A 127,028-nucleotide genomic window follows, 5' to 3' on the forward strand; every position below is an offset into this window, starting at 1 on the left:
TTACCGGTCTATATTATATAACCTGTCTATATTATATAATATTATATACTTAAACTTGTTAGTGTATAAAAGTTTTTATAGGGATTTTTGAGAGCTGCATTTTCATTCTTTATTTTTCTTAGTGCTGTCTTCGCAATTTTTTATATTTTTCTTGTCTCTTTAATTTTTTTAATAGACCCAGGTAACTTGCTGATGGTTCAGTGGAATGCTGACTTGCTGCTGGCTGACTGGGTAGTTTCCCCCGGTCCCTGTCTCTCCTCTCCAGCCATGTCCTCTATTTCTTCACTGTCCCTTTCCCTTTTCTGAGTGTCCTCATTCTTTTTTTATCTACCAATATTCTTTTTTTCTATCAAACCAATAGAGGCAGAATACATGGTATTGCTAATTTTAAATTTTGAAAATGTCACATCACTTCAAAACTAGAAAAACGAGTTTGTACTTGTTATATATGTATCACCTGAAATAACATAGCTGTGATCCGCAGCGATTTGCTGTATGTTTACAGGACTAGGGATGCATCGTGGAGCAGGGGCCCTCCTCTTTTTGACTACAGGATGATGCACAAAGATTGTGGGAATAGCATCTGGTCTCAGCCTACTCTTGAATTTTTTGGTCATGACAAATTGGTTTGTCTCAAAATGTGCCTGCAGAGTGACTTGAGTTTAGTTTCCACACACAACTTTTTTTTTTTTTTGTCTACACACATACGGTACATATAACATGGTGGTTAAATGCACAGTTATAGGTAACACTGATGACTCCCTGCAATGCCTCACCATGAGTCTCAGCTCCCTGGGTTTTGCAAGGCTTTGCTTGTTCCTTATTTCTAGTAAATAAATTTTCCATGTAAAAAATGCAAATAAATTTAAGTATAAATACCTCACAAATTTTTTTCGTTGTTGCAATTTTTATTTAGATTGCTCCTACGGACTTGAGCCAACCATTTTTTTCTCCTCTCCATGTCAGCGGGGAAGCCATACATCCGCACACCTTTCTCTGACCGAGTGGAGCATCCCCATGCAGCACAACAAACCATGGTGGAGACTATGTGTTAAAATACTATAAGTATTAGAATGGTCCCATTCTACATCGCCGCCACCACAAGTTTTCTCAGTCCTTTTGAAGTGTTCACGACCATGGGAAGAAAAAGCACAGCAGACTCAAAATCTGAATATACCTTCACTTCAAATCTTTTATTGTTTTACACTGACTTTATATAGGACAAAATAAGTGTGGTACAATCTTTTCAACCAATAGGATATAGATTACATATGTAAGCCAAAACAACATTATGTCTGAGGTAAGCATACCTTCAGCAAAATCTGGACACATAAGGAATAGTATGGACACGGAACATAACTTTCAGTAAAGGACATACTGAACTCAACAACCTGGGCCCAAAAGGATCCTCCACCACTCTTCACCGATTCAACTCTATGCATCATCTGCGCATGCGGGTAAACATTGAGGTAAAGAGACATAAGACTAGAGAATTAAGAGAGAAAGCGTAGATGGGAGGAGGGAGAAAACCAAGGAGACAGAAAGGGAGGGCAGAGGACAACAACACTCACACCCAATCTTAAAAGGAAATATCTATGATAGAGAGCGAGTAAGAAGGGAGTAGGGATTGCAATAGCCGTGTTTCCACTGTTGGGCCAGTGCAAGCCATGGCTTAAAACGGCTGGGCATGGCTAATAGCCTCGGGCCGGTAGCACCGAGGCTAGAATAGCGCAGCGTTTCCACAGTCAGGGCCTGAAGCTCCGCTGTGCGTCACTAAAACACGCCCTTTACACGCCTCTCAGGAACAACGTCACGAAACCTCATCATTTCACAAACAAAGAGAAGTTATCAAAAACTAAGAAGTCATTGGAACTAGCGCAATCACAAAACGAACATGATAAAGTGGCCGTTTGTTTGCATGCTTTGTTAAATATTTAAATTCAAAAGCATCAATGTTTTACTATAGAATAAGTGATACATTGATCATAATGAATTAATTTATCAGTACTCAAAACTAGTCACTTTATTAGTCATTTTATTTATTTATAACGCTTAAGCGTTATGAAAATAGCCTGCTTATTCAGTCGAGTCGGTTTATGTTTATTTATGTTTATGTATAGCCTATAAGTCACATTTAGAATGAATGATAATATCTCTATTTTTATAAAAGCTCTCGAACTAAAAATTATTATATTTTTATGATAGGCTACGTAGAGCTAAACTCCCGAGACGAGACTTATGACAGATAATTGGGGTGTTACTAAATAAATAAACGAATGTGATAGAGAATAAGAAGCTGACGTCTGATTTCTTCAAATGGTCATATTTACCGTCGTTAATAAATATTTCTGCCTTGTATGGTGATTATAATCCACATCGGATCAAATTATTTCACACACTCGCTGATGACTGAAAGTGAGTTGAGCTCAACTTGTTTATAAAAGTTTTTAATTGTAATTTTTAATGCTGGTGTTTACATATATCTTTTTTGAAATGATCCACGGCGCTGACGCTCTATATTTTTATAAAAGCTCCCGAGCAAAAAACATTATATTTTTATGACAGGCTACGCAGAGCTAAACTCTTGAGACGAGACTTATGAAAGACAAAATTATGTTACTAAATAAATTCACGATTGTGATAGAGAATAAGAAGCTGATGTCTGATTTCTCCTAGTGGTTGCATTAATCATGTTTACTATGGTAACGTTAATGTTAAGCATGCACAGACTTTTACATGTTTTATAAATATTTCTGCCTTGTTAAGTGATTATAATCCACATCGGATCAAGTTATTTCAAACATTTGCTGTTGACTAAAAGGGAGTGTTGAGCTCAACTTATTTTAAAAAGTCTTTATAATGGTGTTATAGCTGTTATCTTTCTGAAATGATCCGCGGCTGACGCTCTCCAGATGCCGAGAAACTCCGGAAGTGACAGTGGAAACACGACTGGCCCTGGCATGCACTAGCACGCCCAGTTTAAGCTCGACAGTGGAAACGCGGCTAATGAGGCAAACTCACAATAACTTCTCACAGAGATCATGATATAATCTAACACTTTGCAAGGACAACATGAAATAAAGGACACATACCAAATGCTTGGCATGCTATTAAATTTATTAGAAATGTATTCATGAATTGCTGTAAATAGTTAATTGCATTTATTAAATAAAAATACAAAGAAAAAGAAATTGCGTAATATATAATTACAATTTAAAATAACTGTTTTCTATTTTAAAATTTAAATTTACTCCTGTGATGCCAAGCTAATTTTCAGCATCATTACTTTTGAATGACAGTGTACATGTTTATATATGAATATGTTTAAGTTTTTTTAACCCCTTAACTGTCACTCACGTTTTTGAAGATAGACTTGAAAGTTACATCATTTTTGACCAAAACATTGGTAAAATATATATTTGGGAGTCTTTCCAACGATATATAGTTGGTCACGATTAGATTAGATTTGATTGTAATATAGTGAAGTAAACGTAGTAGTTTAAGAATTGTAAACAATAAGCTTCATTTTACATTTACATGCTAATTACTGCTGCTAATAAGTAAATGACCCATAGTGCGGTGCAAGCTGAAAATCACCTGTCACCAGCCTGTCTCTGTACTGAAAGTCATCAATATGACATCAGTTAACATGAGATCAGTTGATCAGCAACCCGTGTTTATACAACTTAACGTTAGCCTGAAGTTAAGTTTTTAAAACAACGGTAATTGAACACTAATATTTACACTAATGTATAAATATATAAAATAAATGCATTTATTGACTCCTTGTTTCCAGAAATCGCACTTCTGTCACTATACTCTATCATGGCCGCCAACGCACTTACTGGAACTATCTGAAGTCTATACGAATCACGTGACAACCAAACATTTTGAACTTCCGTTGTCGCAACTCTCTCTCTATATGGCTCTGGGTGTGGCGTAAACTCTGGTGACAGTATGTTAACCTCGTGAGAATTTTTGAGTGAACTAGCCCTTTAAACTACTGAATGTTAGCTAACTAGTCTCTGCTATTTCGGCTAATTCACCATACACATCTAATCATACTTACTAAAGACCATTACAGATGAAAATAAGTAAATACAAAAATGTAACAATGCAATTTTAACTGAGACATCTTATAATTACTAGTCCACTACAAGAAACCATCCACATGTTGAGGTCAGGAGCCGATGACAAGGTAACAATAGAAATGACAAGAAATACAGAATAACGTGAAGAAAGCACTTTCACATCCACAAAATATATTTGAAGCATTACATACCAGCAGCATTAAGTTACGATAATCCATAAATTATGTGGATTAACAAAGTGTTTGAAAGAAACATCTTATTTGATGCAGGAGTGGAACAAAAATTGTGAACATTAACTTAAAGAAACCTAGTGAATTTATTTAATATTAAGAGATTTAATTACAGTTAGTGTAAGTGGCTATGTTAAAGCCATGTTTGTGAATGCATATAGAAAATCATCTACCCTTGTTTTTTTTTTTTTCTAGTGAGTGGGTGTGCAACTTCATCTTTTATCGCTAAAAATCAAATAACAGCTTTGAGAGAGTTTCTCATGGCTTGTCTCTGTTATGCTACAAACATTTTATCTGTGGTTTCCACTCTTGCAACACTCTTGTTTTTGAAAAGAAAGGGAAAAAAACCTGTGCCTTATTAGCCATTTGATCTTTACATTTTGTCTCTCCTTGTTTGTCAAAAGAGTGTAAATGCCACTTACCAGATGTCACACAGCAATGGCTTTTAATTTTATGTGTAGCTTCTGCGATAAACTAGCAGAATGGGAAATCTTTTTGAAAACTAAAGTGAAGATGATTTGTGAAAGTAGTCTGTGCTTACCTGTGTGCCCACAATGTACGTCAGAGACTTGTTTGTGATTGAAATGTGGCCGAGCAGCTGAGTGACCTGAACACGTGGGATGGATGACACTCAGATAACAATAAAGTACAGAAATGAGCGTATATGAAAATCTTCAATGAAATAAAATAGTGCCAATGATAAAGAAAAGGAAAAATCTTTTTAACCACATCAACTCTGGGGACCCACGGGTGGGTCCAAAATTGCATATGCCTAATTCTCAAAAAATCAAAATAACAGCTGAAGTGGTTAAAGTCAAGTTTAAAACAACATGTGCCAAGCTCTTAGAAATATACACTTTGTATACATGTTGGACTCGTATGTTTAAATTAAGTGAATCTGATCCGCATCCCCTCCGTCTTGAGTCCAGAATACGATTGACCGAATAAGTAGGTTCCCCATCTACGAGTCGCGGCGTGGGGGGGGGTTGGGGGTGACCGGGGCAGGTGGAATAATCGAAGAATGAAATACACGCTTTATTTTAGATACATGAAAGGGGGACAAATTATCCTGTACGCTGGAGGAAGTTTAAGGCGGACTGCCACCGGACTAATGATCTTGGTGACAGTGAACGGGCCAATAAATTTGGGAGCAAGCTTATTAGAGACGGAACGGAGAGGAATGTTCTTGGTAAAAAGCCACACTTTTTGACCCACGACGTATACGGGAGGCCTAGACCGGTGGCGATCGGCTTTAGCCTTGGAGTAGAGTCTCGCGGGCTCTAGTCCAAGTGCGGTGACACATCTGGACAAAGGCGTGAACGGTGGGGACTGCGACTTCGGATTCCAGACTGGGAAAAATTGGTGATAATAAAATAAAATCTAGTGCGATATGGGACCAGGGTCTCGAAGGGACTGGCAGCGGTTGAAGTAACCCATCAGGGGGTCGATTGGAAGTCTTACCAGTGGCACAAACCGAGCAAGCCAAAACAAAACTGTGAATGTCGCGAGCCATAAGTGGCCACCAGAATCATTGCTTGACCAAAAATTTAGTATGGTTAACTCCTGGATGACAAGCCACATTAGAACAATGCCCCCCACTGAATTACATTGGACCGTAATCCCTCCGGCACAAATAATCGATTCGGTGGGCACCCGGGCGGAGGCATTACCCCTTCTAAGGCCGTCTTGACCTTCGATTCGACCTCCCATGTGAGTGTGGAGACCACTAATGTCTCAGGTAAAATACACTTGGGAGTAGACGGGCATTCGGAACAGTCAAAAATGCGCGACAAAGAATCGGGTTTGATGTTCTTGAAACCCGGGCGGTACGAGAGAGTAAAATCAAAACGTCCGAAAATAAGTGCCCACCGAGCCTGCCTGGAGTTCAACTTTTTGCCAGTACTAATGTATTCTAAATTCTTGTGGTCGGTCAATACTATAAAAGGAACCCCCGAGCCTTCTAACCAGTGGCGTTATTCCTCCAATGAGACAAATCCACTGCTTCCTCCTGAAACATAGACATAGAAACAGACGGACAAGCAGACACTAGACAAGACTCATGACACTCATTACTCCAGGCCAGGTTGCCATCTGGTTGCCTGATGTGATGAGGGTAATGTTCTCAGTGATGTGTGAGATGATCGGAAGTCTTTGTCCATTGAGGGTGTGAACTGTGATCTGGTGAGTGAGGGGTCTGAGGGGAATTTGAAGTCTGCGTGCGAGTGCATAGTCCATGAAATTACCTTCAGCCCCGGAGTCCAGAAGTGCTTCACAGTCGTGAAGTTGTGCTGACCATCTTAGTCTTACCGGGAGGAGCGTAGATGATGATGAGGTCTTCTCTGCGGAGATCCCACCCGATAGTAGCCTCCTACTTACTACCGGGCTTAGCCCTTTTACCGGACAAATGTAGGCGTGACGACCGGTCCCACTGCAGTAGAGGCACAGACCAAGGGACCTCCGCCTCTCCTTCTCCTCCCAGGAAAGCCGAGCTCGCCCTACCTGCATGGGCTCATGATCGTAGGAGGGGCTGGCCGCGTCTCCGCCGCTGACTCGGGCATCCGTATGAGCTCTCGGTGTGGGATTGGGTAGGTTACGTCGTTCCACTCGTGTCAGTCGTGCATCTACCCTTAGTGCCAGCTCAATGAGTCCATTGAGTGAGGTCGGAAGGTCCAGGGCATAGATCTCCCTCTGGATGCTGTCAGCCAGCCCATGCAGGAACATGTCCCACTGCGCCTCCTCGTTCCATTGACACTCCACCGCCAAGGTGCAGAACTCGATAGAGAAACCAGAAACTCTCTCTCCTTGATGTAATTCGGCTAGCTTCCTAGCCGCCTCTCTCCCGGCAGCGGCCCGATCGAAGACACGCTTCATCTCGGCGGCGAGTGTCTGGAACGAGGCGCAGCATGGATCTTGATTCTCCCACACCGCCGTTCCCCATAATGCCGCCCTCACAGTGAGCAGTGTAAACACGAACGCCACCATGGCTTGTTTGCTGGAGAAGGTCCTGGGTTGAAGAGAGAAGTGCATATCGCATCGTGTTAGGAAAGATTTACACAAATTAGGCTCACCCGAGTAGGTTTCCGGAACTGGAAGGCGTGGTTTGGGCTGGGAGGGGGTCTCCGATGGTGTGGGAGGAACGGACGGTGTGAGTGGCGCAGTGGGGGCTCGCAGAAGCTGTAATTGCTGGGTGAGCTCGGACACCTGCGTCACCAAAACCTGAACAGCGCGACCAGTGTCGTTAAGATTCTGTTCCTGGGAGTCCATCCTTCGAGCACTGGCGCTGAGGAACTCTTCCAACGCCGATGATGGGTTACTCACTGCTTCCATGGGTGGTCAGATCGCATAAAGGACAGGAAGCAAGTTGCAAGTAAATGATCCTTTATTAGAGAAGTATGGCCAGGCTGGGTTGATGGTGGGTGACGCAGGGACCTCGATGGCAGCACAGACTGGTGAGAAGGTGATTGAGTGCGCAGGTGGGTGATTATGAGGAATCCGTGAGATGACTGGTAATCCAACAACGACCGAACAGGAACAAGACACAAGGAGTAGCTGAGCAGATGGGATACAGACAAGAATCACGGAGGACCTCAAACAACGATCTGACAAACAAGAGACAAAAGACAGGGCATTAAGTAGGCTGGTGGAATGAGCTGCAGCTGCCGCTGATCAGATGATCAGTGGTAACACCCACATGAACCACTCAACATGACATAACAAGAGACGAGCAGGAAACAGTGCATTCATGAACCGTGACAGTTATACTGATAACACTTCACAAAGTTTTATACACATACAAGTGGAAATATAAGAGATCATAAGTAGTATTGTAGGATGTTTCATTGCATTGCCAAATGTATCTGTTTAAGAATGTATCTATTGACAAAGTAAGCTCTCTGGTAAGAAGTGTTTATGCAAGATGAAGTTAAGCAGATAAGCCAACATCATGAATTTCAAATCCTCAGTACAACATATTACAATGACGCAACATTCATTACAAAATTCAGAATATGGTCTATCAACCATTTAAGAAGTGCTGAAATAACAAATGGGGTAACAGTTTATCCAATCTAATACTTTTGTACTGTTTCCTTACTTCGTTTTAATGTAATTTTTTTTGTGATGTAGGAATCTAAACATGTTCTTGAATATGGATTCAGTACAGATCAACAGTAACTGTTATGTCTGACATCAGAATGACTAAATGTCTCAGTGAAAGCCACAAGATAATTTCAATTCCCCATAGAGTTAAAGAGATAGTTCACCAAAAAAATATTCTCACCTTTTTATGTTGTTTCAAACCTGCATGAATTTCTTCCTTCTACTGAACACAAAATAAGATATTTTGAAGACTGTTGGTAAACGAACAGTCGCTGGTAGCCATTGATTTTCTTCCATATTTCTTCCATACTGAGGAAGTTCATGGCTACCAGCAACTGTTTGGTTATCAACGAAGATCTTTTCTTGTGTTCAACAGAAGAAATACATTTATACTGGTTTGGAACGTCCTGTTTTAAATGCTGACAGAATTATTTTGAGGTGAAGTCTCTCTTTAAGCCACGCTGCAAGAGAGAGAGAGAGAGCTATAAAAGGAAAGAGAGGAAGAGACTAACAGACAGTGAGAAAGAGGCACGAAGAGATGATTAACTTTCACTTATGCTGCATTTTATACTGCTGAAGTGAGATATAGAAATTTAGAGTAGCATCAATGTCTGAATGTCTGAAAATCTGCTCTTCTATCTGGTAAGTGCATTCATTTAATTTTTGATAAAAAAAAGAGAGAAGAATAAATTAAAATATACGCGTTTTGGAAAATTAATGTATGGAATTAATCCCAAACATTAAAAAAAAAAAGAAATCTGCAAAGGATTATTCAAATTTTATGTTGACCATGTGTGAAGTTATAATTTTATTTTATTTTTTACTACTAATTGGCCTTCAACAAAACATACAAATTTCTGTAAAGTCCTAAGAGTTTATGAACAGCTATTCAGCTAATCTTTGTTAATTATCTTTGTTATTAATAAAAAATACAATTGTATCAGTAAATACTGAAATTAACAATTACTAAAATTAATTGATGATTTACTATTTTTAACTATTAGCTCATATGAACTAATGTACTTAACTGATGTTCACAAGTGGAACTTCGTTGTAAAGTGTTACTGATTATATTTCATTTCAAATATGTATGCATTTGTCCTTTTTCAGACATGAAACTGAATTCATAAATATTTACAAAATGTATTTTACAAAATGCTAATTTAAGTTAGTCTTAACATATACATCAGTTTTCATTCAAAACATATTTCAAAGTGCCTCTTAAACAAAGCAGAAACATGTTAACACAACAGAAAACAAAGAGCAACAAGCCTCACATGAAAAAAGGCAAATGGAAGTCAGTCTATACATACTACAAACAATATCAAGGACAGAACTACTATTCATAGTAAAATCTTTCAAAGGCATGAGGTCAGTAACAATTTTTAAATGAACGAATACTTTTAAGGACAAATGAAAGTGTCAGTACAGACACTGTCATTTTATAATAGTAGTAATTAAGTTATAATGTGACTGAAGTTTTCTATTTCAAATAAATAAATCGATTCCTCAATGAATCCAAAAAAAATTAGATCCTTAAAAAAGGTTTGCACAAAAAAATATTTCGCAGATATTAATAAATATTAACTGAAAATATTAAATATTAACTGACACTGAAGACAGGAGTAAAGGCACCTTTGCTATTAATTGTATTTTAAAATATATTAAAATAGGAAACAGTAATTGTAAACTGTAAAAATATTTTTCGCAGTACTACAATTTTTACTGTATTTTTGTTCAAATAAATGCATAACCTAAACTCAATCTTTTTAACACTGGTTTCTATTTTACCATTTGACTCTCTCTGCAGTGACTTCTCCTGTGTATTACTATGATGAGCCCAGATTTAGAGATCAACTGCACCAACTTATATGACCATCGTCCTGTGGCCCGAGTTCTCATACCTCTGGCCTATTCCATCATATGTCCAGTGGGACTTTTAGGCAATGCCCTGGCTCTTCATGTGATCTTCTCCAACATCACCAAAATTAATTCCATCACGCTTTATTCCGCCAACCTGGCTGTGTCCGATATCCTGTTCTGCCTGTCGCTTCCCCTCCGAGCTGTTTACTACGGCCTTGGCTTCCACTGGCCCCTGGGGGAAAGACTCTGTAAAGCCATAACACTGCTCTTCTATTTGAACTGCTATGCTGGAGTAAACTTCATGACCTGCCTGGCAGTCGATCGCTTTGTGGCGATGGTGTTTCCTCAGAGTCTGGTGAAACTGAGAGAGGTGAAAAATGTGCGATTAGTGTGTCTGGCCATATGGCTGCTGGTGTTTGCCCAGACATTGCCTCTCCTGACCATTAACTTGACCAAAACGGAGCATGACAACAGCATCACCTGTATGGAATACCCCAATTTTGAGGGTCTTTTCAAAGGGCTACCCTACATGCTGATTGTGGGGGTAGTTTTAGGCTTTGGAGTCCCAGTGGTGACAATCATCGCCTGCTATTCCATTCTGACCCGTAAACTACATCTAGCAGCAAAGTCGAACCGACTGACAGAACGTTCTGGAAAAACCAAAAAAGCAAGAGGAGTGATCGCGGGAGTGGTATTTGTGTTTGTGGTGTGCTTCAGCCCATACCATATAGACCTTTTGCAATACATGATCCGAAAACTTTTCTATGCTCCAGACTGCATGGAGCTACAGTCCTTTCAGATATCCCTGCATATTACGGTGTGTCTTATGAACTTAAATTCATGTCTGGATCCCTTTGTTTACTTTTTTGCATGCAAAGGCTACAAGCAGAAGCTGATGAGAATGATGAAGTGGCAGGTTGGCACCAACTTCTCCAGTGCTGGAAGAATCTCGCCTGAAAGTTCAGGCATAGGTGATGAGCTCGGCACACGCCGAAACACCAAGATAAAAATGAACACTATTAGAGAAGCTCTGTAATACAATCATCAACAAACACCAACATAAGGTGATGAAAAGTGACAACAAACACATATGTGGGGCCACAATTGAGACTTAAAGGCAAATACAAGGCTAATTAATACCAGAAGTGGCCTAAAAATCCCAGACAATTTGTCTTTCCTGATTTTAAACAGCAAACACTTCATGAAACAGATGGACGCTTGACAAGCACTGGCATCAAAGTGGAGAAAGAAAAAAATTACTTGATGCAAAAAGACTATATAATCCATGAAGTATCTGTCTATAAGCTTTTATAAAAAAAATGTAACTCTTAACGGGGTAGGCTAGTTCACCAAAAATATATATCCTGCAAATATTTACTAACTTGTTCTAAAACTGCAGACTTTCTTTCTTTTATGAAACATAAAATAAGATATTTTAAGAAGTGTCTCAGCAGCCTGTGTTTTTAGGTGGGTTTTTTGGACCAATAGTCACCAAAGTGGTTTGGTTTTCCAATATTCTTCAAAATATCTTATGTTGTGTTTTCACAGAAGATGGGAAGTCTTAAAGGTTTGGAAGGACATAAGGTTGAGTACAGTTTCATTTTTTGGGTGAACTATCCCTTTAATAAAAGAAAAGTTAATGGTTCACACATAAATAAGTGAATCATTCTTCAAGTTTTGAAAATTGTGAATAAAGTAGTTGAACTATCAAACAGCTGATTTAATTGTGAAAAAAAGTAAATGTGTGAGGAACCAACCAAGATATCAAAAGTCATGTCAAGAGATGATGACACTTTGTCCACGTTGTGGATTTTTATCAACGTTTTAACGCATTGACTGGTGCATGAAGTCTTAGATAGAGGGCAAGATTATCAAGAAGGCAAATGTTTTCATCAAAAAAGAAAACCATCAATGCCAGTCTCTCATTAACAAGAGTCTGAAAGCTAGTAGTTCAAAGGAAATAACTTGAAATTAGTGGGTACTTTACTTTCATAAGACCTTGCCATTTCAACATATATTGCTTTCATATATTGGGGAAATGTTGTTATAATGTTTGTAAAGAATACTTTCACAACAATACAATGATAAAAGGACATTCATCTAAAAGACAAAGACAAAAAGGGAAGTTGATGCTGCACTTTGAAATACATGAAGTGTTGCAGGAATGTACAGCAATACATTCCGTGCTTGCAGCATACAGTCAATGCAAGTGGCTTAACTGTTGAAAACATCTAACATTTTTTAAAGAACTGTTGTGAAAATGGTATACTCACAGTCCAGCTGGAACAACATCCACTTTAAGTTCAAACATGAAGCGAAGAGCCTCTGTCAGCAGCAAGTCCACAAAAGCAGAGAGAATCCATGCTCCAAAGTGGAAGGGACTAAACATCATAATCAAAAATATGACAATGTTATTTATACTGTGTATATATATATATATTACATCATGGGATTTTAACAACAACAACACCAACAACAAACTCATCAGCATTTAAATGTAGAGAAGGCAGGCATAGAAAATGTTTGGTAACATATGAAATGGCTTTTGATTTCATAATTTTTTTTTTTTAATGTTTATAGCATTTTAATATACATCATAAATACAAGGCTGAAGATCATCACCTCATGCTCTTAAACAGCTTAAAAATGTAGTCATCTGATTTCCAGATAAGATGAAGGCGTTTCAAGTTTCCATGTGACCTTCATGCACCTTATCTTAAACTGGTCGGTGTGTGCAGCATTATAATGGTGTTTTGGGATATCAAATTTATCCTGAAAATATATAGGCTACAGCTTTTTATCTTTTTTTATATATATGCTCTACAATTGTATGTAGAGAATGTTTTTTCTTTTTAAGAAAATGGTTGAAAATCGTAAATGATTTAATGCTAAAATTATTTGAATAATTTTCTTGTCATTGTCTATTCCAGCCCTTGTGTACCACTGCTTTGCATATTTTGCACATCTCTCTTATTTAACACACCTGAGTTTGTTAGAAGTGAGCTCCATGCATGAACTGTGTTCTGATTGTCATGGTCCCTACAAAGTGTTCACTGCTCCCTTCTCCCTGAACAGAGGAAATCTGTTGAAGTTTACTTCACTTCCAAACATTCATTCACAGAATATCCTGTGATGTCCTCTTCGCAGGGCATTTCCGGTCAAACAGAACAAACGTCTGTAGTGATAAGAGAGACACACAAAATGTACAGAGTGGTGGTAAATGAGAATTGGATTTGAGAACCACTGGTCTATTGCATAACAAAGCAGAAGCATGTTGTGTCAGTACTTCATAAACACAGTGTATTGAAAAGGTCACTCATCTAGAATACATTTTGCAATGTAATATATATTTAACAAATACACTGTGGGAAAAAAACAACAACAACAGGAAGACATAGGTTGCTATTCACACTTGCAGCAAATCTGTGGCTGCCAAATCTTCTCTCAAAGATCCGAAAATTGTAGATAAGCAAACTTCTGCAGAAAGTGTCTTTCAGGTCCAAGCAGATGAGCCGTCCACTCACCAGCCTCCAGAACTACAAGAGAGCCATGGATCACACACACAATAATTGTGTTTAGAAATGTTTTAAATAATCCTATTAGTTAAAAATATAATACAATATCAATCCAATAAAATGATTGGTTATATGTGAAAATTATCCAGATGGAGCTTGGGCTAGAGAATGACTGATAATGCTCTTTTATGACCAATCTGATCATTCTGATGCATCTATCATCAATATACAGAAACAATTTTTTTATTGTTTGATTTCAAGTTTTTGCCACAATTGATCAAATCAGTTATCATTTTACTGCAAGAAAACATGCATTATGAATATTTTATTATTATTTCTAATTATAGCAATACAGGTTATTTAATAATAGGGCAAACATTCTTAACCCTTGTGGATTGTTCAAATTCACTACCCTTTCGGTATGTTCGGGATGAAAACATCCACTCAATTAAACTGCTGTAAAAATGTATCAGATTCATTTTTTTTTTTTTTGCATAAATCTGTTAATCAGCTTCAGTCCTGATCAAAACTACCAAATGTTTTTTTAAAAAATCCAAGATTTTAACTCTTTAATTGCCAAGTTCATAAATGATGTCACTGATTTGGGGGAAAAAACACACAAAATGACTTATTTTCAATATAAAAGTAATTGTGGCTGGATTGTGGTCTTGGGCATGTCAAAGATTAGTAGCAACATTGGCTTTGATGCATTTTTAGTTTTTGTGCAGCATTAGAATCTCTCACACACACAAAAACTATAATTTGCTGTTATAATCCATATAACTCCATATACAAGCCAGAAACTAAGCCTTTTTTAGCACAGGCCTATCTAAAGGGTTAACGGTCCCACCTAGTGATCAACTGTGTCATGGCTTTGCAATCAAAAAATGTCTTATAATGGAAGTCAATGGGGCAAAAACAGCCACCAACAACAAATGAGGGAGAAAAAATTAAAATCTAATGCTGCACAAAAACTAACAATGCATCAAAGCCAGTCTTGTTACTAATCTTTGACATGCCCAAGACTGTGATAAAAGGTAAAAAAAAATATCCAGTCCACAATCACTTTTTATATTGAAAATAAGTAATTTTGTGTGTTTTTTTCCCAAATCAGTGACATCATTTATGAACTTGGTAATTAAAGAGTTAAAATCTTGGATTTTTTTTTTAACATTTGATAGTTTTGATCAGGACTATGGTTGATTAATAGATTTATGCAAAAAAAAGATAGATTTTTACTGCAGTTTAATTTAGTGGATGTTTTCATCCATGAACATCCCGAAAGGGTAGTGAATTTGCCCACAGTGTACCGTTGAGTTTTTGAAAAATTTCAAAGCATTTTCCCAAAATATGGGTCAAAATAAGATTTGTCACCAAAAATCATTCCATTAGCTCAAACACAGAGAAAGTTGTGGCCAAAATAAGACTCAACTTTACCCCCTAGTGGACGAAAACGTCCCCAAAAACGCATAAGGGTTAATCAACACACAATGTTGAATGCATCTGATATTGTGCATTGAATTCTTTGGGTGAACTGGTGTAATATCTCACCTGCTTGCCCTGCTTACGACCTGAAGGTTGTATACGAGCAGATCCTGAATCACAGTCAGCAGCAGAGTGAGGACTGCAGGAAGCAGCAGTAAGCTTTTGCACTGGGGTGCTTTATTTAAGACACAACACAGATGTTGTACTGTTAAATGTGTCGCCAAGGAAATTATAACTTCCACTGTTGGTCATGTCAGAGGATAAAAGTTAATATTACAAATCGGGGACCAATTAGTTTGTGATTATGAGAGTACACCAATTCAGTCAGATATACTGGTTTATGTCTAAAAACCAAATACAAATACACATTTTGACTTAAAATGTCCATGATAATGTTTAAGATGTTAAAAACATCTTAAAGATGGATTCGTTTTTCACAGACATGCAACTTTTTTAATTGATGGACTGGAGTGTGTGGAAGTTTTTATTAAGCTGTTTGGACTCTCATTCTGATGGCACCCATTCACTGCAGAGGATCCACTGGTGAGCAAGTGGTGTTTATGCTACATTTCTCCAAATCATTTTCCATTAAGAAACAAACTTTTTTTTATGTAACGTTATATCTCGGAAAGTATGGTTACTGTGGTGATTTTCATAGAGCAACTGTCACTTCCCATGAAAGCCTGTTTTCACCCCCACCCCCAACTTTTAAATCGGCAGCAGCGGCACTTCCTGTTGTGCATCATGAGCCAGAAGCAAAAGATTTTGAAGGCAAAGATGATGTGTGAAGATCGTTATTGGGGGAAGGCAGGCTTTAATCTGAATGAATGACTTTACTACAGGTGAAGGTTTGAAACTGTTTTTCACCACATCTCATTTCATCTCACAAATATGATTTATTATGTCAAAGATTCCACTTTTTATGTCATCATAATTAGGATTTAGCAAAGCATGATTTTTTTTTTATTTGGCAGAAATGGCCTTCCATAGTTTTAGCCAATTGTTTTTCATAAAAAAAAAAAAACAATTCATGACATTTATTTAGTCATTTTGAACCATGGAAATGTTCATAATCATCCATGGTTTTATATTTGATTACAATGATCTATTTGAATGATAAATAACATTTATAGCTTATCCTGGAACTATGTTTTTTAAAAAGTGGGAATCTAGACTGCCGTTATGTTTGTAACCCACTATAGTATTAATTCTGATTTCTGAATTCTGATGTCATATTTAAACTAACTGTTGTTTCTGTTGTAATACAAGAAAGTTTTAGTAACATAGTATTACTAACTATATTTATTACTATAAATTCCTGAAAAAAAATGTCCCAGCTTAGGTTGTAACAACAAAAATCTTTGTACTTGACATTACTGTACACAGTTTAAGGTTAAGGTTAAACTTTAATTTGAAATACATAAATATGGGAGGAAATTACCTTTTTTTTTTGACTAATTGTGCAAAATAAATCAACATTTTATGGTTGAGAGTTTTCTTTTGATGCTGCATCATAGCCTACTGAGATTTTTTATTTTTTATTTTTAAACTGAGATGATGATGATTAATATTTATTTCTTTTCACTTTCAGAGGAGAATTATTTAATGAGATGAAATGTAAATAAGTGGAACTCTGTGATAAGTGTCCCCTCTCTTGGGGGAAAAAAACTGAAACAAACCTATGAACATTTGTTCAACAAACACTAGAAATATGTTATTGGCCCTAGACCAGGGGTAGGCAAGTTCGTTCCTGGAGAGCCGCAGTCCTGCAGAGTTCAGTTTCAACCTTGTTCAGGTGTGTTTGATTAGGGTTGAAGCTGAACTCTGCAGGACTGCGGCTCTCTAGGACCGAACTTGCCTACCCCTGGTCTAGACAAAGTTTTATACCACAGTGTGTACAGATTCAGTTCTACTGCACTGTGGATTTATGACCACATGGTGGCAGCACAGACAACTGATTTGATTGACTGGCCCGAGTTACGATTACAGAAACTTCGAGCAATTGTATCGTGTTAATAGTAAAAAAAAAAATTATATATTAAATAAATATATAAATAAAACACCTTTTACCATTTTTACTAAACCAAGATTCATAAAAGTTGTGAGGTTGTCTGTCACTTTGAACTGTATGATTAAATGAATGTCGAAGAGGTAGCTAACCCCATTATGCAAGAAATGGAGCCAATGTGGCTTTAAATAGTTTCCATCATGAAACAGGCCGTTTGGCTTTTGATAAATGATCAGTGCTATCGTCTGACTTCAATTTCACAAACAAGAGCTTTCTCTGCTGGAGAATTAATGAAAATAAGCCATCTTTCATTTGAGCCGGTTTGAAAGCTCAGCTGCAAGTCAACTCAAGCTGCTACTACATTAAGACATATACTTTTGTTTGTTCCCCACTGCTGGCTTTGAGATAAATGAGCTTGTTTGTGTAATGACCATCTGTTAGGTGTTTTAGATGTGTTGCACAGGCTGGTGGTGGCGATGTTTGTGGGGAGTTGCTGGTTTTCATAAGATGAAATGAAATAAGACACAGCAGTCATGACCAATAAAGATGATAGAAGACATCCGGCTTCTGTGTCCCAGCTTTCCTGAAAGTTGTGTGAAAAGTGTAAGAAAAAGCTAATCTGTACTGGCAAGCATGCCCACTTTTGAGCTAATAAGTAAAAAAAAAACATGCCACAATAGACCTTTGTCAGGTTAGACGGTATATTGATTTTAACGTGAAAGAATACAAAGACGAAACGTATTTATACAATGTATTGCGTAAACTAGGCCTAGGCCCTAGATAATTCAAAATGCAAGTTTTCTTCTCCCTTTTGAAAAGAACAGCATATACTGAAGCATGGCAGCTGGTTTAAGCTGGTCATGAGCTGGTCCTAAGCAACTAGCTCCAGCTCAGGACCATCTTAAACCAGCTGTTTAATATCTAATATGCAGTTTTTTTCAACAGGGCTTCTTCTTTAGAATTTTTTTTTCATAAGCTGAATAATATTAAACAATGAATAGCCTACATTAAGGTACTTCAAGCACAAAAGGTCTCTGCTAATTTGGCCACAAATAAAACATTAACATTACAACATACATTCTTTCCCTGTTACTGCTTTAGCATCAATTTAATCATGTCATAGTCCATTACAGGACTGTATCATTTAGAGAGGATATAACCTGAAATGAGATGATGGGAAGCAATCGCTGCTGCCTCAAATTAAAATAGGTAAGTCTAATTAGTTTTATGACCGGCCTGGATTTCATGGATTTGTCATGCAAGGACTTTGTAGAAGTACAAACTGCTCTTCGATCATCATCTCAGAGCAGTCAAATCTCACATTTGAGTTGAAGAAATCAGTCAGTTAGATTTTCAGTTAACACCTTGTTTTATTCTGTTCACCCATGTATCATTTTAGTATTAAAAGCTATTAGGCCTTTTGAATTAATTCCTTAAGTCTTTGTTTTTCCCCTCTCTTATTTAGCGATTAGCTGCTTATGCTAAACAAAACTATTTGGATTTTTCCATGGCTGTATTCATAGGCTTTACAATATGAAATTTAAAAAGAAAGTATGGCTTTCACAGGCGGTGGTGACAGGGCCATTAGAGTCATAAAGAGGAGAAACAGCCCTGATCTTTTACTAGAAGTAGCTAATTGTATATAACATCCTACGTCAGATTCAGGTTCGCTGAATACGGAATCCATTAACTGAACCAACTAACATTTAACCTGAAAGCCAGACAGACAATGACCAAATCACTCGTGTTTCTATAAAAAAAGAACAGACGTATTGAGGGTAAAAGACCTGAATAGAAGAAAAAGTAGCCATGCTTCTGTCTTTGACAACCTCAACAAATTAGAGCGTGTGTTCATGTAATAAAGAAAATCCAGATTTGTCGGCAGCACTGTATCCTGCTGTTTACTTTCTCCATTAAAAGGAAATGAGCAGATGGCAGTTGGCCTCCTCTCGTCCTTTCTTCTCTTCTCCCTCTCTCAATGTGTCTCCCTTTCCGCCATCCTCATTGTCCATTAATCTCTCTCTTCACAATCTGCCTGAGTGTAGAGCTGACAGTGAAGCCCCTGGGGAGAGGGAGGGAAAACAAGCCAATCCAGCTGTCAGAAGTCCAGCGAAGGGACATAAGTCCTCTCAAGTAGCCAGTGCCCCTGTCAGACAGCTTTAGTGAAACACACACACACTCACACATATCTAGTGACAAGGCAATGGCAAAAAAATAAATAAAAAAAAACTGACAAAACAAAACAATACATTCTCATTATACACAGACCTTACAGCAAAAGGGAATATGAGAGATGACTTAGACTGGGTTGTTGTTCATCTTTACCAAGAACTGATCATATGGTCTTTTAAGGCTCACTCTTATTGCAGGTCTCACCACAAAACCAGAAAAAATCTTGTAATTTAGATTTTACATGCAATTGACCAATCCCCCTCCCCAAACACACACACCTTAGTTATTGTTGCTGTCAGTTGCCACTGCCGTCAGTGTGGAAACCTTGTCCCAAGATGTTTTTGATACATTTTGGACACAGAAGGACCACCATTCAAGTGGGACTAAAATATGTCATAAAGGGATATATAAAAGATTTTTAAATAAATATGGTGGGTAACAAGATTAATTTGGAAGCAAGGGTTTAACATTACAGATCATAATACAAGCAGATATTGAACGGTTTCGTTTTCCTTGGGACTGGGGTTGAATTCTTAGGGACATTTTGCCCCATTTTGTTCGGGTTTAGGAAATGGAATAAAATTAATTCCATTGTCCTTCCTCTCAGGATACCTGGAATCAGTGTTACAAGTACCACAGACACATTGTTTTTCGATTTTTGTAGCATAAGCACCATCAAACTGATGCGAGCTTCGGATCTTCCAATGTTTTTGGTGCTGAAACCTAAAGTTTTCTGAGTTACGGTCCCAGCGCAACTGATACTTAACTGCCATTGGCTCATCTATGTTTGAGGGGAGGGGCTTACTGATAGGTCAGTTGTGACTTGAAGGGATAATCATGCAAATAATTTCAACATTTTCTCATTTTATTACAAATTATTTTCTTTTTCATGTTATTACAAATCTGTATGAGTTTGTATATTCTGTTTAACCAAAGCTAAGAATTGCAACTTCAGCCTTTCATTATTTACAACTTTGTAAACTGACTAAACAAACTGTTCTTTCTGCAGAATTTTAATTGCGAGGTGCAATGTTCAAATATCAGGAAATTGCCATAAACATAAGAAATACAATAGCAGTAAGAAATATCGCTTTTAATAAGTATTAGTATAGTATTTACAAGCATGAACATGTGTTTAACAAATTTCTACATTCATGTACAACATCAAAGTTGTGATAATGATTTCAGAAGCCACTATTTATGCTGAGGAGGTGCCTGGACTGGGATGATGTCATTTCTCATTTCCTTATTTATTTCACATTGTGCCAACAGTCACGGGCACACACTCAAGTTTGTCTGTCGATATATTTTGACTTTGGCTGTGCCTTGTTTTTATGTGTCAGGTGAATACAGCATTATTGTTGACTTTTGTTTAAAATTCATCAAACTTTTTTAGTATCAGGCTACTATAAGTTTTGTTCTCAACCTTTTTGACTCCAAGGCTCTCCACTGTCCATAACAACATTCAAAGGCCTGACAGTAAATTTAGCTGCACGATTTTGGATGTTTTAAGAGCTGAATGTTCTTCACGTTTCCCACTCTTTTTAACCAGTGCATATACATGAATTATCCGTCTTTTTCATGATTTACAGGACAAGGATTAAGGAAAATGTTTTTTTTTTTTTTTCACAATTTCTACCCAATATAATATTTTAGAGCTAAGCAAATCTAATGATGTATTTATTATAAAAATGCCATGACTTTTCCAGGTCTAGAAATCTCTTAGGAAATCTCAATCAGTTAGGCTTCCTCCAGGTGTTTTCATTCATTGAATGAATGAAGGAATTGTTGAGGGGCTGATTTAATATTTAAAACAAATCTTGAGCTTAGGTATTTTAATGCTTGTTTTGTCTTATTTAAAATCATTTTGATTCACCTTGTTGAAAGTTTTCAGAAAAAAAAAAACTTTTTTATATCATTCATTAATAGTATTGTTGGCATATGATTTCAGATGTGTATACTTACAACGGACCTAAATACTTAAAGTTTAAATGACAGCTGAGATAATATCTAGTATTTTTGTACTAATGTTATTGTATCTGATACAATATATCAAATCAACTGTAATTTTGTCATTACCAGTAAAAATGTACCATATAAGGTTCAGGTTTTATCGTTTGTTAATGGATCATCAGTATCATGATCTAACAATGAGCAAAATCATTTTACAGCATGTATTATTTATTATGTAATGTATTAATTCAAATGAATTGTGTTGCAAGATAAAACTTTGAATTGATCTAGTTTTAAAAGTTAAATATTGATATTTTACAAAGTGTAATAATTTGTGTCTTAATTAAAACATGTTTTTTCAATAATTTGAAACAAAACACACATTTTTCTGAAGTGTTTTCCTTTAGATGTTTGTATAGTATTTACGGTTTGCTATTTTGATAACGCAAAGTCATTAATACATTTTTTTAATGTGGCTTAAGTGTCCAGAGGCTTTTTGGGGCTGTTACCTTCATTCCTTCTGTCATGAAGAAAAGCTGAACTAAATAAACAGTCCACTCTTTTTGTCAGGATCACGAAATTCACCATCATTTCCTCACAGGGCAGTTTAAAATGAAAAGGTGATCTCTCTCCCTTTCCTCCTCGTGCGAATGAGTCAATTTCACGGCACATTATCCCGCACCGTTCTCCCTTTCCCCCAGCTCTCTCTCTCATTAGGAGCGAGAAGGAGCAAGTTGAATTAGTAATGATAGTGAAAGGTTTGAAAAGCTGAGCGCTACTCTCTTGCCCTTTCATTACCTGTCTACGGCTCTCATCCTGCTCTAACACTCATTTGGACAACTTGTCCTGCACCTCTACCGCTGTCTGTGCTAATGTACAACAGGCACCCTCTGATTACATTACATTTACACTACTTCAACAGGCCCTAGATCTGTCTTGTTAGAGTCATTGTGGCTCCTAACAGACTCAAACAGGAATGTGAGATGTATAGAAATAGATACAAGTGATCACTGTATAGGGGGAAACAACTAGTGTTATCGTATATAACTGCAATTGAGTGCAATTTCAAACTTGCCAGTCTCAGGTTTAAGGATCTCCACAATAAATATATTACCAGTCCTATCAGAGAGAGCTGATAATGCATTTTTTGGTCTAGTGTTGTCAATTTTAGTATATGTATAGCAGATAAAGTAATGTCTGGACAGAACTGTACACTAACTCTTAGTGCATCAACTTGATACGCCAGCTAGCCGATGAAAAATGCCTCTCCCTTTCAAGGTTGATTGAAACTTTAACCTCATATTCAATATGCCAGAGAGACCTGAAATGTGCCAGAGACTGGGCTTTTTTCCACAATAGGGGCTTGAATAATGCAACAATCAGTCAATTATTCATCTCTCCTGACTTTTTATTATGTTCAGAGAGAGAGAGAGAGAGAGAGAAAGAAAGAGAGAGAGAGTACCGCTAAACAGTGCAGCTTGAGTGATTGGCTAAATGCTGCGTCAACTCATTTTTGTGCATGTGCTCTTGAGAAAAAAGAAAGTGTCCGTCCGTATGGCTTTCTGCCTTGGAAGTTACATAAAATAAAATAAAATAAAAAAAATTCAATAAAGAAGCTCTGCTTAATTTTACCAGTGGTAAACGAGAACAAGTGTCTTTTAGTTTTTGCAAGTAAAATATTAATAAATAAATAATACAAAAAAATATATAAAAGTTCAGTAAAGTAAAATGTCTTCATGTCTTGGAAGTTTAAAAAAAAAAAAACTTCCCAGTGGTAAACAAGAACAAGTGTGGTAAAGTGTTTGTGCTTGACTACTTTGATTTAGTGTTTCTACAGAAGTCACACAAAACAAGCATCAGTCAGTTAGTTTTGAAACGTCTCCCTTGTAAAGCATGTGGGGAAAATCTTTATTGTCTTCCAGATGGACAAAACAGAAGTAACAACATGCCAGCATGCTCTCCATGTCGAGTAGGATATTAAATGGCAACTGAACAAAAAATAACTTAGATGCAAGAAATCTTCTTAAAAATGTTTGTATTGATTTCCTAGATCTACAGCGTACAATGCACAGTAGCATGTCTACACTTTTATGTACATATTTGATGAACTTTGATGAAATCTGTTATGGTACAACAATGAAAAAAAAATGGACATCTATACCTTCTTATCGAAATAACAGACAGATACACAATACACATTTTAATGCAGTGTTTATAGTTGATAAATAACTACTGTAAATCAAATTCAAATGTTTCTTCAGACCCCTCCCTTCATGAAATGGTGTTTTGAAACTGACGTAAAATGTCAAATGGTAGAAGGGCAAAAAATGATCTGATTTGAATATTTCATCAGTCAGTGTAGTCAGGCAAATTGAAATGCTTTATAAAATGTTTTTAATTTCTCAGTGTTGCTAAAAGCCCCCTGGAAACCTGGTCCTTCAGCCAGGTGTGTGTGTCTCATGAGGACTCAGGCTTTATTCAACTGAATGCTGACTTTCAATGGGCATAATAATCTTGTCAAGTCCTTGTGCTGCAACACACTGACATCAGCCTATAAAATTGCCTCATTGTCTTCCATCCGTCCTCCAGTAGAAATGCAGACATTATTTACCAGGCAATTGACTACAGGCTCTTCTATACGGTATGAATGCATTTACTCCTTGTCTTCATTCTTCAGTACATCATTGTGGACTTTAGAAAGAGTCTTCCATCTGTGGAGAAAAATAAATGGTATGAATGAAGCTAGACTGATTTCCCAAGCAGCGTATAATGAACGGACAAATACATAATGTTCTACCGTGTACGGACTGAGAGAGAGATGAAAGGATTGTTAAAGGAGAAGAGATTTGAATAAATGTCAAAAACAACAAGAAAAGAGCCCTCGCTCCTCGCTTTCCTCTCAACCAAGACGAAAAGAGAAAGCAAACCCTATGAAAGATTAATTACAAAATGTAGATTATGTAAATTATGCCAATGCAAATATTTCATGAGGACAATTAAGGGACCCATTAATTACTGCTCCCCCTTTTTTGTCTTTATCCTGTCTTTCTTTCATTTTTTTTCTTTTTGTATCAGTGCTATTTAATTTAATTTCACTCTGAATGTTTTAAATGGTTAATATTTGAACACATCAGGGCTGTGTTTAGATGATCATGTACACTATCAAACAACAGAACTTAATGGATGATATAATGGACCCCAGCTCTCGATGGTATTCATCTGCGGTGCTCATTTCCTTCAAGACTTTGAAGATTACAGGGGAAAACACATTTAAATATAGATCCACGAAGAAACAATGTGAGGGAACATGAAAAGACATCTGCACCTTGTATTGTTCTGTCAGTGTCTGTTTTGCTGCTGTTATTGTTTGTCTCCATTTCCTGTTGAGGAGGGTCTGTTAACATGAAAACAGTTACAAGTGGAGTTAGGAATTATTTGTCACTTTAACTTTAATTAAGTGTCTGTTTTTACTCTTCAAATACCAATAAAACACATTTTACAGTGTACATTACTGGTATCTATTTAGTTGTCAATATGGTAAATAAATGTCACACGGCTTTCCTGGGAGACCTGGGATTGTAACATCAGCTTTAATGAATGTAACTTTTGTGCTATTTATCTAATTTAATATTTTTTCCCCATATTACTGTGTTACAAACTACTCCAATAGCGGTTTGATGGATATAATAGAAAATATATAGAAAATCACTAATAGAAAAATAACATTCATAAAATATTTGTTTACATTTTGTACAAGAATCTATTCTGTTCATCAGATTTAATTGAAATAATTTTAATACCAACGCACATAATTGTAAGCATTTTATTACAAAAAACAAACAAACTGTAAAAACGATTAAACAAATAAAACATTTGATTGATATTTGTGGTCTGGTAGAAACATATGGGTTATAAGTTACAACCTTCCCTGTTAATTGATTCAGTCACAATGTTTCTCACTTTTTTAATATATATACATATATATACACACATACATACATACATGCATATATATATAGTATATATATATTATAGTATATAGTATATATATATAATAGTATATAGTATATATATATATATATATATATATATATATATATATATATATATATATATATATATCAGTTTAAATAAACTAAATCTGATGATTCAGTACCAGCTGTCATTTTACCATAGCTGGTTATGTTTCAAATTATAACTCAGATGTTAAACTTTTACATCCTTTATTTTTCTAGACAGACACTTAGAATTCGGAGCATCCCCTTCAGGGTGCTGGTCGTGTGGTGTGCTTTCTGACCGCTTCGAGTGGGTGATCTCTCACCGCAGGACGTCCGCTGCAGGTTCTGCTCGGCCTGGTCTCTTCTCTTGGACTCCACCTCCAGAGCCTCCTGCAGTTTCCTCTTGGTCTTCTTCTCTTTCTTCAGACGCTTCTGGATGAGTGCTGAGAAAAGCACATATGGAGGAAAAAAGAACAATAATAAGTATTATAACTATATGGAATGTACATACTGTTCAAAACTTTGGAATGGGTAAGATTTTATAAAATGTTTTTAGAGAAACATCTCTTATGCAAAGGCTGCATTTATTTGAGCAGAAATACAGTAAAATGGGAAATATTATTACAATTTTAAATAAAACTGTTGTAATATGTTTTAAAAGTGTACTTTATTCCTGTGATGCAAAGCTGCCATCACTCTAGTCTTCAGAGTCAAGTCACCTTTATTTATACAGTGCTTTTAACAATACAGATTGTGTCAAAGCAGCTGTACAGCATTAATTAGGAAAATAGTGTGTCATGTGTCACATGATCCTTCAGAAAATAGTCTAATATGCTGATTTGTTGCTCAAGAAACATTCCTTATTATTATCATTGTTGAAAACAGTTCATGTTTTTTGTGGAAACCACAACACTTTTTTGATGAATACTAGAACGTTCAAAAGCACAGTGTTTATTTGAAATAAAAATATTCTGAAATGTTAGGGATGTCTTTAGTTAAAATTAAAACTAAAATACTTGAATAAAAGCATTAACTTAGTTAAAAAAAAATCTTGAAACATTTGAAGAGTAGTGTGTTTTGTAGTATTATATCTACTATTTCTTGTATAGCTATTGCATTAAACTTTGAAAAATGATTTTGAAAACTTCATGCTACTGGATAATTGAAATATTATTACATCAAATCCCACATCACAGCAAAGAAGCAATTATAGCAAACAATGAAAAGCTGTTCTACATGCCTTTATTCAGTCTTTCTCATACGCACATCTAATGTAAAACTAGGCTGGAGCCCAGTGGAACATGTTCATTTTCCAGTTTGCAGTAAGAGTTTAATTCAGACGGCACAGTCAGCAGAAAAAAAAAATGCTTTCTGTCTGTTAGATGTGAATCTGTCCTCCGTGAGTGATCTAGGACCAACCTTGTTCTTCCTCTTCTCTGTAACCACTAGGTGTGAAACTCAGAAACCGATTCGAAGTCAGTTGGCTGGAGTATAAAGACATCTCTCACTAATGGAAGAGCCAGTTGACTTGATGAATTATGCAGGAGATTCATTATCCTCATCAAATGTGATGCCGCGAATATTAACACGGCAATTCTGTTTACACTGATAATAAATCATTCACACTAATATCATAATATGTACTTGTAATTACAAAGGGTAATTCTCAGTGTCTGTATGTGTGTGTGTGTGTGTGTGTGTGTGTGTGTGTGTGCAGCTGAAGGAAAGTGCTGAATTTGCAGTAGCAAATCTGGAGCACAGTGTGGGCGACAAGAGAATACGAGATGAGGAGCTCTCTAATTAAACAACATTCATTAATGGTGCATGTTGCCCTGTCACCTTCTTTAACGATTCCACCATTTTATGCTGGCTTTCTATGAGATTTCTGATTTATGTAGACTTCAATTGTATGTACATTCTGGAGAACAGAAGATTAAGAGTAAACGTGATGTGAAAGCTCAAGTGACGGACAGTTAGATGTGAGAACCTGTTTTACTTGTTTTTGTGGAGTGAAGCCGACAACATTACATGTAACTGAAGGTGAGCTCTTCTTTCAATGCATATCAAATTTCAAATGTGACAGCACACACCTGTTTTCCTATTAAATCCTTATTTTGAGTGGAATCACTAAACTTGCAACAGCTTATCTTGCAGACATCTGTCAATCATTAGTCACACATAATGCACGTTAAAACTTGCTGATAGCACATGTATGTTGCCAAATCATTGTGTTCTGTTTTGCACAAACATCTAGCAAACATTGACAAAAAAGATTGTCCATGATAAAGAAAATAGCATTTGTCTTACACTCTGAATGCATGTGAATCCAGACATCTTAATCATTTAAATCATTTAAATATGAAAAATTTTTCCCCCATCAAATATCATGAATTATTAATTCATAAATATTATATTTTGGGAATCTGCACCACATGACTTGCTACAACCTGTATTAACTTTTCATAGTCATAAAAAGGTCAAATGATCAGATTTAGTAGAGGAAACATATGGACCTTGACAAATAGTCATGTTCTTCTCTATTTCCTGTTTTTTCCTGCATTTTTTGTCATCGTTTTATGCAAACATTTTCAGTGTACAGTATGCATGAATTATATTTTTCATTTAAATAAATTAATATTAATTCATTTTTTTATTAAATAAATTAATAGACGTGACATTAACAACAACAAAAAAACATACATTCTGCCTACATTCTAAATGATAAAGGAACAGTTCACTCAAAAGCAAAAGCTCAGTTATCATTTATGTTCTTGTTGTTCCAAACCCATACGCTGTTGGAACACAACAGTAGACATTGTTGAAGAATTGTTTCACAGTTCTTGCCAGTCATCAAATGTTCATAATGACAACCACTGTCAAAATGACAAAGCAAAACCAAAGCAAACCCATTTTTGGGTTCCTTTTAATATCAACTATCTTCTAAAAATGTTATATGGGATAACAATATAGTAGTGCTGATCAGAAAAGACATCTTGATAACATACACTACTGTTCAAAATGTTGGTGTTAGCACTTGATCTTAGGGTCCAGTTCTCACTGTTTACTAGTTGATCATTAGGATGCATATTACTAGCATATTGGCTCTTTATTAGTACTTATAAAGCACATATTAATTCCTTATTCTGCATGACCATATTTTAGATCCCTCCCCCATACTTAAACTTAACAACCTTACCTTACTAACTATTAACAAGCATCAAATTAGGAGTTAATAGAATGACCCCAAGCCTTGGTAGTGTACATGTGCTGACTGGGACACTCAGATCTGACCTGAGCAGGGGTCTGCAATGAAACCCACTACTTAAACAAAGCACGGTGTGCAGACTGGCTCAGATTAGCTAATAATCACCTCTGTTTTTCTGCTCGACGCACAGCTGCCTCTCCAGCGTCTCTCGCAGCTCTCTCTCTCTGTACAGCTCCATCTTCAGCTCTGTGCGCTCCAGCTGGACCTGCTTCTCTTGCGCCCGTGCATTATCAATAGCCACCTTTAACAGACCCTGAAAAGGGAAAAAAGATTCAGATTTGAAGTGTGGATCTCTATGCTAAATATTTGTTTATAACTTTTGAAATATACCTGTATGTTGGTGAGGAGGGTTTCTATGGAGGACAGGCCCTCAGGAAAGAGCAGTGAAGCAGGGAATCCTGGGGGTAATGTTGGCCCAGAATGAGACACTCGCTCATAGCTGTCTCGAGATGTCGGGGTGCAAAGGACATTTTCTTCTGTCATAAAAGGAAAGAGAAAACAGCACATTAATAACAATTTTTAACCATTCTATAGTAATAATATTAAAAAAAATAAAATACAATAAAAAAAAATATGGTTTTATGACTGTTCACATATCTGGGGTCAGTAAGATTTTTTTTTTAATTTGAATACTTTTGCTTACTTTTACTGAACAAGGACGCAATTAATTGATCTAAATTCTAAATAAATGCTGTCTTTTGAACTTTCTATTAATGAATGAATCTTGAAAAATCCTCAAAAATGTAAAGCAGCACAACTGTTTTCAACATTAATAACAAGAAATGTTTCTTGAGCAGCAAAATCAACATTTTAGTATCGTGTGACACTGAAGACTGGTGTAATGGATGCTCAAAAGTCCGCTTTTCATCACCGGAATTATCTACATTTTAAAATATATTACAATAACAGTTATTTTAAATTGTAATATTTCACAAAATAGCTGTTTCTTGCAGCCTTGGTGAGCAAGAAGAGTCATTTTATTCACAAAGATTCAAAAATGTGTGGATATTTGGAAACTGTGATTCATTCAAACATGTTTGCAGGTTTTTTCATATTCTAAGTATGTTTTTAGTTCTTTTCTGAAATCACACTGATACTTCACATCCTCACATCCAGTGCTCAGTCTTTTATCCAGGAGTCTTGAGAGCAGAACACTAGAGTCATAATGATTCAAGGTCGTTACACATCAATGCTACTTTGCTTCTTGTGCACTCCTTGTAGATTTCTTTCTTTAAATGTCAGTCCATTCATCTGAGGAGAATCAGCACAGTCTTCAGTTAAATCAGCTTAGTTTCAATCAGCCACTACACACTGGTTCTGGTTCATTTTTGTGGTCTCAGAGGAAGTGAATCTGGTATAACTTAAGCCACAGCAGATCCTCCCACTATCTAATGGCTCTAAATCTGTTTTCAGGTTTTAGTCACTGCAGTATTAGGACATTCATAAGGCTTAAAATATGACCAGAAAAATGAACAGCACTGTGTGTTGCTGTGAGATATTGGTCAATATTATGAAAGAGATATAAAGCTGAGATATAAAGGATTCTCCAACCAACTTTCTTCTGTATCCCTTTGTCACAATAACTTCTCCATGACAACAATCCCATGTCATCAGAAGGCTTAGAAAGAAGAAAAACCTGAGAACACTGACCAAAGCACTTGAAGCACAGGAAGATGCTGAGATACAGAGTACCAAGTAACGTAGTTTTTGATCGGGCCGAAGCCTTGATCTTGTCATTGTCACACTTCAAAGAGTTTGCTAATGTATGGGGCCTCCTGCTACCATCCAGAACTAACAGATACACCAGAGTGCATCTCGATCGGGAAACTTCATCTTGCTCCTCCTCTCATCTCTGCCACTTTACCAATATGATTTTAATCTTTAATTAGCCTTGGTCTAATCTTTATGAATCACACATCATTTAATGTTTTAATTTTTTATTTCTATCTTAATGTGGTGGAAAATTACAGTCTGATATTCAGGACTGAATCAATTAGATGCACTTTGCTGTATTTTTTCCTTATTTCCAAATAATAGTTGGCAGGGTATTTAAGGGTATTTAAGAGTACATGTAGGCAACTGTGGCTACTTTTATTAACTCTGCCTATAAATGTTCATATATATATATATATATATATATATTATATTATTTACTGTCACTTTCTTATCAATTGAGTAAACAAGATGCTATTAGTTGCTATTTATACATGGTTTGAACAGTATTTACCACTGTTTACACGATTTACATTTTTTTACACCTTATATAAATAGCTGCTGCCATAATAACACATGAAATTGAAAATCATATATATATATATATATATATATATATATATATATACACACACATGTATATATACACATATATAGGGTTTTTTAAGTAAAATAAATTTAAACTCTTAGACTATTTCTTTAGCCTAGGGCTCCACTATTTACCTATAGTATCAAAGCTGTTTTAATACATTTGCACAGTGTGACCAGATGGGCTCCGTTCATTTTGTTAGGCTGTTTTAAAGCATGTGGTTTACGCAGGTATCCATAGTTCTGTAGTGGTAATAACCAGCCCTGTGTATGCTAATAAAAAATGTCAGCAGGGAAGCCAGAGAAAGGTGACTTTCTGTTCTAACACAGCTGATATCTATTAGCATAATACTGTACTGCCATATGGCATTGTCATTACAATTATAAACAGTAGGATAGGGCATGCAAGTTCAAAATGATTGAACTGCTGTAACAAGTCTGCATCAAAAGAACAACTTCAAAATCAATGTTAAAAAGTCATTGTTTATTACATTTGTTATTGTGTGATGTAAGTGTTAAAGCTCAGGCAAGGTGTCTCGTGAGCAACGCACTTAACTGCAGGTTTCTCCAGAGGGACTGTCCCTTAAATTATTTCACTGCACCGTTCCATGGCATTATAAGTGAACTGACTGTATAGGCCCGATTTTGTGGGATTAAAATACAAATTTGTTCTCAGAAAAAGCATTTCAGAAGCAAAATATGTCACTATATGTCACTGGAAAAAAACAGACAACACAACATAAAAAACACACATTGTGGACACAAATTAAAAATGTCATTTTTATGTCAATTACTTTAGTTAGGTTAGGTTTTAAAAGATTGACTAGCAGTGTTACAAGTGTGATCAGTTTAGATTCTTGAGTTTTGAAAATGTATATGGTTCATGTGAAAACTGCACTAAAAAAATTAAAACAAACAAAAACTGTATATAAATAAAGTGAAAGTGATTGTGACATGTGGCCAGGTATGGTGACCCATGTTCAGAATAAGTGCTCATTTATCCCATCCAAAGTGCACACACACAGCAGTGAACACACACACACCGTGGACACATACCTGGAGCAGTTTGTTAATTATTAGTTATTAGTTATCAGTTTGCAGATTATTAGTTAAATCATGATTTAACTAAATTAAAATGATTTAAATAAATGAGTACAATGTGGGCATGGTTCACCTAAAACCATTTAATTAATTAGTACGCTGTTGCCACAATTGAACTAAAGTGAAGAATTGAATGAATAAATAGTCATATACAAATGATTCATTTATGCCATTATATTTTTCCTTGCATGTCATGCGTTTTCAGTAAAGAACATTTTTAACTTTGGTCTGTTCCTTGCACAAAGTTATTTTTGAGATTCCAGAGACTCAATGCATACAAAAAAATAAAATAAATCAGAAGTTTGGTGTCTGTAAGATATTTTAATGTTTTTGAAAGAAGCTCACTTTAGTCAAAAATACAGTAATATTGTGAAATATTTTTATAATCTAAAATAACTGTTTTTTGAGTAAATATATTGTAAAGTGTATTTTATTCCTGTGATGCAAAGATATTTTTTTTCAATCCACATTCTTTCGTCGCTGCATGGAACATTTCTCCATTTATGGAGGACAGTAAGTCACAGATTTGGAATGACATGGGGGTGAAGTTCATAAACCTGAATCTTCAACCTCATTGCCTTTCTCTTTCCAGTCTTTCATTCAGTCTACAATTCTGTCTGTATCCATTTCTTTCTGTACGTCCCATTTCTTTATATACATTCTCTTCATTTAACCACAAAAACCAAAAGCATCTCTTGTCTTTTTGCTCTTGAATGTCCTTCACTTTAAAAAAATGCATTTAAAAGCTCTGCTCAGCTCTTTGCCCATACTATAAAGTATATACATACCTCAAGATCCATTTAAACAAGTAGTATTCTGTCCTCAGTGTGCGTGACTGTACACAAATTGACAGATAGCTAACAGGCTTCAAGAGAAAGTCAAAGGCTGGAGTAAAGTTCAAGGCTCTTTACTGTTGTCTTAATTCTCATGAAGGAATCTTTGTAAAACTGAAATGATACAGAAAGATAGCACCAATCACTGAATGCTATTCAAACATGTCATACATTAACAGACATGAAATAATATACCTTTAAGCTACAAAGTTGTAACACATATATTACATTCATCTAATATGCTTATAACTGTAAAAATGTATAACTTATAGTAAATATAGTATGTGCAGCTCAACAGCTAAACTAACAAACTATTGACGACCTCTTCACTGAAAGGCTATACAATAGCAGTTTTCATGTGTAAACAAATAAATATTCAAGAACATTGCAGAACGTTTTACATGACATATGTATCAACGTAATTAACTATAAACTCAAATACAACTTACAAGCGATGCTTTCTCAAGGCACAAACACAAAATGAAGACAGGATTAGATGACTAGAGCTGCAAGTGGGCCGCATGGAATATAACTATTGATGAATTTCCTGATCTGACTGCATCATGTGATAAAATCAACCAATGAAAGCAATGTAAGAATTATATATGAACACAATTAATTACTCCTAGATGACCACTAGGGGGAGAAAGAAACAAACTAAATGCAAAGTATTCTTACAGAACATGACACTCCCCGCCTGGTATTAATTAAATACCACTCTCTGAATAACCTTATTAAGTCTGAATAAAAAGGGAAAACTAAATCAGTTTAATTCCTCAGCACTCTTGAGAAGGATCGTCTCAGAAACAGGTCTCAAGAAGATCCTCGCTGACCCAGATCTTGTGACCTTGAGTTCAATCTTCCTGACCTTCCCATCTTCATCAGGGAATGTCCTTGTAACCAGAGCCATGGGCCATCCATTCCTTTTCTCCTGGTTATCCTTAAGCAGAACCAGGTCACCTTTCTCAATGTTAGGTCGTACATCCTGCCACTTGCTTCGGCTTTGCAGCGTAGGAAGGTACTCACGTCTCCATCTGCTCCAAAATGTGTTGGCCAGATGCTGCACCTGTCTCCACTGCTGACGATGAAGATCTGTGCTGTCAAAGGTTCCCGGAGGAGAAGGGGAAGTAGACATCTTCTGAGTCAGAAGTGTAGCAGGAGTAAGAAGAAAGGGTGACTCCGGGTCTGAAGAAATAGGTGCGAGTGGCCTAGCATTAATAATTGCTGTGATCTCTGCCATTAAAGTAGACAACACCTCATGAGTGAGGCATGAAGGGTTGGTTTGCATAAGCATGGAGTTGAGTATCCGTCTGGCGAAACCAATCATTCACTCCAAAGCTCCTCCCATGTGGGAGGAATGCGGAGAGTTAAACACCCAAGAGCAACCCTTTTCACCCAAGTACCTTCTCACATTTGGCTCTTTGGGATCGGTAAGGAGTATGTGCAGCTCTTTGCAGGCACCTGTATGTGGTGATTAGGTGTGTTTCCTATGATCGTCCTCTAGATGGCAGTAATACCTGATAGAGTGAACAATTACCTAAAGGGGTTACAAAAAGAAGTGACAGAGAGCTAAGCTCATGTTAGAATTGTATGTTCTGATAATAAAGAGGCTACACGCCAGTTCAAACAATTTATTTGTTCAGAGTGTTTGATCAATAAACACTACATGGTACCAGGAGTGAACTGTCCTGTGATACAACAGAGATGGATGCTGTCAAACCCCCGCAATCGCTGAAACTCACCGGGAGTGTTGATAGCAGCTGGCGGACATTCAAGCAGCAATTCACGCTATATATGCAGGCTGTTGGTCTGGATGGTAAGGCGGATTCACGGAAAATAGCGTTGCTCTTGACTGTTGCTGGACCTCAGGCGATTGAAGTATACAATACTTTTACGTTCGCGGACGCTGCGGACGGAGAAAAATATGATGAGGTCATAAAGAAATTTGACGAGCACTGCTCACCCAAGAAAAATGAAACATACGAAAGGTATGTGTTTCGTTCACGCATTCAATCTCAGGGAGAAAGTTTTGACTCATTCTTGACGGACTTGAAGCTAAAGGCAAAAACATGCAACTTTGGAGTCTTAGCTGAATCAATGATCAGAGATCAAATTGTTTTCGGAATCGATGACAAGAAAATAAGAGAAAGACTGCTCAGAGAAACAGAGCTGACATTAGAAAGTGCTATTAAGATTTGTCATGCGAGTGAGCTCGCTCTGTTGCATTCTAGGACTTTCACCGGTAAAGAAGGCATTACAGGTGCTGACTGTCCAGTAGTTGGTGCTGTTACCCACAAAATGAAAAGGCAGAGTCAAAAAGCAGTACCTAAGGCTGGCACAGATTCATTTTGCTGTAAAAGATGTGGCTCAAAGCATCAGCCTAAACAATGCCCAGCATATGGAAAGCAATGTGCAAAATGCAAAGGCATGAACCACTTCGCTAAGCAGTGTTTTTCGAAGAATAAAACAAAGCAATCGTCATTTGTTCATGTTGTGGATGAGACAGAGTTGTCTGACACTTTCTTTGTGGGCATGGTCAGTGGAGACACAGAAAATATTCAGCAAAAACAAGAAGAAAATAAAAAAAATGACTCCGATGTGAACTGTGTATCTGATGACAAATGGATTGTGTCACTACAAGTCAATGGAACCATTGTGCCTCTTAAACTTGATACAGGAGCAAAGGCCAATCTCATAAGCATAAGTGACATAAAGGAAATGAAAATCAAGCCTCAGATAAAAAGAAACACTGTGTCGCTCAAAACCTACAATGGACAGGAAATAAAGACTCAAGGTGTGTGCAGACTCCGAGTATGTGTCAAGAACAAAATTCATCACCTGCTCTTTGTTGTAGTTCCAGATAATCATCAGTCTCTCCTTGGTGACAAAGCCTGTGAGGAATTAGGACTGGTAAAAAGAGTGTACTGTATCAATAGTCATGGTGTAACAGCAACACAGCAGGAAACTACAGATGACATTGTTCGCAGATTTGATGATGTTTTCAAGGGACTGGGAGCTCTACCATTCATTTACAAAATTCATCTCAAAGAAGATGCTCACCCTGTAGTTCACGCTCCGAGAAGGGTTTCTGCGCCACTGAAAGAGAAACTAAAAAAGGAGCTGGATAAGATGACAGCTCTAGGAGTAATTAAGAAAGTGGAGGAACCCACAGACTGGGTGAACTCGATGGTCTGTGTGAAAAAGAAAAATGGTGATCTGAGAGTATGCATGGATCCTCAAGACTTGAATGCGAGCATAAAAAGGGAGCACTACCAGATTCCCAAACGTGAGGAGATCACGAGTGAAATGACTGGTGCACAGTATTTCAGCAAGTTGGACGCTTCACAGGGATTCTGGCAATTGAAGCTTCATGAAGACAGTACCAAGTACTGTACGTTCAATACTCCATTTGGACGGTATTCATTTCTTCGTCTACCCTTTGGCATAATTTCAGCCTCAGAAATCTTTCATCGTGCCATGGAGCATATCATAGAAGGACTGGAGGGAGTTCGTGCATATGTCGACGACATAGTCGTTTGGGGATCCTCTTTGCAGGAACACAATCAGAGACTTTTCCAGCTACTTCAGAGAGTTCGGAAATATGGCCTCAAGTTAAACAGAGCTAAATGTCTGTTCGGTGTCACTGAAATGACCTTTCTAGGTGACAAGTTGTCTGGATGTGGTGTTGAACCTGACAAAAGCAAAATTCAGGCGATTCTGGACATGCCGAGTCCTGTGGACAAAAAAGGTGTGCTGAGGATTATGGGAATGGTAAATTTCATTGGCAAATTCATACCAAACCTCTCCGCAAAAACTGCGAACCTCAGGGAACTGTTGAATCATAAAGCTGAGTTCAAGTGGACAAGTAAGCATGAGCAAGAATGGAAAATGCTCAAGTCAACCTTGACAAATGCACCAGTGCTAACCTACTTTGATTCCTCTAAGTGTATCAAAATATCCACGGACGCATCAAAAGATGGTCTAGGTGCAGTCTTGCTCCAAGCAGATGTTGATGGCTGGAAACCGATAGCCTATGCCTCTAGAACAATGACACAATCTGAGTGCAGATATGCTCAGATCGAAAAGGAATGTCTTGGACTTGTTTTTGGATTTGAGAAATTTCACGAATACGTCTATGGCTTATCGTCATTCACAGCAGAGACGGACCACAAGCCTTTAATTGCAATCATCAGAAAGAATCTGAATCAGATGTCTCCACGTATTCAGCGTCTAATGATGAGACTGCAACGTTATGATTTCGAATTAGTCTACACACCAGGGAAATACATAGTCCTAGCTGATGCGCTGTCCCGTGCACCATTAACATGCACATCCTCAGATGCGAGTTCCACAGAAGATGATGTGAACACACATGTGAATCTTGTTGTTGAATCTCTTCCCGTGTCTGATCAGAAGCTCAAGCAAATAGCTGAGGAGACAGCAAAAGATCCAGTTCTCCAGGCTGTAATTGAAAATCTGAACAATGTCTGGGTCAAAAGTTCCTGCTCGCAATTCTACAATGTTAGAGATGAGCTCAGTGTGGCAGATGGCATTCTTCTGAGACGGGACAGAATAGTTGTTCCACTAGCGCTGAGAAAAGAGATGCTTTCCAGGATACACGAGGGACATCTTGGGATGGAAAAGTGCAAGAGGAGATCCAGGGATTCAGTTTATTGGCCTGGAATAAATTCTGACATTGAAAAAATGGTCAGTACTTGTGAAGTTTGTCTGAAGCATCAAAACAAGCAAGCAAGAGAACCAATGATCACAACAGACCTACCTCAGCATCCTTGGCAGAAAGTAGGTACTGATCTGTTTCATTTCCATGGTAAAGAGTATTTGCTGGTAGTGGATTATTTTTCAAATTTTCCAGAAATAGCCCTGCTGTCTAGCTCCTCAAGTGCATGTGTGATACAGCAGATGAAGTCGATTTTTGCCAGGCATGGCATTCCTCTGGTTGTAGTGAGTGACAACGGCCCATGTTACAACTCAAAGGAATTTCAGGACTTTGCTGCTCACTATGATTTCAGACACGTGACCTCAAGTCCCCATCATGCTCAGTCTAATGGGAAGGCAGAAAAAGGAGTGCATATAGTAAAGCAATTGTTGAAGAAAGCATCTGAAGGAAGGTCAGATCCATATCTAGCTCTTCTGAGCTATCGAGCAACCCCTCTGGAACATGGTGCATCTCCTGCAGAGCTCTTAATGAATCGCAAGATAAGAACGACACTTCCCTGCCGGATTGACACAAAACAAGACATGATGAACAGTGCAGCAATAAAGCAGAAACAGAAGGCTCTTCAAAAGAGACAAAAAAACAAACTATGACAAGCAAACCAAAATGCTGAAAGTGTTATCAAAGAATGACATTGTGAGAGTGGAAGATACCAACTGCTGGGACAAGAAAGCTGTTGTTTTGGAAGAGGTGAATCCGAGATCATATGTTGTCAGAACAGAGAATGGGCAGGTCCTTCGGAGAAATCGCAGAAGTCTTCTTAAGACGCAAGAAACGAGCCAGACACTGACTGACATTAAAGGAGAAGAAGTTCTGGTCTCACCTGAAGATGTAACACCACCCAGCATGCAGTCTTCTTCATCTTCTTCCATTCCCCTGGAAAATGGTCATTCTGCAAAAACAAATGACCCTCCTATAATAAGAAGATCATCACGCATAATAAAGAAACCTGATCGACTTAATTTGTAAATAACTCTGCTCAGTTACCTTTGAAATGTGATAAGCAAATGTGTTGTTTTGAAATTTCTGTTTAGTGTCAAATGGATAATTGTGTTATATTATTTCTATTGTTTCATGCATTTTAGTTTATATTTTTCTTCTAAAGGAAAGGGGATGTGGTGATTAGGTGTGTTTCCTATGATCGTCCTCTAGATGGCAGTAATACCTGATAGAGTGAACAATTACCTAAAGGGGTTACAAAAAGAAGTGACAGAGAGCTAAGCTCATGTTAGAATTGTATGTTCTGATAATAAAGAGGCTACACGCCAGTTCAAACAATTTATTTGTTCAGAGTGTTTGATCAATAAACACTACACTGTAAAGTTGGTTCCACAGTCTGAACGGATTTGCTTAGCAGGTCCCCGCAAAGCAAAGAATCGGCGCAATGCATTGATGAAGTTTGATGTGTCCATCGCCTCCATCAGCTCTATGTGCACGGCCCGTGTGCTCATGCAGGTGAAAAGTACAGCCCACCTTTTGCTGTTAGCCTGTCCACCGCGGGTTCGTCTTGTGGTGACAACCCATGGGCCGAAACGTCAAGACCCACATAGGTGAAGGGTGGCTCTGTACTCAGATGGTCTGAAGGTAGGTCTGCCATCTTTTGTTCAGCGCTTTTCCCCCCGAAGCTTGTTACATGTCACACATTTGTGAAGGATACTTCTGATACATTTCTTAGCTCCAATGATCCAGAATCCAGCTTCGCGGACAGAGCCTTCTGTAAAAACACAACCTTGGTGCTTAACCTTGTCATGGTAATGGCGCACGAGCAATGTTGCAATGTGGCTGCGGCCTGGAATGATGAGAGGGAACTTTTCTTTAGTGTCGAGTAACGCATGATTGAGCCTGCCTCCTATTCTCAGAAGACCCTCTTCGTCCACATAGGGGTTAAGCTTTCTCAGTGAACTATCTTTAGAGATGTCTTTCCCAGCAACCAAGCAGGCGAACTCTTTGCTGTAAGTTTCCCTTTGCACACACTTGACAATAAGAGTTCCTGCCTTAGACAGTTCTTCTGCCGTGTGAGGTTTTCCGCATAGATGCCAACCACTACAGCTGTCATTCTTGGTTTTCACTTCATTTCTTTGAGACTGAATGAAGTGTGTCAGGAATGCTTTGGCTCGTACCAGAGACTTCCAAGACGAGAACCGTTCAAAACGATGAGATCCCAGACTAAATGATGGAGTAGAGAGAGTGGTGGCATTAGAACGCACATCAACATCTGCATCTGGATCAATGATCTCATATGACTCCTGTCCTGAAGTGGCTTCTCCTTCAGGAAGGGACAAAAACAAAGGGCCCGTGAGCCAGGTTGTGCTTGCTAATTCAGCCGCAGGTACAGAACGTGTAGCATGATCTGTTGGATTCTGTGTGGTGCAGATGTAGTGCCACTGCTCAGGTTTGGTGGACTTCCTGATTCGCTGGACTCTGTTGGAAACGTACACATAAAACCGCCTGGTCTGATTGTATATGTACCCCAAGACGACCTTGCTGTCTGTATAAAACCGCAATGTGTCTACACTGATGTCCAACTCACTCTCTATAAACTCTGCCATTTCTACTGCCAACACAGCTGCTCCCAGTTCCAACCTTGGGATAGTGTGAGCAGATAAGGGCACCAGTTTTGCCTTTCCCAAAACAAATCCCACGTAACACTCTCCATCATCGCTGATCACCTCGAGGTAAGCTACAGCGGCAATGGCCTTCACCGAAGCATCTGAGCAGATGTGGAGCTCTTTCTTTTGGGTGGTGGTAAGGGTAGTAGGTGTGTAGGCTCTTGGAATCTTGAACTCACTCAAGTCTTGCAAGGAGTCTTTCCACATTCTCCATTCAGTTTCCTTCTCATGGGGAAGAGGCGTATCCCAGTCGAGGGCTTCAATGCTAGTAAACTCTCGTAACAGGAACTTCCCTTGTATACTGATTGGCGCCACAAATCCGAGAGGATCAAACAGACTGTTCACGGTGGCTAGAACACCTCTATGGGTAAAAGGCTTCATGGTAGATGCTACTCTGAAGGTGAAAACGTCATGTTTAAGATCCCAGCTGATCCCTAAGCTGCGTTGAATAAGGGCTGAATTGTCATTGAAGTCCAGGTTCTGCAAACCCTTTGCGTGGTCTTCTAGTGGGAAGGCATCCAAAACGTCAGAGTGGTTCGACGCTATCTTATGGAGGCATAAGTTTGAGTCGGCAAGCATCTCTTGCGCCTTTTTCAGCAGATCTATGGCTTTAGCAGCTGATGGTAGAGACTTGAGGCTGTCGTCGACGTAGAAGTCGCGCTCCACAAAGTGTTGTGCCTCTGAGCCATACTCACTTGCTCCATATTGTGCCGCGCGACGAAGACCATAGATAGCTACTGCTGGTGACGGGCTATTGCCGAACACATGGACTTTCATCCTGTACTCAACAATCTCCTTTCCAGGTTCTGGTATGAGAGCCCTGGCAGGTAACCCTCAGATTTCGCAGACACTAACTCCCTTAGTAGGTCTCCCAGCTCCCTGAGCTTTACGGGGTCCTTATGACTGATTTTAGGAAAGTTCTCTATCCTCCCAAAGAGAGCTCTTTCAATTACTTCGGAGGAGCCATAGCACTCCTCTAGGCGATCCCAAGCCATTCTTAAACCTATATCAGGCCTGGCAACATGTACAGAACGAATCCGTATGACGTGTTCTGAAGACTGATTTCCTAACCATTTTGTTAAGAGGTCAAGCTCTTCACCAGCACTTAAGTTCAGTCCTCCAATAGCGTTGCAGAATGAAGATTTCCACGCCCAGTAATTTTCTGGACGATCATTAAATTTGATCAGGCCAGAATTCACCAGTTCTTGACGTACCAAGTACCTCGCAATATCACTCATACCTGCTCTGTCGTCTGCATAGCCTAAATGTGACTGTAATGAGGCTCTACTGTTGTCTTTTCGTTGTCTTTGAACCAAAGGAACCTAAGGAAGTCTCGATGGTCTTCTCTGACAGTGAAACTGTAAAACATCTGCTCAATGTCTGCTACCACTGCTATCGACTCTCTGCGGAAGCGTAATAAGACTCCAAGTAAGCTGTTGTTCAGATCTGGGCCTTTAAGTAACACATTGTTGAGAGAAATCCCATGATGCTGAGCACTGGAATCAAACACGACTCTAATCTGGTTCAGCTTCTGAGGGTGATGCACACCGAAGATGGGTAAGTACCTTCGTTCCTTTCCTTCTTGCAGCGGTGGAGCTAACTCTGCCTGGTCGTGATCGAAGATCTTTCGCATGAACTTCACAAAGTGAGTTTTCATCTCAGGCTTTCTTTTAAATGTGTGGCACAAAGAGGCAAGGCGACTAAGAGCTTGTTCTCGATTGTTTGGCAGCTGTCGCCATGGTGATCAAAATGGAAGAGGCGCCACCCAGCTATTAGACTCATCTATAAAAATTTCTTTATCCATAAGCTCCAGGAAAAGATCATCTTCGATGGAGACCCACTTTGTCATCATCCTTGGTTCTCTCAAAAATCGTGCTGCCGAGGCTGCAGTCATGGAGGACTGGGGTGTGGTTTTTGTAAGGCCGTGAAGAGATGTGCAGTGTAGTCCTTCATTGCCAAACCTCTCCTTGACTTGAATATGATTGGGACATGGAGTAAGGAGAGATGGACGTCCATTTTCAAGCACGTTAGTCCGAAAATAATTTACAGACTCTGTCTTTTGGGCTGAGCCCAAGCAGACATTACCTATAACAACCCAGCCAAGGTCTAATCTTTGAGCATAGGGTGCTCTAGGTGGCCCATTGCGTTGTTCTCTGACTTTGTGAACCTGGAGGATGTCGCATCCCAGAAGAAGGAGTATCTGGGCCTCTTGATCTAGGTGTGGTATCTTGTGAGCTATGGACTTCAGGTGTGTGTGGTGCTGTGCGGCTGCTGGAGTTAGAATCTCTGTGCGGTCATTCGGCACGTGATTGCATTCAATGAGTGTAGGAAGCATCATGCTTGTTGTTTCATCCAGTGACTCCACCATGAACCCCGTGGCTCTTCTCCCAAACGCTTCAGTGACCCCTGAACATGTGCGCAGAATGTATGGTGAGTTTGACCCTTCAATTTGAAAGAGGTCAAAGAATTCAGACCTGGCCAAGGACCTGTTGCTCTGGTCGTCCAGAATGACATACATTTTCATAGCTTTGTCAGGGCGTGCTTTAGGATAAACTTTCACTAGGCAAATCTTGGAACAGGATCTAGGTTCCTTACTGTTATCACAGACCTCCGTGCACCTGATCTAACAGGCTGCCAGTATTTTTTGCTGGAAAGCAAGTGCCGTCTGAAGTGTTTCTCTTTCACCCTCCCCGCCATGCTCTGAGGAGGGACTTTTCCTGTCCCATGGTGGGGGTCCAGGATGCAGTGCTGCAATATGGCTGTCGCTCTCACATTCTGTGCACTTCAAAGCTACTTCACAGTTCTTAGCCTGGTGAATGGTAGAAGAGCAACATCTGACACAGATCCCATTTTCTTTAAGAAAAGCTTTGCGTTCCTCTAGTGACTTACTTCGAAAACCTCTACACTTTTTCAGAGGATGTGGCTTCTTGTGGATCAGGCATTGTTTGTTTATTTCTCCTTGCCTGCTGCTTGAACTGTCCGCCTGAGAAGCTGTTTGTAGCGACGCGATTCCAGTCTTGTGAGCAGAAACATAGCTTTTGCCATATGCTGATCTCTTTTCCACTAGATCAAACTTTGATGGTCCTGTAGTATACCTGTGGGAATTATTCAACGGGGTTACAGGGGCTGTCGAGAGAGTGAAACTTCGGTCGTTTCTTCGGTGTGCTTCACTGCATATGAACTCTGTAAAGTATGCAAATGGAGGAGAACATACATTGTGTTGCTCCTTGTATTGTGAGCCTTGAGCTAACCACCTCTCTTGCAGACCAATTGGCAACTTCTCAATGATAGGGTTAACACCCCTTGCGGTGTCCAAGTATAAGAGCCCTGGCAGGTAACCCTCAGATTTCGCAGACACTAACTCCCTTAGCAGGTCTCCCAGCTCCCTGAGCTTTACGGGGTCCTTATGACTGATTTTAGGAAAGTTCTCTATCCTCCCAAAGAGAGCTCTTTCAATTACTTCGGAGGAGCCATAGCACTCCTCTAGGCGATCCCAAGCCATTCTTAAACCTATATCAGGCCTGGCAACATGTACAGAACGAATCCGTATGACGTGTTCTGAAGACTGATTTCCTAACCATTTTGTTAAGAGGTCAAGCTCTTCGCCAGCACTTAAGTTCAGTCCTCCAATAGCGTTGCAGAATGAAGATTTCCACGCCCAGTAATTTTCTGGACGATCATTAAATTTGATCAGGCCAGACTTCACCAGCTCTTGACGTACCAAGTACCTCGCAATATCACTCATACCTGCTCTGTCGTCTGCATAGCCTAAATGTGACTGTAATGAGGCTCTACTGACAGAGCAAGGGTCTGGACGAGTAGAGAAGAGGTGATCAAAGGAGTGGTGATGAACTGCTGGCGTTGGCTTTTCAGGCTGCTGCGCTTTATGGCTATCGTCCCTTGTGGTGAGTTGATGAACCACGGACGTCGCTCTTTCTAGCTGTTGTGCTGCAGCCTGAATTATACCCTCATTATTGGGTAAGAAATGAGAAGCACTGCTGGGACCAGGGAAACGCTCCTTTCTGTCTGATTGGACCTCGGGTTTGATGTGCGGCAACAGTGATGGCGTGTATGGTTCAAGCACTGTGGGTTTTTCATCACTGAGACGTAGCTGGGAGTGTTGTTCGACGTATTCACGTGTGCGCAGAATGGCGGCTTGAACTGACTCATGAAGACTCCTACTGCCCTGAGTACCTTCGATCTCTGCTGCTGCCTCAAAAACTTCAGCTTCAGCCAAAGCTACTGCAATCTCTCTCTCTTGCTCCAAAGCTGCTAACTCAACGGCTCTATGTGCTTCCTTGACCTTCAAATCAGCTGCAAGATGTGCCTCTTTTATCTTCAATTCAGCTTCTCTCTGAACGAAGGTGGCACGTGCACGTGCAGCTTCAACTTTAGCACGGGCCCTAGCAGTGGCCCTGCTAGCTGAGGACACTTTAGATGTGCTTGATAAGGTGGAACGTTGTGATCTTGCTTCACGTGCCGTCTCTTTATCTTTAATACTGCCGTCAGTGATGGACGCTTTTTCCACTCCAGCCTCACTGATATGTGACATTATGTTTAACGATCCTCCAAGATGTATTAGACGGGACGTATAAAGAGGTCTTAGTATGTTTGAGACGGTGTCCTGGCTCAGTTCATTATCTTCTTATTGCTGTTTTGCCCGCCTAGAAGTCGCTTTTTTACTATTCTGTCCTCAGTGTGCATGACTGTACACAAATCGACAGATAGCAAACAGGCTTCAAGAGAAAGTCAGAGGCTGGAATAAAGTTTTAGGCTCTTTACTGTTGTCTTAATTCTCATGAAGGAATCTTTGTAAAACTGAAATGATACAGAAAGATAGCACCAATCACTGAATGCTATTCAAACATGTCATACATTAACAGACATGAAATAATATACCTACAAAGTTGTAACACATATATTACATTCAGCTAATATGCTTATAACTGTAAAAATGTATAACTTATAGTAAATATAGTATGTGCAGCTCAACAGCTAAACTAACAAACTATTGACGACCTCTTCACTGAAAGGCTATACAATAGCAGTTTTCATGTGTAAACAAATAAATATTCAAGAACATTGCAGAAAGTTTTACATGACATATGTATCAACGTAATAAACTATAAACTCAAATACAACTTACAAGCGATGCTTTCTCAAGGCACAAACACAAAATGAAGACAGGATTAGATGACTAGAGCTGCAAGTGGACCGCATGGAATATAACTACTGATGAATTTCCTGATCTGACTGCATCATGTGATAAAATCAACCAATGAAAGCAATGTAAGAATTATATATGAACACAATGAATTACTCCTAGATGACCACTAGGGGGAGAAAGAAACAAACTAAATGCAAAGTATTCTTACAGAACATGACAAGTAGGTTCTTAAAATCTCACCTTCCCTTGTGCCTGATAAGGTCTGATTAGATTTACTCACCCCTCCCTTATCTCTACGGATTCACTTAGCTGACCAAAGCATCTTAATCTCACACTTCTTGGCAGAAGAGAGATGCCTCTGTCACATTCAAGGTGTTTCAAAGAGGAAAAACAATCGGTCTCCCGCTTCCGCTGGCTCGCGCTCACTGTCAGCTCCCCTCACTGCCGATCTCCCTCTCTTTGTTCATCTTCCTCCCTCCCTCCCCTCTCCTTTAGGGTTCCTAAAAGCATGGTGTATGCTGGAATGTGATTAGTGTTGGCCGCCGGAGCACTCAGTGGGAGGAAGCTTGCGCCGTGCCACCGAACTACGGTGCCCTGGAGGGACAATCAGTGCTGAGTTAGCACTACTCTCTTTTCTCTTCTCCAGCTCTCCCTGTGCCTTCAAATCTGATTGATCCTCCATTGAATTATAAGGATGTGTGCACTTGCTTTCCAGCAAAAAATACTGGCAGCCTGTTAGATCATAAATGTATCTCCTCAACCAAGGTCACTTTTTTCCCCCTCTTGATTTGGATTCCCTAGGCTAATGAACTTCTGACTCCACTGCTAAAGCCCTCCACAGTCAGCATAAGAGAGCGAGCGGAGAATGAATGAAGGTTGAAAAGCTCCGAGGCGGATAAAGGACTCGTCTTTGAACTCTTCTGTCTTTGACAAGCCATAAAGAAGAGATACAACTTTTGATCTTCACACTTTCAGCGCTGCCCCTAAAGATTAATTTCTGGAACATGAAGGTGGAATTTATCCTTCAGTCTAGTGACTGGTAAAGGTGTCCTGGTGGTGACTGAGAGTCTAGAATGATGCTCTACAAAGGGAGAGCCATTGATTTTTGAAGTTTCATAAAAACGGCAGGCATAAAATTTGAGATGAAACTTCACAAGTGCTCAACAGGCCTGGAATCGTGCCAAGGGGCTAACTTCCGAAATCAAAATTAGTTTTTATGACAGTGAACCTTTTATGATCTACTGGTCACTACAGTTCAAGACATTGGGGTCAGTAAGATTTTCCATGTTTTCTAAAAGTAGTCTCTTGTGCTCACCAAGGTTGTATTTATTTGATCAAAAATATAGTAAATATCAGTTATACTGTGAGATATTACAACAATTTAAATGTTTTCTGACTGGCTACATTTTAAATGTAATGTACTCCTGTGATTTCCTGTGGCCCATTTCAAATGTTTACATGCTTTTCTTCTTTTTGTTTTTAACAGCTCCCACTCGCTGTGGTGTAGCAGTTATGAAATATTGTCCTTGTAAATACATTCCATCATTTTTACCATTTCATATATGTACACGGTGTTCAACAGTGGTCAAAAAGGATTTAAACTAGTGGTGGGCATAGATTAATTTTTTTTAATCTAGATTAATCTCACTGTGATCTTGAAATTAATCTAGATTAATCTAGATTAAAATGGCTCATTCGAATTCTGCCGGAGGCATTGCAGAATATGTGTGTTACCCAAATAAAATGGACAAAGAGTAAGTCTTTGAAAAGGGGTTTATCAAGCTAGGTGGTGCATTAGAAAAGGGGCTCATCTTCTGTTTCCAAAATGCATCACAAAGTGCTTGAAAAAGTGGGCCCTGTTTGAATTGGTTTAATTTGTATGTTTGTTTTTTTTTTTGTGCTATTTACACAATGTTTAAGTTTTTATCAAGTTTGTAGGTGTCAAGGTACAGAAACCAAATAATTAAATGTAAAATAGCACTGGATAGTCTTCAATGTAAAAATTAAATATACAATCAAACCTACATTTATTCAGACACCTTCAACATTTCTCACATTATTACAGTTTTGCTATATATATCAAAAATTATATCTGGTGTCTGAATAATTTTTGGTTTGACTGTTAAAACTACAAAGTAATTCAGTCAAGAGCAATGAGTGATTTTCATTTTCATTTTCTTGGATTAACATTACAGCAGCCAGTAGCTAAATTAGGCGCGGCAACTTTAAGAGATGATGAACGCATCCAATATAATACACATCCCATTTTTTTACATATTTTGTATGTATTTGTCGGCACAAGACCAGAAAAAAAGCAAATTCGATGTTCAAGTGTTTTGAGACGCCTTTCTCTGCGTGAGCCCTGAACACCAGAACACCGCGAGTACTGAATTGGGCTCTTTCGCATCTTTTTGTTTGTTAAGACTGCGATTTGTATTTGTTCATTCCGATGCAGGAGAGACTTCGAGGAGAACTTCGCAGAAGAGAGCTCGGTTCAGTGTCGCTGTCTGTGATACGCGGCTCTCGATCTCTCTCGTGCGCACCGAACACAGCGCGCGAGTAACCAGCTACTCTGTTCAGCTTTTCCGCGTCTTGTTTTTGGATGTTTTAATGTTTAAATCGACAAGCGGTAAGGCTTAAAAACACGTGAAAAAGATAAGCTTTCGTGACGATTCGCAGCAGTGGCACGTCAACTGTCCTGAGCATCTTTTTAGGCTGGCCTCAGCCAGTCGGTTATATAAAATATCAAGGTGAAAGTCATCATAGCTTGCTTAGTATAGATCCAGCTCCCAACCCAACTTTGAGAATAGATTAACGGCGATATTTTTTTTATCGCCCGATAAGAGTCTCACGTTAACGCAGCACGTTAACGCCGATAACGGCCCACCACTAATTTAAACATTGAATTTTAAATCAATGTCTTATTGTGAGATGTGGCTTTGGACAGCAATTTAATTATCACATGACCTTGGTGTTTGTCAAAAAAAAATTAATTCGTAATTCGGCCGGGGATTTTTACGTGGGCGGTGGGATAAAAACAACAGCATTGTGAATTCAGACAACAATAAAATCACAAACTAACCCCTGTAAATGTTGGAAATCGCTTTGGTCCCTATGAGAAACAATAACCGTCCGAATCGGGATAAAGCTGAATTTTCAGCAGCCATTACTTCGGTCTACAGTGTCACATGATCCATGCTGATTTAGTGATTTTCAGTTTTCTTTGATAAACAGAACAGCATTTATTTGAAATCGAAACCTTTTGCTACAATACAAATGTCTTTACTGTCACTATTGATGAAAGTAATGCATTAATTTGTTAAAAATAACTATCTAAATAAATGACCAACCTCAAACTTTTGAACGATATGGTATATAAACCTTCCTGGTCATCATCATCATCACCACCACCTTATTTGTAGTGGTTTCATTGGTTCAAATCCTTTGTTTTATGTAGGGTTTTTGCACCTGTCTGATCTTCACAATTTCACAAAATCCTGAAAGGCTGTTGCTCAGTCACACAGAAGCCCCCCTTTCTGATTTCGGGTCTCTCCACGGCACAATGAGGAAATTGTGCTGACTACTCGTCCTTGCAAAGTCCTCATTAGCCTAATGAAAGCCTTCACATGCAAAAACCAAACAAGGGTTCTGGGAGGTTATTAGGAAAATTACCCCTCCAGGAGGGCCAGGGTAAGGGAGTTGGTTGGGGGGTCTTGCTCATTATTTCACGCTCTGCAAATCGCTAACTAATTTAGCCCCACTACTGTGCCATTTCTACCTCAATGAATAATTTTCACAGAACTGTGACCGAGACTATTCACTAATTTCTCAGAATACACACATAAAGACCGAAAATAAAATATACTGAGTATTAGGAGACACATCAGCGGAATCAGCAATTATTTCCTGCAGTCAATCTAAACCACTTCTGATAAATGATCTGCTAAACTGAAGGAAAAAAAATATTAGAAACAATTTTAAATCTGTTTGGGAAAAGTGCTTGTGTTTTCCATGATATCTTTCTCCTGTTATGTAATACTAAACATGTTTTTATAAAACAGAAGAACAGTAAAAGTGCTAAACCTTTTGACCTTGTTGTACTGTAATGTAATGAACTTGTTTTTGCTTCTGAAATAAGCACTTGCGTACGGTTTAATCTGTTATAACCTGGGTTGTTCACCAGTCTCAGACAGAAGGTACCCAAGTAATTATTTTCTAATGCATACTATCTGTAAAAGCAGTAAATCATGAATCAGTTTTATTTTTTAAATAAACAGCTTATACAAGCCATATTAAGGTTTGATTTATTACAGCAAAAGATAATGTTTGTTAACTCTGACATCTCATGGCATATTTTAATAAAAGAATATTAGAAATAGGATATAACATCTAACCTTTTTCTGTAGAAGCCCCCTTTGTTTCATGGCCTGTGTCATGGGTTGCCAGATCCCCTTCTTTTGGTCCTGGTGGTGCACATGGAGACAGGCCTAACAAGGCGTGGCCAAGAGAAAGACCATTCTGATGTAAATCTAAAGAGAAAGGAAAGGAATATAAACCGATTTTACAAACAAGGAACACAGATACTAAAGCTTGACCTGTGAAGCCCAATGTTCCATTATAGTATATATATAATAAAATAAAAATTGTTATAAAATTTGTTCTATACAGTTTTGAATTTACTGTATATGATTTGTGAAGATAGCATTCAAATGTTAGTTTTTTTATATTATATTTTGAAAGGTTGCATTACTTTGATCCACAGTGAGAGCAAATATATGTATAATGTTATTACATATTTCCACAAAAATATTAAGCAGTTTTCAACATTGTTAATAACAAGAAATGTTTCTTGAGCATCAAATCAGTTATGAAGGATCATGAGACACTGATGACTGGAGTTATGATGCTGAAAATTCAGCTTGGCATCCCAGGAATACAACACATTCCCAGGTACTATATTCAAATACTGTAGATAACAGTTATTTTAAATTATAATCATATTTCTGAATAGTATAGTATAGTTGTTTTCAATACTATTCGTGATGAAATAAATAGAGTCTGCCTTGCATACAACGTCTTTCAAAAACATCAAAAGAATCATAGCAATGCCAAACCTTTGAATGGTAGTCTGGGATGTTTTTGATTCAATAATAAAAGTTTCACTCATGTCCAACATAAAGGATATCTTGTTCTGAACGAGCTTTAAAATCTCTTAACAAAATACAGGTAGATAATATAGAAGCAATCTCAAAAAGCCTAAAAACGATTACAAGATTTAAACTTCAGTTTTGTAAAAAATAGGATTTAAAACACATACTGCTTCCCAAATTATATCATGCATCTGATATCTGATATCTTGGGTAAGATTTATAATGTGTCTGATAATAGACTGAAAAAAGTAGAGAGCATTATCTGTAATTGCATAGTTTTAGTTCCGGTTAAAGCAATGCACATGAACTGCTCTGATGGCTTTGCTTTTAGTAGATTCTGTGATATCACCTTATTCTTAATTCTAAAAGCACATTTGTAAGGTTATATGTGTAGTTTCACATTATCGTGAGAGCACAGTGCTAAGTGCTCAGGGACCAAACTCTGCTGAAATAGTAAGTTTGGTTTAAGCCATATTGGGAGGATACAGAGATAAATGAAAATGTGAAAGTATACATATTATCACAGCTGACATGACACTGATGACAACTAAACTATTGAAATTGCATGCAACGTAGACTTTGTAATAAGACAGGGAGACATAAAACAAAAGTCAAGACTTTTATGTAGTCAAGTAGACGTACGTGGCCGTTCTGAAGAGATCTCTGTGTGGGCAGGAGAGCTGGACACACTGCTGCTCTGTCTGGAGGATAAGTGGCTCCCTGACCTGCGGCCATCATCTAAAGAGGGTACAGGTGATGGGCTGTCTGGAACTCGCTCCTGAGAGTGAACACACACACATTAGTCAACATAATCTATCAAAGTTTTAATAAAACTATAATGCATTCTAAATTATTACAGAAAAACTTTCTCTGTTGAGAAATGTAAACATTGTTCTAAATAGTACACTGCATGAAGAATAAATAGAAGAATAGTTCACTCAAAACATGAACAAATCTGGGTAACACTTTATAATGAGTTCCCATTTGTTAACTTTAGTTAACTAGATTAGTTTACAAACTAACAATGAAAAATATATCCAAAGCATTTATTAATCTTAGTTTAAATGTCAACAATTCTGTGTTTTTCTGTCAATATGGTGTGCTGTGTGTACATTAATGAGGAAAAAAAAATGACTTTAGCAAATGGCTGCAATATAACAAAGAGTGAAAAATTTAAGGGGGTCTGAATACTTTTCGTACCCGCTGTATATCCATCCAAAATACATGTTGATATTAAGTAAATAAATGAACAATATGCAGCTAATTAATGTAGTTGGGTAAACTTTCTCTTTAAATCTTCTTAAGAACTGTATGCACAGTTTGTGTCTTCGTACCTTTATTACTGATGTCACCATTCTGGACGGGGCACTCTGGACCTGAACAGCAGCTGCCATATTGGCAATAGTGCTGAGATGGTTCATCTGGTTCATCGCCATGGCGACCGAGGCAGGAGGCAGACTAACAGGGATCAAGGGATGTGGCATCATCATGAATGGAAGTTCCAAACCTGTACAGGAAAGCATTGGAACACACACAAAATAATTATACTTTAATTAATCACACATAACTACTGCATAATCTAATACATATTTCTATATAAAAGCTTTATTGCACTATAAAAAAACAAACAAAAAAAAAACAATCAAACTCATTAAAATGACACATGCTGCAACAACAGTCTGAGGATATTAAGAAACACTCATCTCACTGTAAGGGAAAACATCTTGTAAATAGTTCCAAATTATGATGCTTCACGTTATGAAATTTAGTTTTGTTAGAGCTTTCTTTAAAGATGTGCCATTATGGCACAGCATGCCTACGAATATAACCAGAGCTGCTGGAGTCTGTACCTCAAAGCAATTAGCTGCTTCTAAGACTGCTGCAAACGTCTTCATACATAACAACCCCATGATAAATTAAACCACACACTCTATTTGCAGCACAACAAGCTATGTGACAGCAAGACTGCAGTACATATGGCTGTTGTGTGACTGGTGTTTTGCTTGTTTTAGTGTGCTGATCCAATCCCTCGCAGTACTCTAACAGTGTTATGCTTTATAGGAATGTGAGTGGATATTCCCCAGAGAGGAATAACAGCAGAAAAAAGGAAATGGATCCTCTAACAACTGAACAGGTCAAGGCGTAAGGTTACAGCCAGCCACTCTATGGCCGCCCATACACCACCACTACTTTGAAAGCGAAGGATGAAAGAGAGAGATAGGACATTTCGACAGTTTCTCTCAAAGATTTTTTCATTTCTCATCAGTCGCCAAGAGATGCTCCTGAACTGTGTTGGCCTTGTGGTAATGGATTCACTAGGTTTGATACTCTTAGCTGTAGCGGAGTGATGATGAGAAGGAAGGCCAGGAGATGATGAGCCCTTTGGAGGCGATAGTTTTCAAGACCTTCCATCTCCCTCTGCTTTTCAACCAAATACCAGGCAGCTCTAGGGGTCAGAGGTCACCTCTCTGCCACAGAGACTTGAAGGGCCACTTACAATTGAAAGTTCTCCTTCCTTTCGTCATGACATTTTTAGTCAGAGACTAAGAGAAAGGGAAAGGAGCGAATAAAAAAAGCCCTGATTTTCATGGAACAGATGACATGCAGATCAGTCACAGTGATCATGTGACAGAAAGGAAGTGAATGGGAGATCAAAGAAAGTCATTGAGTGCTGAGGAGATTGATGTATGGATGGAAAAGGGATCTGAGCCAAGCAGAAGCACATGCCAAACACATGCAAGCTGCTCCGTCTTCTTCGCTAGGCATCACTAATATTCTTAAAGTTAAAATGACAGTGGCATCCGCACATTCGCCTTTTCAAGTGGAATTTAAACTGCCATATTACACTAGAAAATGCTGATAGGAGCAATTTCTGGCCTTCTAAGCAAATTCGAGAAAGGGCCAAAGTGGCAAGGAAACACTAAACCCCCTCCCCATCCAAAAAGACACTTTTGAATGAGACTGGAACTCAGCCAAATGCATCAACATCCGTCACTCTTCAGCCGTAGCTCAAGGGGCCTATGTCTCAGCTTCTGCTGCAAAAAGAATAACAATGCGATCTGCTAGCATCTGTTAATGCTGCAGTACCACTGAGGCCTGTTTCTGAAACACATGGTGGCCGATATTACTCATGAAGAGCTTTCAATCTTTATTTACCTAAAACAAAAGAGCCCAAGGCTAAAAGAAACTGGAAATGCGCCATTTTTAAATATCCGCCCGCAGCAGTTGCCATTTTGCGCTTGAGCCCGAGCTATTGTGGGAGTGTAAATGATTTTGACAGGAAGTTGCAAATTGTATAAATATTTAGCGTTTCATAAAAGAGGAGAAACAAAACAAGTGAACGCTGAGGAAAGGAAACAAAAGAAGTCTAATGACAGGGTTGGGAAGGAGCCAAGTACTCGGCTGGATGGATCCAAACACAACAGGGATCTTGGTACAAATTTGGGCACAAAACTGTTGCATAAAATAGTGTGGAAAACATCAAAACATAACACAACACCTGGAAATGATTCAAATGAGAAAGAGCAAAAAAAATATACAGTGTAGCCTGCTGCTAGAATCAATGTGAAGATTTTTACGCGCTGATTATGACATGATATTGTTTTGACTAAATAAGGAATCAGTTCAAACAATGTCTTTACGTCTTTGATTAGGCACAGTCCATGAATATGATAAACTCTGGTTTCCTGAACTTTTTTAAAGCATTAGAGACAAATATAAATAAATAAATAAACAAATATATATATACATACATATACATATATATATATATATATATATATATATATATATATATATATATATATATATATATATATATATATATATATATATATATATATATATAGTGAGATAGAATAGATATGTTAGATAAACTATTATCTGAAATAAAATCAAATGAAAACAGCAAGTTTTAAACACATCAAAGGTGTCCTTAAATTATTTATTATGACATGTCCCACATCAAGAGTGAGTGTTGTATACTGGAGTTTGGACAAAACTGAACTCAAGAGTCTAAGATAATATTTTCAGGAGCATTTGGTCTTGGCCTGGACTAGTCATATAAAACATGGGGTGCTTCTCAATATCCCTCCTCGTTTCATTGCTCCTCTGTCCTCTATCCTATGACCCGGAAACCGATCAAGCTAAATCATCTTGAAGGACATCTCAATTCTCTAATTGCCCCACGAGGAGGCAAGGATCGAGGAGTGAGGAGGCTTCCAGAGGAGTCATGAGCAAGGACACAGGTGTATCCTTTGCGAAAGTTTTTCTCATCAAAATACCTGCTGCACTTATAAATTCTCCTCCCCCTTTAAATCTGTTGTAATAATTTATATTTTAACTTTGCAGTTTAAACAAATCATGCATGTCGTATATTTCAAAAAGGGCATCTTGCTTTATTAATATTTATTATGAATGTCTTAAATAACAAACTTTAACAACATAAGGGGAGATCCCTTGATGAAGCTTTGAAGTGAAGAGAGTGAGGATATATCATTTCACTTGATTCAATTCTTCCATCCTCATGTCTTTTCCTTGCGTCCTTCCCTCACATCCTGAAGGGGTGGAGCTAAGATGCGAGTAAATGGAAGCGAGGAAAGGAAACGAAGATGCACAAAAAAGAGAAGCATTGAGAATAATTGAGAAGCAGCCTTCGTCTTAGACTCATAGGGTGCTTCTCAATATCCCTCCTCGTCTCCTCGCTCCTTCGTCCTCCATCCTATGACCCAGAAACCGATCGAGCACAGCCATCTTGAAGGACATCTCAATACTCTAATTGCACCACAAGGAGGCGAGGATCGAGGAGGGAGGAGGCTTCATGAGGAGCGATGAGCGAGGATACACAGGTGTATCCTATGCGGAAGTCTTTTATCGACTTAACGTGACGCACATATAAATTCTCCTCCCCCTTCACATCTGTTGTAATTTCATGGTTGCCAAGAGCAAAGGCGGAGCTGATGGTTCAAAGGACTGAGGTGGAGTCCCTGACTCGAAGGCTGGAAGTGGAGACAGAAAATCCTCACGCCAAGCGGAGCTGGAAGTCCCGAGGTGGATCAGAAAGCCCAGATGGCACTTTCTGAAGGTGAGCTGAGGGACTGACACGCACCAGCAGAGATGGAGCTGAGGAACTGGCTGGTTTAAGAGGTGGGAGGGAACACAGGAGGACATGAGCTGGGCGGAACCAGCGGAGAAGAAGGAGAACTGGGAATTTCCATTTGAAAAATGTCCATTAGTTCCTCCATATGACTCCCAGAAACCAGATGCAGCTCACCTGAGTCGCAGGAGTGTGGGTGGGGCTTTTCTCCAAGCCCTCAACCTCCACCAGTATTCCCACTTCGCAAGGTGTTGCAGGCTCACACACCTGGTCAGTCGCACTCTCGATTCCTAGCTCCGGGGCGATGATTGGCTCTGTCGCTTTAAATGGAGCTGGCTCTTTAATCACGGCAGGCCCGGGTTCTGTGGTTGCCATTGGCTCTGACATTTGCTCTGTGCAGTGGGATGACGGCTGGCTGGTCTCTGGTTCGGGAGTGGGGCTGGAGATATCCTTCACAGCAGGGCAGACGGTAAAGGGTGATCAGTTAATCTCCAGCACCCACTCCACAAAAGCGGTGAAATCTTCCTTGGGACCGTTCGCTGGCAGGTGTGCTTTACACCGCTCGCTCAGGCCTGTGATGTAGAACATGCAGAGCAAGTGGTCTGGGAAGTTTGTAAGGGACACCAGATCTAAAAAGTATCTGGTATGGTTCTCCAGAGAACGGTCCTGTTGCTCCAGGCAAAGGACGGCTGGGATATCCATTCCGGGACAGGGGAAAAACAAAAAGGAAAGAAAAGAAAAACGCAGCTAATTGTTCCTCACATTTGAAGGTCTGCTATTCTGTCATGGTCTGGTGTGCAAAACTAAATGCACAATGAAGAAGTATAATCAAAGGGGTTATTTTAATAATCCACATGAGAGAATGGGCACAACCAAACACAAATCCAAATGAAGAAACATCAATAGGGGACAAAGGTACAAGAGAGGACACAGGCTTTAAATACTGAGAGTGTAATCAAGATGAACAGAAACAGGTGTGGAGCTAATTTATCAAAAACCAAGGAAACTAATTAGGCATGAAAACGGAGACACAGAAAACTAAAAAACAGATCATACATGTGACACTCTATTAATATTCTTTAATTTTTTTATAATTATTGTGTGGACTGAATTCCTAATTTTAAAAAATTTAGCTCTGAGACACAAGTTTTTGTATGAAAAATTTTCAAACAACTCTTAAATTGAGTCCATTCTAAATTTGCAATCCTAATATATACTTGCAACCTTGTTACTCATTCTGTCTTGGAAAGTGGCAAATAATGCCAAGGCATTTTGGTATATCAGTAAAATTAGACTACTGTTTGCTGAAAACCCTCTCCTTTTTCCGAAATATCAATATTTGGGGGGGAAGTCGTGGCCTAGTGGTTAGAGAGTGTGACTCCTAACCGTAGGGTTGTGTGTTCGAATCTCAGGCCGGCAATACCACGTCTTAGGTGCCCTTGAGCAAGGCATCGAACCCCCAACTGCTCCCTGGGCGCCGCAGCGTAAATGGCTTCCCACTGCTCCGGGTGTGTGTTCACAGTGTGTGTGTGTTCACTGCTCTGTGTGTGTGCACTTTGAATGGGTTAAATGCAGAGCACAAATTCTGAGTATGAGTCATCATACTTGGCTGAATGTCACATCACTCATTTGTATAAATATCAATATCAATGTTTGCTAAAAAAAATAAAAAACAACTTTTATCTTTTTCTCTTTTTTAAAATTATATTATACACAGAAATGAGGCTTCTGATTTTCCTAGTTCTACAGAGGAAACCTTTTCCTCTTTATTGCTGCTTTAATCTAAGTCATAAATGTTTTTTGTGCCATGAAAGGAAGTCATGTTCCATGAAAGGAAGAGACTCTATCTGTGACACATACATGTGAGAAGCATTTGTATAGCACTGATCCCAGTGTATATTTCGATTTCTCACACACTACAATATCTCTGATTAATTTTTAACCTACGATAAGACTATGTTTTCTCAATTTCCCCATTAACGGCATTTAACGTGTTCTAGCCTGACAGCCGTATATAAAACAGTAGCGATAGACAAGCATTATTTCCCATACAAAGGTGCGGTTGCCAGTAAACAGCTGTGGTCTAGGTGTTTAGTCTGTGAATTTAGCTCTGGTCTTTGTAGTGGTTAAACACCATGGAGTGATTTCCACATTCCCGTCAGCAGGCAATGGGGGAGGGGATTATGGAAAACCGGAAGTCTCGTTTCTCTTTTAGATGAAATTAATGATGCCTCCATGTGCTTACTGTTAAGTTACTTCCCTTATGGAAAGATCACAAAACAAGCAACAACAACCGCAGTGGGAAAGAGAAAGGGATAAAAAAGAGAGATGGAATAAGGAGTTATGTGGTGAGGCCCTTGAAAGGTTTGGGGGCCTCGTTCAGGGAAAGTTAATGAAGGAGCAGATATTTTGATACGTAGATGGAAAGAACCCCGTGAGGATGTGATTTTCAGTCTTTGGCTGCAAGAGATGACATGATCTGTGGCTGAGAATAGAAATAAATTAAGCTCAAAATTAATTCTTACTACAGAATATAAGGTCTGCTTGGGGCAGAAATGGAGAAGGAAGTATTAAGAGGCAGTGTGTTGAACTATAGTGCTATCACACACTCCCACAGTTTGTCTGGTTAGAGGAACACGCAGCAAAATTATTGAGTGCTCAAGACAGAGAACATCACACAGACACACACTTTTGCCACCCCACAGCTGCTTGTGATTACTTGTGTTTACAGTGAGCATCAGGCATCTGCTGTGCGTAATCCAAAACAGAGAAAGAGAGAGAGAGAGAGAGAGAGAGAGAGAGAGACAAAACATGCACAAAAATGCACAGACATTATTAAAGCACAAACACAGACTAATTAAATCTGTGTGTGGTCATTTTACTGAAAATGCACAGATATTAAGGAGACATGTCAGTGTGAGTCAGCATATAATTTTAATCAATACATAATAAACTAAAACAAAAATTGCACTTGTGTGTATTTTTATTAACACCTGTTATTGTTGGTTTGAAATGGGAAGTTGAGATGTATGGAGGATGACTTCTATTCAAGTATATCAGTTTCCACAGAACACTGCTTTAATTTGTAATGTTAAAATGTTGTGCTTTAACGTAGCGTATTAGAATGATTTCTGAAGGATCATGTGACCCTGATTGGAGACTGGAGCAATGGCTGCCGAAAATACAGCTTTGCGGTCACAGGAATAATTTATATTCACTTCTTCTTCTCTTGCATACTTCTTTGATAAAAAAAGAAAAAAACTTTTGAATGGTGGTGTATTTGTGGGTGTGTAAACATGTTTTGGCTTATAATCTCTACATTTCATATTTTAAAGTAAAGTCTACAAGCAGGGTCTAACAGGACTATGCTAACCAACCAAAAAGTGATCTCTTGGTCTTGAACTTTGCAACAAAAGGTCAACCAATGGCATGACTTTAAAGCGGGACTACTTCACTGGCTGTGCAGAAATTACACATACCTTTCAATTCCAGTTAGCTGCAACCAACATTGTGTTTCTTTAAGGCTGTCCAAGAGTTCACAATCATATTTCATAGAAAACAACTCAATTTAACTCAACAAACTCTGTGAAAAGTATCGCCCTTTCCTTTCACACCAATTTCTATGAATCTCTTATTATAAAAAGTGCTCACTCAGTGTAGGAGTCTTCTCAAATTTTGTCTGTCTCATGTTTCAGCCCTTTTTCCTAAAGGTCACTGTTACATACAGCAGCTTCGTTATGAAAATAAAAGCCTAAATTCAACCCCTAAAGGAAAAAAAGTTTTATTAGAGATGACACTACATCCCCATTCACTTATGATTCAAGACTATATCTAATTATGCATTTTGCGGTAATGGATAAAACTTTTGTGACACAGATGCAGTAAAATGCACCATTCCTTTATACCTACAGCTCAGTTGAAGTTTTGGTCTTGAGACATGGCCTTGGTCTCGGTCTCAGAACCGTATGTCTTTGTCTACATCTGTGCTTAAGAATAATTTATGCTGCATAAGAATAATATAATACTATTTCCAATTTACTAAAAGTAAGAGAGAATCTAGAGAAAAATCTGTCATCATTTAGTCACTCACCCCCAGCAACCCTTTGTTGCTTTATATGAACTTATTTAATTTATAAAAAAAATCTGGGAGTGTATAGCAAATATAAACCGAATCTCACGAGTGCATATGTGATATATAACATGCTTAGTTGACGCATGACAACAAACCTCAATGGTTCTCACATCAAGAAAGATCATTATAGTTTCTGTTTTCCATTTGTTGAGTTCTATCTATGTGTTGATCAATGTTTACATGGAATTTGTTGTCTGCAATGCTGAGGCAATTATGAAGCTGTTAATTACTCAGCACTAAAACATTCCTTTCCACCAGTGGAGAGTTTTGAGAAAAGTTTGCACCACTCCAGAGAAGTCATCTTTTGTTCAGTGACACCTCTGAGAATTGTCTTTATTCACGCTTCATTTCTATGCTGATTCTAAAATGACGTTATAGGAATTAAAAGGAAAAAGGGGGGAAATGTTTCACTTCATTGAGTGTTCTTCTTTTATCATCCAGTTTTTCCTGATTATGTTTCTACAGGAATCCCATTTTTTTTCTATTACAATTTTTGGGGAAGTTCGGTTTATCTGTCAGCTCAGTCCCATGAGAGTAAGAGACAGGCTCTAATTGACAAGTGGATGTGCTCATGGAACTGCAGCCCTGGAGACCACGACATACAGTATTTCTTGACTTGACATCCTCCGTCTTTACCTCTTCTCTTCTCTTCTCTTCTCTTCTCTTCTCTTCTCTTCTCTTCTCTTCTCTTCTCTTTTCTTTTCTTTTCTTTTGTTACCCATAAAAATGATAACATTAACTTGGATTTTGTGGTTTTCTTTTCTTTATTCCACTTGTGTAGAACTCACAATATACACATTTAGGTGTGTGCGCGGTCAAACACGCTGGGAATATATAGTTTAGATTAAGGGTTTTATCTGTAGTTGTTAGAACATTAGAAAGTCTGCATATGAGCATCAACAGGGCTTTCGCACTCAGATCGGTTCAGTTCAGTTTTTTTTTCTTTCACTTGCCCTGCTTCCTAGGTGATCACATGAGCCCACAGAATCCACGTCCTTAAAGGGGCAGCACCCTACATCCCGGCCCCCAATGACCCAAACAGGTCATTTAAACAAAGTAAGGGTGATGTTACAATTAAACTTAATCAACTAAGAAGACTGGCTTCCAGGAGGCAGATCTTGTCCGCGGGACGGATGAAGACACCTGCCTGTGTTTTCACTTCCACAGTACGCACAAGTCCGTCTGCACCTGGATAGACTTGAGTAAGCAGACCTAAAGGCCAGTGATTGCGTGGTGTGTTCTCATGCAGAATAAGCACAAGATCTCCTACTTGAAGATTTCTCTTTGGTTGCAGCCATTTTTGGCGTTGTTGCAGTGCAGGCAAGTATTCCTTCAGCCATCTGCACCAAAAGACATCTGCCAGATATTGCACCTGGCGCCATCTGCGTCGGTAAAGGTCTTGTTTTACGAAGGCTCCCGGAGGTAGAGTTGGGCCTGAACGAAGCAACAACAGATGATTTGGTGTAAGTGGTAGAGGATCTGATGGGTCGTCTGATAGTTTAGTGATTGGTCTACCATTGACAATAGACTCAACGCAGCAAAACAGTGTTGCCAAACCTTCGTCATCTGGTGCCTGCTGCGACAGGACAGTGTTTAGAATGGAACGAACGGTACGAATTTGCCTCTCCCAAACACCACCCATGTGGGAGGCGGCAGGTGGATTGAAGATCCACTTTACATTGTGCTGTAGCAAGTAATCTGAAATCCTTTGTTGATTCCACTCACTGATGGCTTTCCGCAACTCTCGTAATCCACCGACGAAATTAGTCCCGTTATCCGATCGTATTTCCGTGGGTGGGCCTCTCCTGGAGATAAATCGCTGTAAGGCGTTGATAAACGAGTCAGTATCGAGGGTATGCGCAACTTCCAAGTGGATTGCTCTCGTAGTGAGACATGTAAACAAACATCCGTATCTCTTGAGCTCACTGCGTGCCTTCTTAACCAAGAATGGCCCGAAGTAGTCTGTGCCCACACGCGTGAATGGAGGCTCACCTGGAGTCACTCTAGAATCAGGTAAGTCCGCCATTTGTTGAGTTTGTGGCTTAGCTTTTAACTTGCGACACTGTAGACATGATTTTAGAGTTCGGTTAATGACAGTCCGTCCCTTTAGAATCCAGAAACGTTGACGAATTTCTGCAAGTACTCGCTCTGGACCTGCATGACCCAGGCGAAGATGATAGTGACTGATAATCAGATGGGTGACGTGATGATTGTTAGGCAGGATCACTTGATGTTTTGCCTCAAAGGGAATTGGGGCATTTGTTAGTCTGCCTCCCACACGAAGGAGTTGGCTGTTTTCAACCTCAAAGGGTTTAAGCTTGAGAAGAGAACTGGGTTTTGCTTGAGAACATCCGAAGGATGCAGTTTGTATGTAATTGAGAATGGCTGATTCTGCTTGTTGGAGCTCACTTACAGTAAGAGGGTCGGATAGATGCACTCTTGTTTTCTTGCGCAACAAAGCCTTGACACGCAACAGGATAGCAGTAGCCCTTTTCAATCGATGCCAACTGGAGTATCGTTCCAGTAGTCTGTCCACTGCATTTTTCATCACTTGGTTTGGTTTTATGCTAGCTGCATAGACCTCTTTGGCTCTTTTAATTTCTGCTTCATCTGGCAAATCATTTATGATCGGTTGAGCAGGCCAATGCTCCTCCTCAAGTTGGAGAAAGTGCGGACCAGAAACCCATCGTTCACTTGACAAAATCTCTCCCATGGTCATTCCTCGAGAGACATCATCCGCAGGGTTAGAAGCAGAGTCAATGTGTCTCCACTGGCATGGTTCTGAACGCTCATGTATTTTTGAAATACGGTTGGCGACGAATGTCTGGAAACGACAATTCTTGTTGTTGATGTACTGAAGTACGATGGTACTATCTGTCCAAAAGAAGGTCCTTTCAATTGGAATCTCCAAGTGGCGCTTGATATGCTGGTCCAGCTCCGAAGCAACTACAGCTGCAAGTAGCTCCAGACGCGGTATGCTAATTGGCTTGATTGGTGCAAGTCTGGACTTTGACATCACCAGCCTGCAGGTGTCACCAATCCTGATGTATGAAACAGCGCCGTAAGCCAGTTCCGAAGCATCGGAAAAGTGATGGAGCTGGGTCGCTAACAAGCAACTAGCGGACGTTGGTCTAAGACATCTTGGAATTTTCAGTGCAGACAATAGAGGCAAGTCATTTAGCCATCGGTGCCACTGTGCTGCTAAGTCTACCGGCACCTCCTCATCCCAGTCGACTTTCATGCGGCACAACTCTTGAAAGATTGCCTTTGCTTTGAGAACGAATGGACTTGCAAATCCTAAAGGATCATAGATGGAACTGGTAGTGCTCAATACTCCTCTCTTTGTTGCAGGTTTGTCCACAGCTTTGACATCGAATGTGAAGCAATCTCTTTCAACATCCCAAAGGACACCCAGTGTTCGTTCAAATGGCAAATCCTCCTGGTCAAGGTTAACCTCATGTAACGACTTTGCCCAATCATCAGTTGGTATTGATTTCATCACTTCCTTAGAATTGCTTAACCATTTGGTTAATCTAAAGCCTCCACAGGTGAGTAGATCACGGAGTTCGGAAGCAAGTTTAATGGCGACCTCCACTGTTGGTACTGACTTAAGACAGTCGTCGACGTAGAAATTTCTTTTCAAGGTTTCCAAGGTGTCATTAGAGAAGTTTCCACGGTTGTCTTCAGCCACTCGTTGCAAGGCAAAATTGGCAGCACTGGGACTCCAGACACCTCCAAAAAGGTGAACCATCATACGGTAATGCTTAGGTGGTTTGTCCGGGTCATTGTCCTCCCACCACAGGAAGCGAAGCACATCTCTTTCATCAGATGGCACTCGGACTTGATAAAACATGCTCTCAATGTCCGCATTCAGAGCAACAGGTTCTTGCCTAAACTTGAGAAGAACTCCTAGTAGCTTATTGGTAAGGTCTGGGCCTTGGTAAATATGATCATTCAATGAAGTACCTTGGTACCGTGCTGCACAATCATAGACAATACGAACCTTCTCCGGCTTGCGCGGATGTAGCACCGGATGATGTGGTAGGTACCACACACAACCATCGTCTCTGTTAATGTCAGTGACTTCTTCTGCATATCCTTTCAGCAAAGAGTCTCTGATACCTTCTGTATACTTGTAATGCAAAATCGGGTCCTTCTTTAACCTCTTTCCTAGAAGGTCTAATCGATGTTTGGCTATTCCGTAGTTATTGGGCAGTCGTGGTGGATGTTCTTTGAAAGGGATTGGTAGAGTATAATGACCTTCCTCTTTGACTGCTTGCTTGTTCCATAGATCAACAACTTGCTCATCGACTACTGACAGTGAGTTATTGTTCATGTGTACTGGATCATCCAGTTTCCAAAATCTTTCAACAGCTTGTTGTAGAGTGTGGTCAGCTTGAATGAAATTGGCAGAAACAGAGGTTGAACCATCAGCTACTGGCCCATGAAGTGTCCACCCCAGGCCAGTTAGAATCGCATAGGGTTCGCCTGATTCACCGCAGCGTGTTTCACGAGGAGCAAGTATGTCTGGTTGGTCTAGACCTATCAGCAGGTGAACCTCATCAGCTAGATCAACGTCAGGTAAACTGATTTCATCAGCAATTTCCTTCAGGTGCGGCCATTGGAACACCTCCTGCTGTGTGACAAAGTTGTCTAGACTTATGTTCAGGTGATCCCGACAGAGCACTCCTTTCATCAGGTAAGATTTCCTTTGTTGAGCATCTTTAACTCGTAGGTCCACCGCTAAGGTGACCACGTTGAGATTTTTGGTCTCCATGGTGTTCAGTTTAATGTTCATTTTGCGTGACTCCAGTTTAAGAGCGTGAACTAACTTCTTAGAAGCAAATGTCCCATTAGAGCCACTGTCAAGCAAAGCAAAGACATTCATAGAAAATCTGTTGTGTCTGTCTGAAACCACTACTGGCACGATGGGAAGTGCAATCTTCTTTCGACTTGCTTCAATGCACTTTCTAGTGGCATGTGCTTGAATGGCTTGAGGCGGGTCAGCAGTTGGCTCACCTCCAGTAGCTTGATTAGTAGATTGGCCGTTGTCGTTATTGTTAGAAGCTACAATGGCGGAGTGCAGCCAACTGTTGTGTTTTTTCCCACATCCAGGCACCTTGCATACCCAAGTGCGAGTACAGACTGTGCTGCGATGACCTTTCATGAAACAGTTCAGACAGAGTTGCTTTTGTTGAACAAAGGCCAAACGCTCTTGAACAGACAGAGCTCTAAAGGCTTGACACTGGTTCAGAAAGTGTCCGTCAGTGCACTTTGGACACTTAAATCTTGATGTTGGTTTTGGTGTGGATGATGTGGTGCATTCATTAGTAACTGACACTGTTGCAAATGTCTGCTTTTTCTTATTGAAAGTTGACTTAGTACTTGGTTTAGAACTTGCTGGAGAATTTCGACTGGCAGAGCTAAGGAGATTCCCAAAGATAGGATCTGCTCTCTTATCAGCTTCTGATTGAACAAGACTGACTATGTCATCTAACTTTGGCAAGCGACCAGACTTGATTATCTCATAGTTTATTGTGAGCCATCTTTTCTTTATGTCTTCAGGTAGCTTTTCCACAACTTGTAGCAAAGTGCGTCCACCATTCAGCTCTTCCTCACACTTCATTGCCTTCAAAGTGTCTCGGCAGCTGCACAGAATGTCTGCGAAGCTTTGCAACTGCTTGTTGTCTTTAATATCTTTGTGATTAAGCACCTTGTCAACCCATGCTTGTGATATCGCGTATGGATTGCCAAAACGTCTCTTCAGAATAGCCATGGCTTCAGCATAGCCCAGGCTAGAGTTGGGGTTGTACAAGCAATGTGAGATAGCATCTCTAGCTTGGCCGACAGTATACTGATGCAGTCGAGTGAGTTTCTCTTGATCTGGCACTGTCTCTTTATCAATCACAGAGGAGAACAATCTCATGAACTGCCAGTACTTTAAGGGTTCTCCATCAAACTTGATGATGTCAACTGGTGGTAGATGCATGGAATCGATGTGTGACTGATATTGTTGCCTTGATAGGTCTAGTAGTTGGCATAGAGAATTCTCATTCACTGCTGAAAGTGAGGAACGGAAGTTAATGAATGGGTTACCTGAGACAGGAGTGGAAAAGTCTTTATTTATTGTTGTTAACTCAGCCTTTCGACGATTTTCCTCCATCTCAGCATCTTTGAGTTTCAGTAAGCCTTTCAGTCCATCCATTTCCAATTCTGCATGCTGAAGTTGTAATTTAAACTCTGCACGTAGGCGTTCTTCCTGTCGAGCGATGAACATGGAAAACTCTTCCTTTTCTTTCTGTCTTAGATTTTGTAGCCCTTGAAGCTGGGTAGACAGCTGGTCTACAGAAGACATTGGAGATTTAGCAGCTTCATCAAACCTCCGCTCTTCCTCTTGGAAGTCAAGTCCATCTGAGGATTCTATGTTTGGATCCCCCATTGATGGCTTAAAGTCCTCAAACCAGCTCAAGACTGAGTGCTGCAAGTCTTGAACATCACGCAGGACCGATGTTAAATAGCCCTTAGAAGCATCAAGGTCATCATCATCTTCTAATGTTTTATGGTACATGTCATGAATTTCATTAAACCGCATAACAGCCTCATCCAAAGCAGCAAGTTTCATCTCCACTTCTTTGGGCTGGTTACCGTTCATAGAAGTTGTAATCTGTGTCATCAAGCGTGTCACTGTAGCCTTTGCACATCCACGTTGACGCTTGAGACATTTTTGTTGTTGATCAGGAGTTACACTTGTTTCTGAATCTTGGTCCATGTTGTCATTAATCTTCTTAACTCCTCGTGTTTGACTTTAATGTTACCCATAAAAATGATAACATTAACTTGGATTTTGTGGTTTTCTTTTCTTTATTCCACTTGTGTAGAACTCACAATATACACATTTAGGTGTGTGCGCGGTCAAACACGCTGGGAATATATAGTTTAGATTAAGGGTTTTATCTGTAGTTGTTAGAACATTAGAAAGTCTGCATATGAGCATCAACAGGGCTTTCGCACTCAGATCGGTTCAGTTCAGTTTTTTTTTCTTTCACTTGCCCTGCTTCCTAGGTGATCACATGAGCCCACAGAATCCACGTCCTTAAAGGGGCAGCACCCTACATCTTTTCTTTTCTTCTCTTCTCTTCTCTTCCAAATAATGCAAATATACTAAACCATAGATTTGTAAATGTATATTATTCATAGTTAGAGTAACAAAATAAATAGGTTTATATGTGAATTAGTTGTGGCTCAATAGGTAGCATTGTTGCCTTACAGCAAGATTTTCCCCAGATTGAATCCCAACTGCATTAAATTATTAGCTAATGAAAAAAAAAATCTAATCTCAAGAGACCAAATACTATGAAGACAAGTTTCTTGAGTTTTCATGGTAATGTTAATAAATTACCATTAATAAAAGAACATGAATAAATATTGGTATTTTAAATATATTAATGAATTTCAATGTTGATTATACGAACTTTTTTGGTTTTGTCTCACCACTCTAACTAATGTAAAATCAATTTTCTGAAGCAAAACCTGCTGAGATTACATATCTTTAAAAAAGCCCTTGTGTTGTGTGAGTTTATGATTGTATACAATACACATAACTGCTTTTAAATACCTGCATGCTGTCTTTCACCAACTTAGCATCAACAAGATACATCCTCTCCAAATTCCTCCTTGAAAGGACGGTGTGACTATATCCAGAGCCCTCCGCTTCCTGCTCGGGGGCACAGCTGTTATAAGAACCTCTATTTAACCAGAGATGAGCTCATATCCTGATAATCAGGGCAGAGGGGGAGTTGCTAAAAACAGTGTCCCAATCACCGACTGGACCAGTGCCACTGGAGTTCCGCTCTAACACTGCTGTATCTGTCTAGCCGGCCTCACACATGCCGCACATCCCTGCAGATCTGTTCAATCTTCTGGGTTTAGTTCAAACGTATCACATTTCTCAGACTGTGAGTGCTATTCTGGGAAGAGTATGTGTTGAGCAAATGTAAATAATCATATGACCAGTGGATGAGGGTTCAGGTTCAAAACACAGGCATGAGAGACTGATGTTTTCAGATATGTCATTTCAGACCGTCATTGTGTCAGTATTAAAATGACAGGCCAAAGAAACCTGGTAGATGGAAAGAGACAGACATTTTGAAGATCTCTTCAGCTGAATTAATATTCCACATCAAGAGTCCACACTCAAGGTTATTCTCACTTTAAATTGCTGAAGATAAAAAAGCTCCTTCTTATTAGCATTTTTGGTTAAAACCTGGCTAATCTTATTCACACTTCTCCCTCTCGATGAGACATCTTGGCCTCTGTTTTCACTTTTTCCCTTCAGAAAGGTCACCACCCCCTTTTTAATGGTGTTTTATTGCTTAAATCTGCTTGTAATGCACAGTTTCTGAAAAATAAGCACTGCATCAATGGATATTTTCTAGAAAATAAGCACCGCATCATAGAATAATGGCAAGTTCTCTCTTTTGCTATATGTAACTTTTTACTTTCAAATGCTTTTAAATACAAGTTTAATGCACATAGCTAACTATATGTGTAAGTAATTCATATTGGGTTGGAAAAAATTGTACTGTATTTTTGAGTGTCCCAACATGGCACTATTGGCACAACCAATGACAACAAGTTTGGTGCCATGACTTCCTGTTGTGCCAACCAGTGCCAAACAGGAAGTGTTCGGAAAACCTGCCTGAATCAAATCACTGCTTTGGGAATGAGCCGTTTCTGTACATTCAGAAATTATACATCTCCTTTAAACATGAAATAATAAATGTTGCATGAAAAGGCAACTCAATATGCTTCAAGTGAAATCCAAGAACGAGCATGTATGCCATCATCATTTCAAACTAAATCTGTCAAAAAACAAAGGTGTTTTGGAGTTTTAGTGGTTTAAAATAGCAACTTTCCAGAAAACATTTGCGCTGACTGTAAATCATCTTCAAACTGCTACTGGTTCATGTCAATTACATAATAGGTGATTGTTTTCTGGGGCTGAAAATCCTTTCAGGTTTATTTGTTAACTTAAATCGGAGAAGGTAAGACATGAGAATCTTCTGTTCCCAGAAGATATCTGATATAAAAAAAGTGTTTAGTCTTGGACCAGGATTCTTAGGGCATGAGCATTTCGGATGGCTTGTCATATGAGCTTCAGTTTAAGAGAGGAACTGACACTTACCCATGCTGGAGGTGATGTCACCATTCTCAGAGTCTGTGCCGTGGTTATTATTGCCATGGTAACTATTCATCACCTCCAATTTGATCTTCTTCTTCATGGCTTTAGCGAGTGTGGCAGCTGTTAGGCCTGTAAGAGTATTAATCAGAGAGAGAAAGAAAATGTGATAATTCATAATCATTCTGTTTCTTTTCACTTCAACTGCCTAAATCTTGTGAGAATATGTGGATATGAATAATTGTAAACAGATTCACCTCACCGCTTTTCCATAAATGTGCCTCATTCAAATGCTTTTGTGAAAGCAATTATGAATATTTCACATCCCATAATTGAATTTGACAGAAGAACACGCTGGCACTGTAACATTAGATGATAACAACAGGTCTATTATTACCCACAGAGTCATCCCAAAGCTACACTTACTCTCCTGCCCATGACACTGCTCTGCAATCAGTCTACTGACTAATACCTCCATCTAACTACCATCAGACACCAGCTTTGAAGAGCAGGTCCTGGATCAGCTGAACCAGGTGACATCTGAAAGTTGAGATTTGCTCTTCTGTCATTCGCTGATAATCCAGGCTGCCTGGCAGCTGCCCACTGTCACAAGTCTCCAATAACCCTTGTTAACTGTGTGTGCATGTGTGTGTGTGTGTGTGTGTGTGTACACGTTATAATTCAATTAAAAAAAGATTAGCTTCCCTTCATTGCACAGAGAGCTGCTTCTAGCGCGCGCAACTCAGATTGTTACATGCCACTCCTCTCTTTCCTCTTCCACTAGCTTTAAAAGATCTCAGTAAGGCAAAATGAAGGCAAGCTGTTTTAAGATTGAGATCACTCAAATATAGCCCTATTGGGAATAGTGAAAATGTTTTGGAATGTAGCTTTTTTTCCATGTAATTAACTTTCTGGAGCAAAAAATAAATAAAAAAAAACATATGAAAAAAAAATATTTAATTAAAAAAGTAATTTATATATTTATTAATCTAATAATTTACACAATTTGAAATGTTAAAATGTATTATATGTTGAAATTAAGATTCATAAATGCAATAAAATAGTTGTTAATTTTATTGCATTAAATAAAAATGTTAAAATAAATTGTACAGACTTTTTTTTATCTACAATCTATAGTAGACATGCTTACAAAAAATGATTTTTATATCCACACTAGTGAACACATCACATTTGCCATAGCCTTCATTAAATAGGCATTTCATCCAAATTTATGTTTTTCAGCACTTTCCTTATGAATTCCATCATACATGTACAAAACCCTACACATTAAGTTCTCAACTATGTAATATTTTTTTAAAAAGTAAGACATGGGTCTTACTTTTTATTTTTTTACACAGGAAACAGATGATTCTTCTGCACAATCTGATTTAGCTGCAGCCTGGAATTGAACTGCTGGTTTCGTCTGGTAAGAGGAGAACTGGCCCCCCGACTGAGCCTGGTTTCTCCCAAGGTTTTTTCTCCATTCTGTCACCGATGGACTTTCGGTTCCTTGCCGCCATCGCCTCTTGCTTGCTTAGTTGGGGTCACTTCATTTACAGCGATATCGTTGACTTGATTGCAAATGATTGCACAGATAACTGAGATGATGACATCACTGAATTCATTGATGAACTGCCTTTTTTCATTATTGACAACACAATCTTTTTTGTTTAAAGCACTATATAAATAAAAGTGGCTTGACTTGACAACACAATTTTTTAAAACGTGAGGGGTGCTCCTAATCTTATAAATTTTGAAGATGCAGATTTTGGGGCTGTCTGTAATGCAATATTAACTTGGAAAAGTTTTAAAAGGAATTTAGCACAAGGATTTTGTTAATTCCCTATTCACCTGTAGGTTGCAACAGGTCAGGTGCAAACATATCTAATAACTGTTTTTGTAACAAAACTGAAACCTCTTATTTTGTGATGTGAGAGCAACCAAAATGCGTCTCTCTACACTACTATCTAAACATGCTGCTGTAGGTTGGTTAAAGTAAGACAGATGAAAAAATGCCTTAGTTTGCCTCATTTATTAAATTGTATTGCATCAGTGTTGGCTTGACTTATTTATTCATACAGACTAACAGAATTATTCAGAAGAAAATATGCCTTTTCATCCCAAACACTGACTTTGTGATATCCTTCCAGTTCTGATGTGTCTAAGGTGTATCCTTTTAAAGTCTGCGCTCTAGTCTGTGCAAACAGCTCTCAAATTTAGCTTTCATACGCTGGCATTTGGCTGCAATGCACAACAGTTATGTGCAGATATGAGGCAGGCTCTGGCAGTGAGCTTTAGGAGCGGGGTGTTTTTTTTTTTCGCACTCTCTCAGTTGTTCTCCAAATGCTTTCACTAAATGTCAAGATCAGAGCATGAAAGCCAAGGTCCCTATTCAGCCTGTGAAGAGGACGATATCAAAGCATTCCCCACTCTCAGTCTGCAATCCACTCAAAGAGGGAAAAACTGTCCTCTCTCTCTTTTTCTCTATCTCCCTAGTGGCCTTTGAGTTCCCATCTCTGTGGCTGACACTGATAGTGTGACCTCTGCTGAAGATAAAAGAGGCCTGTGCTATTGAGCATTATCTTTCTCCCTCTTACTCTTTCTCTCTCCATCACCTGCTCTTTCTAAATGAGTACAAATGCGCAGCCCTTTTCAGGCTCTCTTTGAGAAGTCGTAACCAGCAGACTGCGCACGCACTTACACAAAGAGAAGGGCAGCTTAGAAGTCGATGCATTTAGCTTCAGGATGCAGGATGGACAGAAGTTTTCATGCATTAAACGACACTCTTTTAAGCAAGAGGAGAGCTGACCCCACAGAGGCCGAGGTGAACATATCTCCAGGCAAAATCTAAAAGGTTTAAATCATAATATCACAACACAATAAAGGGCAAATTAGAGTTGGCAAGATGAGGTTACATACTACCACAGGCAAACCTGCATTGTGAGTGTGGAAACAGTAGCTGTGTTTTGTAGGCTTTGGGCTTTTCTACAGCACAGCATGAGTCAGATTGTTTATTTGCGTCACTTCAGATAAGTGCTGTTTAAAGTGACTGACACAGAAATCTAGCAGGCTGCAACTGGTCTGTGGAAATAAGCACCATTTCATGCAGCTGAATTCTCCCCCTAAACGTTTAAACACTGTGGCTCTGTAAAACTCAAAGAGCATCCTGTTCAGTCCAGCATGGCTTTATTCATTATAGTCATAATAGTCATTATTTTTCTCATTATTATTCCAGTTCCATTTGGTGATGCTAGGCAGAAATCACACACTTCTGCTAATCTCTGACATAAACTGCTATATTTACCTCAGATATTGAAAATAACTTAAAAGAAACAATTAAGGTTCTAACGATATGCGAAAAAATGAGTGTATTCGGAGACAAATATTGTATCAGTCAATGAGCATGTATTTTGAATAATGGTAAAACGTTTTATTTTGATTTGATTATGTACTTGTCCATTTTGTTGCAATTGTGAGACAGCGGTATACTTGCACAGAGACTCCGCCCACATGCTCTTCTGATTGGTCGTGTCTGATGTGGACAGACAAACTGCTTGTCGCTGGAATCTTATCACATGACGTCTGGTTAGGATACAGAGTAATTCTTCAGTTAAACCTTTAACTGACTACTTCCTTTTTCTATTCTCCTTTCACTTTTAATTACAAATCCTGATTTGATCCTCTTAAAATCTGCTTTTCTCATTTGAGAAGGAATGAGGTTTGTTTGTTCTTGCAGTAACTGTGAGGTAGGAGAACTTCCTCATTTTCTTACCAGTGTGAGACATCATTCCTGAGGACATGAGTCCAGAGATAGAGTGGGACAGGACGTGAGGGCTCTCGGGTGAGGTCATGCTCTGGGTTCGTTTAGGAGGTCTGCCAGGTCTGGAGCTGAAAGATGAACACCAAATGTTAGACAACCTTTTCCATTCGGTTACATGTAACAACATGTTTAGAAGCCAGCTGGAAGTTGCAGTATAGACAGTTTTGTTGATTGTAATGGGAACGTTGTAGTTTTGCTGCATCATATCAAGCACCTGAAGTATAGACAAGGTACAGAAAGATTAGAAACTTCCAAGTAGGCCTAAGGCTAATTGTCACAAGTGCTATATCTCAGCAACTATATGTTCTCAAATGTCCTATTACTCAAATGTGACTTTTTCTCTAGCAGAGGTTTCAAACACCCCTTTTAAAATGTTCTTAAATACTACTACTACAGTAATTTTTTTTTTTTTAATTCTGTTTTCTGAACTAAAATTCCAGCCTCATCTGATTTATCGGTCATATTTAACTTTGATAAACAATAGATAATTAAAAATAAAAACCACTCTGGCATACACTATACAAATATTTTGAAAGTTGTTTATTGGAGTTCGACTTATAGGAAAATACTATTGAAGTATTTCAGTGTTATTTCTTTGTATTTCTTGTCCTTATTTTATATTTTTTTTTTAAATTGAATTTTAGTTTCTTTTTGTCTTTATTTTATATTTTGGTGTAGTGATTCTGCTGAAAAGGTCATGTTGATATAAATAACAACTTGTGTTCAATTAACTATATATTTTTACTCCCTATAGCCAAGATTTATACACAAACTGACCTTCTCTATATTGTATATAATTTTTGTTTTTACTGCATGCAGTACAAAAGTGTGACAACTAGCCCCAGTTTAATTTTTTTTTATTTTAAATCAAGGCATGGCTTGCACACACTCATACACAAACATTTCTGTTCAGAGTTGGACTAAATCTACTCTGCATACTAGCATGGATCAGGATAAATGGATAAATGCTCTCAAGGACAATCTCTTGTATCCCACCCTTCTCTTTTTCTCTCACTCTAATTAGATCACACAGTAGACTCATCTCCCTTTTCCATAATCAGCCGATTTTTTGCTCATGTATATAGCATGCTGCTCACCTTGTTACCTGCTCCTGCGCATTCATGTGCAATTTAAATTTGTTGACTTTACATGCACTAAAATCAGCCATGGCTCTCAGCAGCACACACAAATAACATCTGCATTAGCTTGAAGTGTTTATCTAGACTCACCTAATTGAGTATAAATGGGAAGGGAACCAGTTTGACTCAACATGGAGCACTTCTGATTGTTTTGACCCTCGTGTATCTTTATCTGCACCAACTGAGCAAGCGCAACGCATTTACTTAAAAAAAAGAAAAAATAAAGAAAAGAAAACACTTCTTCATGATATTTTGTGCAGATCCTCCGCTCACACCTCCCCCAGTACTAGTGAGCACCAATCATCCTTCATAAAATATTAAACTCCCCGCCGTTTGCTCTTTTAAATTCACCCTCTCTCAATTCCCTAATTGTAGTGTTTCTTTATCTGTCCACTGCAGAGAGTAAATAAATGAACAAAATAGCTATTTTATCACAGCGCCTGACCTTTGAAACGGGAGAGGATTATCACAGGTTTATTTCTCACCCCCCCCCCCCCCCCCCCCCACACACACACACACACACACACAAAATAGGAGATATGACTAGTCTGTGGGTGCGTGTTTGTCTGACAGAGATGATGATTGTTGCTGTTGCTTATATCAAAACCAAGAAAAAAGCCTCATTAAAATTTTTATTCTTGAAGAGTAAGTAGTATGACATAATATTTTTATTATTTATTATTTTCTTTTTTTTTATAAAACTAGTTCACATCTTATTAATATTTGGGGAAAAAACCCATCACGACTCAACAAAAGCTTAATGACATTTATTAATTAATAATAACTTTTTTTTGTGAAAATTTTATAAAAGTTTTTCAAAATTGCATGAAATTAACATGAAATTAACATTCTTAGTACATTTCTAAGAATCTACCACACGTTTTTAAACCTAGGTTCTGTGATGATACAAGAACAGCAATTTATTTAAACTCATCTTATTCCTCTCATGAACGCTCTCTCTCTCTCTCTCTCACACACACACACACAAACACACACTCTTGCATTTGTGATTTATGGGGACTCTCCGTAGGTGTAATTTATTTTTTATACTGTACAAACTATATTTTCTATCGCCCTACACCTAACTACTAAAAACTACTGCCAAAAACAGTTTTGTATGTTTTTTTAGAGCCTTCTGTTTTATAAACCATGTTTACGTTGTAGTACCCATGTCATTATATATACATTTGTGTCCTCATCAGAGGCAGACACATCAGAGTACACAGCTTCATTACTTGAGTAAAAGTACAGATACCCCTTGCTAAATTTTACTCAAGTACAAGTAAAAGTACTACAGTCAGATGTCTACTTAAGTAAAAGTACTGAAGTACTTGTTTTTAAAAGTACTTGAGTATCAAGAGTACAAGAGTACATTTTCTAAATATTGCATTACTACTGCCACAGTGCTTACATTTATGTACACAAACGTCCTACATGGAGTTATGAAAAATGTTAATGTTAATACCTTGGAGAATGTAAAAGGAATTGAAAGTAAAATCAAGTCATTTATATCTTTTTACCATGTTGCTTTATTTAACATTTCCCATTGCCCACAAGGCAACAGCACAATGGCAATGCTCTGACAAACCTCTGCTAGAGTTTGAATGGATTTTATGCACCCACATTTGAACCTGTGTTAAACACACCACAAGAACATCAAAGCAAATACTCAGCTTACATTAATGTGTAATATCAGAAAAGAAAATTCAGCTAACAATTGTATGTACATGTGAGTTTCTCAGGTTTTTCATCAATCAAAGAAGACAATATAGCAATGTTTTGACACCTCTGAACATGAATGTGTTATATACGCAGCATAGAAGAAAAAATAATAATGATTAAAGAAAATCGGCTGTGTTTAGGGCAGCGTACAAAGAAGGAAATATAAAATTCAGCTCATTTGCAAATGCATTTGCACCCATTTGTGTGCCCATGGGCGTGCTGGTCTAAAAAAGAGGTGTGTTCAGGCGCATTGCTATTTTAAGGAGCTGAAAATAGACTACACCATAGACCAACTCAAACCTGGTCTAAAGTGTAAAATCAATGGCGCAATATTTTTTTGTTATTTAAAGAGCGCTCTGGGCAGGTCCACAGTGCGCGTTGACTTTGCATATTATATACAGGGATGCGCATCACACAATCATGCCAAATATTAAAAACAAAAGGATTACAGTGTAAAAGAATATTATTGTGTAGGCTACATAAATATAAAAATGTAATGATGGATAGTCATTGCGTGTATTAGAATTAGGCTACCTATTTGCAATTCAGCCTATTACTACTTATAATGATGAATGAAATTGGTGAATTAATTGAAAAATCGTGCCAATACACACACATATATGGGGAAGTTGTGTCCTAGTGGTTAGAGAGTATGACTCCTAACCCTAGGTTTGTGGGTTCGAGTCCCGGGCCAGCAATATCACGACTTAGGTGCCCTTGAGCAAGGCACTGAACCCCCAACTGCTCCACTGTGTTCTCTCACGGTTGGTAAACCATGATCTCTGGGTTTTGCACTTTGTGGGTGAAGTCTGTGTGTTACGCATCAGCACTGATTAGTTTGTGGGCGTCTCCGTTAATTGTCATCAGCAACAGCTGTCATTCATTACTCATCCCTATATATTGGCTTGTCTAGCGTCTTGTGTTTGTGAGAGTGTTGTTTCATGTTTGTGACCTATGCTTTGCTTTCTTGTGTGTTTCTGCATTGGATGTCCGTGTCTCCCCGGAACCCCGTCCACTCTACACAACCCGCCACCAAGCAACACCACTTACCTTCGGCTTGCTTCCCCGCAGTTCCTGTGTCACCCTCTCCTACTGCCAACTCACCTCCGCCTTCCGGATCCGTCACTCATCACCACCATCCTGGACTGTGCATTCCTCCCAGCGTCATTTGTGTTTCAGTATTGTCTTGTATCATTGTCTTCATTAAATTATATTAACCTCGCACTTGCTTCCTGCCACTCCTTCACCCAGTACCTACAGAACGCTCTCACCTCAACATGGAAGCAGCGAGCACCACTTCACTGTCTGAATTCATTCATCACAGCGTCAACCGCATGGATCAGCAGCAGGAGAGCATCGTGAACACCGGACGCGCGATCCAAGCGCTGGTGACACAGGTGTCCGAGCTCACCCAGCAGATCCATCAGCTCACATCTCCCAATGCACCCACGGCGCCAGAGAGCTACTCTGGTGAGCAAAACTTTCCTTATCAAATGTTCCATACATTTTGCATTGCAGCCCCGCACCTTCGCGACAGAGGAGTCCAAGGTTGCGTTTGCTCTTACCCTACTCTCTGGCAGGGCCGCCTTATGGGGGAAGGCAGTGTGGGAGAATCAACATCCATGTTGTGCCTCGTTCCACGCCCTCTCCGATGAGATCTAACGGGTGTTCGATCGAGCCGCGGCCGGCAGGGAGGCCGCTCACCAGCTCTTGGACCTACAACAGGGTAAATCATCGGTGGCGGACTATTCCATTCAGTTCCGTGGAACAAGGCGGCGCAGTGGGATCGATTCCTGCATGGACTGGCCGACCGTGTTCAGAAGGAGATCTACCTCCTCGAGCTGCCCCCAACGCTCAACGGCCTAATCGACCTGGCACTCCGGGTGGACGCTCGGATTAACCGCATGGGTAGACAAATTTAATTAGGTATAATTAATTATAATTTATATTAAAATTAATTAGGTCACCGTGGCCACCAGATCCAGTCTGTGTCCAGATCAGAGGGTCACTGCAGTCACCCGGATCCAGTACGTATCCAGACCAGATGCTGGATCAGCACCTAGAAAGGACCTCTACATCCCTGAAAGACAGCGGAGACCAGGACAACTAGAGCCCCAGATACAGATCCCCTGTAAAGACCTTGTCTCAGAGGAGCACCAGGACAAGACCACAGGAAGCAGATGATTCTTCTGCACAATCTGACTTTGCTGCAGCCTGGAATTGAACTACTGGTTTCGTCTGGTCAGAGGAGAACTGGCCCCCCAACTGAGCCTGGTTTCTCCCAAGGTTTTTTTCTCCATTCTGTCACCGATGGAGTTTCGGTTCCTTGCCGCTGTCGCCTCTGGCTTGCTTAGTTGGGGACACTTCATCTACAGCGATATCGTTGACTTGATTGCAAATAAATGCACAGACACTATTTAACTGAACAGAGAAGACATAACTGAATCCAATGATGAACTGCCTTTAACTATCATTTTTGCATTATTGACACTGTTTTCCTAATGAATGTTGTTCAGTTGCTTTGACGCAATGTATTTTGTTTAAAGCGCTATATAAATAAAGGTGACATTGACATTGACAAATCAGTCCTACACGCCATTACGTCTCTCCGGAAAGGGGCCGCTCGAGTCGAGAGAACATGGTCGGTCCCGTCTACGATCACGAACCCATGCAGGTGGGTAGAGCTTGGCTTTCCCGGAGGGAGAGAGAGCGGCGGAGGTCCCAAGGACTATGTTTATATTGCGGTGGCTCGGAGCATTCCATCCATTCATGCCCGGTAAAAGAGCCAGCCCGGTAGTAAGTTTGAGGCTACTATCGGGTGGGATCTCTGCCGGGAAGTCCTCAACCACATCTTCGACTCTCCTTCCGGTGAAACTGTGGTGGGAGAACCACACTCACGACTGTCACGCCCTTCTGGACTCTGGGGCCAAAGGTAATTTCATTGACTCTCTCCTTGCATGTCACTTGAACCTTCCTGTCCTTCCTGTGTCTCATCCCATCCATGTCACCGCACTCAATGGCCAGGAATTGCCACATGTCACTCACTACACTGAACCCATAACTCTGCTCACCTCAGGCAACCACAGTGAAACCATATCCTTTTTCCTCATGGACTCCCCTGTAGCTCCCATTGTTTTAGGTCACCCCTGGTTAATCAAACATAATCCACGAGTGGATTGGGGTTCCAACACAGTCACCTTGTGGAGTGAAAGTTGTCATGAGTCTTGTCCTGTTGTGCCTGTTTCTGTCTTTCAGAAAGAGAAACACAGAAAGTCCCGTGCTGCTTCTCTTCCTCTGCATCATCCCTATGACTGTGCCATAGATTTAGTGCCAGGTAAGGCTCCGCCTAAAGGCAAGCTTTACTCTTTTTCTATTCCGGAGAGGGAGGTTATGGAGAAATACATTTCTGATTCTTTGGCATTGAGGTTCATCCGCCCTTCCTCTTCTCCAGCGGGGGCGGGATTCTTTTTTGTGGGTAAGAAGGATGGTTCTCTGCGACCTTGTATTGACTACTAAGAGCTGAACAACATCACGATAAAGAACACCTATCCGTTACCGTTGATGTCTTCAACTTTTGAGAGGTTACAAGGAGCATCCGTATTCACAAAATTGGATTTACGTAACGCTTATCATTTGGTCCGCATCAGGAAGGGGGGTGAATGGAAAACCGCCTTTAACACCCCTAGAGGGCACTTTGAATATTTGGTGATGCTGTTCGGGCTCTCCAACTCGCCAGGGGTTTTCCAAGCACTCGTTAATGACGTGTTGAGAGACATGGTAGATCAGTTTATATATGTTTAACTGGATGACATACTGATTTTTTCTTCATCTCTCCAGGAACATGTTCAACACGTCAGATGAGTGCTCCAGAGATTACTCGAGAATGGGCTTTTTGTCAAGGCAGAGAAATGCGTATTCCATGCACAGTCTGTCCCCTTCCTAGGGTATATCGTCTCGTCCGAGGGAATACGTATGGATCCTGACAAAGTTAAGGCTGTGATAGATTGGCCATCTCCAGATTCCCATAAGGCCCTACAGCGGTTTCTGGGGTTCGCCAATTTTTATCGACGTTTCATTCGTAATTTCAGCCAACTAGTCTCACCTCTGACGGCCTTGACCTCCCCCAGTACTCCGTTCAGGTGGTCTGATGCAGCCGAAACTGCATTTACCAACCTCAAGAGCCGCTTCTTTTCGGCTCCCATCCTTGTAGCCCCTGATCCCACACGGCAGTTCGTGGTGGAGGTCGACGCATCAGAGGTGGGGGTAGGAGCAGTTCTTTCCCAGCGTGCTGCCTCGGACGATAAGATGCATCCCTGCGCGTTTTTCTCTCATCGTTTATCTCCTGCTGAATGCAATTATGACATTGGTAACAGAGAATTGTTGGCTGTCAAATTAGCTTTAGAGGAGTGGCATCACTGGTTGGAAGGGTCAGGGGTACCTTTCATTGTTTGGACCGATCACAAGAATTTAGAGTACATTAGAACTGCCAAAAGACTCAATTCCAGGCAGGCTCGGTGGGCACTTTTTTTCGGTCGTTTTGATCTTACTCTGTTGTACCGCCCGGGTTCCAAAAAATGTCAAACCCAATTCTTTGTCATGTCTTTTTGATCCTTCCGCCCGCCCTGTGACTCCTGAGTGTATTTTATCTGAGGAAATAGTCGTCTCAGCACTCGTATGGGAGGTCGAATCGAAGGTCAAGACGGCCTTAGAAGGGGTAGCGCCTCCGCCCGGTTGCCCACCGAATCGTTTATTTGTGCCGGAGGAGTTGCGGCCCGAGGTTATTCAGTGGGGTCACTGCTCTAACGTTGCTTGTCATCCAGGGATAAGCCGAACCAAGAGTTTAGTTAAACAACGATTCTGGTGGCCACTTATGGCTCGTGACGTCCACGATTTTGTTTTGGCTTGCTCAGTTTGCGCCAGTGGTAAGTCGTCTAACCGGCCTCCTGATGGGCTTCTTCAACCGCTGTCTGTGAGACTCTGCTCTGGATGAGGGACCGCACTAAGGCCAAGGCCGATCGCCACCGGTCAAAGCCTCCCTTTTACATCGTGGGTCAAAAAGTGTGGCTTTCTACTAACAATATTCCTCTCCGTTCCGTTTCTAACAAATTAGCTCCCAAATTCATTGGCCGGTTTACTGTCACCAAGATCATTAGTCCGGTGACAGTCTGCCTCAAACTACCTTCAGCGTACAGGAAAATACATCCCGCCTTCCATGTGTCCAAAAATAAACCCGTGTTTTATTCACGTATTAATCCACCTACCCCGGTTCCCCCGCCGCCGCGTCTCGTAGATTGGGAACCGACTTATTCGGTTAATCGTATTCTGGACTCGAGACGGAGGGGACGAGGATTCCAGTACTTGGTGGACTGGGAGGGTTACGGTCCGGAGGAGAGGAGTTGGGTACCTGCTAGGGACATACTGGATCACTCTCTTATTGATGATTACAATCAGCAGGTAGGCCCTTCTGGGAACTCCATGAGGCGTTCTTGGGGGGGGGGGGGGGGGGGGTACTGTCACGGTTGGTAAACTGTGATCTCTGGGTTTTGCACTTTGTGGGTGAAGTATGTGTGTTACGTGTCAGCACTGATTAGTTTGTGGGCCTCTGCGTTAATTGTCATCAGCAACAGCTGTCACTCATTACTCATCCCTATAGATTGGCTTGTCTAGCGTCTTGTGTCTGTGAGAGCGTTGTTTCATGTGTGTGACCTATGCTTTGCTTTCTTGTGTGTTTCTGCGTTGGATGTCCGTGTCTCCCCGGAACCCCGTCCACTCTACGCAACCCACCACTAAGCAACACCACTTACCTTCGGCTCGCTTCCCCGCAGTTCCTGTGTCACCCTCTCCTGCTGCCAACTCACCTCCACCATCCGGATCCACTTTACACTTTGCATTTAGATCGTTAAAATAGGGCCCTCTGTGTGACAACTCTCTCTCTCTGTGTGTGTGTACTGCACTTCAATTCAATCAAATGTCATGAAGTCTTTGGCGGAAAACTGAAGGTGACTGCTGATTGGCTGTCCCAATCAGTGGCGCCTGCACAATCCAATCATGTTTGAAGGGAAAACAACAAATTGAGGGTTTACGAGATTTTTCTTTTTTCCTTTTTTTTTTTGAAGAAGTAACGGGTACTTATGGTTATGGATAGAAATGTAGCAGAGTAAAGAGTACAATATTTGCCTCTCAAATGTACTTGAGTAAAGTCATGAGTACTCCCCAAAAATGATACTTGAGTAAAGTACAGATCCCTCAAAATTGTACTTAAGTACTGTACTCAAGTAAATGTACTCCATTACTGTCCTGCTCTGGTCCTCGTAAAACACATACCAGTGTACACACACACACACACAGACGTCTCATCTATGTTTCTGGATATGAGATCCAGGTGGATTTCATTCTGTGGTCTTTCTCAGTCAGCTTTACCAAGAACCAGTTGAAACCCACAAAGTTTTGTGTTTTATATCCACGCAAACATGATCATATTCTGTACTGCGTCACTACTGGTCAGATTCAGTTCACAATAACAGCAAACTCTAGTGCTAATGACACAGCTCTGGTGAAGTACTGTCTTCTCTCTTCCTTCAGCCATGCTCAAAGCCTAACAGGCTGGCATTTTTAATAATTCCTAATGGGGCGATATTTTAATTAAACTGATACTGATGGAATCAGATTAAATGTGGTTAAGCCATGCAGCGGAAATGACTCAAGAAATTTCAAGAGAGATCAGCAGATAAGGCACAATTTGAACTCTCTCTCTCCCTGTATGATTCATTATGAATATATGACATACGACCCCCTTCCGCTCACAAAATGAAGAGTTTTTTTATCACTGCAATTTTTCTAGATACTTCATTTGAGAGGACATATGTTCACAGGAAACAAGACTTAAGATTAACATGGTAGTCTATGAAAGAGTGAGTCAGAGGGGGAATGAGAAAGAGAGAGAGAGAACAAGAATACAATGTACAACTCAGGGTGCCTTTGAGGACATTTAATTAAAATCTAATCCTGCATTCATTAAAGCTCACATAAATTAAGCTGTCATTCATAAGATTTATGGACTCTCATTTGCATACCACATACAATTCATCAATTACTGGGGTATGAAAGGGGCACAACCCCCTCAGGGCTGCCCACTGCCACAAACAAAATGGGGTGGGGACAGAGAAAATTAGAAGATGACGAGGGGGTCCTAATTCTCCTGTATTGCACTGACAAACATTCATTAGGAACTCATCTAAATGGTGATGATCTGTGTCCACAGCACTAAGAGATAAGAGAGCAGGACGTACAGTATTTCATAGAGGAAACTAATTACTTTAGATTACACAAACAGAAAAAAGGAACTAAGAGAGAGATGTCAATCCCTTATCTTTAGAATAACTACCCGTTTCACTATAAAGCTGTCATCGGGATAAGCTGGAGAAAACAAACCAATCGAAAAAGAACGAGAAGCCAGGATGACCATATTAATGTTCAGGGTTAATGAAGTGAAGAATGAAAAAGTGTTTGTCTACCCATTAGCAGAGACGGACTCTTTCTGACAGGTATATTTAATCAGGCAGAGAGTTATTTGTCAAATAAGTTCACATGAATTAATCCTTTTGCATTATGAAGGGTGTCTTGCTAGTTTCTATAAGTGTCGTCTTAGACTTGCTCAATTAGAGCTTAAAACACAACTAATATTCAGTAATATTACCAGTATGACACCACTGATACTATCTGATGAGTATAAAACTTCAACTGATTTGAGATGAATAATCGCACTATTGCCTTCTATAGATATGCTCTGTAGAATGAAAAAATTGGTGTTGAAACAATTTTCACTCAGAAATTCCAAGTTAATTTCACAATTACAAAGAAACTGGAAGCAACACAGTGAAGTAAACATTCAAATTTTGATGTAGAATGGCTGAAATAGTATTTTCTTGTAAAATTCCTTGCAATAATATTTACAACTTGAATGGTCTTACAATGGTTTGACAATGGTCTGAATTTATTTCATAATTGATGAACTTTGCAACATTGACGCATCCAATGTATTGAACTGAACTGAATCAACATTGAACTAAATTGCGCTGCAAAATTAGACTATTGCACTGTAAAAATGCTAATCTGCAAATATTTCTTACCTGAAAGAGATATTTCAACCTGATTTAACCAGTAAAATTTTGTTATGTTGATATAAATTTATACCATTATAAATAAATAGTATTTAGGTTGGTTCAAACAATATTAAATGAAATTTAGACTTAACACCAGTTAGTTAGATATTACCATTTTTGCTTCAGTAAAGCTGCTTTACAGCTGCAATTGAATTTGTTTCATAATTGATACATTTTTATACAATAACACTGTTATTTCCCTGTTTCTCACTGTGAAGCTGCTTTGAAACAATTTGTATTGTATGAAGTTCTATAGAAATAAATGTGACTTTGTAATGTAACATGTAATATGAATTGAAGACAGCTTGAAACAGATGCAAAAACATTTCGACGGAACTGCTCTTTGATGAAAAAAGCCCAGCTGAAAGGATAAGAGCAAACATCCTTTATTCTGGGCTCAAACAGGAAGTTCCTTCATGATGGGGCGTAATTGAAGCCCTTATCGCAGTGAAAGACTGAACCCAAATAGTCCACTGTTTGTGTTTCAATCCGCGGCTCTCTGTGATGAATGAAATGTAAATAAGTGTTGTGGCCCCAGCAGGGAGACGAAGAACGAAGGGGAGAGAAAAAGACAGACAGAGACTTAACATCTGTCCCAAACACACAAAGAGACACTTTAACATTCCTGTTCCCAAAGCATACGTGCACACACACAAATATCCACATGCACAGGAAATAACAGCAATGGAAAAAAAGCAGTACTGTAAACATTTTACAAACAGACTGCTTCGTCAAACAGACCTACACATTCACACACAAACAGCCACACCAACAAACTTCAACAAGATCAGTCAGTGAGTCAGTTAGGGTTGTTTGTGTGTGTTACTGTAATATTCTCTTTGACGGACTTCAGCAAGCCAGCTGGCCTTTACAACCCTGATGAACTTCTAAACAAAAACCCATATTATACTAATAACAGATTATCCACAATTACAACAAAAAAAGAGATTGATTAAATTAAGCTCCACAGCTTCATTAACTATGAGAGTCCGTCATTTTTTTTAAAACATTAATCAGAGAATCATGTAAATACTCTCAAATATGTTGATGGGCAAGTCTGTGAAATAAAGAGTATAGTCTGAAAAACCTAATAAATGTTTTAAACTGAACTTAATGAAAGCATGTTTTCAGTGGGATTGTGAAGCAGGTAAACAGACACACATGGGGCGGAAATCAATGATGAGCAAAGGATGAGTGTAACGGAGTCATTTAGCAGCTGTGTTGACTTGTCTTGTATGTTAGTAAATATGTACCATGTGAAGTGAACCATTACACCACCTTGTCTCGCTTTTACATTATAAGGTCATTTAAAAACATGTTAAGAGAAGCTGAAGCTCACCTAGTTTTGATAGACCTCGGGAGTCCAGACTAAATATTATCAGCTTTATTTTCTCTACTTCACATGAGGTGATTTAATTTGATGCATTTGGCTACCTTGTTACCAAATTTGGAACATGTGTGAACGTGTGATTCGTGTGATGCACAAGGAAGATGAACAAGAAGAAGAAGAAGAGGACATCACAATTAAACAGAATCGCATGTATTTTAATTGTATTTTTTCATGTATTTTTTGTCCAATAATTTGGGTAACAGGGAAAATGGAAACAGATTGTTTACTTGATGTAGAAAGAGTCCAAATGAAGTTTGGATCGTGGGTGTGACAAGTTTAGGAAACTCTCAAATGTTTTGCGAAACAGGAAAATGCTTAAAATGTTTTTTGCTAGTTAAAATTAGCTATTTTAAATTTGATAAAGTATTTTTTGCAACAAAGAATTTGAAATATAGTGGTCATATTTTAATCGTTTGGATAAAAAAGGTTGAAAAAGGTCAAGCGCTTGAAGGATGGGTTATTTTAAGGGGGATACAGATGTTAGATGTGTTTAAAACAAGCTGCTTTTTATACAAAGTTAATTTTATCTCAAAAATATCACTTGTGACTTTACTGCTATAAAAGTACACCATATTTATGGAAACTAACAACTAACATCTGAGCACGGGAAAAGAGAGAAAGCTAATTTTTTTATTAACAAAACAAAGGATACAGCTTATCCTTATCAAGTGAATAATTAAACTACTTTCCGCTGTGAATTGAATCACTTAAGTAAGTTCACAGGGCAAATTGATCATATTGTAACCAGGGAAGAGTTCAATCTCATCTCTGGCAGATGTTAAAAGGTTAATTGTGGAAGTCTATTTCTCCTGTTCAGGTTCTGGCACCTCTTTAATTTGCTGTTATTATTGTCTCTCATTACAGAAGAAGCCAACAGGGATCTGACAGGTGACATCCTATCATCAGACGGAGGGTCATAAAGCTGCCTCTCTGGATTACTACAGGAATTTTGAGACCTGCATAAGCCAGTATTTCCTTCATGTTAATGCTTTAAGAACTTTAGGATTTACCAAGCAGAGATAAAAGAGCATATCCCCCCCCCCCCCCCAAAAAAAAAAAAGAAGAAGATTTAGATGGCTGAGAGGCAAGCAAATATTCACTGGAATCTCAGTGAAGTGAACGCACAACGTCCCTATACTCTCTCAAAAATTGCTGAGACAGAATTACACCGACAACTAGTAAAAAGCTATTTAAAAAAATAATAATTATGAAGTTGTAACTTGAGTCATGTATAAGAATGTTTATATATATATATATATATATGTATGTTCATGTTAAACTTGCATATCAAAAACCATTGCACTAGATTAGAATGAGAGTTTATTGGAGTCCTAAACTGGGGTGTGTTTCCATCACAGAATAACATGGTGCTCTGGAACAAGAGTAAGAAAAGCCAGTAACACCTGCCATTTATAGGGACAATATATGAGCTGTGTACTTGCCTCTATATAGGACATAATCTAAGATGTGTCTTCTGCATATATGTAGGTCATTTAACATCACTGCCTCTCCTCTCATCCTATTGTCCTTCATACAATAAAAGTCCACAACAAAAATAGTAATTTTCACATGCTGGCATATAAATCATTCGCTTTTCTCTCTCTCAGTAGTTTTTGGCAGATATGGGCCGTGTGTGTGTTAACTTTACCTTCTCGTGGGGACGGTTTGAAAGCACTGTCACTTTCTTTTGACCCTTTAGAAGAACAGTTGTGTAAAAACATGAGGTGAAGTCGACTAAACCATTAGGCAGGTTAATCTTTTCCTCGTTCCAGCATCCATTCTGTCTTTTTTTTTTTTAGCAATGTGCTGCACTGTGATCTCTCCATTTCTATTTTCGTCTGTTCTCCACATTTTCGGGAGATGCAAAATTTCCTCCTCTGTCCTCTCTACACTAATCAGGTCACAGGCGTGAAGGAAGCTTTAGGCAAAACCTTTATGTGTTACTTCTGCATTATCCTGTTCTACTTAAAGAAGCTTTAACTCTAAGAAGATCGAAAAAGGAGAGCAGGAAGAGAGAGAAAAAAGTTTGCAGCATCATAGTAGTGCTCACTTTCTTTTTGCATTCCCATGCAATTTGTTTACTCACAGCTTGTTAAGCTGAGTTTTCCCACAAATGGTTACTTCTCTTCCCCAGCACAGAATATTCTTGGTTCACTACAAGTTAAGCTCATTCAACAGCATTTGTGGCATAATGATGATTACCACAAAAATGTATTTAGTCTTTTCTTTAAAAAAAGCAAAAATCAAGGTGATGAATATGCATGTCAGTGAAAGTGAATGGAGCTATTAAAAAATATATATTTAAAAGAAGAAATGTGAAGCTTTTTTTATCTGAGTTGTAAAAATTTTTCACAATTTTCATAATAATTTTAGGTTACATTGTTATGGCTGAGATATTAATATTTTTACCTTTTTTATATTTTCCATTTTAATTTTGAAGTGTTATAAATTTAGATTTGTTTTATTATTATTATTATTATTTTATAATATTTGTCTATACTGTTTTTATTTGTTTTATTTCAGTTTCAGTTCATGCATTTTCACTTTTTTCCCTCTCTCTGACTTTCGGGTTGTCCCCGCTCTCCTCTCCACCTAATCCACTGTAATTAATACAGCATTTTAGTCTACCTCCCACCAATGCACTTCACAAACAGCTGCATTCCACATGCCATGTCTCCTAGATACATCACAAACAAACACCGGCACAGACTTACAATGCGTTGCTTCTTGGTTTTTGATTGGTTCTAAAATTAGTGATTGACAAACCTAGATACAGCCATAGCCTGCCATATTCTCCCCATGGTCTGGACATCTCCATTATTTTTTGACATTTTTGACTGAAGAATCTCATTAATTTCAAAGCCAGAGGGCTGAAACTGCTTAATCATGAAGCTTTGCAACTCTTTCCAGATTCTCACTTCCTACAGTAGATCTATGGCCAAGAATGACAATTTCTCTGATAACATTGAGATTAACCATGGAAATGTGGATATATATTATGAGAATCTGACATTGGTAGGAAAGATTTTGGTTTTGATAAAACCAAAAACTTGCTCACATTAAAAAGCACAAAAAGTTAAGTGAACCATGCATAATCATACAACCCGAATTCCGGAAAAGTTGGGACGTTTTTTAAATTTTAATAAAATGAAAACTAAAAGACTTTCAAATCACATGAGCCAATATTTTATTCACAATAGAACATAGATAACATAGCAAATGTTTAAACTGAGAAAGTTTACAATTTTATGCACAAAATGAGCTCATTTCAATTTTAATTTCTGCTACATGTCTCAAAATAGTTGGGACGGGGCATGTTTACCATGGTGTAGCATCTCCTTTTCTTTTCAAAACAGTTTGAAGACGTCTGGGCATTGAGGCTATGAGTTGCTGGAGTTTTGCTGTTGGAATTTGGTCCCATTCTTGCCTTATATAGATTTCCAGCTGCTGAAGAGTTCGTGGTCGTCTTTGACGTATTTTCCGTTTAATGATGCGCCAAATGTTCTCTATAGGTGAAAGATCTGGACTGCAGGCAGGCCAGGTTAGCACCCGGACTCTTCTACGATGAAGCCATGCTGTTGTTATAGCTGCAGTATGTGGTTTTGCATTGTCCTGCTGAAATAAACAAGGCCTTCCCTGAAATAGACGTTGTTTGGAGGGAAGCATATGTTGCTCTAAAACCTTTATATACCTTTCAGCATTCACAGAGCCTTCCAAAACATGCAAGCTGCCCATACCGTATGCACTTATGCACCCCCATAAACGTCCCAACTTTTCCGGAATTCGGGTTGTATATAATATAATAATCATATATAACATATAATCAAGTGAGTGTTCTCACACATTAAACACTGTGTTTACCATATTTGATGCTCTAAACATATGTGTTTTTATGAATGCTTATACATGTGAATTAAAGCCTAAATTATATCTCTTCATCTTATAAAGCAATTGTGTATCTTCACAGACTTAGAATAGCACACTTGATTCATATAGATTACTTTTATAAAGTCTTTTTGTACTTTTTGATGCATGAAAAGTTTAATTGCATGGGCTTTCAATTGATAGACAATCGTGTTCCCGGAGATGGAATATTTCATGTCATGTCATGCACAAAGGTGAATGAGCCTGACTCTAAAATCATCTAAAACCGCTGGTGTTTCCTTAAAATCAGCGTGAGGATCTCATGTGGAGAATGAAAGTTTGGCAAGTGTTTCCAGAGGCTGAACTAATACAGCATAAGTGCGCTTTCCATACTAATTGTTAACACACTGTTAATACATTAACATGGGTTAATAATTAATCCTGGGGCTAACCATGAGATTTCACACTGTCGATTTGAAATCCCTGGATTAATGTTCTCATTTGCATATCTATGACTTTTATGACATCAGTGGAGAAATACAGCATGCCACAAGCACACATAATCTTTTCAATACTTGCTTGTCCAGCAATGGAAAGGTCACTGTGTGAATCTGCTCTGATTGTATCAAATCTTCTGGAATATACTATAATAATAATAATGTTTCTTCAGTACTTCATTAAAGAGATCGCTGACCCAAAAATGCATATTATTTCACCATTTACTCACTCTCATATCATTCCAAACCCATAGGACTTCAGTTAAACTTCAAAACACAAATAAAGGTATTTTTAAGAAACACCTGAGAGGTCTCTGTCCTTGTCCATTCTGCCTTTTTCTGTCACGTGTGCACAAGACTTGGATCAAACCACTCAATTTTATTTATTTTTTTGGGGATTTTTTTAGTTTTAGTTACCTGGACTCGGAGAGACCATGGAGGTTGGACAGGAACCACTTCAAAAAAAATGTTTTACATCTTTAAACATCTTTTTCACATGTTGAGTACTGAACCACTGCATGAATATTTATATTATAGTTTATTATAGTTTATAGTTGTCTGTCTGTTGCAAAAGAACTTCCTGTAACATCCTAGCAATGTTAGTAACATTCTGGCTTTTCCTTTTTCCTACTCCACGCTTACTTGCAGAACTGATGCAGAAACCCAACTCTTAGTTTGTTTCATAGTACTCTTTAGACCTAACCTGATCTCACGAGAAAACATTACAAACAATTTTTTTTTTTTTACAAAGTTACAAATTCATGCAATGTGATTTTATTTATGATTTGTAATTTAAAAAGTAAGCTTGAAACTTCACCCCTAAACCTACATCTTAATGGTGCATGATCATGTGATCAAGTCAAATAAAAGCACACAAGAAATCAAACTAATTTCATCACCTACTGTAGGAATTGTCAGGTTTCGAGATATTAAGCTTCAAAGTTTTTGCAATCCATATAGTGATATGGGATAAGGGGAGCAAATCTCTATGACACATCAGTCCCAAAATGTGCACAACTTAAAAAAAAAAAAAAACATATTTATATTTTGTAAGGTTTTATTCTTAATTAACAGATTCAAACAGTTTGAAAAATCACATGAAACCCTTTCCTAAATCCAACCAATAGTTTTAACAATAGCAAACATGAGATTAAAAAAACATTTGTCAAATTAACCATGCCATTTTAGTTTGCTTCTACAAGTCTGAGCTCTTTTATCATGATTTGTGTTTCACATGACTTGTGTTACACATCACAATCACAATGCTGTACCAGGTGGGCTACCGGGCAGATCACAAAAGCCAAGCATATGGAGATGGTAATGTGACGTAGACATCAAATATATTACTTTACAAACAAGCACTATTCAATTTTTCTTTTTTACTTTTATATATTTTTATATATTTTTGAGATCATAACAGTATTGTGCAAGAAAATAAATCTTTATTAACTGATAATCTGTGTGTTCATTTCCGCAGGAAACTGTAATGAACTGCATGTACACATGTAGGAGTGTTTTTGTAGTTTTTACACTTTTTACCAATGAGCTTATGGGGGTTAAAAGCCTTACATATAAAGAAAAAAAACAGCAGCATTCTGAATACACTGAAGCTCATAGTGTTTTGATCACTTCATGTGTTTCCATCTCCAGGTGTTTTCAGCATTAAAAAATCCTAAACCTCCTGTAATTCAATGTTTAAAATGTCCCATTATGAAGCAAACACAGGAAACCAACGAACCATTTCTGTCCTGTTCATCATCCTCTCTCATCAACAAGATCATCGACTTCATGATCAAACAGCCAGAACAGTGTGTTAATAATCAGACCGAGTCAAAACATCATGGTGGCCACGTACAAACAGAAACACACACACACAAACACACACACACACACTTTAGATTTCCATGTGCTTCGGAGGGAGTCAGAACAGAGAGACTCCCTGAGGTGGAATTAATGAAAAACCCTTTCATGGAAAACTCATCAAGCTGAGAGAGAGAGAGAGAGGAAGATACTGCTTGAGTGTGTATGAGAGAGAGAGGGATGGAGAAAGTAAGAAAGAGATAGCATGTCCTTGTGTGTGTAGTGAGTGGAGGAGGGGTCAGAGCGCGTGACCTCTCATTTCATACTTTAATTAAAATCTCCCCCTGACGCCCTCCTCTCTTCCATGCTGGCTCGCCTTCCCACAGAGGCCATCATACACACACACACAAACATACACACACACACACACACACACACACGTACACATACACAAACACACACTCCATTCGAAAATACATGTTTACTCTATGTCTAATGTCCTCCTGTGTTTCATTAGCTCTGTAACATTCTGTAAACACCAGGGGAACTTTCAGAGCTTTGCTTACACCACCATTACACTGAATACACAAGAGAGCTATCAGATGCTAAAACACATCATATGCAAACAGCTAATGAATCCAAAAAATTTCCTTTTTGAGGACCCCGAATGAGAATTTGATCAATTAAGCCCCTAGGATAAATCCCTTGGTACAATTTGTGTGCAAATGACTTTACTTACGGTTTACACAGAGATATATTCTGCTTGTGTTTTATGATTAAGGCCCCTTGAGTCCACAGACATCATATTTAACTTGTGCACAACATTGCTAGAACAGCTGTTATCAGAGCAATCCATCATTTGTTTTACAGTGAGTTTCACCTGCTCAGCAAAAAAAACAACAAAAAAACAACAAGACCTAAGCACTATTATGTCCTAAAGACCAACACAAGTGGGTGTGCACCTAGTTACACTGAACACTGAAGTGTTAACACTATACATTTCAGTGTGTGTGTGTGTGTGTGAGTGTGTGTGTGTGTGTGATAAACAGCAGCTGGAGTTTCCCACAGATCAAGTGCTGAAACCCCATGTTGAACTTTGTGCCAAATAAAGAGGTGCTTTATGCTGATACGAATGTCACTTGTCCATCATCATTATAATACCACTAAACTTTAAACCTCAGTTCAACATAAAAGAGATACACAGATATCCAGACTGTTATATTTAATCATCTCCTCTTTAGATCTCAAATATGCATCACATATGAGATTGTCTATTGATGAAATAAAATTTAAACAAATACATACAAATAAAACTGTATATATACAGTGACTTACACCTCTTCACACAAATCTTCTATTATGAGTATATTTTTTTTCATTTAAAATTACTATTTAAAATGTAATATTGAAATTCTTGAAAAGAAAACGTTATATTTAATTAGCTTGGCATGGTATTATAATTATAAGAATTATTATTTGATTAACTGTTAATATATAGATATAAGTAAATGTAGAAATATATGTTTATAAATAATAATAAATTATATAGAGAGAGCAGGAGTTTTTTCAAAACTGCTGAAAAATCTATTAAAACAAAGTCTTGTGGTCTAACCAACATGCAGAATCAGAAAAAAATATATAAAACATGAAATGATATCATTGAGAGCAGTCTTGCTGAACCTCATGACTATATGACAAGGTCAAAAATTGCATTAAAATAAAAGAGAGTTTTACCTTTTTGTGAAAAGTTTGGTTCAGGTGATACAAAGTACTGTTGTTCATCACCCAAAAATGTTATAATATTTATTAATTAATAATGCAATTATTATAATTTCGTTAATAATAATTAATCATCATTTATTAATTAATAATTCATTATCTTGTAAAAAAAAAATCTAACTATAATAATGATTAATTTGGTTTCACTCATATATGTTTATTTAAGAAAACTATGTTAATATCTATCTTTTCACTTTTTCTATTTTCTATTCATTTTTTTTTGTTCTTTCTTTGAATTGGTATAATAAGAATACATTTTTAGATAGTTGGCACTTGTGTGTAAACTAAATGTATTTTTCTTTATCATAGATATTATATATTTATATATTTACATAAATATACACACACACACACACACACACACACACACGTATATATATGCATCTCACTAAACATTCTGTTACCTACGTTCTGTTTGGCTGGATCCAAACAAACACAGCATGTATGTAAGGTGATATTTTCCAAACTCTCATCAATTCACCTCATCTCCGAGAACACACAGTCTTACACTCGCACACACAACAGCAGATGGACACATGCAAACACAATAGCCCCATAAAGACATCAACAGTATTTTAAGCCCTTGTTCGCTAACACATTTCTTTTATGATACACAGCATGCCACTACAAAGCTATCAGCTGTCTGGGCAGCTGCATCGGCGGTTTCCAATAGACTCACTAAAGCTTTGAGAGATCTGAACACACACACACACACACACACACAAAGGGTATCTATTTCAACCACACATGCACAAGAGCCGACCATAAACTCCACAGACATATGTAATGATTGATATTAGAGGATTAAAAATATACTGCAACCTTGAAAGCGTGGCAATCGAAACCTTTCGTCATAACACAAGAGAAAAAAAAAACGTGTGGATGGATTACAGATCTGGTTCTGTGTCGCACATTCACACACTCTTCTAATTTCCTCCCAGTAATCACTCACTCCGCGCTAACACACTGTGGAAGGGCCGAATCAAACCTTGCTGACTGATAGAGGCTCGTGTTACTGCTGGAAAGGACCTGAAGGTCAAGGGAAGACAGAGACGTGGAGAGAGAGACGTCTGTTTGAGGTTAGTGTGTTTGTGTAAATGTGCATGTAGAAGAGGGAAAAACAGCGGGTGAGAACAAGATAACGGCAATTTTTAAATGAAAGAAATCACACTGACATCAATTAGTTGTCTGCGGATAATTTGCTGTCTATGGTTTGCCAGTGCCGCTGCTATGGGTATTTGTTTTGACTGTAATCCGTGGCCTTTAAAATGTCTCCCATTTGAAGATCAGAGAAAGAGAACACACACTGACACACTCCTCTCGCTCCGAGCATTCACACGACTTGAACTGTGTGAGAGGAAAATCTTCCAAGACACAAATACCCATTTTTGCAGAGTATTCGCATAAGATTTTCACTAAGCTATGTCTGTCATCTCACTTTCTTGCTTGGTTTCTCACAAACGCACACACTAATGAACACACAGACCCGCATAAGCTCCACTTCACAGATGGAGAGTTTCTGAGAGGAAGGTCACAACACAAAGCCAATGAGTCGTGATACATCACGTCCGTTTAAGACTTTCTGGAAGTGAATGGGATTCTACGAATCTAAATCATTCAGTAAATCAAGGCTGACAAAGTGAGAGCATAAGCATTTTGTTTACTATTACGAGTGAAACCAAACACACAGCAAGCCAAAAGGCCTTTTATGGACATTCAAAACTTGCAGTCTGATTGCGCAGTCGGTTGAGCATTGTGAAGTGCTGCAGTAAATCATCTATTAGTTTTTATGCTGATACAAGATGCGTTTCGTTAGAACTTAGTCATAAAAGGAAACGCTTGGAGTGATGAATGACTCTGTAAAGCAGACAGACCAAGTCAGCACCTATAGGGCATTTTTTTTCTGGCTGCCAGAAAAAGCTCATGGATTAGATGACGGTCAGAGAAGACATATCTTTTCAACAAAGAGAAGTGCTGAGGAAGTAGTCAGATTTGATGAATAATGGCAGCATAGCTCAAAGAAAGGACACAGAACGTTGAGTCTCCCCACAACATGTGGTGGAGAGGTGGTTTTTCTGTTTAGTTTCTTCTAAAACGATAACAAAATGCTAATGTGCCAGTTGAGCAGAATCCTTTTATCTGCTCATGATGAGTCAAAGTGGCAAACTTTGATTCAGCATGAGTCATTTCTGAACGAAAGAGCCACCCTTTGCATCCTTACTACAAAAAAAATTAAATAAATAAAATAAAAATAATTTATTGAGATTTCATATGAATTCGCACATATTTTAGACAAATCTATGAAGGTCCAGCGCTAAACACATCAATCAGTGGGCTGGGGATAAACATTACCAAACCATATGAATGAAATTAGCCACCAATTTGCTAAAAGTATAATTAGCCAAGAGGGTGTTGGCCTCAGTCTCTCATTTTAAACTTCTCAGTTAGGTCTTTAGAGAATTCAAGGGACAGACGTCCAAGAATTTAGCCCACGCTGTCTGATCTCTATTCAGCTCTACCAAATTTAACATTGATTAAATAGTCATTATACAGATATATAGATATAAATATATATAGATACCGATTATATAAATAGGAACATTTAAAATTAGTGGTTTTGAGCTTCTTACTAGGGTTGGTCTGAGTTTAGATTCTGAAAACACCTTTTCACAACAAAATGAGCACAAATGAGCAAATTCGAGGTCAGGAGAATTGTCTACTTCACGTATAAATAGGTTCTGATACAAATTTGTAATGCATAAAAATGCATTTGTAAATCTGTTGATTAATCCTGAGGCAAAAAGAATTAATACGATTAGGATATAATTCAAAGTGGAGACAAAAAGGGCGGGAAGACTGATAGAGAGTACCCTTTTAAAACTGCCGCTCTAGGCAATATGAAAAATTAATTAATTTCTGCGGAGAATCAATTTCTATATTAGACTCCGCTGGGGAGCAAGCACTCGGGCAGGAATCAGAGATTCTAATCTCGTTCCAGTAACTTGTGTCACAAGCTTAACATCTCCTCACCAGTGCCAATGGCTGCCTAAATGCGCTCTTTAATAATCAAACAGCTCTGAGCTGGTGTCATAAATTTGCTCACAGACACCAAGGTTTAGATAAGTTAACCCATACTGTTCTTTCAAACAAAGTTCACTTTAACTCTACAGAAATTGTAGGCCTACAAATACACTATATATATATATATATATATATATATATATATATATATATATATATATATATATAAAAAACATGTATTCCTTGGGAATCGAACTCACAACCTTTTGTGCTGCTAACGCAATGCTCTACCACTGAGCCACAGGAACATTAAGCCATATTATCATAAGCCTCAGCAGATGGCAATGGTTTAGATGATACTTTTAGGAAACGCAGCCCTGTTTGAGAGCAGCATCAGCAGTGAGCAGAAGCTATTGATTAGTTGTCTTGCAGCATTTGAGTTTGATCACATGGACAGGAAAATAGTTCTACCCTATAAAGCTATTTGCTAACATAGTTAATTTGGCCAATCTAATGCATATTGTGCACGTTCAATTTTCTAGCTAAACAAACAAACAAAAATAATTCATTTGAGATACTTTCGATACCACATCAGTCTCGGTATAGCTTATGGAAAGGCTATCAGTATACGCAACTAAAGTGTCTGTGTTTTCATAGCACTCGAACTTTTATGGCATCAGAGTCAGTTGCATATGACAGCTCAACAGAATATAGCGCTTTTATGACTAGTTGTCTAAAATGATAAGGTTCAATAACTATCTAGACTGATATAGCCAATCATGCCACGTGAGTCATGCAAATTCATGATAGGTTATACCTCAGACAGCAGTGTTAACATTCCTTAAGTTCATCCACACATTTGAAGTATTTTTAATGTGAAAACTGCAATCGGAAACTGCGTGAGCCATATACACGACGTTTAACAAGTGATCGCCTACTTGTGGTCCATCTGATACCCAACCACGGGACAACTGCAGACTAACCGGTGAGCTGACATTCAGTTTAACTCGTAACAAAACAGGACTGGTCCCATTAAATGTTGAAATAACAGACAGATCCGATCTCTCTCCCTCTCTCTCTTCCACATCTATAACCAAAAGAGTTTGTTCACAAATGATAAATTTTAGAAAAAGACAAAGTTACATTCAGTCCTATTCTGACTTCATGATTGATGGTGAAAGACACTGTCCTGTCCAAAAAGGTGAGTGTAGTGTAGGCTACTGTATGTTCGATGTGATGCATTTCAGTATAAAAGTGACTTGATATGAGCATGATTATCAAAGGCCAAACATGTGATCATAAGGCTAGAGATAAATGTGCTGTGCTCAGCAAAGATGAGTTTGTCTAAGAAACGTCTGCGCAAGATATGAGCTCAATAAACCCGCATAGTGCCCAGTGCTTGGATTCTTTTTAGTTGAGCGCAACTTTTCAAAGTTCTTTTCTGCATCCTTTACAGTATAGATCTCGTGTAGCTTCGAGAAGGCTTACATTTACCTTGCATTGGTGCAGTCGTTATAGAGGACCTCGAAGTCTTTTCTCGATATGAGTTTGCAGCGATTGACACCGGGCTGAATCGCGCCCAGTCCACGAAGGATGCGAACCTGCTCCACGTTGCACACCACGGGCATTATCTCCAGACGTTTGAGTTTCGTGTATACGGTGTGCAGTCCACCGACCAGGTGCTTGAGAAACAGGTCAAACGCCTGCGGGAGGCAGATGAGCTCGTTGCCGCTGACAGTGAAAGACGCGAGCTTTGCGCCTCGGACCTCGACCATCTTACACTCGTTGTTTTGAGGGGTGTTCTCCACTGGGGAAGGAGTGGAATACACGGGTTTGTGCGGGAGACTTCCGATGGGGATGCCCGGGCTCGTGGAGGAGAGCAGTTCCGTTCTGAAGAGGCTCGGTCCGGATGGGGTGACGGACGGAGAGGGCGAGAGGGTCGTCGGGGTCGAGGAGTTCACCGCTACGGCGACCGAGATCGGAGACGCGTGGGCCATCGGTGTCGCGGGCAGCAGCGCAGCCGGTGTGGCCATGTTCAGCACTAAATAAATCTCTTGAAAGTGATCGGACAAAAGTAATGTATCACGGGAGAATTAATAAAACAACAAAACAGTTCCGTTTTTATCGAAAAGTAGCCTAAAATCAGCCTGGTATGAGGGGGGTAAAAAAAACCGAGATGTTGTCTGTGCGTCAGGACATCGATCAAAGCGTGATAGTGACAGTGGGAATAAGTGAAGAACTGCGCCGCTCGCCTCGGACGAGTTGAATCTGTCACATTGTGGTCCGGAGGAGGAGCCAAGAAACAAAGAGAGTTTGGAAGAGACAGAGCGCGCACGTGTGTGGCGTTCTTTCAGAGCAGGTAGATCTGGAACAATGAACTTCACAAGAACTCGTGCTATTGCTGATGTTGAGCAAGGTTTACAAGGTACCCTTTATAATACTCACAGTAAAGATAAACAAACAGAACAACAGACCACACGTTGAGCGTGTTTTTTTAGCCATTGACTGTTAAGTTCGTTATATTATGTAACTTGTGTGAAAGGCTATATTTATTTATTTATTTACTTATATGTTGTCACAGTCTAGTAACAAAGTTTATGGAAGGACAGACTCATATTGTATTAATTCATGCTTGAAATGAATAATAACAGCACTTCAATAGTTAACGGCGCTTTGTACATGCACATAATTCGCCGCGTGAGAAGTTCTGATGAAACAATATTGAAAGCAATTTAAATAAAGCTCATTTAAATGTCAGTTCTCATGGTTGGAGCTTTACTATAATTGGCTATTTAATTAAAACAATTTTCACGGTCATTAATACAGCCCGAGCGTTGTAGTGCACTGACATATTTTAATTACATGGTATTAACAAAATTGATATGCCTTAGAAAGCACGGTGAAAATCTGAATAAGAAATGACTTTAGCAACTATACATCATCCCCTTATGGGCATTACGAGTATCAGCATATGACTGGTCAACACTGGGAAAGAGAATCATTTAACTTACTGTGTAGTTGCAACACAAACGAGAACGTATTCTTGCTGCTTAAAGAACAAGAATTTTCCAAATTTTTGTAACATTGTAAGGTCGAGCATAGCAGAGACAGGATATAAAGCTTATACTGCCATCTATTGTGAGGGATTTTGGAAGTGAAAATAGTTCATCTGAAATGTCAGTGACTCAAACACTTAAGGTCTGTCACTTGGGTTTAGTGAGATTTCACAGCACATTTCACACAAGTGTAATTCTCCAGTCAGACAATGGAAGAGGACAATCTATAGACACAATGTTATCTGCCTATACTTTCAGTCCTGCTTTCATGCTGATGTTGATTCCTCACTTTCTTTGCCATCTGTCAGTGTTCTGTTTTATCATGTTACTTGCATTCACCAACATATCTCTACAAAAACCATGACTGTTAAATTTAAAGTCATTTTATGGATTTCGAGAGGAATTTAACATTGATGTTTTCTTATTACTTTTAAGGAATTGGCAGTAACTGCCTGCATCCCTCAGTTCCACATTCCTTTATTGAATTCACTACAGTGATTACAGCGGTTCCTCATTGACTTCTCTTTTAGAGCTGCGGCCAGAGTCCATTCCCTGACCTTCTCTTCATCGATCGGGCACATTTGTCACTCCTCTAATGTAAATGCAAAGAGAACATTTGTTATAATGCACATCCGATGCCTTCGTACAACTGCGATCAATATGTTCAACTACAGACTGTACTGTATAAAGAGAGACAAACCATGTGTATATCATTTAAAATAGGACCATTCACTGTGGACATACACAGGCTTATATTAATTCCTCTGAGAGGTGTTTCAATTATGCTATTCAGTCAATCAATACAATCACTATATTGATATGCAATGAGGTCTTCATCAATTCAAAATTGGATTAATCGTGCCATTTCCATAAAGGTCCTTCAGAAAAGAATGGAGTTCGATGCAGCCACTGACACTTGGTGTCATAACTCAAGCTCTGCCGAAACACCAGTGTCCTGTTTTCCTGAAGATGGATGTGCGTTTTGGGGAACTGCTTTGAATGTGTCCTTCGTTAGATTACAATGTATGGATTTGTTCTCAGCTTCAAGGATAAAGGGGAATAATCTGACTGTATAAATTTACCACGCTGCAAAAAATCCTATTCTTCACCTTCAAATTAAATATTTAAACTTCCTAAAAGCAAAATACAACAAAGATTCATTTTTAATAATGATACTTTTAAAGGTATTTTTAAATCAGCAGTATTGTTAAATATTAACTATTAGGGAGAGATTAATTAAATTATTATTTATACATATATATAAATATATATATATATATATATATATATATATATATATTTGTTTTATATACGTATTTTTACAGAATTCAAAATATTTTATTAATCAAGTTAATAAATTCAATAATATAATTCAATATAAAAAAGTTTACAAAGAAATATTGTAGTGTATATGGAGGGGGGACGTATAAATATTCTGTTGGACAACGGTGGGCCTTTGAGTCAAAAAGCTGACAACCAATTCAAAATATATCTACAAATATGGGATATGAGCATGCACTTCCCAAAGCTGTGTGTTTATTATATGGCAACCTATACCAATAGGTAGAAAAATCATATTGTAGAGAATGTTGTAAAATAATCTTTAAGATATTGGCATAGAACTGATATGATACAGATTTACTGTGTGTCCCTGTTGCATCCATTAAGATTGATATGTTTCTTTTGAAGACTTGGGAATTGTTCTGTTTTACACATTCTTTTACATAATTCTTTTGTTTTACAATTATTTCATTTCTATTTGTGGAGCTGCATCACACTAATCAATTATTGAAGGTACTAAACTTGTCCATCAATTACTGCCTTCTGGAAAACTTGACAACTTGGTTTTCTTTTCTAATAGATGCCTTTATGATTAATTTACATGCTTGCATTTTTTATCACAGCTACAAATCTACAGCAGCTTTTATCCATTAAACTAATCAAAGACTATTGTGTGACCTGACCTTTCTTCCTCACTGTGGGTGTGACTTAACATTTGATACACCCATTCTTCACAGAGACCTCGTTTTGGACATTGGACAATGACTTGTTTTGAGAGAACATATGTTTACTTGAGGAATGCACATGAAATTAAGGCTAAAACTTTCAGCCAAGTTCCAAGGGGGGCACCCAATTTTTTTTAGGTATGCTAAAGAGATGCCCACCTCACATTGGAATTCACTCCAGCTTCTTCTAGAACATCACTTCCATGATCAAAGTCAGGGAGGGGAAAATATCTCTAGAGTGCCAGTCATGGTGATGAGATAGAGCAGAAAAATGCCTGACAGCACTCTTCTGTCAGCGCTTTAACACTTTTTTTTCTGTTTTCTAACAAGATTTTTTTTTGTGTTACAGACCAAATTAATTGTGGGGATGTGAGATGCCTGATTTGCATTCATTAAAAGACATCTCCAGAAGTCAAGTTCAGTTCCAATCAAATTTGGGTAATTATGCAGAACAAGATATTCCCCAAAGAGTTGAAAACTCAACTTTTTTAAACGTCACTGTAAATGAACAAGTTTAATTTTAAATATACACGAGGAAAGAGTGAATAGGTTATTCTAAAAAACAAACTTGTTGACTTATTGTGAAACATATCTAAACAGCAAGCACCCAACAGGTTAATTTCATTTTTTGCATTTAATAGGGGTTTGACAGTACCCTCATGTCACGATTTGTTTCGATACACGATATCCCACAATACTGTGAACAAAGCCAAAAAAAAAAAAGAGTTCAAATAAATAAACAACAGATTTAACAGAGCCTAAACTGGTTTGCTTACTGGTTTAAAATGGTTTTAGCTGGATTAATCTGGTCTTCAGTCGTGGCTAAACCTTAGAAAAAGCTTAGGCTGGGTAAAGATGTTTTAGCAGGATTTATACAACAGCTCAATAAAAAATAAGTTAATATTACAAAACCTACATTTTAGATACAATACTGTCCTATACTTTCTCTATTTTCACAATCAATACAGTTCTAATGAATGAATCACTTGAGTGAACAATTCATTGAGTCATTCATAACAACAGGCACTTGTCATCACCTATGATGGCATAAAAAAGGGATTACTGAAAAATACCCACTACGATAGCTTTATATAATGAACAAATTTATAATTTATAGACAATTATAGAGCATGTCAAAAAATAATAAAAGTCAGATCAGGTGTACTAAACCTTCTTCTTCCACATCATTTTAGCTTCTTTCTACCATATTTGATGATACATGTGTTGATTAACGTTCACATAAATGCCTAAATTAAATCTGTTAATCATATAAGGCAATTATATCTCTTTAAAAGACTTGGATTAAAGCTGGTTGGATATGATTGCTGGGTGAGTAAACCGGTTTTGTGTGAACTAACCTTAGCAAGATTAGCGTCAAGTCAAGTCACCTTTATTTATATAGCGCTTTAACAACAACATTCATTAGGAAAACAGTGTGTCAATAATGCAAAATGATAGTTGAAGGCAGTTCATCAATGAATTCAGTGATGTCATCATCTCTGTTCAGTTTAAATAGTATCTGTGCAATCATTTGCAATCAAGTCAACGATATCGCTGTAGATGAAGTGTCCCCAACTAAGCAAGCCAGAGGCGACAGCGGCAAGGAACCGAAACTCCATCGGTGACAGAATGGAGAAAAAAACATTGGGAGAAACCAGGCTCAGTCGGGGGGCCAGTTCTCCTCTGACCAGACGAAACCAGTAGTTCAATTCCAGGCTGCAGCAAAGTCAGATTGTGCAGAAGAATCATCTGTTTCCTGTGGTCTTGTCCTGGTGGTCCTCTGAGACAAGGTCTTTACAGGGGATCTGTATCTGGGGCTCTAGTTGTCCTGGTCTCCGCTGTCTTTCAGGGATGTAGAGGTCCTTTCTAGGTGCTGATCCAGCATCTGGTCTGGATACGTACTGGGTCCGGGTGACTGCAGTGACCCTCTGATCTGGACAAAGACTGGATCTGGTGGCTACGGTGACCTCGGAATAAGAGAGAAACAGACAAATATTAGCATAGATGCCATTCTTCTAATGATGTAGCAAGTACATCGGGTGTTATGGGAAGTGTTTCCGGTTCCGGTTTACCTAATTAATGCAGCCTAAAAATCCTTTAACGGATTTGGATATTAAAAGCATATTAGTATGTTATGTGTAAGCCAGGTTGAAGAAATGGGTCTTTAATCTAGATTTAAACTGCAAGAGTGTGTCTGCCTCCCGAACAATGTTAGGTAGGTTATTCCAGAGTATAGGCGCCAAATAGGAAAAGGATCTGCTGCCTGTAGTTGATCAGCATCGTGAAATAAGTTGTTTCATTTTTATACTGCCATTTACAAAAAATAGCTTTAAAGCAAATGGACTCTAAATCAGATTCAGAAAGAGCTTTATTAGCCAAGTGTGTGCAAACACAAGGAATTTGCTGCATATATAACTACATATATGAAATTGAGAAAAATATTTAAATAGGCCTAAGTAAGGAAAAAATGATAATAATAATGTGATATGCATCTGGAACAGAAGATTTATGTACAGATATGTGTTACACACTGAAGACAGGTGGTCATTTCTGTGTTAGCTGTTTAAGCTGGAGATGACATGGGGGGAGAACTGTTTTTATGTCTAGATGTGCACAGAGATCTGTAACTTCTGCTTGAGGGGAGAAGTGCAAACAGGTTTTGGCCGTGGGGAGAGGGCTCTGTGATGATGTTTCCTGCCCCTTTTTATTCACTCTGGAGTTGTACGTACAAGTCCTGAAAGTTTGACAGGTGTACAGCAATTATCCTTTTAGCTTTCCTAACAGTTCAGTCTTCTCATATCTGATTTGCCAACTGACATAAAAAAAAATCAGACAGTTATAGAAGAGCACAGAACTGATTCAGTAACAGTTGAGTAAAACCATCTGGGTCATCTGCGCATGTGGAAGGTTGAACTTTTTCAGTTGTGGACACATCAACATACAAACTTTGCTGTTATAAGAAAAAATATGATTCTGTTCTTAGAATGCAAACTCAGATTTGTCCTGTGAATTTTCATTCTTCTTTTTCATTAAGTTTATCTCTTCTTTACAATCCATTCCAGAGGTCTGTAACCTGTTCTGAGGAAGAACACTTCCTTTAAAACGCACGTAACTGAACTTTTCCACCAACTACTTCATGACCTCAAAGGCAGTGTGATTTTTTATCCTTTCCTCTTGAGGCGGAGAGAGGGCGAGGGTTATTCATTCGTGCTTAGCTGTGTGTTGAGTTTGATGGATAAGCCTCATAAGCATTGATGCTAACACTCAGGTGCACACTCCTTTTCTCTCTCGCTCTGGTTCTTCACAGATCATAGAGCATCCTTTTTCATACACTCACTCTGTCTCTCACACACACATTCTGCCCCTTAGACCCCCTGCTGGGTTCACTTTGTACGACATCCATCAAACCTAAACAAGAGGGGTCATTCAGCTGGCAAATAACCTTCACTCAGCTACAGCAGTGAGCAAGCTGTGGATAAAAGACTCACTGCTAGTGCAGGCCAGTGGAGTGAGTTAGCCCTTGGGAAGAAGTTGCTCTCTTGTGGTAATGATGGACCAGCTTCTTAAAAAAAAAAAAACATATTAACCAATACATTTTGTCATTTAAGTGATGATTCTAATTCTTAGTTTTGCATGATTATATGATGAATGGATGTTTCATTTTTAATGGCTGATTCAGTGACTTCAGAGCTGAACTGTGGATCATTGCACACTGCTTTACAGCCACCGGAGCTGATCACGTCCACTCAGTCAATGCTTGTGTTTATATTGGTCACGCTGTTTTCCAGAACTGCTTATCACATCGTCACATCACGTTTTCTAACTGGGTGTCTACACTGCGGTGCGGCTCGACAAAATACAATGGAACCCATTATAATCAGCGATGCTGTCTACACTGGATGCGGCATGATGCAACACGACAAATCCCAACAGTAAAGTTATGCCTCGTTCTATTTATGATGAACTGACACAAAGTTCGAATTTGTGGCCCAGACACGTTGTAGGCATAGTTTGTCAGTACAGTCAGTAACATAGCATAATGAAAAGTATATTTCTGCCGTCCAAAAGATGACTGTGCGGTGATGGCATGAGTCTGTTGAATGGCGTTAGTATGGGCTTTTAGTAGGGCCTTGTGGTTTCTGCGATGTGGAAAATGCAGAAGGAAGCACGGAATCCATTCATAAAAACGGAATTTATTGTATAACGCAGAATTTCATGTCTTATTTTTGATGATTAAATAAAAAACAGGTCTGTACATTTAAATCAAATCGCAATATAGACTACTAGAATATTCATGATCTGCATGTTCATTTGATTACCAGAAACACAACAGAATTTGTGGAAAAATAAAAATATTCATTATTACTATTTGTTCATTTTAGATGTTTACATTTGGAAAAGCTGCTTCCTGCATAAACCTGCCCCTGTTGGTTTGGCATAGCTTGCTTGTCCTGCTTTGTTTATTTTCTAAATTCAAGTTATACGTATTTTGTTCTATTTGTTTTGTTTTTTATATAATTAAAAAAAATGTGTTTATGTACTGTATTCTATATACAATACCAGTTAAAAGTTTAGACGTACGGAGTGTGTTCTGTTATCCTATAATATCGGCCGATATATCGATATCTGTCTTTTTTACACCCTAATATCGGTATCAGCCCAAAAAAAAAAAAAAACATATCGGTCGTGCTCTACCTTATGACCACACCATGATTGCATGAATTCATAATAATGCATAACTGACATCATCATCACCACAGAGATTCCAATTCTTGGTTGAGTTACCAAGAAAGTTTGAGTTACTTATAATGGTTTGCAATAGTGTTAGAAAACACAACGAGGCTATAAAAGTGGACTAGTGAGTAGATGAGTTTACCTGTTCAGTGTAATGATTTCAGACACCAAGCAACCAATTAAGAGACTTAAACCATATAGCAACCACCATTATCAAAACACATAAAAGCTTACAATACTGGGGGGGTATTGCTGGTGTAGAACATCTGAGTAAACATCTGAGCTTGTGTTAATTTCAGACTTTATTTCAGGCATTTAACAAAAAAATGTAATAATAATAATAATAAAAAGACTCCAAGTTTTAGGACTCATTCTTGCAGCACTCTTTTTATGAAGTGCCTATAATCTGAAAGCTCAAACTTTAGAGAAAATAGTTATATAGAATAGAATAGAATAGAATAGAATAGAATAGAACAGAATAGAATAGACAATAGTAACTCCTATGGAAATGTGTATATTTAAAAAGGGACACTTGTACATCTGAAACTCCCTCAATATAAGGGGCACTTAGGCTTTCCATCATATTTTGTGGCCCAACGATGAGAAAAACTGAGAAGCACCACATCTTTTCAACTACAATAGCCTAATATGCCCTATAAGGCAACGTACTAGTTTGCTGCATTTTCCAGGCCACATAGATCTTGTCACATAATAGTTATTTAAATATAGTCATGTGTTATACACATAGACTGTATAAAAACAGGTTATACATCTAAAAATTCTATATGGAGTTCAACGAACTGGGCCTGATAGAAAATGACAGGTTGCTTCTGGTCCTGTCAACAATAATATATGACCCACTCAAGCCTGCAGAGAAAGAGATCGGTAGCAGATCAAATTCATGAGGCCTAAATATCATTCCATCCACTCTAATTAGACAAATAACAATGTATTAAATGCTAAAGCCCAATTGAGAAATCCCTTGAGGGAACAGGTCAATGAGTCACAGCATTGAGAAGAGCACACCAAACATCATCATCATATTTCCTGTCTACAGCAGTAGCTAGTACTCGACGATGTCTTTTCCTTTAGCAGAACCTGTGACTCAAATGAGCACGAGGGCAGAAATCATTGTATGTTGATTATTAATGAAAAAAGATTATGCATACAGGGGTGAGGGATTATTTAGCGACCTTCAGAACACTAATTGAAACAAGTATAGAGACTCGGCGGCAGTGTAATCAACTAAAACACGGGATCATTAATCATTATAAATAGCGCTGTCACAACACCAGCATTAGTATTATCCACCTCTTTTGTTTGTATAGTGGGATGCTCGGTTCGGACGCTCGGTAAATGTCCGGTGCTGAGGTTAATGTGAGTCGAAGTGGCATTTAAACGGCGCCGCTGATCAAACGGGTGACGTTCATTTGCAGCTAATGTGAATTGATGCACTTCTGATGAAGTTAGTAACAGGCTTGACACCCGGAAGAGTTCAAGTCTGTCGGACGTGGAGCTTTCCTGATATTCCACATGAGAGGGTAAAGGATATTATTAAGCGTGAAAGAAAAGTACTTTTCTCTTAGAGGTCTTTTGGCAGGTGTGGCAGCTGTGCAAAGATTAATCAACGCCAATTGAGACATTGTAATGTGGTTTGTGATGTGTGAACTTCAGACTAATCACGTTGAGTCGTTTTCCAGAATATTATCTTCATAAATCAAATTAATGATAGATAGATAGATAGATAGATAGATAGATAGATAGATAGATAGATAGATAGATAGATAGATAGATAGATAGATAGATAGATAATGGCTGCTGAAAATTCAACTTTGGATCATTCATTTCAAAATAACTATAGTCTATAGTAAACAGTTATTTAAAATTGTTATAATATTTCACAATAATATAATGTTTACTTTATTTTTCATCAAATAAATGCAGCCTTGACGAGTATAAGTCTGTTGAATGTTGTGTTTTGCAAAGCTTTGTTGCAAGCTGTTGTAGTGTTCATTCACATTGTTTCTAGTTTATTGTGTAGCATGATCAGATGCATTTTAAAAATTGCTAAAAGCTTCGTTGGGCAGGAAAAAAAAACTGACACAAATTTATAGCTAACATTAACTGACTAATTATATCAGCAAAGTGTGAACGTACTAGTCAGGTGAAATCTCTATCATACTAATTAGATTGTAAGAGCAGACTGATTGTTATAAAAGGAGGGAAGAAGCTCTTCCAATCATTGTGTTCTTGTTAGCAATGGTTACCTCCAAAGAAACACGTGCAGCCATCATCACTTTGCATCAAAAATGGCCTCACATGTAAGGAAATTGCTACAAAGAATATTGCACCTGAAAGAACCATTTACTGGATCATCAAGAACTTCAAGGACAGAGAGGTACGACTGCAGAGAAGTAATCAGGACGTCCCAGAGTGTCCAGCGAGTGTCCAGCAAGCGTCAGGACCATCTCCTCCTGAGAAGTCAGCTCCTGAGTCGTGTCTCCAGCAGTGCAGAGCTTGCTCAGGAATAGCAGAAGGTTGGTGTGAGAGAATCTGCATGCACAGAGAGGACAAGACTTTTGGACAACGGCCTGGTGTCAAGAAGAGCAGCAAAGAAGCCACTTCTTTCCAAGAAAAACTTCAAGGACAAACTGAAATTCAGCAGGAGGTACAAGGAGCAGAACCTGATTTTACCAAGTGAGACATGTTCCTGGGACAACATTGTGATTAACCAATCAGATTTGAAGAACCAGTTTATAGATTTTGTGAAGTTTACGCTTAAAATCACTGTTTGGTGCTTGTACATCATGGTCATTCATCTATCATTTCCTCTGATTTTAGGGATTACTCATGGTTAGGTTTAGGTGTAGGGATATGGTCAAGAATATATTTTTGGAGTAAAATGTTGTTCCAGGGTCAACAAAATATGTTGACCTAGGAACACATCTAACTCAGCAAAATCAGGACGTGCGTACAAGGATTGGACAGCAGAAGACTGGTGCAAAGTTATTTTCTCTGGAATCTCCCTTCCAACTATTTGGGACATCTGGAAAATTCATTGTTTGGAGAAGAATAAGTGAATGCTACCATGAGTCCTGTGTTGAGCCAACAATGAAGCATCCTGAGACCATCTATGTGTGGGGTTGCTTTTAATCCAAGGGAGAGGGCTCTCTCATAATTCTGCCATGAATGAATAAATGGCATTAAAACGTCCTGCAAGAGCATTTTCATCCAATGATCCATGAGCAGTTTGGTGATTATCTGTGCATTTTCCAGCATGATGGAGCACCATGTCACAAAGCAAGAGTGATGAAGAAGTGGATGAAGATCAGGCCAGGCAACACCCCGGATCTCAATCAAGAACTTGTGGTCAGTCCTCGAAAGGCGAGTGGACAAGCAGAAGTCCACAAATTGTAATCAACCCTGAGAACTAAAAAGGCAAGAATGGATCACCATCAGTCAGGATTTGGGCCAGTACCTAATATCCAGCATGCCAGAGCGAATTGCAGAGGTTATAAAGAACAAGGGTCAACACTGTAAATACTGAATCGTTATATATTGTTTTTTTGCCAATAAAAGCCTTATTTAACTTATTACATGCTTATCATTGTTTTTCAGTATATCATAGAAACCGAAACCTTTCTAGAAAAATAATCTACAAATACTTAAACAGCAAAACACAATTTATGTCACTGCCAAAACTTTTGGCCATGACTTTATGTATGAGCTACTATAGCAGACACTCACTTGTTTTAAAAACAAGATTCTGAAAAGAATTTAAAAAAATTTAAGAGTTGCAGGGTCCAAGAGCCATGAAACCACAACAAAAACAATTCATCAGAGAGTGTAATGATTAAAAAAGGTCATCAGCCCCCATTCTTTTTAAGGAATTGTTTTTTTTTTTAATGGGATTCTAACCTACAATTATACTTTTTAAACTTTCAATTAACCTTGCACAAGGGTGTTGTCACTTCCATCAGCCTTGGATTAAAACCAGTTGTTTATGACATACCTGTGAACAAAGAACCCTGTTGCATTGCATGCATCACTTAGAAGGTTAAAACACAATTATTAAATTTACAGCTAAACTATTGATAATTACATACTTGAACACACAGATTTCCCATTTAATAACAAACATTTCATTAACCTACACCAAACACAAGGGAATTTACATAAACAGTTACTGAAGGTGGATGCTATTACAGAGCTAAGCATTGTTTTTTTTAATTGCTTTGCTAATTAAAGCAATTAATGCATGAATTAGAGGATGGGGATATGATAATTACACATCAACCTCAGAATACTTAATTGTGTTGTTTAGTTTAATCTTTTTTAGAAGTTCAATTAACCTAAGTCAGTGTAGGCTCACTTTGCAAACTCTTGATGGTGTTTGTCTTGAAAATAAATTTGATTATAAAACATTGACCATGAACAAACTCACTAATAAATTGCTGGAGTCAGATGCACATTGTTAGGAGACGGATGGTCACTCAGATAGCTAACAGAAAAGATTCGCTGGTACTGATGAGTGATGTCACTGTCACTGTGGCAACCTTTCTGATACTAATTCACAGTGAGGACTAAACTACCCCATCGTTGCACATCATTAGCCGGCCTCATGGAGAGACACGCCTGGTCCGCTTTAGTTGATAACTCCTGTCATTCCAACAAGCGGTCGCAATCATTCTCCACACTGATGGTGCTGGTGTTTGCCTTTGCACAAAAGTTCTATTTTATATGATTTTGTGGAAGAAACAACATCTGTTTCGAGTATGGGTCAAGGGTGCACCATCTTCAGGTCTCCACTGACTCACCTTTAAGAGTCAGTGGAGACCTGAAGATGGTGCACCCCTGACCCATACTCGAAACAGAGGGTGTTTCTTCCACAAAATCAAATAAAATAGAACCGTTATGTTTGAATCCACTGATTATGGCTATCCTTAACTTCTCTCATTCAAGTGCATGGATGCAAATTAATCAAAGGAATTACAGTAAAGGAATAGGTTACCCAAAAATGAAAACCTGCTGAAAATGTACACACCCCCAGGCCATCCAAGACGAGTTTGGAAACGGATTTTGAGAAATTTCGCTTTTTTTTTATTTTTTTATGGGAGAAAGCAATATTATGGATAGAGGACTCACATTTTAAGTTAGAAGTGACAAAGTGGTAAAAGGTCTTAATGGTGGATTTGTTTCTTCAAAAATACAGCTTTTCACTTTCACAAGAGGTTAATTGATGGACTAGTCGTGTAGATTACTGGGATGTTTTTTCAGCTGTTTGGATGCTCATTCTGATGGCACCCATTCACTGTCAATGTGCATTTCGTTTCATTTTTGGGTTAACTATTTCTTTAAACTAGAGCACATTCTGCTTAAAACCTCTCCTTGAGAAACAACTGGACTCAGGGTTAATATTTAGCAATAAGAGCAGACACATAAATGAGTTCTCGCTGCAGGAGTGAAACATTATGCCTCCGTCTGCTGGATCCAAGGACACAGCCACCTCTCCCTCTCAGCACGGATGGGTGTTAATGAAGATTACAATAGGTATACTGCCTTTTGGGCTGATTTAAGATACACAGTGCTTTTAATTTTACCACATTTCCAAGGACTGATGTTTGAGGTTCAAAAAAAGCACCTATGAGTTGAAGAACAGGCCTGATGTCTAACTGAACTTCTATTTGAATTAACTTGTTGCTCTGAAAAAATAAATAAAAAATAAGGATGAGCTGTTGGAAAGAGTCCTGGCCATGACTTTTATCATAAATGTTTAAAAGAAATAGATTAATCCTAAAATACTGAAATTACAATGTTACGACAGAATACAAAGCATAAGTAATTAGTGAACTAGCTAGAAATGCACTGCTGTCGCCATCACGTGGTTAAAAATATAAACGCACATGGAAGACCAGATCAAATGCTTTTTAGTGATTAGACCGAGCCCCAACCTCCCGCTCTCTCTCGTGAGGCCAATAAGGAAGTGACTAAAACTGCAATTCATCAACTGGCCGCTTGAGGCTGGCTGCAAAAGGGAGTCATTCCCATAGACTCCCCATGTTAAAATGCCCAACTTTACCGCATAAAAAAAAAAACGTTTACAGCCTGGTGCAAAAAATTATTTTGGTCTAAATAGCTTATTTTGCCCTTCATGACAACTGTGAGGGGGGTAAATTTTTTTATAACTCATCCGTTTAAATTATATTAAGACTTAAAGTTCTGCATAATTAAGGGCGTGGCCACTTGAGTGACAGGTGGATTGCCGCTGCTGACACTGCCGTCGCGCTATGTGGGCGTGGCTTCAGCAAGTAGCTCCCGCCAGGCACGTGCACAGGTAGGGTTCAACCTGTGCAGAGCACATGCCCCTTTTGCCCTTACACTCCGAAGTGCCCTTTTTTTTGGTGTTTTTTTTTATTTTTATTTTTTATCAATGCTATTGGTCACCCTTCATGTCTGTCTGTCTGTTTTACAAATATTTAGCAAATAAAAGTTCTTAAAACGAGCTTGTGTAAATCTTATTCGATCCTCAAGCTGTCAGTAAGCTGATAACTCCGCCCCCTCTATATTCATTGAATCAACAGAAGTTCCACAGCAGCCGCACAGTACACAACAGCTGAGCTGAACAAAGTATTGTGAAGGGTAAATAAATATCTTGTTGTTTGAATAAGTACTACTAAACACTATGTCTATAAAGGCTCATATTTTATTTATTTGATGTCTGACTGATCACTGACTGAGACATGTGGGACGTCGCCTGAGAGAGGGCTAGCATTTGCCATCTAGTCATAGCCAATACATAGCCAACACTTAAATAGCCTGTGCCTACAGTAGCATTTCATATTTTATAAAATGCGATTTTAGCCAAATGCATTTTACCACAGGAAAAACTGAGCGCTCCGTCTATTTAGCTACAAAAACTAGTTTGTAACCTGTAGATGAAAATGTAATGTGATGCCGGCAACTAATGACGGACCAAAAAAAATTCACATTTGCACACATTCGCTGGTCAAAAACTATATATTGATAGGTAATACAACAACATATAATTTGTTTTTACCATCGGAAAATCATAACAGGTGCGCCCCCGCGCTGTTTCGTACTGGAACTTACACAAAGCGACGAGTGATCCACGTCACCTATAACATATTTCTAAGAAATTTTTCTCTTTGATTTATGATTGCTGATACACTTAATTTATTAACATTTAGGCTAATCATGTTATGGTATACTCTCCCCTCGTCCTCACATGTATAAAATGTAGTAAACATGGTTTTACTACAGTAATGTAGTAGTAACTAAAAAAAATTACAGAAGATCACTGTGAAATCTTTATATTTTATCATGCAAAATGTAATTCATGATTCATTCCAAGGCTTCATTTATTTGATCCAAATTACAGCAAAAACAGTAATATTGTGTAATATTTTTACAATTTTAAATAACTGTTTTCTATTTGAATATATTTTAAAATGTAATTTATTTTTGTGATCAAAGCTGAATTTTCAGCATCATTACTCTTCAGTATCACGTGATCCTTCAGAAATGCTTTTCACTGCAACTGTACTTTTCACGCTATTTTTATTTATTTTTTCATTGCTGGCTTATTTTAGGGAAAGTGTAGTGAATAAGAGACCTTCAAGAGACCAACATCCCTGGTCCACCACAGTATCAAATTTTTGCCAGGTAGGCGGATACATGTTGGATATGTTATAGTAACGGTATGGCTATAGTTTCTTATAATCTAGAATTGAGTTGGACATAATTACTTAAATTATATTTCAAAAAAGTTTGTCAAAAATACTTGACTCATTGCTCACCTTCACCTCTTCTCAATGTCATTCATAATCATGTTAACCAAATAATACAAATTAGCTTATAAAACCAAACAGAATAGCTAAAAAAGAGAATATATATGTTTTTTTTCTTTGCAAAGTTCATAAAAAAAGTGCATAAAGTTCAATAAAAAAAGATTTTGGTTTCTGTTTGGTTTTATAAGCTAATTTGTATTATTTTGGTTAACACATTTATGTATGAGTCAAGTGTTTTTTTTTTCTCTATAAATGCAATTAAAAAAAAGAGGAAGTACACAAGAGCAATTCACAAACACAGGACCCTACAAATAATACTGACAAAAAAACTTTTTTTGCACTTACATAAATTTTGATTACTTGGTGGTTGCAGTGCAATGCCCCATAAAGAGAGAAATAAGAAAAAGAAGGAGAGGGAGCGACAGCAGGCAGCCAAGGGTAGCAGCTCACTTACTTCATGGATTAGGCCAGTTTGTAGCAGGGAAGAAGAAAAGGAAGGTAATTCAGATGTAGAGAGAGAAGCGATAGATGATGTACAAGAAATTGCTGGTGAACAAGATACAGGAGCCTCTGCAGGAGAGTTACCAGAAGGAGATGCAAGAGAAGAAAGCCAGTATGGAACTGCTAGTGTAGATCAAGGGAATGTGATGGAGACCGGTGCGGGGGAATTACCTCCAGATTACTAAATAATCTTGATAAAAAAAAAAAAGGGAGGGGGGTGCCCTTTTTCATTTTCAGCACATGCCCCTCAAAAATTCTGTGCACGGCCCTGGCTCCCGCCTTTTTGCCCATTTTTGATTGTCCGGGAGAGCCGCGCGGTGACGCGCTGCCAAGATGGCGACGGCCCGTTCTACACACTTTAGGCTTCAAAAACCACACTTCAGGAGTCTACGGGTGATGTCACGGACACTACGTCCATGTTTTTATACAGTCTATGGATTAGACACAGACACATAGATAAAAAGAGCACAGTTAGGATAAAGAAAATATATTTTAGATTTATATTTTAATCTGAGGCAAAAAATGGTCCACATGGTAATATCTATTTTGAGGACATATTTTTGCTTTTAGCATTGCAATGAATTATCATTATTAGTATACACAACATTTAAATAAAAAAAAATTAAAAGAGCACACAACAGTCCTACTCTACAGACTGAGGCACATGAAAGTAGGTCAAACACAAGGCAAATCAACCTAACACATTAATCATATGTACAAGTTTATATACAATGCATTGTGCAGTTTTCTTTCTTCTCAAACAGGGATGACTCGGTCATAGATGAAATTTAGACTGGTCATCCTTGACTAATGCTGTTTTCAGAAGCCTAAAAGATCAAACAAAGATGGAAGTTAATGAAATGAAATAAAAAAAAATTTAAAAGTGTTAAATGGTATATTTTAAGGCCTATAAACTTAACACTTTCTTTTAAAGAGTTCAGTAGTGACAACAAACAAATGTTGAAAAGTGGAAATATGCCCATCTAGCCTAATATTTCCGGCTTACATAAAAATAGAGTAGTTGGTTAAAATTATTCCACTGGCAGAAATTGAATAGTTTTTTTTCCTTATCAAGCAAAAACATACCTTGCTTCCATAGAGAGCATTTTTACAGAAACTCCCAGATGCTCCAACAGTAAAACATACTGAATGACCAATATGTGAGCTGCATGATCAGGAGTGGAGCATTTCAGAAATTAGCACTTTAAAATGCTGACTAGTCAGACATAACCTAATTTCCCAGGTCACTGACACAAGATTATTAACAGGCTATTTGTGATTTGGTATCAATCCAAAATCAGGGAGAGTGGATAAAACCAATGAGCGGAGAGAGACTGAAACACGACTGTGTCACTGACCTTGAATGAGTCCGAGGCTCTTCTGAGCTCTTTGATGACTGATGACAGGGCTTCGGGGTTGATCCCCTGCTCACAGAGACGGACACATATCGACAGAGACTCCATGTCCAATCCCGTATTCAACAGCCTTGACATCTCCAGGAGAACTGGAAATGTGATTTATGAGAATGAATGTGATGTGTAAACCAGTAACTTACCGTTAAAAGTATAAATACCGACCGAAATCACATTCATTTTAAGCTACGTTACTTTCAAATCGTCAAGGATTCGTTCACTGACGAACCGATATGTTTGGAAACAACATTTTAAAGAGTATTTCTTTGTTCTAAATATTTAACTCTTACCATCCATAGTCTCCCGGACAGCGTTCATGTTTGCGCTCGCGGGACTGGCCATGATGCTATCGTGCTAAAGCTATTAGTTATTAATTTAATGATTCACTCAGACAACCCTGACAGTTTCTGATAGTCCCTGGTGTCTTTCAACTATTTGCGAATTAAAAACCGGGCGAAGTCACAATTTTTGCATTAAACAGTATAATATAATCTAAAATGAGTTTTGTTCACACCTCGCGCTTTCTGTTGTGGTAATCCTGTCAATAAAGTTTTGTTTTGGACGTGTGAAAGGAAGTTACGTCGAGACGGCAGGTCGCTCGTTCTCGTCCACTGATTGGTTGTTTCGCAGGTTCTGCTGAACTGTGATTGGCTAGCACCTCTTGAGCGAAAATTAAATCAGACGTTAGAGCCATTCAGAGATCACTGTTGTGCTGGTTTAAGTTTCGATGCGTTGTAAATAAGTTAACGTTATTGATTAAGAACATTTATCACCCGTTTGTGTCTTTTTAAACACCCGTAAAGACTACAGACTAACAAAGGCAGAAAATATACTATCAGGAATCGTTTGATCATTACTAATGAGATGCAGTGATATATAACCAAACAGAAAGTTTACCGCTCTAGTTTGTTGATGCTCTGAAGGATCTCCAGTCTTTCACTCATCTCCATTCTTATTAAAGCTCTACTGGACGCCGGTTTTAAGATGGGAGACATAGCAGAGATTCACATAACACCCGCGACTCCCGGAAGACCCGCTATCCTGAACCCGTTTGAGAGCCCAAACGACTACCACCGTCTGCACGAGCCCCTGGTGCCCAGCCCGTCCGTGTTCACGAGCTCCTCGAGCTCCTCCGCGGTGAGTGCGTGACTCTGCGTGCGAGGGGGAATCATGAAAACCGAGAGAAACCTCATTTCTTCTTGTATTGTTTGTTGTAGACACCAGCCAAGTTCAAATGGTCCATTGATGAAATGGCAAATTTACTTCCTGTGGAAATAGACGCAGAAGACATTCACCGCCAGGCTGTGTTTCTGAGCCAAGCCAGGTAACTGTTATTGCTGTTAGGATGTTTATATGTAGTGCTTTACAACGATGTCAGTATGAAATATCTGTTCATATTCTCATGATATTTACTCGGCTGTGTTTTAACACATCAAGGGCAGATGCTGAGATTGAGGAAAAACGGCAGCACGCAATTGAACAGGTAAAACTGCTTTACATCCCCATAAACGAAACAGTGACTCTCCATGAAAGCATTTTATTTTTACTTAAGAGAAAGATGCGTCATTCAGCTATTTTCGTTTTTACAGTTTTTCACTAAAGGTGCAATTGTTCCCTCTCCATGGGGGCCACCGGCAGCTAAACAATCTGTAAAAATGCCACATCAGAAAAGTAAGTCATGACACAAAAGAGAGAGAGAGAGAGAGAGAGAGAGAGATGTTTTCATGCCACTTGATTACATCCAAAGTAGTTCTTAGATATTAAGTTAAACTGTCTCATTTTAGGTCCTTTGTCCCCACTGGTCACAGAGGAGCTTCAGTCTTCAAAGAAAATAAATGGTTTGTTAAGCAGCTCTGAGACAAAAATCATAAATGATCACACTGTAAATTATTTGGAATAACGTGCCTTTGCTTTTCTGTGTGTTAGCAATCTGTCAGACGGTCCTCTCTCTACCTTTGGACTTCAATCTTGAAAAAGTTCTGGGTAACCTTTTTTAATTAATTATTACTTAATTTCAAAATGAAGGAAAACATTATTTAGAATACACTACCGTTCAAAAGTATGGTTTCAGTAATATTTAAATTTTTTGGGGAAATAGATTTTATAATTTTTTTCACTGCTGCATTTAAGCTGATCAAACGGTAAAGACATTTTTAATGTTACAAAAGACTTCTATTTTAAATAAATGGTGTTCTTTTGACCATTTTAATATTCAAAAAACAACAAATTTAAAGCGACACAACTGTTTTCAACACTGATAATTAGAAATGTTTACTGAGCTGCAAGAATGATTTCTGAAGGATCATGTGACATTGAAGACTGGAATAATGACTGCTGAAAATTCAGCTTTGCATCAGAGGAATAAATTACATTTTAAAATAGTTTTTGCATAGAAAGAAAAGTTAAATTGTAATAATGTTTCGTAGTATTAATGTTTTTACTGTAAAATGCAGCCTTGATGAGCAGAAAAGCCTTTTAAAAAACACTTCCATAGTGTGACATTCTATATCTCTACTAAAACTATTTTAATCATTTTAATTTTTCTTTTTTTTTTCTTTTTAATACTGTGTATGCATAGTTTATGACCTGAGATCAAATATTAGTCCTTTTGAGAACTCATATCAGGGGAATTCGTAATGACAATAATTTGATTTATAAGTAAATAGTGAAAATCTCACATGGTTTAATTCATATTAAAACATGTCTACAAGCTTTTTTTATTCCATGACTACTGAAATCCATAACTAGATGCCCTCCACAAAATCCTGAGAGTGAGTTTGACGGAGTACAATATTAGGTCAAATACAAAAAGGTTGTTTACAGTCAGAATTCAAATAACTTGATTCATCTTCTTAAATTTTAGAGTGTCAGATCTCGTCTATTGATGATTTAAACGTGGCAAATATTAGCATGCTTTTCTTTGGTAGGGTACATATTCAGATTAACTTGAGAATTTCCTTTCTGTTGTACCAGGTGATTACTACAGGACAGAAGAGTTAACCGAGCAGGTGCAGGAGAGCCTCAGCTCCTCTTCATTGCGCCGGAAGCTGTTTCTTGATGGCCATGACAGTGGCTCGGAGTCCTCTACCCCTTCCAGCCCAGACAGATATTCCCACAGCGTCCCTCCCAGCAGTCGAGAGATGATGTCTTCTGTTATCGTCTCTCCACTTCAGTGTGGCATTCCAACTGGGACGCCCTTGTCTGTACGTACCAGATCATAGATGATGAAACTATAAGGGTGAAACCACACTCTGGTGGACCAATAACATGGATCGAGGGTACTTGATATCTGAGATCTTTCAAATTTAATACTATGTTTTATCCATAATCCTCAGGGCCAGTTTTCATCCAGTCCCATCCAAGGCCAGTGTCGAGCACACAGTCTGGGCAGTGTCGCAAGTCCCATGTTTTCAGAGAGATCATCGCCTGCTTTCAAGTCTCCTATTCTGTCACCCATCAGACTTCAGCATTCTGTGACGCCTGGATCAGGTTAGAAAATCTGAGATGGTGACAGGTGTTTTTTTTTTATTTGTATTTTATTTATTGTTGTATGCATGAGTATATATGCAAATACAGAGGTTCCCAAACCTTTTTTGTCAGCTGAATCCCTTAGACATAACATTTTACTTGAAGTGGCACTTGTCATTTTTGTATTAATTATTTGCAATAATTAATAATTAGCTTTTCACCAACTCACAGTCCCCGCTTGGGGAAACCTTGGATAAGTATATGTGAAGTGCTATACAACTTTGTCTTTATAGGTGAGAGGAAAAGGCTGTCGTTTCTGTCCCCCGATGGCAATCCCATGGGCAGCTCAGACATGGACCTGAACCAATGTGGAGAAAGCCCATTGGTGGAGGGTTGTTCCCCTATTCGAAGCTGCTCCCCCTTTCAGTCCCGACCTAGAGACAGAGCCTGCATGTGGGCCTCTCCTACTCACCTGTCCCCTATCCTCCAGGACAAGGAGAACTTCCATCCCAATGAACCTTTACCTACCATGGACCTGGACGCTAACTCAACAGGACCTCATGCTCCGAGAGAAGGACACCAATCTGGGGGAAGTGAGTCAGAGGCCTCCGTGGCTGTCTCTGAGCAGATGGATCAAGACGAGCAGTTCATGAAGGACACTGGAGGAAATAATGAGACTGACATAAGGGAAAATGAGGATGAGGTCATCAGCAGGAGCAGAGAAGAATCCTGTGGTTGGGTTCCTGAAGAGGATACTGCGTCGTCACCAGTTAGACTGTCCAGCTCTCGAACAGGCAGTGTGCCTGACGCTGAGAGTACACACATGTTTGTATCCCTGCTAGCGGAAGGAAGCATTACACCCTACGACATTAGCATGCAGGTTAGTATGCGTCCAGTGGTGCTTTTCCACTGCATGGTACGGTTCACTTTTGGGGGGTTTTCCACTGGGTACAGTACCTGGTACATTTTTTGTAGTACCACCTCCGTTGAGGTTCCAAGTGAACCATACCATTACCAAAACGTGACGTGGCCGGAGAGAATCTTCACTAACTGAGTCATTAAATTTGCAACACAAACACAACAGAACCGCTAGATTTAAATCTGCACAGCCAGCGAAGGATTGAACGCACCTTTTTTAACAACCCAAAAATGGCTGTTTCATTGTCTGTTGAGGAAGCACAGACATTCCTCTCGTAATCCAGCGAGAGCTTGATGGGGCGACGCGGAATGAAAAAACGCAATGGAAAATCGCTATAAGTAGCCTCTAAAGTCTAAACATTACACAACTAGATGAAGAGTCTTTCCAGCAGGTGTAGCTGACATAAAACCACTGCGAAACTTGCTGTTGGCAGCTGCTGGTTTACTGAATCGCTTTAGCAACAAGAACTTGAGTTCTATTTTGTATTTCTATTTTTTGACTAGTGAAAATCTTTAAATATTTTTAAAACAAACTTAATGTAAAATTTTTTAAGTATAATCTCCTCTCTCTGTGTGTGTGTGTATATTTTATATATATATATATATATATATACATACTGTATTTATTCAGTATTATTATTATCATCATCATTATTTTCAAATATTAATATTTAATATTATATAATTATAAAAATGTATGCTTATTTCTAAAGCACAAACTTTAAGATTGATCTCTCTCTCTCTGTATACAATGTATTATCATTATTATTAAATGTATTTAATGACAATTATTTGCTTATTTCTAAAGGACATACTTAAAATGTTTAAAGTTTGCTGTAGATAAAGTATACATTTCAAAACCTTTTATTTACATGCATTTTTTTTTAAGTAGCACTATTTAATGAGTAAAATGTAATTACTAAATTGTTACTGTAACTTTAGGTTTATGCTTTATACATTTTGCAAGCGTTTATGTTGGAATTGTGAATGACGGATTTGAGCTGTCCCTCGTGTCCTCTGCAGGTGGATAGCGGTTATAACACTCACTCGGTGTGCACTACCAGCCTAATGGACACCCTCAGTTCAGAAAGCCAGAGTAAAGACATGCTGGACACACACACTGCTGAAGAGGGTGTACCTTTCACTAGATACACTAAACCAAAGGTATAGCGTCTCTCTCTCTCTCTCTCTCTCTCTCTCTCTCTCTCTCTCACACACACATACACACACACACTACAACGAATAAAAAACCCATCAGTCACTCTGTAACCAACTCACATTTTAATACCTCATTCAGCTGTATTGTGGCATTAGTTTTTTAGTTTTGCACACTCAAAGTATTCACTTCATTATAGTTTGTACTTGATAGTATGCACTGTGCATAACCACACTAAGAAATGTTTTGTTCTGTAGTTGCTCATCCTACCGCACTGAGAACAAAAGACAGAACAGGCACTTTAAACACTCTTACCCCCAAAGATGTGGAGGAGACGCAGGGCACATTTTCACATCAAGCTGGATGGTGCTCATATGAATTGCTGAATACTGTGGGTTGGTTTTACTGTCTGAGCCTCGTGAAAAAGTTTTTGTACTGATTAATCTACAGTATTATTTATTCTTGCTCCAAAAATTAAATGACTTTGGGACTGAGAAACTTGATTTAGATTGAAGATTATGTATAGGTTTAACTGATTGTGAAATGTTGCTTTCCAATTACTTAAAAGAGGGTGGCAGGTACGTAACCATTTCCTCTAGCTGTTTTTATAGGGCCTTTTTTTAAGTCTTAAAATTTATGAATTAATTAATCACTAACAAACCTATGGAGATACCACAATGCAGACATATTATGGCAACGTGTATCTGAATTGTAATAAAATGTCTGGATTAAAGTGGTGTCCTTTATCTGCTTGGAATTTCTTCTTACAATGACATCAGACTTAATTTTTGTTGTTATCTAATATCAATCTCTAAGCCAAAGGCATCACAGTGGAATATACCATTGTTTCTGTACACAGCTGATCTAAACTAGTCCAATCCATTTAATGTACTCACAGCTTATGTGCTTTACAGTTCTTAAAGGGAGCAAAATTGATACATTTAGCACAGGTTTGCATAAAAGTGTTTTTTTTTTTTTTTTGGAATGCTATTCATGCGACAATATTTATGGTTCTGTTGTCATGGAAAATCTGAGAATTTTTTGATTTCCAGGCCTAAAAAGGTTCAAATTAAATAAAAAAGTCATGTATTTGACTTATTCTGTTCTATATTCAAATGCTCAGGTTATTTATCTATGCATGTAATATATATTATTGGCTGTATCAAGTTTTTCTATACAATCAAATCTGATTCTACACAAATTGCCAGTGGCTCTGATTCTCTTAAAAGCTTGTGATAATCCATTGAACTCCATAATGTGTCCACGTGGATTGTATTAGAAATAGTTTTCAGACAAATTTTTTGAACATTTGTTCTTATCAATGAAGTTAAAATCACATAAGTTTCAACCTCAGAGTTAAATGTTGGGGTTTGGCATTTTTGTTTTAAGTCACAGAAATTAATTGATCAGAAAGTGTGGCAACCCTGAATACAACAGAAGTTGGTTTGCTTAAATATAACACTCATCTCTGTGACAGACCATTTCAAATGGTTGTATTCACTGGACAAAACATGTAACTGAAAAATAGAAATTCTTTTTTTTTTTTTTTTTTTAGTCATTAAAATCCTTTTTAATACGTTCTCTTTTCAATAAGTCTCAGATTTTTAGGGTGAAAGAACATTATAGCTCAAATTCAATTTATAATAATTCCACAGTTTGTCTTAGACAAAAAAAAAATGCTGCATTAGCAAGTTCAAATCTAGATAAAAGCAAAAACAGTACTGTACACTGATTAAAAAAAAAAATACTCCTTTCATGTACATTTTTTCCACTTCTGCATTTACTCCTGTTACCCTACTTTCGGTAGATGAACCGAAAGGCTTTTCCTTTAATTTTTGCTTTTAAAGTGAGTATTAAAGTTGGGTCTTGGTGTCCAAGTGTCCGCAGTCAACCTTGGGTTTTTTGGCCTCTGGTTCGGACTCAGACGCAGGTACACTAACCCCAGGGATCTGAAAAAGACAAATATGTAATTTAGTGGATTAAAAAAAAGCTTTATTTCTATGTAGTTTCATTTGAGCCTGATCATTTAACACGTGTCTTGTTGAGTTGTAGCTTAAAATAATCAACAAACAAGTTTTTAAAAACCAAGGGGAGATATCACCACAAATAAGCCAAAAACTATGGGCACATAAGAGATAAATGACAATGTACATTCAGATGGTTATTGTAAAATATATTTTATATTTATTTACTTAATTGTAGGGATGTAATGATTCACTCAATTCATGATTCGATTCACAATATATTTATTTATTTAAACAAAATGACAAATTATTAATTAAATGTGTCCTTTTATTATTGCTTGGACAAAATTCTGTACATTTCTTTGTGGAATTGAAATATAGCTATAATAATATACTAATATAGCACTTGCATATTATTGCGCTTTTGTTGGTTTTGATTGCTTCTATTGTCCTCGTTTGTAAGTCACTTTGGATAAAAGCATCTGCTAAATTACACAATTTAAATAGAATAACAAATGTAAATAACAAAACTAAATTGAATTTTAAAACAAGCCAAACACACATATCATAAATCTCTTCATATAAATAAGTCTTTGTCTGTGCTTTTTCCATTTAAAATTAGGCAAACACTGCATTCTAATCATGATCCAAACAAAGATGCTGCATACATGCAACATGAGCAGTTTTTAATTTAAATTAGATTGTATCTTTTCAAAATTTTGAGGCAAAAATGGTTTGACTTCATTTTTGGGAAACTATACGTAAAAATATCTGCATGAAACAGCAGACGAGCTGAATGAGCCGCAGATTCACTCTCTGCCAGCACGTGGCGCTTAAAGCATTTCCTTGGTTTCCGCTGTAAACAAAGCCACGCTGCACTTACGAACTTTAATATGCATTATACAGAGGCAAGATGAAAAGAAAAAAATACCATCTAAACTTTTCTAAAGACAATAAGTTCCCCTCAGACATGCATTCATATAAACTTCTACACCTAGATGAATCACAATTTGTTTATCACATCAACCGATTTGAATCATCACATATTTGAATCGATTTTCAACCGACTTGCAGTTAATCGTTACATCCCTACTTATTTGCCAAATAATTATCCTAAATGATGGTCAGGGTGATATTAAATACCTTCACTTCATGTCAGAGTCTTGATCGACATAAAGAGGTTTATTTAGCGATAATGGAGTGCTTATTAAACAATCATATAAACTAGTTCAAATTCTTACTGTAAGAAGAAATGAGGCATTCAGCCAATCACAACGCGCTGGATAACTGGCCAATCAGAGCACACCTCACTTCTCAGAACAATGAGCTATGCATTTCAGAAAAGCGGGGGATATAGGAGAATTAATAATGTACAGCAGGGTTATTCAAATGTTGTTCCTGGAGGGCCAATGCGCTGCAGAGTTTAGCTCCAACCCTGATCAAACACACCTGAGCATGCTAATCAGTGTCTTCAGGATCAGAGATATTCGCCAACATCATGAACTCCTCCACCATAGAATTAGTCTCCCTGGAGAAAAATGTAAAAGTTTTAACTTCCAGAATCCAGACAAAGGCAGTTTGAAAAAAAAAAAAGGATTATATTTCACAATCAGCAGAAACAACAGAAAATATATAGCAATATGTATATAGCACTCACTTGAGGGTCGTGTGTCTCGCTGTCGATATGGAAACAGCGCTCTGAAAAATGTGTATAATAAGCAACTCTTTCAAACTGGGTCAACATAAAAGGTTAAAGACTGTTTCATGATAAAACTGTGTTTCACAATTATTGAATTTATTCTATTTAAATGGAAATACCCTTTTGCAATCCTCCGGCTCTTTAAGATCTTGGCCAGCCTGTTCATTCCCCGCAGGCCCTTCGTGATGTCATCATTCATGGTGGTGTCATCAATCCTCATCTGAGCTTCGGCGTATGTAAGGGAGGCCTTACGTGATAAAACAACAATTCCTTACAGTGCACATTCCATCATAAACCATCAGTTTAAATCCATTTTTGAAACTTCAATGTAGCAAACCTTGGAGTTGATGCTCTCTGTGAAGTGAGCTCTGATGATTTCAGCATTGTGGTTCATCTCCCAAATACAAGAGAATGCTAACCTGAGGGTGGAAGTGCTCATTAGACAGTGAAGGTTTAAAATGATAGTTACTATGTAAATATATAATAAAAAGTGTATACAAAGGGTAACCAACTGAGTGATAATGGTAGCACTTTATTTTGCAGTCCTGTTCCTCATGTACATACTATGTACTTATTAAAGTAATTACAATAACTATGTAATAACTAGTTACTAACCCTGAACCTACCCCTAAACCTAACCCTACCCCATGTAGTTACCTTGTATTACCAGAACTTTCTTAGATAAATACACTGTAAGTACACTAAGTACATGTAAGTACACGTATGGAATGATATTGCGGACTTTATTCAAAAGGAATTGCAAATTGTATTTGCAATTGCGTTTTCAATTTGTGGACGCATAAAATGTGACATAATCCAAACGCAAATGCAAATCGCGCATTACCGTTTTCATTTTCGATTAAGTGAACGCACAGTGTCTGCCAAATTTAAAATGGAAATGCAAAGTCAGTTTGCAATTGTGTTTCCCATATCTTACGAGCTATGAGCCTGTCATATTTAAATAGCAATATTAATTACCACATTTGCCTTTTCACTCTCTCTGCACTGTGCATGTAAACTGCCAAAACTCAAATGGAATCGCAATACCTTTTGCATTTGAATTTCCAACGTCTACACGGAAACCTGTCAATCAAGTGACAGGGGTGGGGCCATTTTATTGGGCGTGTGCATTGGGAAGTGACGCCACTCAGTCGACGGTAATAAATAATTATTAATTAATTCGTGTGGACTTTGTCATCTAAATACTTAATAACCAATAAGATTAAGGATGTGTCTTACAAATTACTTAATCTTTTCTATCCTGTGAAGCTTTAAAAAAGATGTTTCCTGCTATTGACACCTTATGCTCTCTTGCTGAACACGAATCCATTTCTCATCTCTTCTGGGAATGCACATATACAAGTCTGTTCTAGTAGAATTTTTGTATCTTCGATCATACTAAAATGTACCATGTTTTTACTAGGGTAAATATGAGTTAACGATAGTGTTTATAATTAAGCCACAGTAGCCACAAATGTACAGTTGTCTGAGACGTTATGAAATGTTCTTTAACATCATGAACCATAAAATGTAGTCAGTGTTCTGCTATTGTTTATTTTCATAATAGGTAAACACAGGCCACCAGACTCATGTTTAAAACTTCTTAATAAAAATACAGAAAAGGTGGCTATTAATACACAATGAGCATGATTTAAAATATTAAACTCAAGTCTGCATCCAAAAAAAAACATCTCTGCAAAAATCTGTTGCTTAAAACTTATTGTCATTTCTAAAAATTGAGACTGTAAATCATTGACATTTACATTTGGGTATCTGGAGTTTTTAGGCCAGCCAGAGGTGCCTTGTTGCCTGGGGTCAAAATTCAAAACAGTTCATTAATACAATAAATCAGACAGACATATCGTATTTGTTCAAGAAAGAAAGTTTCTTAAAATGACTTAGCAGGCATGTATATAGAGAGCAAAATACATTGATTATATAAAAAAATTATTGTTATACTGTGTATTTATCACCTCAGGACTATCTTCATACAGAGCTTTGTAGAAGATTTTTATTAATAAGATTTTAATCAATCAAGTATAATCAATGTGAATCTAGCCATTTTTGTTGCTAGTTATTATTCCATTATAATCCTATAGGTTAAGTATAGAAAGAAATTTGCCTACGGGGCCA

General features: G+C 38.4%; 4 protein-coding genes across 5 annotated transcripts; 2 read left to right on the top strand and 2 right to left on the bottom strand.

The window, feature by feature from the left end:
- The first annotated feature begins 8,456 nt into the window (after nucleotides 1–8,456).
- On the top strand, nucleotides 8,457–11,331 carry LOC132141922 (G-protein coupled receptor 183-B-like). Its single transcript, XM_059551572.1, has 2 exons — nucleotides 8,457–9,061; nucleotides 10,230–11,331. The coding sequence occupies exon 2, from the start codon at nucleotides 10,251–10,253 to the stop codon at nucleotides 11,316–11,318; it is 1,068 nt and encodes a 355-aa protein (XP_059407555.1). The 5' UTR covers nucleotides 8,457–9,061; nucleotides 10,230–10,250; the 3' UTR covers nucleotides 11,319–11,331.
- An 11,952-nt stretch (nucleotides 11,332–23,283) lies between these two features.
- On the bottom strand, nucleotides 23,284–98,417 carry LOC132142502 (dachshund homolog 1-like). Of its 2 annotated transcripts, none has more exons than XM_059552417.1 (11): nucleotides 97,668–98,417; nucleotides 72,752–72,867; nucleotides 68,986–69,111; nucleotides 51,909–52,081; nucleotides 51,217–51,352; nucleotides 49,819–49,953; nucleotides 29,009–29,154; nucleotides 28,784–28,931; nucleotides 25,737–25,856; nucleotides 24,741–24,809; nucleotides 23,284–24,126 (listed from the first exon to the last, which is right to left on the bottom strand). In XM_059552417.1, exons 1-11 carry the CDS (start codon nucleotides 98,204–98,206, stop codon nucleotides 24,089–24,091), a joined length of 1,746 nt encoding a protein of 581 aa, XP_059408400.1. In that variant the 5' UTR covers nucleotides 98,207–98,417; the 3' UTR covers nucleotides 23,284–24,088. The 2 variants fall into 2 exon arrangements, with proteins under 2 accessions (XP_059408400.1, XP_059408399.1); XM_059552416.1 differs by having other exon boundaries at nucleotides 25,713–25,856.
- A 16,569-nt stretch (nucleotides 98,418–114,986) lies between these two features.
- On the bottom strand, nucleotides 114,987–116,223 carry LOC132142504 (mitotic-spindle organizing protein 1). Its single transcript, XM_059552419.1, has 3 exons — nucleotides 115,981–116,223; nucleotides 115,637–115,782; nucleotides 114,987–115,105 (listed from the first exon to the last, which is right to left on the bottom strand). Exons 1-3 carry the CDS (start codon nucleotides 116,030–116,032, stop codon nucleotides 115,076–115,078), a joined length of 228 nt encoding a protein of 75 aa, XP_059408402.1. The 5' UTR covers nucleotides 116,033–116,223; the 3' UTR covers nucleotides 114,987–115,075.
- A 166-nt stretch (nucleotides 116,224–116,389) lies between these two features.
- On the top strand, nucleotides 116,390–121,969 carry LOC132142503 (protein aurora borealis-like). The gene is made up of 11 exons (XM_059552418.1): nucleotides 116,390–116,827; nucleotides 116,908–117,014; nucleotides 117,128–117,173; nucleotides 117,280–117,361; nucleotides 117,475–117,528; nucleotides 117,617–117,673; nucleotides 118,664–118,893; nucleotides 119,026–119,179; nucleotides 119,452–120,038; nucleotides 121,100–121,240; nucleotides 121,490–121,969. Exons 1-11 carry the CDS (start codon nucleotides 116,675–116,677, stop codon nucleotides 121,508–121,510), a joined length of 1,632 nt encoding a protein of 543 aa, XP_059408401.1. The 5' UTR covers nucleotides 116,390–116,674; the 3' UTR covers nucleotides 121,511–121,969.
- Nucleotides 121,970–127,028: the final 5,059 nt, after the last annotated feature.

Source organism: Carassius carassius, chromosome 6 (assembly GCF_963082965.1).
Source record: "Carassius carassius chromosome 6, fCarCar2.1, whole genome shotgun sequence".
NCBI classification, from domain to species: domain Eukaryota; kingdom Metazoa; phylum Chordata; class Actinopteri; order Cypriniformes; family Cyprinidae; genus Carassius; species Carassius carassius.

Bases quoted from the DNA above. Each gene is read 5' to 3' on its own strand.
- LOC132141922 (XM_059551572.1), top strand. From the start codon at position 10,251: ATGATGAGCCCAGATTTAGAGATCAACTGCACCAACTTATATGACCAT.
- LOC132142502 (XM_059552416.1), bottom strand. From the start codon at position 98,206: ATGGCCACACCGGCTGCGCTGCTGCCCGCGACACCGATGGCCCACGCG. The intron at 52,082-68,985 runs GTAAGTGTCAGT...TTTCCTGTACAG, and splicing joins TGACATCACCTCCAGCATGG to GTTTGGAACTTCCATTCATG. The intron at 49,954-51,216 runs GTACGTCTACTT...CTTTCTCTTTAG, and splicing joins GATCTCTTCAGAACGGCCAC to ATTTACATCAGAATGGTCTT.
- LOC132142504 (XM_059552419.1), bottom strand. From the start codon at position 116,032: ATGGCCAGTCCCGCGAGCGCAAACATGAACGCTGTCCGGGAGACTATG. The intron at 115,783-115,980 runs GTAAGAGTTAAA...TCACATTTCCAG, and splicing joins TGTCCGGGAGACTATGGATG to TTCTCCTGGAGATGTCAAGG. The intron at 115,106-115,636 runs GTCAGTGACACA...TTGATCTTTTAG, and splicing joins GAGCCTCGGACTCATTCAAG to GCTTCTGAAAACAGCATTAG.
- LOC132142503 (XM_059552418.1), top strand. From the start codon at position 116,675: ATGGGAGACATAGCAGAGATTCACATAACACCCGCGACTCCCGGAAGA. The intron at 116,828-116,907 runs GTGAGTGCGTGA...TGTTTGTTGTAG, and splicing joins GCTCCTCGAGCTCCTCCGCG to ACACCAGCCAAGTTCAAATG. The intron at 119,180-119,451 runs GTTAGAAAATCT...TTGTCTTTATAG, and splicing joins TTCTGTGACGCCTGGATCAG to GTGAGAGGAAAAGGCTGTCG.